The 144,179-nt window shown below is 44.3% G+C and overlaps 1 long non-coding RNA gene and 1 other non-coding gene across 2 annotated transcripts; one reads left to right on the forward strand and one right to left on the reverse strand.

Annotated features, from left to right (window-relative positions):
* The first annotated feature begins 36,223 nt into the window (after window positions 1-36,223).
* Window positions 36,224-36,295, forward strand: Trnaq-uug (transfer RNA glutamine (anticodon UUG)). The gene has a single exon. It is a non-coding gene; the product is annotated as a tRNA-Gln (tRNA).
* Window positions 36,296-51,123: 14,828 nt separating this feature from the next.
* LOC126998878 (uncharacterized) lies at window positions 51,124-110,658 on the reverse strand. Its single transcript, XR_007753048.1, has 3 exons — window positions 110,489-110,658; window positions 107,969-108,003; window positions 51,124-53,543 (listed from the first exon to the last, which is right to left on the reverse strand). It is a non-coding gene; the product is annotated as an uncharacterized LOC126998878 (long non-coding RNA).
* Between the last annotated feature and the right edge of the window lie 33,521 nt (window positions 110,659-144,179).

A 144,179-nucleotide genomic window follows, 5' to 3' on the forward strand; every position in this document is an offset into this window, starting at 1 on the left:
AATATTATTTTTTTTCCGATTTATTATTAAAGACTCGTCCGATGAAGCCAACCAATTTGTTTGCAGTTTTAACTACCTCTGAACAATGCTGACCAGGCTTTAAATCGCTTGATATAGTGACTCCAAGATCATTTTCTCTACTTACTGCAGAAAGTTGTTGGCCATTCATTACGTACCGAACGCGATTGTTATTTTTTCCGATGTGCAACACTTTACATTTGCCAACGTTAAATTTCATTTGCCATTGATTGGCCCAACGTGCAAGTCGATCTAGATCTGATTGTAAAGCTTCTTCGTCGAGTGTCGCAGTTACTTTACGAGCAATTTTTGTGTCATCGGCAAATTTTGATACTTTGCAAGTGAGCCCATCATCGATATCATTAACATAAATTAAGAAGAGCATGGGGCCTAGAAAGAAAGGAAAGGAAGGAAGAATGGAAAGGAAGGAAGAAAGGAGAGGAAGGAAGAAAGGAAAGGAAGGAAGGAAGAAAAGAAAGAAGGAAGGAAGAAAAGTAAGAAGGAAGGAAGGAAAGAAGGAGGGGAGGAAGGAAGGGAGGAATAAAGAAAGGAATGAAGGACAGCAGCTCGGAAAAAAAGAAAAAAAAGGTGATAAGAAAAAACAGGGAAAATTTGTAGTGTGGGGCAAAGTGAAGGACCGAAAGAGTAAATGCAGAAATATATAAAGATAAAAAATAATAACAACGCAGAGTAGCAAAACAGAGAAGAAAAGAAAAACACGAGGAAAGAGGAAGAGGAGTGGGTGGGAAAATCTGCCAGAGTAAAGATGAATAAACTTAGTGTGGGAAAAAAAAAGGATAAAAATACACGGAAATGGAATGCAAGGAGGAGGCGGAAGGAAACTGAAAGAGGGTGAAGTAAAGAGAGTGGATGAGAGAAGAAGATAAAGTAAAGAATGTATGAAAAAAGGGAAAAAATAAAAAAAATAAAAAGAGGAAGAAGAGTTGGACAGTTGTTGTAGATAACTATGGTGTATGTAAGGAAGGAAGAAAGGAAGGAAAAGGAAAAAGAGAGGAAGGAAGAAAGCGAGAAAAAATGACCAAACACGAGGAAAAGTACGAGAAAGAAAAAGAAAAGGAAGCAAAACAAAGGAAGATTGAAGGAAGAACATGAGGTGGTGTACTCGGCGATTAAGGTCAAAATAAAAATAAAAGAAGTGGCAAGAAGAGAAGTGGCGAGTCATGGGAGGAACGAACGAAGCAAAACAAATGAAGTAGGAGGAGGAAGAGAGAGAGAGAGAGAGAGAGAGAGAGAGAGAGAGAGAGAGAGAGAGAGAGAGAGAGAGAGAGAGAGAGAGAGAGAGAGAGAGAGAGAGAGAGAGAGAGAGAGAGAGAGAGAGAGAGAGAGAGAGAGAGAGAGAGAGAGAGAGAGAGAGAGAGAGAGAGAGAGAGAGAGAGAGAGAGAGAGAGAGAGAGAGAGAGAGAGAGAGAGAGAGAGAGAGAGAGAGAGAGAGAGAGAGAGAGAGAGAGAGAGAGAGAGAGAGAGAGAGAGAGAGAGAGAGAGAGAGAGAGAGAGGAAGAAGAAAGAATGTATTTTGTGGTGGGTAACGGAGAAGGAAGGAAGGAAGGAGGGAAGGAGAGAGGGAGGGAGAGAAGTAAGAAATGAATGAATGAATGGAGGAAGGAAGGAAGGAAGGAATAGAGGAACGGAAGTGGTAAAAGAAAAAAATGTTGACAAAAAATAAAGAAAATAAAAAAAAACATGAAAAAATAAATATTCTTTCGTAGGTGGCTTTCATAGAGTTAATTCAGGTAACAAGAAGGAAAGGAAAAAAAGGTAGAGATATTAAAGAAAAGTAAGGAGGAGGAAAAGCAGGAGGAGGAAAAAGATGGAGGTGAAAGTAATGCTATTCTATAATTCTTTAATAGACAGAAGGGAACGGGAAGGTATATCGGCGGCTAGATGTAAAAAAAAAAAAAGGTAAAATTAGAAATGCAGTCAGAACAGTAACTGAGAGGATGTACAAAACAGGGTAAGAGAAGTATGACGATAAAGAGGAGGAGTCGGAGAAGGGAGAGGAAAAGGAAGAAGAGGAGGAAAAACAGGAAAATGAGAGACTGAGGGAAGAAAGATATGATTAAGTAGTAGGATGACGCAGAAAACGAGAAGGGGGAGGAAAAGGAAGAGAAGGGGGGAGGATAATGCGGGCGTAAGTAGGAGCAAAGATTATGGCTGAGTGAGTGAATGATTGGAAAGTAGGAGCAAAGATTATGGCTGAGTGAGTGAATGATTGGAAAGTAGGAGCAAAGATTATGGCTGAGTGAGTGAATGATTGGAAAGTAGGAGCAAAGATTATGGCTGAGTGAGTGAATGATTGGAAAGTAGGAGCAAAGATTAAGGCTGAGTGAGTGAATGAGTAAAGAGAAACGAAGGCAAGGAAGGGAGGTGTCGAGGTAGCAACGGCCTGACACACCTGCCAATTACCGCTTGCCTGTCGGGGCCGTGCGAGGTGTCGGGGGCTCAGGGAAAGTAACGGCGAAGTGTCTGTCTGTCGGGGTGTCACTTTGAGGGAGGGGGGGCAGAGTGTTGACGCCCTTTTGTGTGTGTGTGTGTGTGTGTGTGTGTGTGTGTGTGTGTGTGTGTGTGTGTGTGTGTGTGTGTGTGTGTGGAGGGTGGGGGGGGGATAGGGGACAAAGAAAGACTGACAGAAATGCAGACAGACACACACGGAAACACAGACATACACAGACGCACGAAAACAAACGCACATCACAACAAAAACAACCACAGACAAACATACGCACAGACAACAAGAGACAGGCAGAAAACAGCATCCAACCACATTACCAGACAGACAGACAGACAGACAGGAATAGACAAACAGAATAATAAACTAACACACCCTAAACGCACTCAAATAGGTATAGTGTGAGAGACCGAGGGATAGAGGGACTGAAGAAGGGAGGGGCGGAAGGTTAGGAAGGGAGGGAAGGGAGGGGCTTGGGACGTGAGCGGCCGTGCGTGAAGGGGCGAGGAGGGAGGCGGCTGTTGTCAGGTTGAGGTCGTGGGCATTCATTGCAGGGGAAGACAAGGAGGCAAGGATAAACGAAAGATACAAAGAAAAAAAAACTCCCCAATCTTCTTAACTCTTGGCTTTTTTTCCTGATTTGGTACTTCCCCGGCAAGTAAATATTATGTAGAAGTTACTGAGGATATAAAAACATGAGCTTCTCTGGGTAACGTACTGAGAGAAAGATGAATGAAATATGTAAAAAAGTGGAAAGAAAGAAAAGGTTACAGAAAATATCTTAAAATGAAGGTCAGAGGAATGAGGCCTCAAAAATAACAGAGAAGCTGCTCCGCTCTATATAAGTACTACATTAATCTTACGGAAAGCACACAACGTTCACTTCTCACAAACATACATATCCTCGAAAGAACCAACTCACACGCATAGCTCATCTTCAACAAACTAGGCGAGTAAATAAATATACTTCTTACACATTTTACCACCTGCCTCCCTCTTTTTACCCACCTCTTCCCTCCCTTCTTCTCTTGTATAGGTATTCAGCTGTTGTTGTTGTTGTTGGTGGTGGTGGTATATCGAGATTGTGTGCGTGCGAGGACAAGGTAGGAATCAAGGTGAGACGAGGTGAGGCAATGGAGGTAATTCGTCTCTCTTCTCGTGTGTGTGTGTGTGTGTGTGTGTGTGTGTGTGTGTGTGTGTGTGTGTGTGTGTGTGTGTGTGTGTGTGTGTGTGTGTGTGTGTGTGTGTGTGTGTGTGTGTGTGTGTGTGTGTGTGTGTGTGTGTGTGTGTGTGTGTGTGTGTGTGTGTGTGTGTGTGTGTGTGTGTGTGTGTGTGTGTGTGTGTGTGTGTGTGTGTGTGTGTGTGTGTGTGTGTGTGTGTGTGTGTGTGTGTGTGTGTGTGTGTGTGTGTGTGTGTGTGTGTGTGTGTGTGTGTGTGTGTGTGTGTGTGTGTGTGTGTGTGTGTGTGTTGTGTGTGTGTGTGTGTGTGTGTTGTGTGTGTGTGTGTGTGTGTGTGTGTGTGTGTGTGTGTGTGTGTGTGTGTGAATTACTATGGAGGAGAACAGGTAACTAAAGTGTAGGGTCTTGTTATTCACTATTCTTATGTTCATTATTGTTGCTTCTCAGTTCTCTTGTTCCTTTTTTATCATCTTCCTAAATCATAGCAGTCAATATTACTTTCGCCTTTTCTTATTTTCCCTATTTTTTTTCTTATTTCATTATTTCATTCTTCTATATCTTAAATTTTTTTTTCTTCCTTTTTCCTTTTCATCTTCTTCTTTTCCCATTGGGTCTCTTTTCTTAGTTTTCTTTTCCTTTTTTTTCTTCTACTGCGGATTCGTATTCGTGTTCGTCTTTTTGACTTGGTCTTCGTTTTTTTAGTCGTTGTCTTCCCCGTCTTTTTTTTCTTTATTTCCTTTTCTTCACCTCTCTCCTCCTCCTCCTCCTCCTTCTCCTCCATGCATTCCAGCGCCCCGCCCACCGTCACTCCTCCCTCTCCGGCAGCTGCTTCAGGAAAGGCTAATGGGCGGAGACGACCAGGTGACCCCAGCACCCATCAACGCACCTGCCGCCACCGCCTCACCTGCTCGGGGGCGGCGGCGGAGGAGGAGGAGGAGGAGGCGACGGTAGGTGATGGTGGTGGGGGGGAAGGCGGGGGAGGAGGCGGCAGGTGATGGCAGAGGGCGAGGCGAGGGACCCACAAAGTCGACGATATGACACGCCAGATCACCCATAAAGGTCTTCATATCCACATGGAAATCCAAGTGGAATATTTATAACCCGATCACCTCGCGTCCTTTACGAGATGATAAAAGAAAATTCAGCCACACGCGTCTCGGCGGGAAGATGCAAATGTTTGGGTGTGGGTGTTTTTTTTTTCCTTCGTGTTATTTATGAGTTTATTTATTGTTGATGTGTGTTTGCTTATGCTTGTGTGGGGGAGCAGCAGGGAGGAAGTGATTCATGGGGTGTGGTTTGATCTCAGGTGTTTTGATTTATAGGTACACGAGAGGAACAGGTAAAAAAAAATATGAAAAAAATAATAAGGCATGTGATGAATATATAATGATCCTCTCAACTTATCTCTTACCACTTTCTTTTATAATTTTTGCACTTTGTCTCTCCCTCCACCGCTACTGCATCACCGTAAGTACCTCGACACCACGAACAGGTAGAAAAAAATGTATATGAATAAAAATAATAAAGTTCTCATGAATATAAAAAGATTCTCACCTAATAACTCTATCACACTCCACTCTTTCATGCTTTTCCCTCTCTTTGTCTCTCCCTCTCCCCCATCACCTCTACATCACCACCCCTATCACCATCACCCCTCCCCCCCAAAAAAAAAACAATGTGTTGAATATGTATAAAGTCGCTCTCATCTAAACATATCACACACACCACTTTTATTTTCTTTTTTCTATCATTCCTACTACATCAGCACCACCAGCACCTCAACACCGACACCACCAGTACCACCACCACCACTAGCACAGCGCACACCACATTTCAATTTTTCAACACCACCTCAACACGACCACCACCACCACCACCTCCAGTACCGCCACAACACAGAAAATTATCCACAACACGTCGCCGTCAGCCTCCACTCGCCTCGCGCCCCGCCACGCCTGCCCCGGGACCCCCTCGCCCCTCGCCCCCTTGCCGCCTCGCCCTGATAGGAATTGCAAAGTAGCGCCTCTCGGACCCCCATCCCCGTTGACTCGTTCCTGGGAAGCCGTACACGAAGGGCGGAAAGGACGAGAGGGGGAGGTGTGTGGGGGATGGGAAGGGGGTATTTGTGTGTGAGGGGGAGAGGTGCGTGGGGGGAGATGTGTGGGAGGGAGGTGTGTGGGGGGGAGGTGAGTGTGTCTGTAATGGGGGGGAGGTGTGGGGGGTAGGTGTGTGTGGAGGGAGGAGTGTGCCTGTAATGGGGGAGGTGTGGGGGGAAGGGGTATGTGTGTGTGTAAGGGGAGGTGTGTGTGGAGAGGTGTGTGGGTGGGGGGACTAAGTGTGGGGGCTCGGTGTGAGGGGGGGAGGTGAGTGTGTGTGGGGGGAGGTCTGAAATTTAGGACGTGTATTAAAGGAAAGAGAAAGAAAAGGATTATGTAGCCGTATCACCGTTTTTCCTATAGGATTTTCTTGTTTGTGTCAAAATAGAAACAAACCCCTCGTGCTGGTATTCATAAGCAGCTTTACCAGACATTTTTAAGCAGCTTTACCAGACATTTTTAAACAGCTTTACCAGATATTTTGCAGCGCTTTACTACCAGACATTTTAAGCTTCAGACTATTATTTTTAAGCAGCTAGACATTTTTATTTTAAGCAGCTTTAATTTTAATATTTTAAGCAGTTTTTTTAAGAGATTTTTAAGCTTTATTTTTACACTTTTACCAGATTTTTGTAGACATTTTCAGACATTTTACAGACCACTTTAAGAAGCTTTTAAGACATTTTTATTTAAGTTTTTTTACCAGACATTTTTAAGCAGCTTTACCAGACATTTTTAAGCAGCTTTACCAGACATTTTTAAACAGCTTTACCAGACATTTTTAAGTAGACAAGTATTTAAGTTTATTTTAATTAATTAAACTCTCATTTTCCCACTGTTTATAAGGACTGGGCAGTATGTACCACACGACCTCAAGGTTACACGGTATGCTTAATTAAGAGCAACTTGTATGATAAAACACTTCCTTGGGATGGAGAATAAACTAAATACAAGTCACATGAATAAACAGATGGCGCAACTCCCCTTAACGAACCACTATCTAATTACTGTTTCAGAACGTGGACCTCGGACAACAGAGACGGTATAAAAAGTGAATAATCATGAAAATTCACCACTTATTCAATTACACTTCGGACAAAACATTTAGTTCTGTGCATTAGTTTCTGTAGTAATCAACATGTGAAATGACGTTCTGAATTTTCTGCAACATTAAAATTCAAATTATATACGATTAACTCGGTAGCTGCGGGGATTATGTTTCTTAAAGGTCCCTCAAAGCGAATTGAATAGAAACAAATCATCGCTCTTGCAAACCACTTCATAATAAATATATCAACGCATTTTGTGATCAGTTTATGCATCGTGTATTTTTGGGGGTTTATATCATGGGAAAAATGTGGCCCGCCGCTGGTACATGGTAAAGCCACAAATTTGGCCCGTCGCTGGTACCGGGCTAAGACACAAGCACACTCAAGGAAAAATACTAAAAAATCTCCTCAGTGTGCACCCGATCGTCACTTGTTTGCGGCTTTAAAGGAAATATTATTAGGCTGTAAACACGCGGTCGACACGCAGCCTCGAGGAGCTTGGTCTTGGGAGGCGCCGAGAAAATGAAGGGAGGGAAGGAAGCGCAAACTACATAAATTAAACCGGCAGGAAAATGCAGGAGGGAAAATGCGCAAAATATATAGATTAACCGGGAAAGCATTTTAAGAAAGAAAATTCGCCGCTCACAACAGCTTCCTAAAACCTTTCGAGGCTCAGATGAGACACTAAATTAAGTTTCGAACGTAAAAGTGAAGCAGCTTCTTCGTCTTTCTCGCTCCTCCGGCCTCTTTCTCCTCCTCCTCCTCTTCCTTCTGCTCCTCCTCCGCCTCGTTTACGCGTCTTCCTTCTTTTATTCTTCAGCACTTCCATCTTCTCATTTTCTCTCTTTCGTGAAGGCAAGAAGCTCGTGAAGGAAGAAAAAAGAAAGAATGGAAGAAAGGCATGAGAGGAGGAAAGAAGGAAGAATGGATGGAAGACACGAGACAGGAGGGAAAGAAAATGAAAAAAAGTATTAAAGGAGCAGGAACGGAGGAATTGGGTGAGAAAGAAGGAAACAAAGGGAAGTAGGTGATACGAGAAATAGGAGACAGAGAGGTGAGAGAGAGAGAAGAATGGAGGAGCGAAATGAGGGGAAGAATATAATAAAAGCTGGAGGGGAAAAAGGAGTGTGGAGAGCAAAATCGTGGAAAGGGTGAAGCAAAGCAGAAGAGAAGTAAGATTGAGGCAGAGGAACGGAGGAGAAAGGAAAAGGAGAGTAAGGGGAAAGGAATACAAAATAGGAAAAAGAAAGAAGCAAGACAATAAATATGGATAAAACAAAAGCGTGAATTAGGGAGACAAGTGAATGAAAAAATAAAGAATAGAAATGAGTGACAAAACAACGGAGACGAGGAGGAGGAGAGAAAGAATGACAGATAAAAGACATGAGAGGGAAGGAAGAATAAAGAAGCGAAAGAAGAAAAAAGGAAGTCCACCAAAGAATCTAAAGAATAAAGTGATAATAATAATGAGTGAAAGAAAATGAGAGAGAATAGCATAAGACATAAGAGAAAAAAGGGAAACAGAGAAGGATGCGAGGAGAAAGAATAGAAAATAAAAGATGAAGAAATAAGAACTGGGGAGAAAGAAAGGTGCAATAGAACAAGAAAAGACGATATGACTCAGGATAAAAGGAATAGCCAAGAGGGGGAAGAAAGGGAAAGAATGAGGAAAGCGGGTGAGAAGGAAAGCGGAGAGGAGAGGAGAGGAGAATTAAGGAAAAAATAAAATAAGGCGGACACGAAAAAGAAGAGATAACAAGACATTGCGAAAAGAGGAAAGAGAAAGAAAGTATGATAGAGGAGAGGGGATGAGAGGAAAAGAGAAGAAATAGAGGAGAGGAGAGGAAAATAAAGGAATAAGAAATGCGGTCACGAAAAAGACATTGCAAAAAGAGGGAAAAGAAAGAAAGAATGATAGAGGAAACCGGATGAGGGGGAAAGAGGAGAAACAGATGAGAGGAGAGGAGAGGAATGAGAAGAAAAAATGAGGAAAGAAAGCGGACAGGAAAAAGGAAAGAGATAACAAAATATTTCGAAAAGAGGGACGAGAAAGGAGAGGAGATGAGAGGGAAAGAAGGGAAAGAGAGGAGAGGAGAGTGAGGGGAGGGGAGAGAGTCGCCGAGCCATTACCCCGCTGTTACCGTGGGAGAGGCGAGCGGTGGCGGCGGCGGTAATGAAGGCAGCCAGGGGTGAGGCGGGAAATATTGGCAAAACTTGTTGAGGGCTGACGGCGGGAGGAGGAGGAAGAGGGAGGGAGGTAAAGAAAAGAGAGAGGGTGAAGGGAAAAACGAGGGACGGTAGGATGAAGTGCGTGGGCGAGAGGAGGAAAGGAGAGGGGAGAAGGGAGAGAAAAGAGAGCGAGGGAGGAAAACAAGGAAAAACAAGGTGAGGGGAGGAATGCGACAGGGATAGAGTGCGTGGCGAGGGAGGGAAGAGGGAAGGAAGGAGGTAAAGAAAGGAGGGAGGAAGGAGAAGCAAGAGAGGGAAAGATGTGGCAGGGGTGGAGTGCGTTGGTGAGAAGAGGAAGGGAGGGAGGGAAGAGTGGAAGAAAAAGGAAGGTAGAGAAAAGAGGAAGGAGGGAAGAAGGGAAAAAGGAGGAGGGAGGGATGAGACAGGGATGGAGTGCGTGGGTGAGAGAAGGAAGGGAAATGGAAGAAAGAGGGAGGCAGAAAAAGGAGAGGGCAGGAGGAAAGAGGGAAAGACAAGGGAAGAAGAGCAGGGAGGGAATGGAATATATGGGTGAGAGGATGAAGAGTGTTATGAATGAAATAAAGTGGAAGGACAGGATGGAAGGGAGGGGGGAAAGGGGTGGGCTCGTTTGTAGTAGGGAGAAAGGGTTGTAGAGGGAGAGACAGGTAGGTAGACAGGGCGAGATGCAGCAGGGAGAAAGGGTTGGAAGTTATGCGAAAGAGTAAGCATGCAGGTTTAGGAACGGAGTGCAGGTAGGTGGAAAGAAACAAAAGACTAAATGGTGGATGTAGGAAAGGAGAAATGGTATGAAAAAATGTGGGAAAAGAGGAAGTTTAGTAGGTGGTTGGGAAGGGGAAAAAAAATGAGAACGTGGTGGATGCAAGAGAAAAATGGAAAGAAAGAAAATGAGAAGAAAGGAAGAGGAGCGTAGCAGTCGGTGGTTGGGAAACTGAAAATAAAAACATGAAAAGAGGAGGTGATGATGGGCGTAACAGATCAAGGAAATGGAAAGATTGAACGTGACAAAAAATGGCTGCATGAGAAGACGAGAAAAGAGAAATACAAAGACGATTGATTGATTGATTGATTGATTGAATGGTTGGGGGTGTACATAACCACTAACAAAAGAAAACGTTAGAACACCCTCCCCTGTTAAAAACTAATAAAAGGGGAACATAAAAACTAAATCCACCAGAGAGAAGAAGAGAGACGAGAAGCGAGAGGGAGAATGATGACAATAATTGGAAGAATGATGGAGGGAGTGTAAGGGACGTGGGAGAAGAAGAAAAGAAAGGGAGAGAGGGAGAGGAGTAGGAGGAGGGAGGGAGGAAGGGAGGAAAAACTGTTGAAAGGATGGCGGGAGGGAGGGAGGGAAAGCGGGAACGTGATGGGTCCGGAGTTAGGCGGATGAGAGGGAAGAAAGGGAGGGGAGAGAGAGAGGAGAGAGAGGGGGAGCAGGAGTTAAGGGAATGAAAGAAGTGGAAAATGAATTATGCCGGGACGTCTGGGAGTATGTAGGAGAGGGAAAAAAAACTCGTGTGATGTGAGAGGAAGAGGAGATATCAAAGGGGTCACGGGAGAGATAGCTAGATAGACAAAGAGAGAGGGAGGGAGGGAAGGGTGGAGGGTGGTAGGTCATTGCGTACGGAAAGTCAACGGGAACAAACAAAGAAATACGTCAGACAGGAGCGAAAAATATAAATAGATCTACAAATTTCCTTCTTTTCTTGTCACACCGTAAATTAACATGCGAAAAGTGAATTGTAGATGACGCTGAGTTCCATTTTTCTCTTTTTAACCTCTTTGGAACACTTTTTTTTTTCTTCTTTGGCCTCTGTATACATTCTTTCTTACCTCCCAATTCTTTCATCTGTCATTCTTTCCTTCTTTCCGCTTCTTCATTCAACTTTCTCACATTTTTTTTTTTCATGCACGTCTCTTCCCGGTCAAAGTGTTCGTTTCATGAGACCTTAATAAAAACAAGGCAACAGGATTGATAAAAATAATAAACATAAAAACTAACAGCAAATAAAATAAAAGGAAACCAAACAAAACTACACAAAAATAATAATAGTGACAATAACTAATAAAAAAAGACAGAAGATGGCGCTGAGTCCTTTCTTTTCCCAGTGATCACAAAGATACTGACAAACACGACACCTCAATGAAAGCAAAGTAAAGGGAGTGATGAAAGAAAACATAAAGGATAACGAAATCTACCCCAAAATCAGGTATCTACGGTAAAAGGTCCTCAAGCAATTACCGTCGACGCTGTAAAAGACTCGGCAAATGCGAAACAAAATGGTGATGGAGGGAGAGGAAAGGTGGCGGGAAAAGAAAGAGAAAAAGAAAAAAAAGAGGAAACTCGTAAACCGCGGCACTAAATCTGATTAAGTGAAGCTAAAAATGTAATTAACTTCGTCCTCTTTTAACTCGTGTCGTGTCTTGTGTAGCAGTAGTAGCAGCTTTTTGTGTGGGTGTTGCAGGTGTGTGAGCGGTGGTGGTGAGGGTGGGAGTCGTAGAGGTGGTGGTTTTAGTGGTTCTCGTGAGTGGTGGTAAGTGATTGTGAGGGTGGTGGTGAGGGTGGGAGTCGTAGAGGTGGTGGTTTTAGTGGTTCTCGTGAGTGGTGGTAAGTGATTGTGAGGGTGGTGGTGGTGGGAGTCGTAGAGGTGGTGGTTTTAGTGGTTCTCGTGAGTGGTGGTAAGTGATTGTGAGGGTGGTGGTGGTGGGAGTCGTAGAGGTGGTGGTTTTAGTGGTTCTCGTGAGTGGTGGTAAGTGATTGTGAGGGTGGTGAGGGTGGTGGTGGTGGTGATACTCAAGAAGGTTTAAAGGTGAGAGATAGTGGTGGTAGTGGTTGTCGTGACTGGTGGTGATGGTGAAAGCAGTGGTGGTGATAGTGATGGTTATCGTTCCCTTGAATACCACCAGTAACTGCACTATCATTTTATCGCCATCATCACTACCACAACGACCATCATGCCACAACAAGGGGAAACCTCACACCTCCAACACTGCAACCACGCTCACCCCGACCACCAAAACCACAACCACCACCATAATTAGCAGAAGCATCGTAAACCTTCTCACCACCAACATAAGTTACCTCGTGGTGTAGCTAAATGCAGGAATATGTCAACAGCCCCGTAATATAGTCAATTTTTATTTATTTATTTATTCAGCTAATTATAATTGCGTGAATAACTAACACAGTTTAATTAAATAAAGTGTACGAGTAATTATGTACCTTTTTTTTCTTATTCATTAATCAGATTGCCTTCATGACTTTCTTTTACTTCTGTAACGAGACATCTCTGTAGTGGATGTGGTGTGAGTAAAGACCAAAGGCAGGTGTTACATAACGTTGGTAGGGTTACGCAGGACACTCATCCAATTTTTTTTCTTTCTTGGGACTTCACACACTTCGCATAGCACGCTCATACAGATCGGCCACGTCCCTCCCTCCCTCCCGTACCACTACTAATTTAATAGGAGTTTCCCAGAGCTAGGCAGCCAAGACCATATATCGGTGACAGGGTTACAAGAGGCGTTGCCCTTTTCACCGAAAAGCCGCCGTGAGCTGGGATTAAACTTGCGTCCTCTCCATCAAGAGGCAAGCTTCAAACCCACTGAGCCACCCGGCCCTGCTAAGCACTCCCTCCGCAAGTCTGGTGGTGTTTCTCGCTTCGTTAAAATTACGTGTCACTCCGTCTTTCTCTTTCCTACCTAATGATCTACGCTTCGGGGACACACACCACTTCCCGCCCCTCCACCCGCCTGGCCCCTCGCCCAGCTGACGGCTGGCGGCTGCCTCGGGGCCGCTGGGTGCCAGAATCAATGAGTAATTTGATTGAAAGAGAATTTGCTATACAAAGATGCGGAAATTAGAGGGCGTCGGGAGTTTCTGGAAAAAAGCGAGGCGACAAGAGGTGCGGCTCGGGGATAGAGGCGAAACTTCCCTTACTCGTGTATTGGAAACGAGATCTTATCGAGTGCTATTCAGAGGACTAATGGCCTCTAAGCTATCTTTCTCGTATCTTGAATGGCGGCCAGAAGGGCAGACCCCGCGGTCAATGGTCACCTGCAAAGGCGATGGGAGAGATTGAGGAGAGAAAAGACGGAACGACGAGGGAGGAAACCACAAGGAGGAGGAAAAGGTCTCTCGGGAAAACTGAACGAAGACTTTGGAGAAGGAGGAAACTTGACGACAACTTTAAGCGATGGCAGAGCGTTTCGAATGATCGTTTTAAGATTAATGAAGTAATAAAGAAAAGAGGTCATGAAAACTCCGAAGAAACAAACATAAAACACTTCAGGGTGAGGCACCGGCTGAAGGGAAGAGAATGAGAGAGAGAAGAGGCGTAGAAAAATGGTAAGAGAAAATACTACGCTTCAACGATAAATAACCAATGAGGAATGAAATGTCAATTAGACGCTCGTATTCTAATTCCACGGCCGAGCTCACCTGAATGTATAACTTATCAATATTCGCATCGGGGCGGCGGGACGACTTGGAACTGTCGCGCACCGATTGATTTGGCTCGCCTGTGATTGAAATAATTTCTGGAAACATGACATTTCAAACTCCAATGCCTTGAAGCTCGTGTAATATTTTTTTGCTTAATCTATTACCGGCATATTCTTGGTTACCGAAATAATTACAACCACATAACATTTCAGACACCAATTCCCTTCAGTTCGTCGCGTCGTCATTACATGGTTGCTTTGACTGTCTGTAATAAATGATAATGTAAAAAAAAAATGCATCATTCTTCATTTTCATTCCCTTTACCAATAATTTCCTCCCTACATTAATGCAGTGGTCTTTTATTTCATCTCTTTTTATGAACCCTCAACAACGTAGCTTATATACACCCCCATTTGTGAATCATCTACCACAAACTCCCCCATCTCCACCGTCATTACCAGCATCAGTAACTATAATGGCTGTTGTCAGTGTTGTGGTAACCGAACAATAAACTGGCCGCTACTAACCTTAACATTTTCACACGCACACCGCCATAGAGAAACCTACGCTAAGGTGGACGTTATCTTCAACCTCTAGGACGGCATACAGACAGCCAGCGCCGGGCAGCCTTGAGGTATGATATCTGCTTACAAATTCATCCTATACCCCTTACATGTAACTTTCCCTCCTCCCCATGTATCACTAACCCACCAGCACTGACACAGCCTTCGTCTTTACTCTGGTGCCCTACAATAAGTCAACCGTAGCGAGGAATAACCCTGAAAGACATAGCGAAAAGGCAGTCTTGTGGTATGCTCAGATTAACCTACATATGCAGACAGTGCCTTGACCCTCACACAGCCTTAGTTATCTTTCCAGTGGCCTTCCATCTTTTAGTTTCTTGTGTAGTGTTGTAGAATGGCTTCGGAAGGACACAACCAATTCACAATATCATTTTGATACGTGGAAGATCTTCTACAACATTGGCTATACTCAGACCACAGAGGCAGTTTTGTGTTATGATCAGATCTCCCTTCACATACACTAAACCCAAACACAGTCTCAATTTACGCCCCAGCGGCCTGAGTACCCAACCTTAGCGAGGACTTGCCCTGAATCTTAAGGCCCGAAGGATCTACATTCTAGGCTCCTTCCCTCGGCATCAAGATGGGCCGATAATGTGCCGACGAGGGTGCCCGCCAGTCCTGCCGCTACTTTGCCTTGCCCTGCCCTGCCCTGCCCTGCCCCCTGCCACCCTTCGTTACGACTCCCAACTGCATATTCAGCACCCGCCCGATTTGTTTGGTTAGTTTAGGTGTGAGGTTAAGTTAGTTAGGTTAGGTCAGTGAAGGCTAGGTTAGGTTAGGTTGATTCTACACCAGTACCTCTTGCCACGAAACACACTGAGAATAATTAGAAGAGGACTACTTTCTTAGTTTGAGAGCTACGACCCGCGCTTTACCCACGGCTCATCGGCTTATGTTATCATACAGGTCAATAAACAAACATTGAAAATACTGCACTAATGAGACAAGTGAGATTTCCTTTGACACGAATATCAAACACTAAGGAAAAAAAGGATTACTGAGATAAGTTGATTTTCTTTGACTCAATAAACAATGACTAGACAGTTTGAGAGAAGGATGGTATTATTTTCCTTCTTCTTCCCCGCAGTCATCAGGAAACTTCCATTACTGTTCATGTTGTCCATAAACAAACAATGAAAACGAACATTAAAGAGACAAATGACACTTTTATGACGCATTATATCGACAAAGTTTCTTCCACCCTGAAAACAAGAACATTTCAAGCTCCAGCAAGTCAGGGACGAACTTTAGAATACAGCTCAAGGCACATTCTTAAAGCTACGAATCACTTGAAATCAACAGAAAACGACAACTACAAAGAACAGAGCGATATATTCTTAAGACAAGCTGATGTTAAAAAGTTTCAACCCCCAGACGAGCACTTACGGCACCAGGCACACTTTTTAAAGCTACAAATCACCTGAAATCAATAAAAACGACAACGATAAAGAACCAAGCGATATATTCTTAAAACATATTCAAGTTAAAAAAAGTTTCACCAACCACAAAACTAACACTTACGGCATCGCCAAGTCCCTGATTAACTTTCCATTGCACCTTCAGGCACTGCTATTCCTCTCTCAAGCTATAGATGGTCATAAATCTCTAAAGAGTGTCGGTGTCAAGGAAATGTTGAGGTGTTAGCGAGGCGCCTTTCCTGGCAGTCACCCGGTGTACAGAGGAGCGTTCGCCTCCCCTTATGGTCCTGCCTCACGGGGAAGTGTTTACCATTAATGCTGACCCCCGCTCCCTCCCTCCTTCCCTCGGCTGCCTCTCTCCCTCCTCCGGCGCCTAAAACATTAACTCCATCAGCCTCTTAACGTCCGGCGCGTTCACAGTGTACACACGAAACACGGGACATGAATCACTGGTTGGTATTCACACGCAATTTTCTCCTCTGCTCTCTCTTCCTTTGTTTTCCTTTCGTTCCTTTTTTGTTACTTTCCTTCCTTTCGTTCAGTTTTTTTTCTTTCTTCTTTTCTCTTCTTTCTTATGTTATTGTCTTCCTCCCTTTTCTTTCCAGTGTATCTTTTCGTATATTTTCTTTAATTCCTTCCTTTTCCTTTCTTTTTTCTTTCCTTTCTTCCTTTTCCTTCCTTCCTTCCTTATTTTCTTACCTTCCTTTCTTTTGTTTCCTTTCCTTTCTTTCTTTCCTTTTTTCCTGCCTTTTTCTCTTTCCTTTCTTTCCTTTTCTCTCCTTCCTTATTTTCTTTCCTTCCTCCCTTTCCTTTCTTTTTTTTCCTTTCCTTTCATTCCTTCCTTTTCTTTTCATTCAATTATTTTTTTCCTTCCTTTTACTTTCATTTCTTTTTTAATCATTGTTTCTTGTTTTCCTTTACACACAATCGCTCTCCCTCATACAGATAGGACGCTGGACAAGCCTTGTGTATGTACATGCTAACATGTTGAATTCAGATTTCAATTAGTGACCTTCATGGAGGACGGGCAGGTACTGACGCCGCCGTGTTTAATAGATTTACTGGCCCTCCTGCCACCGGCGTCTCCGGGAGGGGCTTAGTAATTCATGCCTTCCCCGAGCTCCGCCGCCCCCAGCATCTGGCCACAGCCCCTCCCCCCGCCATAAAAGACTCGAGTTTAAAGCACTAAAACAAAATTTACGAGCCATGAATGATTATCTCTGAATACTATCGCGACTCATTTCCTTTTTTTTTTCCTCGACAGTTGAAGACGGTCGTGTAAGTACCCAGAGCTGCAGTGTGCTTTTTGTCTCCTTATCACCGCTTTTGGATCTTTAAAGTCTTGCCGCTTTTGGGTCCGGGTTATGAGATGAAGTGAAAGATAGACTTTTCTGGAAGTTTACACACGACAGCGACATTAAACAGAAAAGAGTGGATTTGAAATATGCTGTAACATCCACGTTCCCATAAAATTGCCCTCACCATAAAGCTTTAAAGTATTCCTTCACCATTTTAAAGAAAACTAAACTACACGAATGACGCCGATAAATATTTCCGCTTAGACGACTGATAATTCATACATTTCTTTGTTATCTAGGAGGCTGTACAAGGCCTGTGGGAGTATCGCCCTTTTTTTGTCTCTGCCTCTCCCGTCCAAAGTACATACAAGTTTAATCATTCGAAACAGTCTCACCGTGTCTCTATACATGTTTCACGGCACGTTATGAGTTCATCGGAGCGGCATATTATGGACGGGAAGGCTTTATTTCTTGGTCCATACTCGTGGGATTAAGAAAATGTTATAAAGAAAGAGGGATTATTTATTTTTAAACACGGCTCAGGAATATTCCTGCTTACTTTTTCCCGCTTTCTTGGTTGTACTGCGGTCAGAGGACCCACGAATTTTAATAAAGATTTATAACTTAAAATTTAAAGAGTTAAAAATTCCATTCCCATCTTCCACTGTTGTGTGATACGCCACTGGGTGGGCTGCCCGAGGAAAAATGAGCATCATCACAAAATGCAGACAACACATTCTGAGCCTTTGAATCAACATACTTAACGCAAGTCCTTAATTTAGCAAGGCTCAGTTAAGGTTTCGAAAGCCAAGAAGTGTTAAAGAGTTTTCTTTTGCTGACAATTAACTCGTTGTGCTGGATCCCACTCACTGCCGCTGCTGGAGCCACTCGTCTGTGTTGCTGAGTAAGGCCTCAAGAAGCTCTTTCCTCGTTCTTGGCCGCTGCGCATTTTGTTTCCGTCGGAAAAACAAAGTTGAAACCTGACATCCTTGTGCATCAGGCTGCCCACGACCCCCGCGCTAGGCCCGTCCCTCCCCCCTCCCAAGGTCAGCGCCAGGCGACCTCAAGGCCGCGAGGGAATCCTGGAAAACAAGGTTACCCCGCCACTGGCTGCCGCGAGTCCCACCTTTTCTCGGGGAGGAAGAATTTGCAATTTTTCCCCGTGTCTCGCATCGAAGGACTTCCCGGAAAGTTTGTTACCAGCAACGTCAAGAAGAAAAGCAGAACCCCGGAATCAGATTTATACATTATGTCTCCAGGGAGGGAGAGCAGTTCCCATTTTTTTTTCTTTGTCAAAGTAAAAATGATTTTCTTCCCAGCAAGGTAGCCAGCCAATCATTGCTTACCTAACGCTAATTCAATACTGATCTTTGTATATCTTTTCGATAGTGATTCCGAATAAAGACATGGAAAGCAGATTCATTTTGTCACTCACTTCACCCACTACACAATCTTGTCCACAGTATAAACGCTGATATTGCCTTCGTTACAACCTCGAGTGAGACAAACACCCTGGACACCCACGCCTCCACGGGTCCCACCAAGCAAACAACTTGCGTAGTCTCACCGACACACACACACACAAAAAAAAAAAAAAACATGACTTGCAAGGGTTGGAAGATACTCGTGGACAGACGAAAGTAGGATAAACGTCATTTCCCTCCTTCCCTCCCCGATGAATTTATTTATAGTGCAATCTGGCTCGTTGGCTCGCAAGGGAAACTAAGGAACAAATTCTCAAAGTCTTAATATATGCTGGGCCAAAATATCCCCCGGCTCAAATATAGAGCTCAAGGACATTCCACGCAATGATGATGATGCCGTTTCCTCTGTGAACATGGGTATATACAGTGGTGTGGCCTTTTCAAGATTACCCACATCATTGCCGTTTACTGTGTTCATGGGCTGGCAGTGACGACGCGACGTGCCTGTAGTCAAGTGCTGCTCAGACCAAATTTTTCCGTTCGTGCCGCGTTAACGAGATGGCTTTGACGGTGCTCTCGTAATAAAGTTCTCCCACCACACTTACACAACTACTTTCCGATACTTCGTTCCTGGTATTTATTTGTTTTCCCGCAGGGGTATTTATTTCCCTTTTGTGAGTGACAACAAAAGGTTCCTGTAGGGATTGGCTCTCCCTTCAATACTAATTCCGGTTACTATTTCACTTGCATTTGTTCTTTTCAGTCAGGAAATATCTCCCTTACGGACGTGGGTTTGAAGATATTTGTGCGGCATGCAACACTATTACGTTCACTTGTATTGACGGAATATTTTGTGTTGCGAGCGGCGCCTCTTCCTTCCCCTTCAAGTCTGGGAGTTCGGGGTTGTAGGAAATATATAATCAGTGCAAGAACATGTTCACATCTTTTTATCTTTTTTAACCGAGGAGGGATATTTCAGATTCACTTAGGACATAACGTTCTCTTCTCTTAATGGAATAATGTATGCGTTGAGAACTGCACCTCTTCCTCTCCCCTCTAAGGCTGGGAGTTATGGATTGCGGAAAAAAAAAAAATCAGTGCAATGACGTTCACATACTTTTACCATTTAACTGAGGAGGGATATTTCAGATTCAATTAGGCCATCAAAAGTGCACGGCCGGCATCCCTTTATAAATACAACATGAGTCATATCCATTTGAATACAGATCTGCGAGGGAGACCGAACTCCAATCACAGCTTCAAACGTATCATCAGTAATATTTCAGGCCTTTGAGAGGCTTCATACCTGGAAAATACCTGGAAAATTGTATGTTTCAGTCCATCTTTTTTCCTTTCGGGAGCGCTCGTTAATGTTGCAGTAGTGGGAGAGCCGTGAGCAGCGCATCAGGAGCCGGGCAGAGCAGGGAACACGATTTTCCTCCTGCAGTGCATTTACTTTTCATACTCAGGGCCTGGTGGAACATATACACGAATTCCTTTTCTCATCCACCCATTCAACTCGCTTCTCTTGGGTTTATTACTGCCTTCACTCTCTGCTGTATCGGAAACTTGAAACATTCTAACACTGGCTCCCACGAGTAGTCATTCTGGCCCTGGTGGAACATGTACACGAATTCCCTTCCTCATCCACCCATTCAACTCGCTTCTCTTGGCTTCATTACTACTTCACCCTATTCCTTCATTCCGCCACTCTCTGCTGTATCGGAAACTTGACACATTTTAACATTATCAGGACATCTCTCCTCCCGTATTTGATCTTGTTTTCGGCCACCTCTTTTGTTTCTTTTTTAGGAGCAGCGAGTAGCGGGCTTTTTTTATTATTGTTTTCTTTTTTTGTGTGCCCTTAAGTTGCCTCCTTTGTTGTAAAAAAAAAAAAAAAAAAAATTTGACCCCCACGAGTAGTCATTCTGGGCCTGTTCGAGCATGTACACGAATTTATCTTCCTCGTCCACCCCTCCGACTCGCTTCTCTTGGCTTCATTACCCGCTTCACCCTCTTCTCCACCACGTCACTCTCTGCTGTATCGGAAACTTGAAACATTCTCACATCGCCACCCACGAGCAGTCATTCTGGGTCTGATGGAGCTTATACACGGATTCTTTTTCCTTATCCACCCATCCCACTCACTTCTCTTGGTTCCATTACCCGCTTCACCCTTTTCCTCCGCTCCGTCACTCTCCTCTATACTCAAATCATTCTCATATTACCACGAACACGTAGTCATCGCCCACGCATGCTTCATCGGCTTTATCGCAGCTCTACACATATATGTTTGGCTTCACTGTGGCTACCGACTAAACCAGCATCAATTGGGAGCATGTTCTGCCTGTTTAATACCCTGGGATTCCATTGAGTTTGCACGACACGACGGTATGCAGAATGATAGATACACAAACTGATAGATAGAGAGAATGAAGAGAGGGAAGGAAGGGAGAAAGACCATTAGCATACTTTCACCGCAAACTTACTCTCCATTAACAAAAAAGTGATATTACTCTCATAGAAGGAAAGTAGAGAGGCAAGCAGACACGAAGCTTAAGTGGCTGGGTGTGTGTTAAAGCCAGGAAGAGAATAAACGAGTAAACCCCTCTTTCGGCCGCCTCTTTGGATTCTTTTTAGGAGCAGCGAGTAGCAGGCTTTTTTCTTTATTATTGTTTACTTTTTTTGTGCCCTTGAGCTGTCTCCTTTGTTGTGAAAAAAAGAGGAAATGCGAGGGAGGGAACTTGCATGGCCACTGACGCAAAGAAGCTGGTTCGTGTTCCGTTGCTTTAACTAATCCGTAATGATGCTTGATTTTCGTACCCTTCTAGTTTTTGCATCCCGTCTCTGCAGCATATTTCATTAGCTTATCTCGTTTTTATACTTCCACATCGCGCATATACTTTTAGAGAACGTCATACTTTCCCCCACTGAACCTTACTGAACAGGATATGGTAGTATTTACGTAGTTAGATAGCAGTGGTTAGTGGTAGTTAGTTAGCGAACACAACGTGGAGTGAGGCAAACAGTTTACTTAAACCAGTACCATAACGTTGCCAATTAGGTGAAAAACGAAAAATATGTAGTAAAAAAACATTAAAAAAAACTATAAGAGATCATTTCCCTTATTGGCTTACCTTAGTGCCAAACATCTCTACAAAACTCTAAGGCATAAGGTTGAATTCGACCAACATCAAAAGTTATACGGTAGCTTTTAGGGGGCAAATTTTTTTCATCTCTCCCTTTTCCCTCCCCTCAACAAACACCTCCCTTCACCACCTTCCTCTCCAGGTAACAACAGTGCTTCGGCCTCTAGTGATATGATGTGTCACCGCCATCCAACACCGCCTCAACCCCTTCCCCCCATCCTCCTCCTCATCCCACCCGCCGTTCAGCCCCTAAGGATTATTCACACAAGGCTGGTGACGGAATATGACAAAGTTTTGCTACAAAGGCCGCGCCGGGGTCAAAAGGAAGGTGGAACATGGATAAAGGTCGCGGAGAGGCCGGAAAGGAAAGGAAGGATAGGTGAGTGGGAGGAAAGGAAAGGACGAAAAGAGGAAGTGGAGTGGGAGGGAGGGAGAGAGGGAATTGAATGGAAAGACGGAGAGTGGAAGTTGAGAGGAGGAGACGGAGAAAGAGGAATGAGTGGAAGGGACAGAGAGAGGGAATTGAGCGGGAGAGACATAGGGAGGAAATCGAGAAGAGAGGACGGAGAGGGAATTGAGTGGGGGGACTGAGAAAGGGAATCGAGAAGAGGGAACGGAGAGGGAATAGAGTACGAGAGACGGAGAGAGGGAGTTGAGTGGGATTAGTGGGGAATTAGTCATTTAAGAGTTACGAAATGGGAGTCGAAGAGGGAGGAACGGTAAGGTAGAATCAAATGGAATGAGAGAGAGAAGGAGGGAATAAAGAGGAAGGGATGACGAAAAAGAAGAAGAGAAGAGAGTGAGAAGGGGTGATAATGAGAAGAGATAGGAAAAGTGAAAGGAAGAGGAGATAAAAGCAAGGATAAATAAGAAGAAAAAAAATTAGATGTTAAATTCATGTCTATAAAAAAAAATACGTGAGGTAAATAGTTATACTCACAAAGGTAAACAAACTAAACATACCACCAAACGAAAGCAAATAGAAAGAAAACGCAATACGGATTTATTCACCAGACCAGGAAAGTGGACTATGAATGCCAGCAACAGAAAACGGGCCTCGCAGGGAAGATAAACTCATGCAAATATAATCAGCGGAAAAGCAAGCAACACAAATTAGCCTCACCCGTGCATCGGCGCCTCAATCAGAACCTTCGCGGAGCAGGGAGATGAAAGGCGGGCGTGGGTGTCACTGAGGAGGAGGAGGAGGAGGAGGAGGAGGAGGAGAGGAGGAAGAGAGGAGGAGAAAGGAGAAGAGGAGAGGAAGGAGAAAGAGAAGGAGGAGAAAGGAGAAGAGGAGAGGAAGGAGAAAGATAAGGAGGAGGGGAGAAAGAAGAAGAGGAGAGGAAAGAGGAGGAGGAGGAGGAGGTTAATGATGCTGTACCCGAGAAAAAAGGAGGAAAATGAAGGAAGAAAAGTGAAGAGGAGGGGAGAAAGAGGAAAAGTAAAAGGAAGAAAAGGAGGAGAAAGGAGAATAAAAGAAGAAGAAAGAAAAGGAGGATGAAAAGGCTCTTAACGTTGTGCCCGAAAAAAGTAGGAAAATGAAGAGAAAAATGAAGAATAGGGGAAAAGGAGGAACATGGAAACATGGAAATGCAGGCAACAGAAAGCCTATTGGCTCATTACGAGGTCGCCCGCTTGGGTGATTTAATCTGCTTGACCGCCACTTGGGGTTTGGTGAGCAGATGAAAGCACCTCGATATTGAGGAGCAGATGGAAGCCCCTCGTTATTCAGTTTACTCCCGGCGCAGCGAAATGACGGTCGATTCTATATTTGAAGGAGTTGATGGTATTCGCATTTACTACTTCTGAGGGAAAATTGTTCCAGTGGCGGATGACTCGGTTTGAAAAGAAACTCCTTCCAATGTCTGTGTTACATCGACTCGACTGAATGGGCAAACCGTTATTTCTAGTTCTTGAGTTGGTTTGCAGTTCAAAGAATTTGGAGTAATCGACGTTATTGAACTTTTTTAGATACTTGAAGACTTGAATCATATCCCTTCGTAGGCGTCTTTTCTCCAATGTAAAGAGATTGAGTCGCTTGAGTCGTTCCTCGTACGGTTGAGCCCTGAAGGTTGGAATCATCTTTGTGGAGCGTCGTTGAATCCTCTCCAGTAAAGCAATGTCCTTTCTGTAATTGGGAGACCAGAACTGCACTGCATACTCGAAGAAGAAAAGAAGAAGAGGAGAAGGAGAAAGAGGAGGAGAAAGATGAAGAGGAGGAGGAAGAGGAAGAGGGAAAGGAAGAGAATGAGGAAAAAGAGGAGAGAGAGAGAGACAGAAGGAGTAGGAAGAGCAGGAGGCTGGTGATGGTGTCGGTCGGGTAATCGTGTTGTACTTGTTAATAGCGTCACGTTGCCAGGCTGCAGCCCTCCACAGGCTGCATTAAGCCCGGCCCTTCGTGTCCCCGCCGCCCCCAGTGTCTTCCCTAAATCACCGCCACCACTGTGTTCCCTCCCTCGCCGCCTGCCTTTCATTGGGTACGCTAGTGACTCATACATATACGTTCTTCCCTCCATCACGACCCCTATTCTACGCATCCTCTATTTTACTCTTCCTCCTTATTATTATTAGGGGCGTTATGGCTTGGCGCCGCAACTGCAGGGTCATATGGCGCCGATACTCTTCCTCTTCCTCCTCCTCCTCCTCTTCCTCTTCCTTTTTTCTCTTTTTCCTCTTCTTTCTCTTTCTCCTTCCTTTCTTTTTCTTCCTCCTCCTACTACTCTTCTTAATCATTTTCCCCACCGTGTCGTCTTCCTCCTCTTCCTCCTCTTCCTCTTCTTCCTTCGATCTCTTTTTTCCTCTTCTTTCTCTTTCTTTTCCCATTCATTTTCTTCCTCCTCTTCCTCTTCTTCTTAATCCTTTTTCCCTACCGTGTCGTCTTCCTTCTCCTCCTCCTCCTCCTGCTCCTTTTCCTCTACTTTAATCTACGCTTCTTCTTCACCTATCTTCGTTTAAGTCAACAGTGATATATATGAAGAAAAAAAATAGTTATCCTCTTTCGTGTTTTTTTTTTGTGGAGAGGAATAAAAAGGATCAGGTTTATGTTCATATTCTCACACGCTTTCAGGTCACAATAACTATTTTCAAAGGCCACAAAGGAGACGAGTCGGGTTCTAATCAGTATTTTTTTCAAGTTCGTCGTGCAGAAGCCTCGTCAAACTATCACTAGGCCCAATAAACTACCCATGAAAATAAACACAACCTCTACGAAAGCCTTATCATATGTGGGTGTGCAAGCCTCGAAATGATTAATAATATAAGAAGTGAACTAAATATGACGACGACTTGACTCCTTCCTTTTTCTCCTCGTTCTCGTCATCGTTTGTTTCCTCTTCTTTCTCCTTCTCTTTCTCCTCCTCTCTCTCCTAACCATTCTCTTCTTCCTTTTCTTCTTTCTCTTTTTCTTCTCCCTCTTAAGTTTCCTCCTTTTCTCCATTTTCTTCATTCATTCATTCATGCTTTGGTTATACTTACAGGGAACCTATGGTCGGTATCATAAGTCACCTTCGCTTCTTACATCAACAATTTCTAAAGGTCAAAGAGGGGATCAATCGCGTTCTAATGAGTGTTTCCTTAGGTTCACGGTACAGAAGAAGGGTCAAACTACCACCAGGCTCATAAAACTACTACTGGAAATGCCCAAAACTCCTACGAAAGCCTTGTCAAATATGCGTTCTTGGGCGGTTAAATGTCTTATAATACGACCTTAGTAAGCTTCAGCCCTCACGTAGCTTCCAAACAACTATACTATCCGCACTTCCATCAGATCCTCGGCTAAGATTATCACGACTCCCCGCCTGACGCTTTCACTCTACTGTACACTAATGGCGGCCGCTAATCACACGCCTCCCGCTGCTTACTCTGCACGCCCTGGTTACGCTTCTCCGCGGCGCTCCGATCACCGTGTCACTCCTCCAGCGGTGCGCAGCCTCATTAGCCTCTGCGGGTAATCACGCTGCATCTGCCTTAACCGCCCCTCCGCCTGCATGGACATATTGGTATCATTACACTGGTCCCGTTGCGGCGCCGCTCTTCCACCTGTGACACGGGAAGACAATAGCACGTTTATAGATCTTGTTACGAACGTTTATCAAGGCCAGAGAGGAGCTCGTCGGGTTCTCATGAGTGTTTTCCCGTTCACCCCACGGAAGCCTTGCTAAACTACCGCTGAGGCCATGAGACAATCAATGGAAACCCCGACAACTACCGCGAGAGCCTTTTGAAATAGATGGACTAAGTCTTCTAAGAGTAACACACACATCTAAAAGAACCCTAAACCCTTAATTCTGAAGGAACCACACGGCACCTACCTTAGCTGTTTCTCTTCCTACACTAGCTACATTGATCTCGTTACACTGTCCCGTTGCAGCACCGTTCCTCCATCTGTGACATAGGGAGACAATAACACACACTTCTGAACGCCCCCTTCACTCTTTTGCGGAAACATCTCGGACTCTGCCTCAGCCGCTTCACTGACCTTGTTACTCTGGTCCCGTTATGGCGCCGCTCCTCCATCTGTGACACGCTAAGGCAGGTGACAAACACGTCTGGGCGGCCCTTCCACCCAGCAGTAGCCTGTAACTGGCACCCAGCGCGTCGAGGGTCTGATTTCAATTATCTCCGTGTGAAGGGGAAGCTGCTGGTCTGGAAATAGAATATCTTCCCAATTCCGGCGTATCTGCATACTCGCCTCGTCTCCAGAGTCCGTGCGCTCCAAGGTATCTCCCTGCCAGGAGTGTGTGTCTGTATATGCGTCAATAACTAAACCTACACGCCTCGTACTGCGATTCTGTGGGTACCGATGACCTGTGTTGTGTATCCCGGCGACGCGCAAACACCGGCTCTTGCATCCTGAGTTTCGAGGTCCTAAGGCTAAATATTTTGTTGAGCAAGAAATGTTATCAGTGGTGCAGGTAATGTGCGTGTGTGTTGTAGAATGTGCGAGGCTTGCAGGTGTGTATTGTGTGTCGTGTGCTGTGCGTGCTGTGTGTGTGTGTGTGTGTGTGTGTGTGTGTGTGTGTGTGTGTGTGTGTGTGTGTGTGTTCATGCATGTCTCAAGATGGACAAGAAAGCAAAGCAAGCACTATCCCTTCCTCGTGTAAGCTTATAAGGTACACATTGGCAAAGCTTTAAGGCAACCTCCTGCGCCTGAGTGATGTCCGTAAGAAACCGCCACCTGTGCTACAACTTCGGCGGTCACTTAAAACTATCATACACTTAAGGAAACATCATTGCAATAAGATAAAATCTGTGGCAACGCTGCTATTTACGGTAAGTCATCCAAGACACGGTAATGGACACATGAGGTAAGAAACTCTTCAAAATTTATCGTTATCTTTTTGGAATCATTAACATAATGGATGCTCTTTACTTTATCTTAAAATAATCGTTCGGTTAATGGAAGATTATATGCTTCTTATTGCAACAGATTTACAAATAATTGTTGGTAGCTACTCGGAAGTAAGCAATGCACAATGAATCTAAAATCATCGAGTGAGAAGGATCTACATTGCACTAAAACATACTTTATATACGATAAAAATAATCCACTACGTATTGTTTCCGCGCGAGACTCTCAGCTGCGGGAGGCTTCACTGCAAACCAACTTTAGGTCGTAAAAAGCCTTCGCCTCGGCGGGGTGCGGGGCGGTGGGCCGGGCTGGCGGGTACGAGTGTGCGATGGTTGGGGCCGGGGGGCCGCGGGGCTGCGGGGGGCTCGCTGGCAACCAATTATGTAAATGACTGCACACGTGTGGGGTCAAAATTATGCAGCTCCGATATTTCACGGTGGATTCTTGGCGCGGTTCAAGTTATTTTGAATGAAAACAGACGCTCCGCATGAATTTTAAGGGAGTGCGTGTGTCAAGAGGTTTTGCAGGCGACGTATGACACGCGAGTCTGCTGGTGGTGGTGGTGGTGGTGGCGATGTTGGTAATGGTAGTGGTGGTGGTGATGATGGTGATGGTAGTGATGGTAAGGGTGGTGGTGGTGGAAATGGTGATGGTGGCAATGTTGGTGATGGTAGTGATGGTGGTAGTGCTGGCAGTGATGGTGGTGGTGGTGGTGGTGGTTGGTGTATTAGCTCCCCGGCCTGACACCCACTCTAAGCAGCTGTTATGGAGTCGTGCCGCCGCCAGCCCGCCGAAGAGCGTCACGCCGGCACTGTGTCAACACGTCCCCGCCTACACACTTTTCCTTCCGTCTGGCACCCTCTCAAGAGCCGAGACACCGTCTCCCTCCCACCATTCTTTACCTCTAATCTTTTTCGCCAAGTCTCAAAAGATAATGTCACTTACAATGCAGGAGACAATACCGAATAAATTTTATGCCTGTTGAATTCAGGAATACACTTTTCCGTCCCTTTAACCTCTTCAAAGCACTCTATTAAAAGCCTTGCCACCTTCTTCCCGCCAATCTTTCCCTCTGATCTCTCTTGATATCCAAAACCTATACGACACTTGCGACGTAGGAGACAATACTGTAAATAAACAAGATGGGTTCAAGAATACACTTTCCCGTCCCCTTGCCCTCATCTGGCACTCTAATAAAAGCATTGCTACAGCCTCCTTCCCACCAAATTCTCTCTCTGATCTCTTTTAACATCCAAAGCCTACGACACTTGCGATGTAGAAGGCAATAACGTATAAACTTAGTGGATTCAGGAACTTTCTTTCTGCAACACGCTCAACCATTTCGCCATAATCTCTCTCTACACGTCCCAAAGTCTTGCCACACGTGATGCAGGAGACAATACTGTATAAACTTAGAGGATACAGGACTCGCTTTTTGCACCACACGCTCAGCCAAGGAAAGCTCCGAGGCGCCCCTGTGTACCCAGCGTCATCCTGCTCCGCCTCCCCATGCACGAGATGCGGAAGAGAGCCCCGCGCTATGTCTCCCCGCGGCTCCTGGCAATCTCACGCGCGGCGGCGACGATGGTAAACGAGGCACATTATACACGCCGAAAGACTTCTCGTTAGGTGCGGCCTGTTACTGTTAGTGCCGGGTGACGGTCTGCCATACTCCCTCCCTGGTAGATTCCATCCCCCCAAAAAAGCAGTTCCTCCTTCCCGGCTCAAGTCGTTCCTCCTGCCTCGAAAAGCTGCCTAAGTCGTTCCTCTAACCCCCTCATAAGCCGTTCTCCTCCCAAGTAAAAAGAGCCGTTCCTCCTTTTTCATTTACGTTTTCATTCCAACGGCAGAAGACATTCACCTCGCCACGCCTAGATCGCCCGCCACCTGCCTCCGTCGTGTGTCGCCCTGAGCACACTTCTCACACCCGCCGCCTCTGCCGCACACACACGACCAAGCGACTCAGCAAGCGTGTATGACGACCCCGGCGATATATTGCCACTCCTTCTTCCGCCTGAGCATGATGGACTGAACACAAATTTAGCTTGACGGGCAATCCTTTCTGAGCTGGAGTTTTTGGCCGACGCTCCCAGCCAAAGGGTTCGCAAGACATTATGCGGCTCGGTCACTGTCAGTGGTGCTTATACCCCTGGAGGGAACGCAGGCGGCTCTGAAGCGACGATCTTGGCATAAAAAATAATGAATCTGAATGTTCTCCCACTGGCTTCTGTATGATATTTTAAACACGGGTCCAAAGATTTATTTAGTAGTCTGTTTCGCGACCATCTAATCAAATTTTCTTACTATATTGTGTGTATTAATGGCATCAGCGGTCACAAAGGTTTTAATAATATGTTTGGAGTATGCCCGTGTTTGTTTGTTTGGACGCATAAGAAGCCCTGTACGAGTCTAAGTGGAGTTTGTTTTAGTTGAGGACACATTTTTCTCTCCTATCACTCCGTGTCCATCCGTCTAGCCTGCCAGACACAAATTGCCCACAAAAGTCAGGAAGTCGAGTGGTGCAAAGGATTTCTCACTTGCTGCCCGATAATGGAGGGCGGAGAACCCACATCACTGCCCAGCCACCCATCACACCCAATCAGTGAGTCGGCGTCAAAACGTAAAATCTCGACGTCTCGCTAAAGTCATCACCTTGCTCAGAGGAAAACTTTAAGAGCTCTACCTTTAATGAATCTTTCCAGGCGAGGAGGAGCTGCCGGTGATGACGAGCAAGGAAAGCAGCAGCTGAAGGAAAGGGTTTTGAGTGTCTTTTCGAACAACAGTAACAACAGTTCTCTTGGCTCTTTTGGGACCCCTGACGTCTGCTGGCGGTGGTGCTTGTACTGCTTGTTGGCACGCTGGCGGGGCGCACAAAGTGGACACCTGCATTCATCTCTTTCTGTATGGTGACGGAGAGATGCACCGTTGATAGGACGCTTAAGGCTCTGTGCGTCACTTGGATGCACATTAAGGCTGACAGGCTGACGTAAGCTGTGCCTCAAGCGGATCGTTATTCCATTTATTCCCGCGCAACATCATGAGAGCGTGCCAATTAAAAACACGCCGCGGGGCCATCAATCACACACACGGCGGAACGTGGGCGCGTCGCACGACAAGAATGTTCAAGTGGTTCAATCAGGTTCTTCCTCCTCCCTCTCCTAGCTGTCCCCTTACATCTCCCCCATCCCTCGTCTCCTTCTATCCTCACCTCTCCCCACCCCAACCTTCACTCTCCCTCCCTCCTTCACCGTTCTTACCAACCCAAGCCTCTCCCCTCTTCGTCCCCCCAATCATCGCCCTCCTTCAACGAAGAGTAACAAAGATGATTCCTAGGTTGAGAAATTTATCATATAAACAAAGGCTTAAAGAAGTAAATTTATTCAGTCTATCAAAACGAAGAATGCGAGGCGATCTAATAGAAGTGTTTAAAATGTTTAAAGGATTCAGTGATTTTAATGCGGAAGATTACTTCACAATTGATCGATCAAATAGAACAAGAAGAAATCACAATTTGAAGATAAGTGGTAAAAGATTCTCGTCGCACGAAGCTAAACACTTCTTCTTCAATCGAGTTGTTAATGTTTGGAACTCTCTTCCCTGTGATGTCGTTGATAGTACAACAGTTACGGCATTCAAGAATAGATTAGACAAGTATTTTGAATCCAACCAGCAACTAAGATATTACTCATTGTCGTAATGACGTTAAGTTCTTTCGAATACTGGTGTCTTTGTCCGCTTTTATCGCCCGGTTAGTGGTAGCAGTAATGGTAGTTCTTTCTTCTTTCCTACATAATTTCCATGCGGTTTTTCCATGCTGCATTGTTATTTTTCCTTTCCTGCCAGCTTTGGCTGGAGGGATGGGGGGGTGGGGAGGAGTCTTCGCCTTTGCTGTCCTTCATCTTCCACCTTTGATTAGATAGTTAGTGTAGCTTGTCACAAACAGCCTCGTAAGGACCACCAGGTCTGCTGTTGTTTGTTCTTCCTTTGTGTTCCCTTTGTGTTCCTTTGTGTTCCCCCGACAGACCGACGACCTCCTCTGCGGGTGAGCCGATGATAAAAGTCCGTGGCTGCGTCAAGGAACCTGTTGGCGGGTAGCGTCGCGCTGTTCCGGGAGCTATTCAGGAAAATTAATCCTCGAGTCTCAAGGCTGCTGAAGGTTTTATTAAGGGCTCAATTATCAGAGACCATTAATTTTATGACATATGTGTGTCTCGGCGTCGTGATGCACAATAAGTGATATCTGTGCTTTTGGTTTATAATTGGCTACGTTTTCCGCTAACCAGGGCTTGCCGAGGAGAATATTCCGATTTTAATATGTATGGGTTTTAAAGTGTATACCTTAATGACAGAATCCCTTACTTGCACGGGTGTAAGGGGCAGGTGGTCAGTCTTTCCTTCGCCGCCATCACCATCCTATACCTATATACACTATACTCTTATCTGGAGGAACTCACCGCTTCGGAAATTAGCTCGCCTTTGCGTGTCGCGATGTGTTCCGCCGCCCAACACGACGGCACGCCACGCCGACAACCTCACTGCCTGCGCTCTGGCTTCGAGACATGTCAACTTAGTGATTTAAAATGGAACATCAGCGAGTCAGCAGCGCGACTCGGCACGATTGCGAGCCTGGAGTCCTTGCCTGACCTTAGCTGATATGTAGCCAGGAAGGGAGGGGGAGAATGTAAGAAAAAGGGAGAAAAAGAGTGTACAAGACGCTAAGACCGGCTCACGCGTATATCTGGCCTGTTTTACCTGCACGCCGCGGAGAGATTGAGAGGATGAGGAGGTGGAGGAGGAGGAGGAGGAGACTTAGGGACGCTAGGAACCTTGCGGGTCACGACCTTCAGCTTCAGTGTACCGCACGGGAGAGAAAAGGTGGAATGTTAAGTATTACGAAGAGAATTTTTGGGTGAAAGGCTAACGCACTGCATATCTCTCTCTCTCTCTCTCTCTCTCTCTCTCTCTCTCTCTCTCTCTCTCTCTCTCTCTCATGTAAACCCGTGGAAAACGCATAAAAAAAAAACGTACAAGACAAAAACCTGACTGGGACGCGGGAGACAGGAAGCGAGCGTGGTCACGGGGCGGCGGCGGCGGTCGGGACGCTATATATTGACTTAAACTCAGTAATCAGGAAATGTGACTCGACGAAAACACGCCACTTCGCCAGACCAACGCACATTTTCCTCCTGGAGAAGCCATTAAGCCTCCTCCTCCTCCTCCTCCTCCTCCGACCCCCAGAGCCACCACCACCACAACCACCACTACTCCTCCTCCACCTCCCCCTCCCCCTCCGAAGCGACACTCGAGGCACCACCAGACGCCGCCAGCAAAACCCGCGCGATAAACCATGTGAAAGCTATTACCGCCCTTACTTGGCGCCGCGCGTGGGAAGGCTGCCAGTGCGGGGGGAAGGGGGGCAGAGGAGGGGAAGAGGGGGGCAGGGGGGACAGAGGAGATGAAGGGTAGGAGGGGGTGAAGGAGATAGGGGGTGGGGGGGACAGGAGGGAGAAGGCAAAGTAGAAGCAAGAAGGTGAGGAAGGATGATGAGGGGTGAAGAGGGTTGAAGGGGCTGGAGAGTGGAGGGGCATGGATGAGAGGGGCGGGGAGGCGAAGTAAAAGTGAGAAAGGGAGGAAAGATAACGAGAGGAGGAAAAAAGAAGATCAAGAGAACATAATACACCCGAGGTAGATAAAAAAAAAATAGCAGGTTACATTGTTGGTCTGTTTCTTAGTTTTTCTTTATAGTGTTTCTAATTGTTATCTAATAATCACAAGGTACGAACATCCTAAACTTCCCCTCACATTCCCTTTTTTGCCTTTTTTTTCACCTCATGATATCTAATTTTCCTCTCCGTGTAAAATATGTTCCTACCCATCACGGAGATTCCATCGTGGGAGTGAAGGGAAGGAAGTGAAGGAAAGGGAGTTAAGGAAAGGAAGTAAAGGAAAGGGAGTAAAGGGTAGGAAGAATTAAGGGAAGGGAGAGTAAAGGGAGGGGAGTAAGGTGCAGGGGGTGAAGGGAAGGGTGATTAAATTAAAGTGTGTGTGTGTGTGTGTGTGTGTGTGTGTGTGTGTGTGTGTGTGTGTGTGTGTGTGCGCGCTCTCGTTTTGTGGTCACGGTGTTGTGCATATTTCTCGCTTTTCTTTATTCCTGTCTACGTCTTCGTGTTGCGGCCTTTGACGGCGCTTACGGCTCAAGTATTTCCCTGCTCCCATTGATGTTGGTCTCCTTGGTGATGTTATTGTCATTATTATTATTATTATTATTATTATTATTATTATTATCATTATTATTATTATTATACTTCTACAACTACTACTACCATCACCATCACTACCACTACTCCTAAACTACTACAACAACTTCTACATATCAATAGCAAATAATACTAACATACTTTACAGTAATCCTACCGTCTCATTATCATACTTCCACACTGACACTTGGGTTGGCGACGTCGTTGTTGTTGCCGCCTGTGCTTCTGTTACTCAATTGTTACTCATAGGGCCAGTTTTACAGTCCAATACAGCAAGTTTGTAAGCTCCCCAACCAAAGGCAATATACGACGAAAATCCCTTGCAGCTCTAGTGTTTGGCGTTGATACAAAAGGGAAGAGCAAATTCTAGTAAACCACACAGGGAATCTCTTTATTGGTATCCGGTACTGAGTAGAAATAACGGATCATTGTGGAAAATATGGTTTGGTTTGGGCGCTTACAATGACTGTGTTGGACTGTCGATTAGTCATCTCGTGTTAACGTTTCTGGCGATGTTGGTGACCTTGTTGCTGCGCTAAGTCACACCTGCATGGTTAACTTCTTACATCACAACACAACGAGCGGTATGCCAAGAGCTACTCGCGGCCTATTTGTTTCTTCATACAAGGCTAACACAAGGAGACTACAAGAGGCCAGGCAGCCTATACATGTCAGTTCCTGAGGGTGTCATTCATCATCTTCCCTTCACATCCATAAATATCTCCAACCTCCATTCATATCTTCCTCTTACCAGCAAACTGAGAAACTGAGCATTGTATAGAATACCTAAGAATTAGCTGCATGTACTCCTTAAAACGTCAGGGTATTCGTATTTCACATAACTATGCATAATAAGCTAAAAAAAAAATAAGGTGATTGTGTTAGCGATGCATTTCTAAACAGGTGAAGCGGTGAGTCTGGTGAATGCAGGTGACGCAAAGGAACAACAGGTTGGAGAAGGGGAGTAGATATCGGCTCTGGAAGATACATAGAGAAATAGAGAAGAATAAAGGAGGAAGGAAACGTGGAGCGATTGCACTTACAAGGACAACATATGAAGGAGAGAAAAAAACAACCTGGTGAAAGTCAAGCTAGGTGCAAGAAAAGTAGAGAGAGAGGAAAACGAGGAAAGTAAGGAAGGGTTTAAGAGAGGAAAGGATGAATCACACATGAGGAAGAAGGTCACGGGGTCACAGAGTAATGGATAAAAAGCTAAGGAAAGAAACAAGCGTGGGCACAGCATTAGCAGGGAGTCAGCGAGTGGAAAGGATTTAAGGGAAGAGAAGCGAAGCGAAACGAAGGGAAGAAGAGGGAAGAGGAGGGGAGGGGAAAGGAAGGGAAGGGATGGGAAGGGGAGGGGAGGGGAGGGGAGGGGAGGGGAGAGGAGGGAAGGGAAAGGAAGGGAAAGGGAGGGGAGGAAAGGAAAGGAAAGGAAAGGAAAGGAAAGGAAAGGAAAGGGAAGGGAAGGAAAAGATGGGAAGGGATGAGAAGGGGAAGGAAATTACCAACGAAGCGAAATGAAAGAGGAAAGGAATGAAAGGGAATGCAAAATAAAGGAAAGGAAAGAGAAGAAAGGGGAAGGAAAGGCAGGGAATGGTAAGTATGAAAAAGAAAAATGAAAGGCGAGGAAAAGCAAAGGAAAATTAAAATGAAAGAAAGTGGATGAGAAGTAAGGAAAAGAAGAAATGGAAAAGAAAAGTAAAGAAAGAAGAAAAAGAGAGAAGAAAAGGAAAGGAAAGAAAAAGGGAGGGAAGTAATGGGAACGCAAGTAAAATGAGTTACAATAATAATATACAATGCACAATGAAACACCTTGACCATTATATCAAACATCCTTCCTTACGTCAGTACAACAAATACCTCTTTTAACACAGTCTGCCATACCTATTGATTCATCTTTTAGCTCCAATATAAAGCTTCTTTCAATCAACACCGATAGATAGATAGATGAGCAGATAACTAGATATAGATCGGACAATACTGATAGATAGGCAGATATAGTTAATGACTAAAGATAATTTCATGTTTAAAAAGTGAACTCCAGACAATTAAAATGCAACCCTAATGAAAATCTGTACATCAGCAACACTTAACCAAAGGATGCACTCACACATACACACTCACACTCACACACTCACACTCACACACTCACACACACACACACTCACACACACACACACACACACACACACACACACACACACACACACCTGACGTTCGTTCACCTGTAAACACCTGGGCCCCGTTTTCCTCCCTCGCCTCGCTCTTCATCGCCCCAAACAACTCATCAGCTGGTCCGCGTAATCGATTCTCTTTCATCAGCAGTTAATTGTGTGACGTAAATTGTTAATGCACGCACGCCAAAACCATCAAACACGAGGAACGAGTTAATAGATTTACATAATTCACAAAGCGTATTATTACATCACGCAGTCATGAGGTTAACGATCACACACACACACACGCACACGCACACGCACACACACACACACATACACGATATATTTCTTGATGTAAAACTAGAAAGAAAAACTACTGTAAGTGATGCATAATATGAAGTAAAATAAGAAACACTACCTTGAGATGCAAACTTTCCCTATACAAAAGAATTAGTTAAAGAAAATACATAAATTAAATACATATATCTGATAAACAAGTAAAAGAACCTTGCAGTCGGTTAATTGGGAGGAAGAAAAATTGCCTTGCGGTATAAAAAAACAACGAAAAAACACGCCACCCTTCCTCTTGTCCTCGTCATCGGCGTCTACGTGAGGGCCGCAGGAAACCCAAGACGCTCACCTTGATCTAACACACCTGCCCGGCCACACCTTGCCCCGCCCCGCCACGCCCCGCCCCGCCCTCCATGGTCACTCACTCAGGGAGGAGGAAGGTCAAGACTGAAAGGGTCAAGAAACTCAATAGCGCAAGAGTTGTTTGTTTGTTCACGTGTGTGTATGTGTGTGTGTGTGTGTGTGTGTGTGTGTGTGTGTGTGTGTGTGTGTGTGTGTATCGTCGTCGTCGTCGTCGTTCTCTCTCTCTCTCTCTCTCTCTCTCTCTCTCTCTCTCTCTCTCTCTCTCTCTCTCTCTCTCTCTCTCTCTCTCTCGTAGAACCAAAAACCAGAGATGTAAATCATTCACACACACACACACACACACACACACACACACACACACACACACACACACACAAAATATTCAGGGTCAGACGAGCAGCACTTGACATAAGCACCAGCCAGCAGAACATTAAACTTGGTAAGCTCCTCTACCTTACCACAGTGGTCCCATGGTGTAATGGTTAGCACCCTGGACTTTGAATCCAGAGATCCGAGTTCGAGTCTCGGTGGGACCTGCGGATATTTTACATTAACTTTAAAGCAACTGTCCATGTCTCTAATGTAAAGTTAAGAGTCTTGCACCAACTCCTTGAATCTCCGGGCCTGCATATTTTCCACAAGTTGTTTATCCAGTTTTATCTTTATACCTTGACTTAAAACTGTGAAATCTGAGAAAACTTGTAGGTTTGGTTAAATATCTAGACACCAGTGACAGCAAGAAGTGTTGTCGTTATCTACACATATCACGGCACCAAAATAATTTATGGCAGTAATCAGCAACAACAACAAGTATCTGGGAGGTGAAACATGACTTTGGTGGGCGGTTTGTTCCGTCCCTGAGCCAGACCGCGAGACAAAGACAAGACAAAGGGAGGCAGGGAGGGGCGTCAACACACCACAACACACCATCGGCCGCCTGAATCAATCCGCCTCGTGCATGATTGAGCGGCGAGCAGGTGTGCGGTGGTGGCGGCGACGGCGGCGGCGGCGGCGGCGGCAGGTGTGTGTGGACGGCGGGGAGGTGACGTGGCGGGGACGACTTGTTGGCAGCGCTTCCCACCTTGCTCAGTGTGTGTGTGTGTGTGTGTGTGTGTGTGTGTGTGTGTGACAAAAATAAAAGGGTAAAACACTACCCAACCTCCCCAAAATCATTATTAAATCAAGCAAAACAAATCATGTAACACGATTTCTAAAACCTTCCGTGTAACTTTTTTGACCATTTTAGCGTGTCCGTGTGTGTGTGTGTGTGTACCGTGCCTACAGGGGATTGTGTCCGTGGTCGCCGCCTCCTGAAGGGGATTAACTCACGCGAGGTAAATAAAACAGTCGACGTTCCGCCCGAGATCCCCAAATCCCTGACCCATTTATCGGCCTTGTCCAGAATCTGTTCCCCCGCATCATGTCTTCCTCCGCTGCTTGTAATTTCCGAGCACAAAGGAGCAGACTTCCCCGGCCACTCTGGATTACACGGACTTGCATGCGGCACAGATAGAGGTGGTGATACGGCTGCAATCTTCTCGGGAAAGTTCGTGTAGTTTCCAACGTGTAACTGACGGACGCAGTGATTACGGGAAGTAGATGATGATAACGGTGACGGTCGTGAATAAATAATACATGCTGCAGATCGAGACGAGCATGGCGAGGAAGTACGTGGAATAAGTAAGCAGATAGATAGATAGTAAATAGTAAACGTGGAATAAGTAGATAGATAGATAGATAGATAGTAGATAGAGTGCAAATAGATAGTACGACAGTAAATCGATTGTATGAACAGATATTAAATAGAAGTAAATAGTTTAAGAAAAAAGTGGAATTCAGAAATGAAAAAGAAAAAAACTTGAATTCCCACGTGAAATGTAAATAATAGACGGTGTGGATAAATGGTAAATAGACAGTAAACAGATTACAGCTTGTTAGGAGAAAAAAAACAACTAAGGAATGAAGAAATAAAATAAAGTACTTCCATCCACGTGAAATCCATCTTATGTTTGTGCGTGTGATCAAATCTATTATAAAACCCAAGTACAACAACAACAAAAACAACACACACACAAAAACAATCTCCTCAATATCACATCTTCCACTAGCAATAAATAAACAAACAAATATCACCGCGCCGAAAGAAAAGAAAAAGAAAAAGAAAAGCAATAAAAGCGAAAAGTATTGAATAGAATAAAAAAAACCATTACGCAATATCCCGCCACAACATACCGAGCTGGAACGGGTGCAAAAAGGGCATAACCGAGACGAGTGAGGAAGAGGAGGAGGAGGAGGAGGAGGAGGAGAAAGAGGAGGAAGAGGAGGAGGAAGGGAGAAAGAGACGAGGGAGGAGAGGGGAGGGAGGAGGGGAGAAGAAGTCAAGGTCGAGGTATCATCACTACTCTCACCTGCCTGACTAGGGGAGGGGAGAGGAGAGGAGGGTGGAGAGAGTGGGGAGAAGGAGAGTGAGGAGAGGGGGAGGGGTGTGGCGGCTGCAAGTGGAGGAAGCGAGAATAGTTGGGCGACTGCAGCGACATTGGGAGCAAGAAGAGAGCATTGAAGAACAGTGGAGAGTTTAGGGCGAACTTGGAAAGTAGATAGGGGAGTTTGGGGTCAGCTTGGGTAGTAGGAGGGGAGCATCTAGGTGTACTTTGGGGAGCATAAGGGGAATGGGAGGAAAAGAGGGAGGAGCATGGAGGGGCAGAAGAGCATGATAAGGGAACCGTGGAGGAAGGGAGCGTGAGGGGAGGAAAGGAGGACAAATAATGGGATGAGGAAACTAGCGATACCGTAGAGAGAGAGAGAGAGAGAGAGAGAGAGAGAGAGAGGGGGGGTGTTAGAGGAGGGAGACTGAGCTAAATCACAGCCTGACATCACTAATTGCTTGTTTGCAGCCTTCAGGGAACGTTCCTCGCCGAAATACAATGACCTCTGTTTACACACGAGCTCACGGATTCGCACACAATGTTACGTAATGCTTCTAGTGAATTGTTTATTGCTACTACCGGATCACATAATAATAGCGTAGTGGATGAAGGAAGCAGAATTAGCAGCGATGTTGGAGGATCAGATATGACTAGGTCCCGTTCACACTGTGCCGAGACTCTGGGCCACGACAACCTAGCGACTTTTAGGCCCCTTTAAAACCGCTTCAAACTGTGCCCCCTCAGCATCTGGCGATCGTTTCTAGATATCTTTCCGACCATGTGCGCCCCTTTCACATCAAAACTTGACACCCAAGACCTCGTGTACCCTGAGTCGCTAAGGGAGGCTCAATGGATTTATGGCCGAAGATGAAAGATGGCAAGTAATTGGTTTACAGACGAGTATTTGTGTGGCCCACCTCCTGGCTTCTTGCAGACCCACGGTGCTGCCCCGTTTGTCTTCGTTATGACATCAAGCTAATATTTCATGCAGTCAGGTAGCCAAGACAACAACACATCTGCTTTTGTTACATTGTTAGTGCTGTGAACATTCTTAAAAACATGAATGGAACCTAAGGCTTAAAAAAATCAGTTTACTTACGATATTCTTCGATATTCTTGAGTTTGTACATATAAAAATAAGCTGATGAATCGAAAGTGAGGACAAACATAATTCCTTACGGTAGGTGAAACAAAAGGGGCGAAAGAGGAAAAAATAAAGGAGGAAGAAGGTTAACGTTTTAGGGCCCAAAGTGACGGCAATTTTGTAGTAAAAAAGCGTATGATAAACAAACACGCACTTGAATGCTTGAGAGATTAGATCCATCCGTGCATGCCTTTTGAGTAGAACGGATCTTATCTCTGCAGCAATAGTCCCGCCGCTGCCCGTCTGACGTCAAGAGCCAAGCATTGTGACGGAAGACGCCGGCAAGGGTCACCTCCACAAGTTCCAAGTCAGATCACGTGTACTACCTGGCACCTGAGAACAGCTGATTAAAAAATGCGGGAGGGTTAAGGAGAGGCGCCCATCCATCTTCACTTCCTCCGGGTACTGAACCTGGGACCTCTTGGGTGTTAGGAAGGCATGTTAACTCTTGTGATTTTAAAGGCCATATTATTAATCATTTCGTCGCCCAAGCGCAGACATTTGACAAGGCTTCGTGGTTGTGGGCCTTTCCAGAGGTAGTTCTTTTTACCATGGTGGGAGTTTGACCGTTCTTCTGTACCATGAACCTAAAATACCACTCATTAGAACCCGACTGAAATGGTAAATGTGAGGGGCGGAATCGTCAGATAATATCAATCTAGATGTCCATGCGAATGACACTCGATGACCTCACACCCACCCCGTCCCGCTGCCTATCATTAGCTACAGACTAAGTGAAACGTAAAACGACCAGCACTACCTTGCACGACCCTGTGATCCTAAGGTCGGTATTATAAAACACTCGCTCCTCACATCAGCTATTTCTAAAGGTCAAAGAGGGGGTCAGTCGGGTTCTAATGAGTGTTTCTTCAGGTTCATGGTACAGAGGAAGGGTCACACTACCACCAGGGTCATAAAACTACTCCTGGAAATGCCCACTACTCCTACGAAAATCTTTTCAAATAGGTGTTCTTGGGCAACAAAATGTCTTATAATACGACCCAAAATGTCCTCCCGAATAACTATCAATAACCTCATACCCATTATTTCCCGCTGTCTATCATTACCTACAGACTGAGTGAGACGTGAAAAGACCAAAACTATATCTTGCACGACCCTGTGATACTAGAGTTCCATGCAAATGACTATAGCTATCAATGACCTCACACTCATCACCTCCCTTTGCCTATCATAATCTACAGACTGAGTGAGACTTGAATCGACCAACACTTCCTTGCACGACCGGTCACCCACTTCAGTCTGGCTCCTCACTACCTCACCCACCTGCTCATCCTCCCTTTTATTTCTCTGCTTAAACCTGATACAAGACAATGGGTAAGACAGGAGGGGAAAGTAATGAGTGTCAAGCCTACAGGTAAAGAGAAGAGAGAACATTCCTACAGGTAAGGTTAATTTAGCTGAAGATGAATTGATGATCCCCCCTTGACAAGCATAAAATCCTGGTACAAAAAGCATGACGTTATTTTTCAGTCACATGTCACTCACTGTTTTACTCCCTTCCTCGCTCACTCTCCGCATCGCCTTCCTTCCCCTCGACACACTCCTTATTCTCCATCACCCATTTTTCGTCCCTCGCCTCCTCCGTCACTCCTTGCACCTCAATCTCCATCTTTCTCTCCACCACATACTCGATCTCTGTCCCATCATTCTTACTCCCCTTCTGTCTCTTTCCATCTTCCTCTCCCTCCTCTCCCTCTGTCTTTCTCTTTAGTCTTCACTGCGGCTGTTCATCTGTCCGTCATCCTCTTTGTCTCTTCCTCCGTCACTCCCTCCCTCCGTCACCTCCCTCGTTTCTGTGTGTCATTTTCCCTCCATTAAAATCCTTCGGTCCTTGTCATCCTTCCTAATTATTTGCAGCACTTTTGTTTCGCTTATGTAAAAGTTGAAGCATTGCCGAGTTGATTTTTGAGGGAGAAAATGAATCCTCTCTCTCATTAAATCCAGTTATTTTTTTCTCTCGTCCAAATGATGACCGTTTTTGCTCGTTAACTGTACACATGAATCACGTAATGTTGTGGTGTTACAGGAAATAAAAAATAAATGCTTCAGGGAATATTCATGAGATTAAACACAAAATTATAACAGGTGATGCAACAGGTGTGATGTAAACCTGATGATGCACTCACACGCTTAAAATATTCCTGGAAAAAGTTTGAAAAATATAAAAAAAATGGTTATGATACAAGCTTAATGGTTCAATGACCTGTGCAATATAAATAAAATGAATAAAATATGGTTATAAAATGGATGTTTGATATGAATATTAAAAGTAACAGTATAAAAAAGTATAAAAAGTAAAATGTAACCCAAACACTAAAGGGGTAATAGAAATATATTTAACGCACACAAAATATAAAATTCTATAAAAGTTAATGGAATGAATGATGCAAGCTTGAGTGTCATAGCAGTGGTTGATTTACAAATGTATATATTAAACAAAAAAAACAATATTCACCAGATTAACAAAAAAATGACAAGACCACACGGGAAAGACATGCCACGTGGGCTAGGTAAGTATGGTCAGGTGTGTGAGGAGAGCAGGTGAGTGTCCGGGACGAAGCCTCGTGGCGCCCCCCCCCCTCCTAGCTGTGTCTACCTGTGGATCTATCTTTGTCCCGCGTCGTCACCTGTCCATTCACCTGTCACCTGCCCCAAGAACACGCCGAGGACACCCCAAGTTCGTCTGTTTATACCTCTATGTTTACGTCTGTGTTTGTGGGTCTGTCCGTTCACCTGCCTGTCTGTATATGTCTCTCAGTCTGCCTGCTGGTCTATGTGTCTGTGTCTGCGTGTCTGTATATATGACTTGTCTGTTTGTCTGTCTGTCTGTCTCTCTGTCTCTCTCACGTACACACGGAAGCGGACGGGGAAGGGAGAACCAGGGAGGATTGAGGGTAGAAAAGAACCAAAGGAGGAAAACCCGGGAAAAAATAGGAGAAAAAGGGAGAACAGGGAGAAAAAGGGACATTCAGAGGTAAGTCAAGGAAGGAAGCAAGTTTAAAAGTGTTACAGAAGTGAAATAATTGAAGGAGAGGAGGGAGGAAGCTAATAAAGTAAAGCGATACGATGGACCCAGTGGAAGGAGGTAAAAAGTACATCAAAGGCGCTATATACACCCATAAAACTCACCAGCCAATTTGTACTTTTACGAATCTAAGACGGGAGGGAAAAAGGGAGCCGAAGGGAGAAGCGAAGAGCGATATTACTACGCGTCTCCATGTTGAAATAAGGAAAGGAAGGAGAAAAGAAAGAAAAAGAAAAAGAAGTAATGTTATAAAATTCCCCATACACCTTGCAGTACGAGTGGAAGACGTAAAAGAGGAGATAATTATACGGAATGAAAAGAAAAACAAGAGAGATCGATAAAAGAAAAGAAGCAAAGGATGAAAACGGAAAGTAATTGTAATATAAAACTCCCCATTCACTTTTCATTACGAGTGGAAGACGTAAAAGACGAGATAATTATACAGGATGAAAAGAGACAAAGAGATCGACAAGGGTTTGGGTACAGTGACTTGGTAGAAACAGCGAAGAGGAAAAAAATAAACGGAGAAGAGAGGTGAAAGAAGAAATAGATAGTGAGGAGAGGACATGCGGGGAGGGAGAGGAGAGGGCTGTGTAGAAGAAATGGGAGTGTACTGACGGAGGGAGGGAGGGAGGTCCTGTGTCTGGGGAAGGGGTGTGTGTTTTAGGGTATATGTTAATGGGTGTAATTGAGAGAAGAGGAACGTTGGAATTTAAGGGTGCCTGAGGAATTGGGATGAAGATAAGGAGAGAGTGAAAGAGTGAAATGGGAAGAAACACACATACCTACATCCATACAGACACAAACAACTAAACAAAGACGTATATAAAACAAAACAAAATATAAACAATGAAACAGATAAAAAAAACACCATTAAAACGAGACAAACACACACACTAATACAAAACACACCAACACAAAACACGCATGAATGTATTCCACAAACAAAACAAAAACAGGAGACAATAGAAAACAAAAGACATAAAAAAAATAGCCTTTGATGGTGTGGGATGCTGATGGGACTTGTTATGGTGTAGAAATCCCGAGAAAGGAGGAGGAGGAGGAGGAGGAGGAGGAGGAGGAGGAGGAAGAGGAGGACCAAGGAGGAATCTGGAGCTAGGAGTAATAGGAGTAGGAGGCGAGGGGATAGAGTAAGAAGAGAAGGGGAGGAGGGACAGAAGGAAGAGGCTGAAGTGAAACACGAGGAGTTCGAGGAGGAATGGATGACCAGGGAGGGATGCGAACCTAAGAGCAGTAAGAGTAAGAGGAGTAGGAGTAAAGGGAACCAAATAGGAAGGAAGATGAACAGGGAGGAGGAGTAGGAGGGGAAGGTTAAAAGAGTGAGGAGTCTTTCAGCGTGTGTGGGAAGCAAGGATTAGTTGGGAATGGCCTGGGAAGGAAAGGAAATTCTGGAAAGGTGAAGGGACGGCGAGGTGAGGGCGAGTGTTGGAAAGGAGGAGGAAATGTATAAATTGAAAAAGGAGAAAGAAGAGGAGGAGGAGGAGAGGACAAGGGTTCAGAGTGTACAGTGGGAGCGATATGGAGTTCGACAAGGAAGGAAAAGTTCAGTGACCTCCAAACAGAACAGGAATATCGAGGATTTTCACAGAAGTCGAGTTGAGGTAAAGAAAATGGAGTGAACGCCCCTCGTACTGAAGTCAAATACCTCTACCGCGCCGAGAATATGGGGAAAAGGTTTGTAGGTTATATAATGGAATCGAGCGTATGGGGAAAGAATATCATTAGTGGGCTTCAGGAAATAAGTAAATATAAAAGCATACCGTCTAATACATTTATAGAACCGGTTTCAAAGGACTACGATGAAATATTCTTATAAGGTTTGCAGGAAATTGAATAGCAAATGGAAAAAAATCCCTTTCAAATGTGGAAAAAAGGGATATTCAAAGGGTTAGGACTTAAGACATCGCATTCAAATATACTTGCACCGTCATGTATTCGAGAAAAAAAAAGTTTGCAGGTTTATACACTAAGTCAAGTTAAACTGTATACATCCATGCAACCAAGTTATCAAAAGTTGGAAATTAAGGGGATTGGAACCTCCGAATAAACCCAGATGCCTTTTTTTATCCTTCATTCAGAGCATCTTTTAAATCCTCAATGAAAAAAGTCACCTCAACAGAATACGATTTTTTTTTTTCAGAAATACGAGGAACGAATGAATAAAGTCTACGGGAGCTGCGCCTCACTACTACGCCAATATAGAAAAGGCGGCCTCTTATTACTCGTAAGGTTTTGAAGAGGCGACTTATTATACCAGTTCCGACGTCCTATTATTGAGCTTCAGAGAGGGGATCCCATTATACCAGTTCGGAGAGGCTGCCTTTAACTCGGCTCTGCTATTGAAGGAGGGATTGTATGTGTAAGGGATGCTGGCGAGATGGTTTCGGAAAAGACACTCTTCACTCAAATTTGACCTCTCTTCCGGCCGCTTGTTCTTCATTCTTTATTTTGGAGCATCGTCTATCGGGTTATTTTTTTTTTTCCCCTTGAGCTGCTTCCCTTGCTGTACAAAAAACATCATCATTCAAAGCATTCAAAGCAGCGCGAGAGACGGATCATTGTTGACGTCGAGATCCGCCGCTTCCTGGTTATCGGCGTCACTGACATCGTTGACTCTTAAAAACCTGAGCTTTCCATGATGTTCTTTTCGTCTTTTGTTTTCCTCCCTCCTTTTCATAACTTTTTTCTCTTTTTTTCTATTTTTTTCCTCGTGCTTTACTATTTTTCATTCCGTTTTTTTTGTTTTTTTTGCTGCACGATGACATGCTTAGTTTTTTAAATGTTCTTTTGTTCTTCTTTCCTATTTTCTTTGCTCGTCTTTTTCTCTTTTTTAATCATTTTTTCTCTTTTTACATTTTCTTTAGTCCAAGTTTTTCTTCTGCACGATGACTAGTTTACGTTTCTTTATGAGTATTTTTTTCTCTTTTACTCTTTAGGACTCTTATCTTTTACTCGTTTTCAAAGAGGGATCCTTAATTGGTTCTTTCATGACTTTTTTTTCACTCTGGTAGATCTCAATTATTTATATTTTCCTCAGGCCACGTTCTATATATCCTTCCACGTTTTTTCAGCATATACACAATTTTCTAGCTCTCCCTCCTCTCTTTTGGGGGTGAGAGGATTGCGGTGATGCCAATTTATACACTCCCTATTCAACTGCGCCTTCTTATCAAAAATATATTTAGTGACACGTACATGCACGCACGCACGCACGCACGCACCCAACCCAGCGTGCGTGAGCAGAGTCCCTTAGCACCCTCACTTCACCCAAGTGCGATTCCGGATGGGGTGGGGACGAATGGACAGTCTCAATTTGTAACCCCTGTCCACCCTAAAGTCACTGCGTAGCGGGTGCGAGCCGGGGGATAGGAGTAAAAGAGAAGGGAGCACAGTGAAGTGAGGATAAGTGGAAAGGCAAGAAGGGAAGAAAGGGTAGACAAGGAAAGGAGGACAAGGGGGTGTGAACAGCAGACAGAGGAAAGGGAGGACCGGAAAGGGAGGACGAGGAGAGGATCGGACAGGGAAGAGAGGAAAGAGAAAGGGAGGACAAGAAAGGAAGGACAGAGGAGTGAAGAGTAAGGGGAGATAAGGGGAGGGAAGAGGAATTAAGGGAGGACAAGGCAGAGAGGACAAGGGGGAAGGAAGAGCAGGAAGGGAAGCATGGGAGAGGGAAGACAAGAGGAGAGAAGAGAAAGGAAATATATGGAAGGGAGGAAAAGGAAGGAAGGACAAGGAGAAGGAAGAGCAGGAAGGGAGCACAAGAAAGGGAGGACAAGGGAGGGAAATGGAAGAGAACAAAAGGAAGGGAGGATAATGGGAGAGAGAACAAGGGAGGGATGGGTAAGGAGCGAAGAGAGGGGAAATGAGTACAAGGAGGGGAGGACAAGGGGAGTGAAGAACAGGAAGGGCGCATAAGTAAAGGAGGGAAATAGGAGGGAAGAAAATGATGGGAACACAAGGCAGGAAGGAAGGGCAGGGAAGGGAGCACAAGGGAGGGCAAGGGGAATGAAGGGCAGGGACAGGGAAGATGACACAAGGAAAAGAGGACAAGGAGAGAGAAGAAGGAAACACAAGTAAAGAAGGACAAGGTGAGGAAAAGAAAGGTAGGGAGCACCAAGGCAGAAAGGGACAATGGCGCGGCAGCGAAGAAGCTCGTCGGAACTTTTTTGATTAATTTTCCAGAGAAGCTGCCACTGTGCCGCGCCGGGACCACCTGGCCTGATTACGAGGCTTCAAACGCCTCCCCCCCCCCCCCTCCCCTTGCTCTCTCTCTCTCTCTCTCTCTCTCTCCTCGTGCCCTCCTCCGCCTTTGTTTTAAGAGAAGGGTTTTTCCTCATTTTCGACCTTAGCTCCGTAAACTAAATATATTATAATCTCGTTCTAAAAATATTCTCTCGTTCTAAAAATATTCGGAGTAGCTTTTTTTTTCTTCTTCTTTATAGCAGCTCCGTTGATGATGGGTTATGATGATGATTATATGCGTATGTTTTAAATCTTGTGCTTAATCATTTACACAGGTTTCTTTCTTTTTTTTCTTTTCATTCTTCTTTTTATTTTATTTTTCTCTTATTTTCTTTTTCTTTCCCTTTTTCTATTATACGTATTCTGTCGATTATTAGAGTCTCAGGTGTGCAAGAGACGGACAGGTGAGTTGGGAGTGAGACAAACGACTTATATACACACACCTGCTTCACCTGCGGGTTTGAGATTTACAGGTGTGACATTATGGTGACAGTCGAAGAGATGTGTTAAGCTCGGCCTGGTCTACGTTGTGATATACTTACCGGTGTACTAGAGAGGTCAGGTGGATTACGCGCCGTATCGCTTCATTATTGTTCTGTATACTGGGCGTGCAGTGTTTCTTTGGATTATGCAGTGTTGTGTTGTGTTGTGTTGTGGAAATGGTCGTGGTGGTGTTGGTGGGTGACTGCTGGCAAGCGTTGCGTTTGAATCTGTATTGCTTCGGTGTTGTCTTTATTGAAATCGAATACTAGTCTCTCCCCATATTGTGTTGCACGGGGTAGAGGCTGTGAAGATTATTGACTCGTGTTGTAAGTGTTATTTTACTTTTTTCCTACCTAAAGTATCCCCAAACTATCGAGTCCATCCTGGCGGTGCCCCGAGACGGGGTTTTCCCTTTTGCGGCGATGCCAAGTCTACTACCAGCAATTAAAGGCTCAGTACAAGTGGGAAATTTTGTCCTTTCTCCCTTTCCCTCTCTCTCCCTACGGCCCCACCCCACCCCACCCCACCTCTCTCTCTCTCTCTCTCCTGTAAGTTTTCTGTTTCTCACACCCTGATCCTCATTACTTCCTCCTCATCCTCAGTCAGACATGCATTCCTTTCTTGTTACATGTTTTTTTCTCCTCTCCCTTCACACACTTACACACACACACACATACACACACACACACACACACACACACACACACACAGATACATGCATACATACATACATACATACATAAATAGACAAAAGTGATTCAAACCATACAAATTAAGAGTATTCTCTCTCTCTCTCTCTCTCTCTCTCTCTCTCTCTCTCTCTATCTCTCTCTCTCTCTCTCTCTCTCTCTCTCTCTCTCTCTCTCTCTCTTCACTTTTTCTTTTTTTTACATTTGACTCTTGTTCCACACCACCCTAGAGGTAAGAGTTAAGGTGCGTTTTTTTATGCAGGTTTCCCCAGGAGGCATAATCCTCTTTCAGATATTTAATCTGACAGTTCTTCCTCAGAACTTTCCTCCTCCACATTTATGATGAAGGATTCTACCAAATGATCAACCGCAACATCTTGTCGTGCATCCTCTTCTTGAAGGCCCTCTGCATGCTGTACTGCCTTCATCCAGTTGCTTGCCGTGACCAAGCTTAAGGCTTCCTTGACGAGAGGTTGTAGGAGGCCATTTTATAGTTGTTGTTCTTGGCGACATGGGTTTTACTTGAGCCCAAATGAGCTCAATAGGGTTGTAGTGGCAGTGGTAAGGTGGAAGCCTGACAACTTTATGTCCTGCTGCCTCGGCAATGGAGTCGATGCGGTATTTTTTCCGACTGCAATTTTTTTGTGAGTGCGTACAGCTCAGCTCTCAGCAGGTCAGGACTTGGCTGAACACCCTTCCTCTCAAGCCAGTCCCTCAGGTCAGCTTTTCTCCAAGATGAGGTAGGATTTTTTTCTAACAGAGCAGAATGGTAGGGAGCGTTGTCCATGACGATGGCGGAGTGTGGCTCGATGTTCGGCAGCAGCTTATCCTTGAACCATTCTTCAAACATGGTTCCATTCATCTGTTTGTGGTAGTCGCCGTCGTTCACAGCTCGAAATATTAGCTCACAATTATTTATGAAGCCATCTTTGGTTCCAGCATGCAGCACAATGAGGCGACTTCCTTTCCCAGTCGGTGGCTTAATCCCTGTTGCTGCGTCTGATGTGGTGTCTGTCCAGCATTTCTCGACGGTGTAATTCTGGTTCACCCAGGTTTCATCAAGATACACAATGCTGTTTGAAGACTCCCTTACCTGATGCATTTGTCGCAGAAATTGAGTTCGCGTAGCCACAACATCAAGCCTTTCCATAAGGAATTTCCTGCCATCCACTTTCCTATACTTAAAACCGATATCCATGAGAATCTTCCGTAGGGACTCTACGCCTCCTTCAAAAGAAATCCTCTGCTTGAGTTCTTCTTGTATTTTATTCAATGTAGGAATTTCCTTCCTCTCGTAAAATTCCAACACTGTTCTTCTCACCACACATTTGTCGAAATCGTCCAGGTTGGTTACAGTCGCAGAGCGCCTCTTTTTCGGCGATGAGAAGACAGGCGGTTCAGGAGACTCTTGTGTCATGCGGGCTTGATTGATGCCAAAGCAGATTCGCCGAACAGTTTTTTCACAGACATTTGTTGCTCTTGCAGTCCTGGCAGCAGGTTTTGAGGGAGGAATTAAAGGTGCTCCGTATGCCCTTTCTTCCATGAAGAACTTATTGACGTTATAAATAAGTTCTTTCTCTCTACTATGCAGCTGGTGAGGGCTACGAGTAGCACGTGAGGCTTCCATCTCGAACGACAGCGCAAGGGAGAATGACTTGACTCGTGGAGTCATGACCATGCTTGACACTTGACCTCATTAAGTGCACCCTGGGAACGCTCAGCTAATCCTTACTTCAAAGTAGCCACGCCTCTCTCTCTCTCTCTCTCTCTCTCTTAATCTTTCTGTTTCTCCCACCCTCCTCCTCCTCATTCAGACATGAATTCCTTCCTTGTTACATGTTTTTTTTCTCCTCTCCCTTCACACACACACACACACACACACACACAGATACATGCATATATACCTAAATACATAAATCGACAAAACAATGATTCAAACCATACAAATGAAGAGTATTCTCTGTGTGTGTGTGTGTGTGTGTGTGTGTGTGTGTGTGTGTGTGTGTGTGTGTGTGTGTGTGTGTGTGTGTGTGTGTGTGTGTGTGTGTGTGTGTGTGTGTGTGTGTGTGTGTGTGTGTGTGTGTGTGTGTGTGTGTGTGTGTGTGTGTGTGTGTGTGTGTGTGTGTGTGTGTCGTGTTATCATGAGAACTGACCTCTCGTTTACCTGCGGATTAAAGCAGTCAATGTACCCATGACCCAGCCTCAAAAAACGGCAGCACTGCAAAACACACCTACCACATGTTGTGGTATTTATACAAAGTCATTGTCATCATTCCACTAGAACAATATTCAAAGCCCCCTATACATCCTCATTATAAATTTATATAAGTGCACTATTATGAAGTTTCATTTCACGTTAATCTAACAATAAGACAATAATTGCTGCTTGTACACTTGGCATCGCCGCAAAAGGGAAAGCCCCGAAAAGGGCACCGCCAGGATGGACTCGATAGATTGGGGATAGTTTTTTTTTTTATAGTTTATTATTGATTGTGTTGTATGTGTTCTTATTTTACTTTTTTTCATACCTACAGTTTATTATTGATTGTGTTGTATGTGTTCTTATTTTACTTTTTTTCATACCTACAGTTTATTATTGATTGTGTTGCGCTGAGCTGTGATGTGTTGTATTGTCCTCCTGACTCGACACGAAACACCAACCCAACGTCATGCTGCACTAAGACAGTTTGTTAGGGATCACCAAGCGTTGCGTTGTGCTGGTTGTGACGTATCGATGTGATTTGTTGTGTTGTAATAAGTGTTAGGATTTGCATTCGCTGTAGTTTGTTGTTCACCGTATTGTGTGTGCGATGTGTTGTGTCTTCTGAAGTTTGTGTTGTAGTTGTTGTGTTTCATGTCCTGTGGATTACAAATTAGTACTGATAAATGCTTGTGGTGTTTTTTTGTGTGTGTGTTGGATCAGCTGCGATTTATGTTATGTTGGCCGGGGTGTTTGTTCCGCGCCTGTATTGTTGTGTTGCAGCCTACTGATGATTTGTTTTGGCTCAAATAATAATCAAACAGTCACCATTAAACTCTTTGAAGCATTTCCCAAACATGGTTTTCAGTTCACGTCACCAATAAAATAAATAACACATACACAATACTCTCGCCCAAGCCCCCCCTCCTCCCCTTCTCTCTACCTCCTCCCATTTTATCTCCTCTCCCATCCCGCCTACCTCGCCTCTTTCTATCCCTCCCTCCCTCCCTCCCTTCGTCATTCACTGCCCCCTCTCCTTTCTCTCGCTCTGTATAATTCCCCTTTCCCTTCCCTTCCCTTCCTTTCCCTTCCCTTCCCTTTCCTTTCCTTTCCTTCCCTTCCACTTCATTTCACACACTCCCTCTCTCCAGGCCTCACTCTCCCGTCCCTTATCTCCCTTCCCTTCCTCCCTCCCTCCACTTCAACGTAATAATCTTTCACAATGCTTCAAAAATTTAGTGGACCATCATACACTGCGCAAACGGAGGAATATTGAAAATTTATTCATGCTGCACGCGAAAGTAAAAATGCCGGAAATATTGTCGTTCATTTCGTACGAGCAACATTTTTATTTATACATTGGACGCTGCAAACTAAATAAACCGCCGCGCTCCGGGCCGTGTGTGTTGCCGGTGTGTTGCGCGCGAGGCCGTGGCTGTTGCGTACCTGGATGCAACTCAACGAGGGTGTTCGGCGCTCACAACACTCCACGCCCTCCCGTCCACTCCTCCTCTCCCGGGCAAACACTGTCCCGCCGTGTGTGTAAGTACATTATTTGTGCAGCCTTATGATAAAATATTCAGTCTCCTCGAAAATTTTACGTGCCGCTGGAGGCTTCACGTTCCATTCCGTAAAGCTGGGAAATATACAGAGCCGGCAATATTTCATCGCCCGTGAAATTAAACGGTCGAGCACGGCGCCCCAGGACCCGTATACACCCAGCCGGCGGTGCTTGTGCTCCGCGGCGCCGGGAACACACGGGCCACGGATGCACAAGGCACATAAATCGTTGTGGGCCAGCCTGCGTACCGCCCTGCACTCCACTGGGCTCGCATGGAGTTGTCGTCACGGTAAAGAGCTCCCTGTACTGCCCCGGCCTCTCATGGCGATATATTTAAGAGCGCGCAATACTTACCATGTCCTTAGTGGCAATGCAGAGAGCGCCCTTCACACTCAACACCACTAATACTCCTGACGGTGACTTGATTTAAAAGAAACACTATCTTGATTACTAATAATGTCTAGTGAACGGGTCTTGGGAAAGGAGTTTGCTTTATGTTTGCTCTGTGATTCTGTTAATTAAAATGATGCACATGATAATAGATACAACGCATAGCTCATAATACAAATAACCATAATAATATAGACAGTAGGAGTTCTTGGAAAAGCGATACGAATCAGGACGCGACCTTTGCTCAACACATATTAAGGTGCACCGACATCAACAAATACCCCCCAGCACGCGGTTAATGAAGCTAATAATAACTCGAATCGAAGTGGCGTGGGCATAAAACAGGAACTGAATATAGCGATGTAATTTTATCTGGGATGGATTTTTTTATTCTTAATTTTGCTATGTTGATGGACTAACACCCGCCTTTCTCGCGTGGTGTAAGGTTCGGTAATTTCAATCAAGTTGTTTTGTAACCAACATCCGCTGGCAAAACATTCCTGTAATGTAATTTAATGTGTTCCAGCAAATCCCACCGCGTCAATCATGAGTACATTTTACATTATTTACACGTTGTCATTTTTATGTTTTGTTTCAGTGATCGCAGCGATTTATTATCTCCCGGAGACTATTGTTGTTGCTGGGGATCACACACACACACACACACACACACACACACACACACACACACACACACACACACACACACACACACACACACACACACACACACACACACACACACACTTTTCATTCGGGTATTAATTTCGAAATGATTAATCCGGAAAGCGTGGTCATGGCTTTTAAGTTGGCAGTCGTTTCTACATTAGTAAATAGACTGGAAGTTGTCATGAAAAACGAGGCCGGCGAACATTGACTCCTAACCTTTGATTCGCACAATAAATTTCTCTATTAAGATCAGTGTATATTAGTAAACCATATAGTCAAACAAAAAGAAGTGGAAGAAGGAAAAGAAGACGAAGACGGAGACGAAGACGATGACGAAGACGATGACGACGAGGAGGAATACGAAGATGAGGAAGATAAATAATAAAATAATAACAACATTGCAGCAGCCACCTCATAACCTCCTGCTGCCGCCAAAACAACAACAACTTTCACCCTCACTGAAAATTAATACACTGAGCCGTCGACTTAACCTTAGCCTGAAAGCCACGACGCCTCAACAAATTCAAAGCAACACTCACCACAAGAACGACGAGATGGCGTGGCGTGGCGTGGCGTGGTGTGGCGCTGAGAGTGGTGTGGCGAAGCGATGAAGTGGCGTATTGTGGCACTGAGGTAGCATAGCGTGGTCAAATAAGGTCTTGTGGCTTCAAACAGGAGGGTGGAAATGCTTTGGCGAGACACTGCCTTCATTCCTCGAGGTTTTACAGTCTCGATTATTTTTGCCACACCATCAGCAAACCTTCTCGCCGGCCTGACATCGCCACACCTCGAGTTGCCTTGCCATTCTCCTCGGTCCGTTCTTCCCTATCTCATTACGACTCGCTTTCCTTCCCTTCCTTCCTCGCTCAGGCATCGTCTCGGCCACGCTCAACAGACGCTGATTTTACCACACCTGCAATTTTCATATTTGTTAATCTAATCTGAAAGTGAAGCAAACTGTAATATCTCTCGCAACAACATTATTGCATGCATCCATTATTATGATCTGATGGCGAATTAATGTATAAAAGCGTCGGCGGCTGTGGCTGATGATGCTCAATTTGATTAGTGAGAAACAGGTCATTTGCGCAATTGTGATGGTTTGGTCATGCAACATTAAAGCGGCGAGGCGAGGCGAGCTGAAGCATGGATGTTACGTAAGACGAGAGCACCATTTCCTATTTTCTTGCATATTCAATCTTTTATTTTATTATGGCTTGATGGGAGCGCTTTCACATTTACTGCGCACCAAATATTTATTTTTCAAAGCTTCCCGGGATGAAGAATAAGAAAAAAATGGCTTGAATTATGAGCACGTTATATTGCTACTGTACCGATCAAATAACATATGAATGGCAGGTTGTGTAGATTCATTTAAGTTGTGTGTGTGTGTGTGTGTGTGTGTGTGTGTGTGTGTGTTCTAAAACTAGACACAAAGTTTAAATAAAGAGTAGAGACAACAAATATGGCGTAAAGGGTTATTTTTATTATTAGTCGAAACACTTATTATCAGCAAGACCACCATCGTCCATCATCACCACGTCCATTCGTTCACATTCAAAGAGACGTTACCGCCATCACCACAGCGACAGACTACCATCACCTCCGGCACAGACTACCACAATCTCAATCACCATCACAAACTACCGCCATCACCACCACAATCACCAACACCACAAACTATCATCACCACAAGAATACCATCATATCATCCCCACCACCAGAGTATCATCACCACCACCGTGACCACCATCACCATCACCACCATCACCACTATCACCACCACCATGACCACCATCACCATTATCACCACCATCAGCACTATCACCACCACAATGACCATCCTCACCACCCTCATGGCCACCATAGTCACCACCACAGACTACCATCACCATACCGACGCTTCCTATTCCCCGGATCCCAGCATTCCGCAAGACGCTAACATCACCACCACTACCATCACGACCATTATCACTTTCACCACCATTACCATCTCTTCCACCACCACCACCACAGTCCGCTGCCTCCCATTCCACAAGTTCGAGACAGCAACAATAACAAAAACAACAGCAACCTATATTAAGGCCGTTCAGCCACGTAAGCCGCCTGATCTGCATGTGTCTGGCAGCGCGCCGCAACCCCATCAACCATTTCTGTCAACACGGACACTTACTAACGCTTTGATCGATGAATTCACCCGGATTACCGAGGGAGCACACAGCAAACACCCGCCAACACTCAGCACGCCGACACAATGGCGAGGCGGCGGCAGAGAGCCCGTAGTGAAGCACCAAGCAAACACGTTTCACTGTGTTCGAACCATTCATCCTCTACCCAAGATCAAGGCTGCTCAAGGTGGTGGGTTATCTGGCGGCGCCCTCATCGTCTAGACTCACCGAGGTCACGCTGCTGCCGACCTCTACCAATGACGGGGATCGAACGTGTTTTTTTCGTGGCGGAGAGCCATATAGATTGGTGTGGGGGCCGCGGTGCGAGGCAAGATTAATTAATTCATCATTATCCCGAACCTCCGCGTTCCGGGAAGACCTCAAGTGTTGACAGAAAATGGATTACTACAAATAGCAAGGGAGACTAAAAAAAATAGGATGCGTTTTATGTCACCAGTCATTAAGGGACAGCAAATTTATTAACTACTGGAGAAAAAAAGAATATGAAATCGGTGATGAGAACTTGTAAGACTAACGGAGGATTATGTCATCTGTGCTAGTCATGATTATTTAATGATTTCACTTAACGACTTAACCTTGAAATGTGAGGAACAAAAATAAATAACTTCCTTCACACCTGTTGCTTTGCCTTGACATGACTCACCACCAGTAACAAAAAATAAATCAAGTGTTTCCATGTTCAACGTCAGAGTCCGAGGCAATGCGATCACACCTCAAAAAAAATAACACTGCTTTATCTTATATCACAGTAAATCAAAGAAACATTTTAAGACTCGCTTCTGGCAAGACCATTCACTTAATTAGCCTTCGGTGTGGCATGAAGTGGCAGGTATGCGGTGGCGCTCTTGGCAACGTCATGAGGGATCGTTTTTATGCGTGGAAGACGAATCACACGACATTAAATTTAAAGCTGTTAGTAATGAGGTGAAGATGAAAGGATAGATGGTTGGCAAAACAGCGAGCCGTAAGAGGAAGGGAGAGAATGAAGGAGGATGAGAAAGCGAAGGGAGGAGAGGTATAGGGGGAAGGCGAGGAGGAAGATGGTGACGGGGTGGAGAAGAAAAGAGAGGGAAGGAGCCGGGAGGCCTAACATACATCTGACAGAGGCAAGAGATAACATGAAGCCCAAACATGCCAAAGAGAGCCAGGCAGGCGTTTCCATTCCTGACGCGTCTGTAGCCGACTATAAATCAAATCGGGAGCAAAAAAAACCCACGGAGAAAAAGAAGCGACCGTCTTCCCAATGCGACAAAAAACGTGAGGGGGCATAATACATTCCGCGGAAGGCGATGGCATTTTGTCGACTCACGGGAAGAAGATTGTGGGAAAGGAGTGTGGGTGGGCCGACTTCCCCCTCTCACCCCCCCTCCTCCAGTCCCTCCACCGCCGCCTCAGTTCCCCTAACTATCAACATCATCAGCATCAACAATAACAGGGAAGGGGCAGCAGGTGGCGGGGTCCGGCAGCACACGGTTATCTCAAGGCACCAATAGGATGTACTTGAAAGCTATCAGGCCGGCCATTGTGAGCAGCCAGACGTGTGGGCTTTGATGAGGCTCACGGCAGAAAGGAGAGTTTTCTTTCAGGCCAAACCCACCCACCCTCGTCCCTCACACACACACACACACACACACACACACACACACACGCACACACATACACAAACACACACACACAAACAAACAAACAAACAAACAAACAAACAAACAAACAAACAAGTAAACATACAAACAAGCAAACACAAACACACACGAGATAAAGAGGCCTATCTAGTACAGCAAGCAAACACACTCATAGTCAAACACACACACACACACACACACACACACACACACACACACACACACACACACACACACACAAACAAGCAAACATACAAACAAACAAACACAAACACATACGAGATAAAGAGGCCTATCTAGTACAACAAGCAAACACACTCATAGTCAAACACACACACACACACACACACACACACACACACACACACACACACACACACACACACACATCCAACGTCCTTCTCCATGATCTCAAAGAAGCAGATGTATCGATGGTGGTATTCCTCATTAGGTGAACAAAAACGTAGCATATTTGTCAGACCGCTTCCAAGAAAAAGATGTAGTCCTCTCCTTCGCCCAGCCTCCGGGGTCACACGAGGCAATATCGACATTAGTGATGCATTTTAGCGGCCAAGCGTTGCCCGGAGGCCGCGGCGAAGACCACCCACCTTTGCTCACGGGAGACCTGCCTACCTGCCCATCTCTTCCCGGCGACAAGGCGATCAGGTGTGGCCCCGTGGTCGTGAAGGAATGATCTCGGCGCCGACAATCAGGGAATAAAAATCAGGGCCAGTATAGGAAAATATCATTGTTCGCCTTTTGACCTGTTCATGAGAGAATTCATACTGACAATCGAGGGACAAAACCATGACCAGCTCAGGAATATTAAACTGTTCGCCTTTTGATCTGTTCAAGAAAGAATTCGTAGTGATACCTGAGGAACAAAATCATGACACGTTCAGGAATATTAAACTGTTCACTGTTGGACTTTTTCCAAGAAAGATAGAATTCTGAAGATAATTCTTTTAGTACTGAAACTGAGGGACGGAATCATGATGAGTTAGAAAAAAATAAAGTTGCTCGCCTTTTGATTTGTTCATGAAAGACAGACTTCAGAAGTAAATGTTTTTCGTACCAGTAATTGAGGGAGGTCATGAATAATTCGGAAAAATAAATTTATGCACCTCTTTAGACGTTCGGGTAAGATAAGCACTTTGTAAAGTCATTGATCTGTCGCGGTAAATGTCATCCTCCTGAAAATGGACGGTCCAGTAAGGCATACGATTCAAGAGACAAAGGCAACAATATTTGAAACTTTATATTATATATATATATATATATATATATATATATATATATATATATATATATATATATATATATATATATATATATATATATATATATATATATATATATATATATATATATATATATATATATATATATATATATATATATATATATATATATATATATATATATATATATATATATATATATATATATATATATATATATATATATATATATATATATATATATATATATATATATATATATATATATATATATATATATATATATATATATATATATATATATATATATATATATGTATATATATATATATATATATATATATATATATATATATATATATATATATATATATATATATATATAGTACAAATGCCATCTTTGTGAATATTACTGTTCTTGTGAAACGAAGAACAAAAGACATAAACAAAACCATCTTTATCCATTTTTTTTTTTATAAAGCTTCACATTATTAAATCAATCGCGTTTTCATCAATGAGATTCACCTGTTTTTTTTTTCTTTCCCCCCACTCCATATCCTCCTCAACTCCTTTCCTTTTCTCTTCCTTCACTTCCATACCCCTTTCCTTCTTTATTCCTTCTGCTCAACTCCTTTCCTTCTCTCTTCCTTCACTTCCTTACCCCTTTTCCTCTTTATTCCTTCTCCTCAACCCCTTTCCTACTCTCTTCCTTCAAATCCTCTTTACCCTGTTTCTCTTTCTTCCTTATATTTTGCCACTACACTTCCCTCTTCTTTTTTCCTTTTCTTCCACTATCTCTTTCCCTCCTTCTCGACCACTTTTTCTCACCTATCATTTCGCTGAAACCAAACTGTGCACCAGCATCAGGGTTAAAAGAGACGACAACATTTTTTTTTTTTTAACGTGTACGCCTGTTGCGCCGGTAGACTCTCTTGAGGGGCCTGGATGGTATTCGGCCCCAGCCCGTCATGGCGCAGGCAAGTGTTTATAGTGGCGCCATCTTCTCTTGGCTCATGCTGACCCCCGGAACTCCTTGATTCACTTGGACGGTTTCCTCTAGAGTCCGGGTTGATGCGTGGTCTTCAGGACAGCATGTGGGTAGTTTTAAGCCATTTGGTGGTGACTGAAAAATCCGAGGTGGTAGCGTGGGGATTCGAACCCGCGTCGTCCATCACGTGGTGAATGTGGGCCCAGCACGCTACCACTCAGCCACCGCCTACCCCTATCTACACAGGTCACGCTACAGGTCAGTACAAAAGTCAGCTACAGGTCACGATATTGGACTGTACCATATAAGAATCACTACTTCATATATGGACTTCAGAATATCAAACAGTAGAGGCACACAATTCTTAGTATTGCCTTGAGAGACTTCAAAAAATGGGTCGTTAGGGTAAGACATAAAAAGACAAGGATTTAAAAGACTCAAATAAAGATAAAGACTAAATAAAGACCTACATAGAAATGGCTTACCGTGAGAAGACTTTTAAGACTCCTCTCTATACAACACCAGACTAAACAGACAGCATCATCCTCTCCATACTAAGCGTCTACCCTAATCCTCCCTCTTCACCTCTCTTCCTCCCCTTCTCCCTCCCTCCCCGCGGCACCTTTTAAGCACGCCCAGATGCTCCTTTTCTCTCGCAAAGATTTCCTTCCCCGAGTGGCGCCATAATCTGCCTCCACAAGTTTCTTCCATTATTGAAAATCGTTAAAATATCGCCGAGGTGATTATCCGCGTATCGGACTATTTTTACGCCTCTCCTCTGTTATACATTAAACTGCTGCGCCGCGCCTTGCCTCCTCCTCTTCCCTCGCGAGTAAATGGCGCTTTAATTGCCCATAAATACCAACCAAGCCGCCCTCGCCGAGACTCACTTCCTCCTCCTCCTGTTCCTCCTCCTTTCTTCCCTCCTTCCTTCCATCTCAGCCGTCTACTCGTGATTTAGATATTGTGTTTACTCTCATGCCCTCGACGATGTGTGTTAGGTAGTGTCACCCGAACGTCCCCGAACCATCTCTCTCTCTCTCTCTCTCTCTCTCTCTCTCTCTCTCACGAAACAGGAATACAACGACAAAAAAAACTCCCCTAGCCCGTAAATGAGTCGCCTTATGGAGAAGCTTGGCTCTGAACCACGTCTGGACACCCCGTTAGCAGCCAGGTTCTCCCTCTGATTAATGACAATGAAGAAAAAAAGAAGAAAATGTGCCACCACCTTCCTCCTTTATCTCATTCTCTTCCCGCTGGCCCACTCCCTCTCTCTCTCTTCTTTTATCTCCTGCCCTTTCAACTTCCAACTCCCATTCGTTCTTCGACCCTCTTCTTCCCTGTATCTTCCTTTCTCTCTCTCTCTCTATCTCCTGCCCTTTTCATCTCCCTCTCCCATTCCCTCTTCAACCCTCTCCCCTTTCCTATTCCCTCTATTCCCCTCAATCTATCTTCTGCCCTTTCTCCTCCCACCGACATTTCCTCTTCGACCCTTTCCTCCTTCCTTACTCTCTCTATCTCCCTATCTCTATCTTCCGTTTTGGTCTCCCATCTCCCATTCCCTCTTCGACCCTTTCCTCCTTCCTTACTCTCTCTATCTCCCTTTCTCTATCTTCTGCCGTATTCGTCTCCCATCCTCCATTCCCTCGTCGACCTTTTCCCCCTTCCCAACTCCTTCTCCCTCTCTCTCTCTCTCTCTCTCTCTCTCTCTCTCTCTCTCTCTCTCTCTCTCTCTCTCTCTCTCTCTCTCTCTCTCTCTCTCTCTCTCTATCTATATCATCCTGCCTTTTCACCTCCCATCTCCATTCCTTCTCTATTCCTTTCCTCTCCCGTCCCACTCCCTCCCGCTTGCACAGATGCCTCGTTCACAGTCTTAACTAAACACTCAAGACGGAGCATCGCATAATTTCTCAGAGAGGATTCCGTCAGGGTTCTCGACATACTCCGTCCTATTCCTTCCTTCTTTCCTCTCTTCTCTTTATAGTTCTCATCATATCTTTGTCTTTTTACTTCTTTTCTCCAATCCATCCTTCTCCTCTTCTCTTTACTTCTCTTATTCCTTCTCATCTTCTCTCTCCTTTTCCTTAATTTTTTCCTCTTTCTCCTCCTTTTCTTCCTAATCCTCCTCTGTTTTGTTAGCACCTTTTAACGGGAGGGAGTGGGGATATAGAGGGTACCAGCGGGAAAGAAAAAATAGTGTGTGTGTGTGTGTGTGTGTGTGTGTGTGTGTGTGTGTGTGTGTGTGTGTGTGTGTGTGTGTGTGTCAATAGGGCTGTGTGGGATGTCCTTTTATTGGTAGGGAAAGGCCAGGGAAGTATTTAAAGACGTTCATGAAAGCAGTTTAGGGGTGTAATAACAACCAGGTCGGGCTCAGTGTTACAGCGACGCACAGAGCGACTTTGCTAACGGAAGGCGACGGCATAACTCTTTACGACGCGCCCTGAGAAATAGGAAGACGAGGTAAAGGGGTTGCTTTAATTAAGGGCGTCATGAAGGAGAAGCTCTATGTCACACGCTCCTGGATATCTTTACCTCTATATAAATGTACCACTTCCCTTTTCTCCCTCTTTTCCATTTCGTTCTTTTCTCTTTCATCCTCCCTTTTCTTCCATTTATACTTGCTTCTCTTTCCAATCCTCCTCCTCCTCCTCTTCCTCCTCTCTCTGCTCTCCTCTTCTCCTTTTCCTCTCCTCCTCCTTCTCCTCTTCTCTCCTCTCCTCTCCTCCTACTCCTCCATTTCCTCATTTTTCTTCTCCTTCAACCCCACCTTTTTATTGACAATCAGCGCACGCAAGAGTAAAAAAATCGATATATGACAACTCTAAACAAGAAGAAGTCACGCCTCTTGAGTAGAATAATTACTACTCTAAACATAATCCGAAATCGTAGTGGTAGGAAAGTAAACGCAACTCACAACCCACCACCACCATCACCACAACCACCATTACTACCACCACTACTACCACCAACACCTCCAGCACCACCACTAACACCAGCCAACACAAATACCACGTCCATCCTGCCTGTCTGTCTCTGCCCCGGGTCCCATAATTTCAGGAGCTAGTTTTTGCGTCTCGGCACTAGGTAGTACGCCCTTCCTTCGCTTCATAAGGAGGTTGTTTGGGTGGCGACGGAGAGCTCGCCGCTGGGACCGCCCGTTTCTACGTCTCGACGCCCCGAACGTGTCACCATCCGCCCCGCCCTCCTTTCCTTTCCTCGCTGTCGCCGCCCGTTCCTGCTACGTCGCTGCCCTCCTAACAAGTCATCATCTACCCCGTCCTCCTTTTCCCTCCTCGCCTGGCCGCCCGTTACTACGTTTTTACACTTCAAACTTTTCACACTTTCAAACTTCATATACTCCTACTCTTTCCTTCTTCCCCACTCCTCTTACATGCGTTTACTCTTTCACTTCTCCTCTTTGAAGTTGAGTCTCTTGCTGTATTATACTCTTTCATACTACTCTCTGCCCCTCCCTTCCTGCTTACATTACCACATACTACATTCTCATACCTTTTTCATACTCTTTTCATACTACTCGCTGCATCTTTCTCCCCCTGTCCTCTCCTACACTACTACACTACCACTTACTCATACTTTTTTCTACTCTTTCATACTACTCTCTGCCCCTCCCTTCCTGCTTACATTACTACATACTACATTTTCATACTCTTTTCATACTCTTTTCATACAACTCGCTGCATCTTTCTCCCCCTGTCCTCTCCTACACTCCCACACTACCACTTACTCATACTTTTTTCTACTCTTTCATACTACTCTCTGCCCCTCCCTTCCTGCTTACATTACTACATACTACATTTTCATACTCTTTTCATACTCTTTTCATACTACTCGCTGCATCTTTCTCCCCCTGTCCTCTCCTACACTCCCACACTACCACTTACTCACACCTTTTTCCTACTCTTTCATACTACTCGCTGCCCCTTTCTCCCCTTCTCCTCTCCTCTCCTCTCCGCTGCCCTCCTCTGCTCTTTTCCAGTTTTGTCAGCACAGGTTTGGTTTGGTCCGGGGGCTCGAGCGGCGATCAGGGGCTAACAGCATAAACAGGTTATTCAGTGGCTTCTTAAAGGCGACACTGATCTATCTATATCCATCCACGTCAGCTAGTCTGCCATATTTCATTTCTTTTCTTGACTTTTTTCCTCCTCGTGCCTAGTTAGTATATGCTGATGCAATAAAATGTGTGGGCTTTTTCGATCTCAAGCTAAGTTTATTTTTGGTTAATTGTCTCTTTTTTTACTTGTTTTCTGTTTTCATTTATTCTTTCTCTTTGTTTCTGTTTTCATTTTCTCTTTTGTTTTGTTTCTCTTCCAATGTTGTTTCTATTTTCTTTCCTTTCGCACCTTTTTTCCCTTCCTCCTACATGCTTTTCCTCTTCCAATTCTACTCTATGTTATTGCGTCTCTTTCTCATTCTTCCTCTCTATATCTGTCTCCCTCTCCCTTCCTTCCTCCTCCTTCTCCTTCTCCTCCTCTTCCTCCTCCTTATCCTCGTCCTTCTACTACTTCTCGTCTTGTCCTTCATCCTTCTTTTCCTCTACCTCTTTAGCACCTTCCTTCTGCGTCTCCTTCCCGGCAGGTGAAAACAAAGCGAGAGACCGTCCACGTGCCGCTGGTGTTCGAGGGCCCATCCCATCCTCGGTACGTGATGGATGCTTCTCACTTCTATATTCACTTATCTCCCGCCGCTGAAAGCCCTTTATGACCAGACAAATGGGTTCAGGTGAGCTGTTTCTTCCCTCCTGTCTCGCCTTGCCTCCTCACTGCAGTCTTAGGTTTTATTGACTTGTTTGTCGCTTATGTTTCTGAGATGTATTGAGAAGTGTGTTAGTGTTAGTGTGTGTGTGTGTGTGTGTGTGTGTGTGTGTGTGTGTGTGTGTGTGTGTGTGTGTGTGTGTGTGTGTGTGTGTGTTTGGGTTATATGACGGTGACTGTATATTCATTTTCCTTGAGCATATCACCTTTTACTGTGTTCCTCGTATGTCCCCTTCTCTATCTCATTCTCTTTCCCTGTTCTTCCCCTATCTGTTTCTAAGCTCCTTTTTTAATTTCCTTTACCGCCCTCCTACCAACCTTCTCTTTCCTCCTCCTCTCTCTCTCTCTTTCTCTCGTCCCTCACACGATCCAACGCCCTACACGGACATCCTCCTAAGCCCTCTTCAACAGTCTCTTTTTTTCCCTCTCCTCTTCATTGTCTTCCTCCTCATCCCGTCGTGTTCACCCTCGTCGTCATCTACCACTGCGTCAATTTTCTTTCCCTTCCCTTCCCTTCCCTTGCCTTCCCTTCCCTCGCACTTCCCGTTCCTCGCATTTTTCCACGCTGTCCCCTCGCCCTTTGTCCCGCCTTCGTCGTCGCTGCAGGAGAGTAATCGGCCGAGGCTTCTCCGTCCTTAATCTTCTGCCCCACGGAGCTGGCCACTTCATGAGAATAAAGATTACTCGCCATTCTCGCTCCGTCAAGACCGATATTTCAAGACGAGGAATTCCGGGTCACGCTGGACTTTTTTTTTTTTCATTATTCGTGTCTCTCTCTCTCTCTCTCTCTCTCTCTCTCTCTCTCTCTCTCTCTCTCTCTCTCTCACCGGAGCTTCTCTTTTCTTTCTTTCTTTCTTTTCCGGATTTGCGATGATTTCTCTCCCTCTCCTTTCTCCAGTTCGATGCCCTCTTCCTCCTCTCCCTTTTCTCCTCCTCCTTCTCTAGCTTTTCTTCTATTTCCTCCCTCTCTTTAAAATCATTCCTTTCCCTCTCCTTTATTTCTTTCTGGCGTATTTTTCCTTCTTTATCTCCTCCTTCTCCTTCTTCTTCTCCAGCTCCTTCTCTTTCTCTTCCCTCTCTTTATAGTCATTCCTTCCCTCTCCTTTCTCTGTTCTGGCGTCCTTTTCCACCTCCTCTATCTCCTCCTCCTTCTTCCTTCTTCTCCAATTTCTGCTCTTTCTCTTCCTCCTCCTCCTCATCCTGCCACATTTGCATTCCTTCACCGTTAATGCGATAGGTAAAATTTCCGCTCGGTGTCCTGCTGGCGGGCTGGCAGGTTCGGGCTTTTTACAGGACACTGAGTGGGCTGGACGTGCGGGCTAGGGGCGGTGATAGCGAAGGGGACAGCTGCTAGTGCTTCTCCGAGCTAACCTTTGTTTTCTGATATACGAGGCAGCGCTCTCAGCCGCGCAAAGACAGGTTTCTGCTGGCAACATATATTTTCCTTTTTTACAGCGTTATCCCGGCGGCCGTACATCTGTTTAGCATTATCGTTTGAGGGTGTAGCACAACGACCAGGCTTGATGTAGTGGCCAGTCCGGGTGAGGCTCGAGGCACGGGCCAACCTGTTTACATAGAAGCTGTTTATGCTCCCTTAAGGCTCGGCAGATTAATGGATACCTGGAGAAACCTGGTAAAAGGTGAAATTAGGTAACCCGGATGTCACTTCTTACCTTGTATCCGGAAAGAGTGGAGGAGGGAGACTTCACCTGAGGCTCTGATGTTAAAGTTTGATAGTTAGGTGCCACGAAAATCTTGCGTGTATGCCTAAACTTTGCAATAGCGTGGCATTAATAAATTTTCAGACTTGACTTTTGTGGGTGCCTCGACTCGTGTTATCTCCCCCTCCATGTCGTGCGGTAGTGTTCTTCTTACCACCTGAATGACAAGTTTATGTGCTCAGGTGAAAAGAAAGGCGCCGCGAGGAAGCTAATATCTAAAGTACCCAATGACGGGGTACTTAATCATCCCATATCAGGTTCTTATGGGAGCCTTAAGTCTTATGGTGAAGTGGGTGACAGATAAAGGGCTATAACTAAGTTCTTTATATACTTTCCAATGGCGCACCACTCAGCTCTATTATACCGCAGTTCTCAAATATATGCTCCTTCTAAAACTGTGGATAATATTTTTTTCAGTTCTTGTTGCTTTTTTTTTACAAATTTTACTTGTTCTGCTGATTTACCTTTCGCTTTTATCTTATTAATTGTTATTATTTCTTCTTACTAACTGATTATTCTTATTGATTGATTTGTTCTTATTAATTGTCTTATATTGGAGTGTTCTACCTATCACCTGGATGTCATGAACTGCCTGGATTCATTAAGCGATATGTGGTTTGTGGTGAGGATTAAAATACCCACACACGATCTTTGGTTCTCGCTTTACCATGGTGTTGCCTCCACCCTTTAGCTTTACGTTAGTGTGATCTGCCTGATGCCATCTAGACGACACGTGGATGCCATGCAAGTCATATTCAGTGGTAAGCGACTTGTGGCGAGGCACCTCCTGCACACAGACTCTGGTTATTACATACGGCAGCCTTGTGTTGTCGCTGTCACTAAGTCTTATGAAAGCGTGTTCCACCTGTCACTTGGATGACACGCAGATTACCTGGTTTTATTTGGCGGTGTGTGATTTGTGACGAGACCAACACCCTGCACACCTGCACACCAACCACCACGTCAGCACTCAACCCTCGTCTTTCTTGAGGTTAGAATAATCTACATCATTCGCACATATTATTTTTAATCCCCTCTCGCACTGGTAAAGCAAAAAGCGAACCAGAAAGAGTTTCATGACAAGCAAAGATTTAATGCATATATTATCTTTACTCTTGCTTTTTTACTCTTTCTTTCGCTCCTTTTAAAACTGTGGATATTTTTTTTATTAGTTCTTGTTGCTTTTTTTACAAATTTTTACTGGTTCTGCTGATTTACCTTTCGCTTTTATCTTATTAATTCTTTTTATTGCTTCCTACTGAGTGATTGTTCGTATTGATTGATTTATTGTTATTAATTGTTTTTTTCTTATTGACTGACTATTCATACTGACTGATCTCTTGTTAATGATTATTTTTTAGTGTTTTCTTAATCTTTCATTATTTGTATTGATCGAGTAGCTGTTTCTCTTCTTTAAGCATTATATACCGCACTTAACTCCGTCACTACACGAATAAAGCAGACCAGTCAACCAAACAACACAAAAAATGTCTGTTTCATCACGAGCAAATATCACACTGATGAGGAACACGAACTCACGCAACTTTCCAGGGCCTGAGCTTTAATTTTTCCCCTCCTCGCCTCGCCTTCAGCCCGGCCTTTGTCTTCCCTCGCCTTTGCAATAATTGGCATGACCCTCTCCCTTACCTCGCTATCATCAATATTCATTTCCCCTCCCAGCGCCCAAGCCAGCCGACCCTCTCTCCCGCCCGCTCCATTACTCTTCCCTGCCTCGCCTTCCCCAAGTCACTCCACTTCCTTAAACATCTTTCTTCCACTCCCTCCCTCCCTCCCACAGCGATGGATGGATTACTTTTACTTTCAGTCTTCTTCCCTTCCGCTCTAGCCTCCTATGCTATCAGTATCACGCTTTTTATTCTCTACTTTCCTTTTACAACGTTGATTGATTCTTGGAAGTGTCATTTTGTGTGATATTTTACGTTTTTCTTCACATTCATTATGTGTCTACTGTTTATTTTTTTTAGGATTCATAAGTTCTGTTTCTGACATTCATTAAAGGGATTATGCTTGTTTAATTTACGTTGCAATTTAATATTTTTCATGAGGACATTTTACAAGGTTTGATATATAATTTTTTTTTCAGTAAACAAATAAATCTCCGTCAACTTATTTCGCTTCCTTCATTTTCCTCTCGTCATTTCGCGGCCCTTCCTCGTGCCTCACCTTTAGTCTCATTCGCATCGGCGTTTAGAACTAAGTTTCCTTCCCCGTCCTCTCTTCAGTTCACGACCATTCTTTCTGTTTCTGCAATAAGCTCCTTCATCAATTCTGCACTTTATCGCCATTCCTCGTATTTTCCCTGCTGCAGTTTCATTCCTCTCGTCCACAATCTCTTCACTCGCCACTCTGGGTTCAGTTATATATGTCCTCAATTTTCCGCTTTCAGTTATTCGTGTTTCTCCAGTAAGCTCTTCCATTACGTCTACATTTTATTGCTTTTCCTTCGTATTTTCCTTGCAGTTTCATATCCTTCATCGACAAACTCTTTACTCGCCACTCATAGATCATTTTTATCTTTCATTTTCCTCTTTCACTTGATTGTGTTCCTCCAATATGCTCATTCATCACGTCTGTACTTTAATGCCTTTCCTTCGTATTTTCCTTGCAGTTTCATATCCTTCATCGACAAACTCTTTACTCGCCACTCAGAGATCATTTTTATCTTTCATTTTCCTCTTTCACTTAATTGTGTTCCTCCAATAAGCTCATTCATCACGTCTGTACTTTAATGCCTTTCCTTCGTATTTTCCTTGCAGTTTCATATCCTTCATCGACAAACTCTTTACTAGCCACTCAGGATCACTTATATCTTCCATTTTCCTCTTTCACTTACTTGTGTTCCTCCAATAAGCTCATTCATCACGTCTGTACTTTAAAGCCTTTCCTTCGTATTTTCCTTGCACTTTCATTCCCCTCGTCCATCGTGCACAGCCTCTTCACTCGCCACTCAGGGATCAGTTACATCATCCGATTTCCTTTTCAGTTCATCGCCATTCTCGTCCTCTCCTCCTGAGTTCATTCTCCTTGTCGCCATTCACCACTTCACCCTTCGTCCGCCACTCGTCACTCAAGAATCAATCATTTTCATAGTCCTTCTCGTTCCCCCTTTCCATGCGAGTTCATTCCACTATATCATACCTCGGCCATTCCTTCCTTCCTTCGTGCTTTTTCTGTCACGAATCACCACTTCTTCCTTCGTTTGCCACTTGTTCCTCAAGGCTCAATCTTCATGTTCCTTCACCTCCACTTTATTTCAGTCGCCCTCTTAGTTCATCCTTTTCATGCGAGTTCATTCCACTGCATCCTATCTCGGCCATTCATTCATTCATTCCTTCGTGCTTCCTCTGAGTTCATTCCCCTCGTCGGCACTCCTTCAGGGCTCCGTTTTCTTCCCCTCGGAGATAAATAAAGGCTTCAGGGCAAGTCGCGGCGTGCCGGTGCGGGGCGGGGGGACTTTCATAAATCCAGGCCATCAGTCAAGCGAGGCAGCGGAGGCGTCTCGCAGCTGCCACGCCGACGATGCCTCACCACGCTTCTTTGCCGGGGCCGAGGAAGGTTTTATTGGGTTTACTGAGCCGTGGCGGAGTTATGTGAAGTATATTTGGTCTTCAGTATGCTTGTGTGTTGTTTATTTGCTTGTTTGTTTGTTTATCTGCTTGTTTGTTTGTTTATCTGCTTATTTATTTACCTTTGATTTCATTATTTACTTTTTCATTTTGTTTTATTGATCTTTTGCAAAATGTCATAATATACTAGCATTTTCATAGAGCATTTCATTGTTGTTTGTTTATTTCCTTAATCATCTATCTATCCATTTTTTTTTATCTTATACATATTTTTTACTAATTTTAATCAGTTTCTGCGGTTTGCTGAATAATTAAACCTAATTTCTGATCATCAAAGTTTCAGTAAAAATATATACCGCAGTTAGTTGACCCGCTTCCTACATGCATATTCTTTTATTCGTATTTCAACTTTATCGTGTTTTTTGTAGCTTCAAATAAACGCATCATTGACTTGCGAAAGGACAAAACACTGAACAGACAACGTAGTAAGGAATATCAAGGCAAAAATTTTACATAGTTTCATTTTCCTGTCACGCTCAGTCTTCCCTTGCAGCGCCAGGAGGAATGTGTCATCTTTTTGCCTTTACTGCCGCGGGATCCACTGGGCCGAGACGGAGGCGGCGCGGCGCACACCGGGAACCAAAGCACCAAATGTTTTTAAAGTGTCAAAACTCTATTCATGGCAAACTCTGTGCATGAATGATGGCGAGAAATTCATGTTGTTGATACTATACTCTCTTCCTCTTCATCTCAATAAATATAGAAAAAAAAGAAATGTGACAACCAGGTGCTCTCTTCTGGTGAAAAAAAGAGAAAATATGTGGAACCAAAATTCTTTACCTGTACACAACCGAGACTCGAAATTCATGAACATAAATAAACTACTCTCCTTTAAGCAAACAATATTCACATTCGCTGCCAGACTATAGCAGCTCCCAAGGCAGGAGTGTTCACTTCATTGGTCCACTATCCTTATCCGCACGAGAAACCCATGTGGGGGCACTGCACACACACATACACACACACACGCACACGCACACACACACACACACACACACACACACACACACACATACACACAGCCGAAAGGTCCCAGGTTCGATTCCCGGGTGGAGTGGAGACGGGTGAGCAATCTTAACCCCGTACCCCCTGTCCACCCAGCAGGGAATGGGTACCGGATGTCAGTCGGGGGTTGTGTTCCGCCTCCCAGGTGTGTGTGGGTGTGGGTGAGGTTCCAGCCGTACCCAGAGAATTCGTCACTTGTGAGTTCCAAGCTCATTCGAGGAGGGTATTGGCTGGGATCAGGAGTATATCGTGTGGGCAAACCATAGTGAATTACTCGTGGCTCAGGTAACTGTGTAACGTTCACCTGGCCGTGAGGATCGTCAACAACAGCAACGACGTTAATTGCTCACGTGGGGGGGAGGTCTCCTCCCCCTCCCTGCACTTTCCTCCTCGGCCAGGCATCCCGCTCATTACGGCAACAACGGCGGTTTCGGGTAATAACGTAAACATGCTTTCATGCTTCAAGGAGCTCATACACTGTCTATCACGGAACGTTCACGGGAGAGCCTGCCTCTTCAGTAGGTCCACGGCTAACTTGATAAAGATAACGTCATAGAAAAGAGAAAATAAGCACCTTTCTTCTTGAACCACCGTTGATATAGAAATATTACCGGTATTTCGAGGTTTTATAGGAATTCTCAGAGATAGATAAAACAAACTGTCTCTTATTATGAAAAAATAAAGGCAGATGTGAATTAGGCTAAACGTAAATTCTGCTTAAAAACAAAAAGAAACACTTTTGATCTTCAATAAATAAATACCAATGCGCTAAGATAACACAGTTCTATTAACGCGTTGCGAGACAAATACAACATTTACAACATCATATGTCCAACTACGAAACTCAAAAAAAAAAAAGGTTAGTTTAAAACTTTCATGTTCCCCCGAAAAAAAAATATGCAAACCTTGTATGACACATCATGCATAAACATTTACAATTGCTGTCACAAGTAGAGGTCAGCGCAATGAGCATCCTTCTTCCGCGTAAACCTGGCCGCCTCCCTTAATTGACTCCCACAGACTCGGGGCGCGACATAAATAATGCCTGCGAGGTGTGTCAAAAGGGGAAAGGTCTTGCGAGTTACCTGAGAGAAGATCGTTGCTTATGAGTGCACGTGAGAGTTTTAGCAAGTGTTGAAGGAGGACGAGGAGGAGGAGGAGGAGGAGGGGGATGAGGAGGAGGAGGGAGATGAGAAAGAGGAGGGAGAAAGAGAAGGATGAGAAGAAAAATTAAAAAGATTGAAATCTGGCGACTCTTAAAGCCGTTTCCGTGTAGAGGAGCGCAGTGCATGATTATCGGTCTCGCTGTCTGGAGTAAAGACGACAATATTATTTTTCTCCAGACACAAAGACCGATCAGTAGCTACAGGGATGCCCTCTATATTGTCTCTAAAGGAGCGGCATGTTGTGGGTTTTATTTTATCTCTTAATTTGCTTTCTCTGGTCGGAAAAAAAAATGTTCAACCACAATTTTTAGGAATGAAACGAGCTTCCTATCTTACCTCAATCAACCAAATAATTGATGGTTAAAAAGGCAAGAAATAGGACTCAGCCTTCACCACGGAAGACGAAGAAGAAAGCGTGAGTCAGGAGCGGGCACATTCTTCTCCAGACAAACAAGGAAGGTCTCGCCGCACGACCTTCTCAAAACAACACTCCTCGCCCCCTCACGTCCGTCTTTTTATTCATTTTTTTTTTCCTGCTCTAGTTTGTTTTCTTCCACTTTACCTTTCTTATTTACCATTTTCCTTTTTTCCTCTTAGTCATTTACTTGAACTTGTTATCTGCTTATTTTTAGCATTACAATGTTTCTTACCATACGAATACTCTTCACTTTTACCCTCGAAAAAATATATACAAGATGAACATTTCTTTGTTAACTTCATAATTTCGTTTTCCCTTCTTATGAGCGGAATATTGTCGTCTCAGAAGCACTAGTTTCCCGGAAAGGCTCCATATTTTTCCTTTTCTGCCGCGGTGTGACGCGGTGTGCAGCGGCGTCTCGGAGGCTCACGGGGGCTGGCAGGTCAATTATCTCGCAGGTAAATAACAAGTGGGTCGTGACGTTCTCTGGGGCCGTTTCTTCCTCACTCAAGACATACACACACACGGGTCGAGGCTGAGAGGAAAGTTGGTTCGGACGGGAGGCTGGGGGGCTGGGGGGGAGGTGGGGGGGACTGTGGGTGTATGAAAGAGATAAGGAAGTGAATGTGCAAGAACGAGTTGAGAGATGGAAGAGAGAGTGAAATGGGATGGTGCGCGAAAAGGAATGGAGGTAAATGCGAAGGAAAGGGTGAGAGGTGGAATGGATTAAAAGAGAGATGGAGGGAAAGAAAAGATAATGGAAAGAAGTGGAAAGGAGTGTGAAATTAACTGATGGAAGGGGGAGGCAAACTGGTGAGAGGGGTTGGGTTGTTGTGTGGTTGGGTGGAGGAGAATGTGGAAGTAAGTAGAATAGCGTGGAGGAGAGAATTAAGGGCGAGTTTAGAGGTACTTGTGTATGGATGGGAAGCTGAGTGGATATGAATGTGGAAGCGAGTGGAATGGCATATGGTGAGCAAGGGTGGAAAGTTGAAAGGTTCTGATAGGTGGATAAGGTTGAGAGAAGGAGGGTGAGTAAGGAAGGAACGGGATGGAGGCGGTGGGTGTTAGCAGCAGACGTGAGATATGGAATAGATGGGACGTGAAAGGCTTCTTCTAGTGAGTAGGCAAGGTGGAGAGAAGGGAGATACACAGAGAGAGAAAGTGACTGGAAGTGAAAGTTGACAGAGAAGAGTGTGAAGGAGGCTGAGGTGTATGGGCTGGTGGGGAAGCTAGAGAAGAGACGCATGAGTGGGAAACATAAAATATCGGATGGGAGTGAGGGTTGAAAATATATGGTATGTGAGGGAACTCTGAAAGGCGTTGGCGAGTGATAAAACGGAGTAGGAGGGAGGGTTGCTGGGGGAGGAAATGGGTGCAAATGGGGGGCAGTGAGGCTGAGAGAAAATTGGTGCAGACTGAAAGATGTAAATATACTAAATCTAAGGCTAAGGCTAACGTTTAAAACTTTCTCCCATCATTTTCATTCCGTAAACACACTTTTTTTCCATTTTCATCCTCAACCCTTGAGTTTCATATATTCTTTTCCCCTCTCATTTTGCTCGTGAGGTAGAATTTGTGAGTTGCATTTCTTTACTAAATTTTTATTACCACAGATCGTGCATACATTTTCTTTTCTGATTCACCCGAGCCAACACTCTTCTTTTTTTTTGGGGGGGTGGGGGATGGGGGATCTGGTTTCTGGTAGCCAACAAACAGAAATCCAAAAATAATACAGTTTCCCTCCACGAGACGGAGATGAGCAAGGAGAGGCCACGCGTAGATTTTTAGTATCCTCCCAACTTCGCCTTTCAACCACCACGCCTACTCTGAAGCATAAACATTCACCTACTCGCTTCACCCGCATCCACACACTACAACACAACACGAAAATACAATACTCACACACAAACACACACATATTTACAAAAAAAAAAAATGTACTGAGGGCAAGAGAGAAATGAAAAACAACGACCGAAAAAAAGTGGGAGTCTTTACACGTGTGACTGTCTAATGGAGAGCGCAGGAACCTTTTACCCCTCACCCTTTTTTCCTTGCTTGTGTTCCTCTTTTTGTTCTCAGTTTAGGAGCATCTGAATCTACGTAAATAATGATTCGGTTTGAAGTCTCGCGGGGAAGGGGGAAATGTACGGAGTGAAATCCTGGAGTGTGTGTCAGCGGCGGTGTAGCGAAGGGAGATCAGGCGGGTGGAATAATGGAGTCGTGAATGCTCTTGTGCCTCCTCCTCCTCCTCCACCTCCTCCCCTGTCTCTTCCTCTCTTCTTTATCGGTTTTCTTTCCTCCTATCATTACTATACTACCACAAGGTCACTGTCCTCCTTGGCTCCCCTCTCCTATTCTTCCTATTCCTCCTTCTCCTGATGTTTCTCCTCCTCCTCCTGCTCTTTCTCCTCCTCCTCCTCTACGGCTTACATATTCCTGCCTTGTTCTGAAAAAAGAAAAAAAAAATAGTGCACATCCAGCCACATCCACCCACCTATCCACCACCACCTACACCCACACCCACACCCACACCCACAAACACATTCTCTCTCTCTCTCTCTCTCTCTCTCTCTCTCTCTCTCTCTCTCTCTCTCTCTCTCTCTCTCTCTCTCTCTCTCTCTTAAAATAGTTATTTGTCACAAATTAATGAGTGTTAATCAATTTTTATTTTGACAGCAGTCCAGTGTTGATACATCAGTTTAATCATCCAGCTGGCATGATCATTTATGCTCCAGAAAAAAAAGTTTTAATATCATGTTACTTGGTTCTCTTTCGGTCTTGATTTCAATTCCTTGGTTGCCACTCTTTTACATTGGCGTCAATATGCTATAATTTCGTGGTATGATATGACCTGCCCATATTCTACTAGTAAAACATCAGTGAAATATATTCCACCTTAGTTCCCTAATGCTCGCTTCCTGTATCTCCATTTTGTACCCAGAACTTTAAATTTCTGGCTCGTGGCACGCAACAAGGAAAGGGTAAAATATTTTACCGACGCGAAAGAAGGATGGCCGGAACTGAAATGAACTGAAAAGAAGCGTGTTCGTTCTTTGTGTTTTGCGATCACTGGCTGCATAGTCTTTATGTTGCTTCAGGACGGATCTCGAATTCAATAGGAAGCTGACCCCGAGCGTTTTTTCACGCGACAGGGAACTTGTTTCGAATATATCTGATAAAGGAAGGTGTGGAAAAGGGTTAAACAAACTAATATCGAAGCTTCTGACGCAAACATGACAGAAAATCGTACATTCGCTTTTAACCAATTAAGAAAAATCCAATTAAGTAAAGTCCAGCTATTTTGTTAATGGGAAATGCTTGCAGTGCTCTAAAGGGAGTATCAACGCACCTCTATAATTAAATTTGATTACTGCATTTTGGCGTCCTTTTTAATCTCTTTACCGAATCTGCATTTCTAGTTTGTTTTCAGCCTTAAGACTGTTTTCCTTTAAGATACAATAAAATAAAGCAGAAGAGCGTCACCTTTCCTTGCACCACGCTGTATTTGGCTGGCTTTGATAGTCTAGAAATTAATTACTTCGTGGAAGATAATCACTAATGACGGACGCTTAAAACGCACATTATTTTTCTTGCATCTAATTATACTTTTGAGTCAGTAACACACAGGAGAGTCTAATAATCATACTTCGATGGACAACACTGGTGACACACTAGACCATAAAGGGATTACATACGTCTCTTCACCAAATATTTTCCTGCGCTTGATTCTTCACTTGTCAAACTCAGGCAGCATCACAGTCAACTCTTTTTGTCACTATCTGTCAGTGTAGTGAATCCCGTGGCGCGGTATTCATCATTTAGCTTGTCATCGCCGCGAGTGGTCAGCGAGAGAACAACATAACCACGGATTGCCTCTTGATGGACCAAACCCCGCGCTGCTCGTCCGCAAATCCATGGCCGTTCGCCGCAGCGAGCACGGAGGGACGCGGACAACACATAATTACACAAACTCTTGCTCCATCATTTTTCACTTTCCGAAAACCGACGAAATTGTGAAATATAATCTTGCACATCTTGTCAGCGCGGAGGAGGCAATATTTTTCAGGCTCAATATTTCTGACGCGAAGGCAAGGCAACAGTGCTTCCTGGGAGGCAGCCCGGGTGACTGGCTGAATGGCTGACTGGCTGATTGAATAGGATGGATGGTTGGCTGGCTAGGAGTTTTGGGTGGCCGGTTGGCTGCCTGGCTGTCTTTACGGCTTGATAAATGACTGGGTGACTGGCGAACTGACTGACTGATTGAGTGAGTGATATAGCTGCACGGGCATCTATCTAGCTGGGTGACAGCTTGACGAGACGGCTGGCTGGTTAGTCGGTTGGTTGACTGCCTGATTGGCTAGGTGACTGGATGCATGGATGGATCAATGGAAGGCTAACTGGTCGACCTCTAAGGACGGTGCAAGAATGGATGGCAGGTTCGCTGTATGGCTGACTAGTTTCCTTTCTAGCTGGCTGTTTGATTTTTTTGGCTGACAGGTTGGCAGGTTTCTTGACTGTCTAGCTGGAAGGTTCCCTAGGTGGATGAGTGGCTGGCTGGGTGGCTGACTGGCTGGCGGGGGAGGATCACGGCGGGCAGGGAGGCGAGCCATAAATTCAGAGTTTCTGCGAATGGTTCTCCTATTGTTACACATAAAATCTTTTAAGGCATTAACTGCACTATATGGGACGCGGGATCTGCTTCTGGATTCCTGCAGGAAGAGCGCGAGGGGGGAGGGCGAAGGGAGAGGGCGAGGGGAGAGGGTGAGTAGAGAGGGCGAGGGGAAGGCACGGGAAGGAAGAGCAGAGTTTATTTTTGCATGGACGAGGAGACGGGGCTACATGCAGGAGGAAATGAAAGGTGCATGAGTAGAGGAAATAATTATATAAAGGTTATTTCTGCTGCATGGAGGTATTAAACGAGTTAAGTTAACCTCAAAGGAAGAAACAATGAAAATATCTCAGTAAACTTATGTATCTCTTTCTCTTGAACAAAACAGTCGTTAAAGGGGACAGGCTAATGCAGAGTTTTATCTCGTTTCACTTATGAGGAAGAGAGAGAGAGAGAGAGAGAGAGAGAGAGAGAGAGTGAAGAGAGAAGAGAGAAAGAGAAAGAGAAAAAGAAAGAGAAAGAGAGAGAGAGAGAGAGAGAGAGAGAGAGAGAGAGAGAGAGAGAGAGAGAGAGAGAGAGAGAGAGAGAGAGAGAGAGAGAGAGAGAGAGAGAGAGAGAGAGAGAGAGAGAGAGAGAGAGAGAGAGAGAGAGAGTTATAAGAAAGAGAAAGAGCTAAAAACTCATAATTCGAAACAACAAATCCTCGACGTAAATTACAGCTCCCAGAAGACTCGCTTTACAAAAATAAGTCCTGATGCTCGAGAAATTTATCCTCCTCCTCCTCCTCCTCCTCCTCCTCCAACTTCCCCTCTGTCTTTTCCTTCTCGTATTCCGCCGCCTCCTCCTCCTTCTCCTCCTCTCCTTCAGCCCTTTCTTGGCCGCTCCCTCTAAAATTTCCTCAGAATATATATACATTTACCGAGGCCACAGCGTAATACACCTCCTAGCTACCCAGGCTGCTGTTGCGATAAATCTTCTTTCTTCTTCTCTTTTCTCTCTCTTTTCTTCTCATGTCTTCTCTTCTCTCCTTTTATCTTCTTTTCTTTTCTCTTCTTTCCTTTTCCTGTGTTGTCTTTTCTGGTTCTGTGTCTTGCCTCTTTTCCTTTCTTCTTTCGTTTCTCTTCTCTTCTCTCTAATCTTAGTACTAGCCCTTCATTCAAACACACACAAGAAAAGTCAAGAAACTACAAACGAATCAAGTCTGTCTATCTTTTTCTTCATCAACTTAATATAAAATTCTTCAAGTGTCAGCGCGCGTGTAAGCCACAAGACGTCTAACCTTATGTTTATATGAATGGCAATTCCGGTATCTATATATTTATTTTTGAACACATATCCTCGCAGGGTGATCTCGTGTAGCCTCCTTTGACCTCTGTGATGGCAGCGGCCCTGAGAGTGACGGGGCCCGAGGGAGGGAAGGAGAGAAGGAAAGAGGAAAGACGGCTGGGAACGAAGGAGGGAAGGAGGAAGGCAGGGAGGTAAAATGGGAAGAAAGTGGGAGTCAAAAGAGAGTAGGAAGAGAAGTAAAGGAGGTTAAGGAAGTGAATGAGGAGGAGGCGCGGGAGATAGGCAGGATAGTGAGGAGTGAAAAGAAAATGGAAAGGAAAAGAAAACGGGAGAAAACAGGCTAGGAATGGAACAAAATGAGGGAAATGAGGTGACGAAAAGGACATGAGAGAGGAAATAAGGACAGAGGGAGGGAAGAAACTAGGGAAGGATTGAGGAAGAGAATAAGCCAGAACGTGAGGAAGGAAACGAGGGAGAAAGAGGAAGAGGAAAAAAAGAAGGAAAGGAGGCAACAAAAAGGGTAAGGGAGGGTAATAAGGAGAGAAGAAAAGAAGTAGGAAGTGAAGGAAGGATGGAAGGAAGCAGATGAGTGAGGGAAGTAAGGTAAGATGAAAAAGTTGAGAGGAAAGGTGAGGGAAGAATGGAGGGAAGGAGGGGAGGAAGAAAGGAGATGAAGAAGGGAGGTAAAGAAGTAGAAGTAGAAAGTGAAGGAAGAATGGAAGGAAGCAGATGAGTGAGGGAAGTAAGTTAAGATGAAAAGTTGAGAGGAAAGGTGAGGGAAGGAGGGGAGGAAGAAAGGAGGTGAAGAAGGGAGGTAAGGGTGAGAGAGATGCTACTACGGGGTCGTGGGAGTCAAGTGTTCGTCTTCTTGAAGCAGTGCCGCAGCGAAGTGAGGAATTCGCTATTTATGACGTACTGGCCGCGAGGGGAGGGAGAAAGAACGAGGGAGAGGCGAAGTTGAGGAGAAAATGCTGTAATTCCCTGTAAAGCCTCGAGTGAAGTGAAGCGGCAGCAAAGAGGGGATGCGGGCCGCTTGTGGGCTGGCGACCGAACGAGCGAATCAACGAATGGAACGACGAGCGGAACACCGAAGCCGACAACACCAACCAGACCAAAGCCGCGCCACCCACACACTTCGCCGCCGCTGTGCACCACGCTGAGTGGCTCCCAAGAACATCCTTCACCTTCAAGGAGGATGTTTTATTAGGACTGGCAGTGCGGACCCTCGCCTGGCTAATAAATAACATGTAATTACTGTGCCCATAATTACCGTGTGTTGTTCAGAGAGAGGTTCCAGCGAGGCCTTCAAGAATATCCGAAAAAGATGCTTAAACAGACCGAATCTTTTCCATCATAAGATTCATTTGGGAGAGAGGAGAAAACAACGAGATTCATTTATTTCTTATGATAGAAGAAGGAGAATGAAGCTCAAATAAGAGCTATGAAAACATGCCAGAAACACGCTATTCCTATATAATATTAAAACAGATGAGGCCCCCCCCATAGTAAAGGAACTTTATAATGTAGCTATTTCCAGAACTGTTTTCACTATACACTGGACACCTTTCCAGGAACCTTCTGTTAAGCTAGTGAGATGGTGGTGGAGGTGCTGGTGATGGTGGTGGTGATTGTAATGGTGGTGGGGTTGTTGGTGGTAGTGGAGGAGGAATAACAGAGAGAGGAGCAAGGCTGTTGATTTGTGGCAGTGGTGGTGGCAACAGATGCCGGATATTGATGGCGGCGGTGGCGTTGGGACTGGTGGTGATGGTGGTGATAGTGGTGATTGTAGTGGTGGAGGAGGAGGTAGTGAAGAGCCTGGATGGTAATGGCGAAGGCATTTGTGTGGCGAGGCGAGTATTGCCAATGGAAGTGAAGACGTGCTTATAGAAGTGGGGAGGGAGGGGGAGGGGGAGGGGGAAGGAGGAAGGTGGGATTGGAAGAGCAGGAAAAGAAGGAAGAAAGAGAAGGAAAAGGAGAAGGAAGAGGTGGAAAAGGAAGAGAGGGAGGATAAACAGGAAGAGGAGATGGATAAAAGGAGGAAGAATGAAAACGTGGAAGAAGCAGAACTAAAAAAAGAAAATGGTTAGGAAGAGGAAAAAAAAAATAGAGAAATAGATAATACATGGGATGAGAATAAGAGTGAGCTGATGGCGAGGAAAGTGTGAACAGGAAACTGTAACATGAAGCGCAAAAGAGCAAATCAGTTTCAAAGCTAAGCCAGTCAACTTAACGTTAACTAACTGAACTCCTCGCTCTTTCACCTTAATCAGTCAATCAGCCAGGCAGTCAATTGGTCAATCACTTAGGCTAGTATACTATAAAGCTGTTAGGTGGCAGTGCTGTGTGTGTGTGTGTGTGTGTGTGTGTCGAGGCAAGGCAAAATAGGACGTGTAATGTCTTTGTTCTACTGTTTGTTTGTTTCGTCCGCTCGGGAATGAAGTTAAAAAGAGTGTGTGTGGTTCGTTGGTTGCTCTCTCTCTCTCTTATATACTGACGCCGGATAGAAAAACAGACAAACGGCTCGCTTTAGTTTTCCGCATCATCAAAGGGAAGCAAACCCGTGAGAGAGAGAGAGAGAGAGAGAGAGAGAGAGAGAGAGAGAGAGAGAGAGAGAGAGAGAGAGAGAGAGAACACTCAAACTAATTCAATGCGATTTTCTGGAGTTCAAAACTAATTCCGGCTGCATTTTCCTCTCTCTTTCTCTCTTTCTTTTCCCTCTCCGGATAAATATTTTAGATTTTAGTCCCGCCGGCTTTCATAAATACTGGTGAGTGTCTTTGAGGTGAAAGGGAGGAGGAGGAGGAGGAGGAAGAGGAGAAGGAGGAGGAGGAAGAGAGACAGAGGTAGGGAGGAAGGCTCTTGCTCCTACTCACCTACCCATTCTCCCTCCCTCCCCACCGTCGCCGTCAGTTCTCGACAAACCGACTTTCCCAACGAGACCCACACTTCGACTCCTTGCAGTGTACGCGTCAGCTTTTTACCACGACTGACGACCATCATTTACCCTCATCGCTCCATTATCTGCGCGCGAACTGCCTGCCGCAAGGAAAAGAGAAAATGGGTTAAAAGAAAAAAAATAATGTTACAACGAGTTACACGCACCACATTTTCTTTTCGGTGAAGCATCCCAAACGAATCCTCTTGAGTTGCTGAAAACCGGGAGAGGAAAAATATGCCAGATAAAAAAATATTCCCTTCACTTCAAACGTTTTATACCGACAGGAAATTTTTGAAATATCAGCGAAGCCCTCGATGGATCGGACCTCGTGCGAGAGAGAGAGAGAGAGAGAGAGAGAGAGAGAGAGAGAGAGAGAGAGAGAGAGAGAGAGAGAGAGAGAGAGAGAGAGAGAGAGAGAGAGAGAGAGAGAGAGAGAAACAGGCAGACAGATAGACACAGACAAATAGACATATCAATAGACAAACAAAACCGTCAATATAGAGATAAATAAATAAACAAATAGAGAGACTGATAGGTAGATAGGAAAACAGGCAGACAGACAAACACGAAAACAAACCGAGAGACGTATAGATATGCCAGCAGTCAGAAAGATAAACAGATTCGCCAGCATAAATGTAAATAAATGAGAGAGAGAGAGAGAGAGAGAGAGAGAGAGAGAGAGAGAGAGAGAGAGAGAGAGAGAGAGAGAGAGAGAGAGAGAGAGAAATTCCTGCCCCCCGAAAATTGTGTTTTCGATATAAGTATGTGGCGGCGGTGGACGGGACTTCCAACACGTGTCAGGAGGCTGCCGGGCGTCCCGCTGAGGAGACGCCGGGATGATAAAGCGGGCGGCAAGATCCTCCAAATGCTCCCAAATAGAACCTCACAGAGCCAAATTGAGAGCCACGCTACCGGAGCCACACTGAAGCCAGACCACCGGGACGAGCCACACCGAGTCACATTATCAGGAGCCACACCATAACCACATAGAGCCACACTGACAGCCAAATCAGGAAACACACCAAAAAGACTCACTAGGAACCACACTGAAGCCAAAACCAAGAGCCACATGAAGAACGCACACCAAAAGCATCATTACCGGAAGGAGCCACACGCCGAAAGCCACACCAAGAGCCACACAACCGAGAGAAGCCATACGTCGATAGCCAAACAAAGAGCCACACTAGAGCCAAACTACCGGTAAGAGCCACTTCAAGAACCACACCAAGAGCCACACTACCAAGAGGAACCACTCGCCGAAAGACACACCAAAAACTATATTGAGAGCCATTCCCCAGAGTCAGCCGAGCCGGGGACCACGAGGTCGATAAGACAGATAGCGGCGAGGGGAGGAGCTCGATGTGACGTGCTTCTTTCCGTTTTCCTTTCGACGGAGTATTCAGGGGAGACGTTTCCGTTTGTGTGTGACCGTACGAGGTTCAGTTTATGTGGTTATCAATGTAGTGAGTTCAGGTGTGTCAGTTGGAAGGACTAAATTGCTATGCTGGATTTGTCTATTAAAAAGAAAGAAGAGATATAGCTGGTTAAAAAAAAATGTACGTGAGGTTGTTATTCATGCACCATAATCTACTGTAAGTTGTTCATTAAGCAAGATTACGTTGTTTTCTTTTTAGCAGCAGGTGAATCTTGCATTTAGACGCTCCTTCCTTTGCGGCACATTTTCATTTTTTATCACACACAAACATACACGAAAATAAATAATCCCCGTAATTTGAACTGGAGTGTATTTTCCTCTGGCAAAAGCGAAAGACCAAAGGCTGATAAAAAAAATGTTGGTAAATATGCAGACAATTCCCACAAATGAATTTTCACAAATATAAGAACTAATGAAAACTGTTATAAGTGTGTCCGTAAAAAAAAAAAAAAACGGTAGAAATATAAAGCAATCAGTTACTTAGAGCGCTGATTCTATTTGACTTACATGATGGGAAAAGAACATACGAAACGCGGGGAATATCAACAACAACAACAAAAAAAAAAAAGTGAAGACTACACAGCGGAACAACTTCACTTTCAGAAAATGAGAACGACGACTCGTTAGCCTCGACGCGGCCACTTGTTTTGTTTCCACACGGCGGGGAGCGTGAAAGTAGTGAGGAGCCACGCACGATGCTGTAAATCTTTCGACATCCCGCCTCGCACATTAATCGCAGGGTCTTGTTTTCTCCCTCGCCCTTATAACTATGCATCTGGTTGGGTTCCTGAGAGCTTTACCTGACTCTCAGTATGGTAGTTAAGGTCAATGGTACGTATTCTCAGACGCTTTCGGCTCCCACTACAATTTTTATATACTAAAGGTCACCAAGGAAACTGTAGTCGGGTTCTCATTATGAATTTCACACTCACACAGTCTCACAGTGAGTGTTTTTCACGTTCAAGGTGCAGAAGGCTGATCAGACTACCACTAGGCTCATTAAACTACCCACGGAAATACTAATGCAACCTCTACAAATGCCTTTTGTGTAAGCCCAGAAATGTCTGAGGGCCCAGGGTTGTATTTTTAAGGCTGTGAAGAGGAACAGGACTTGACAGACAGGTGCTGTTGGTGCTCTTTTGATTTTAGTGTTGGGAAGTGCTGCCCAAAGAAACTAGTCCATCATGGGGGGGAACAACAGCAACAACAACAACAACAACAACAACAACAACAACAACAACAACGTCATACAACACATTCCAGGTGACTACTGCAAGACGAAACGTAAATGATAACGTTTCCAAACACTGTATTTCACTGTGATTAATCTGATTATAGTATTTCCATTTGAAACTGGCCGGTGGAGTGTTGGCCGCTGCGGGGTCAGCCCTGCCCCGCACCTTGCCACACACCCTCAGCACCTCTCGCTTCCTCTCATATGTCATCTATTTACTACCTTTAAATGAATTTAATTAAATAATTGGATAATCCAATAAGGTCATAGTGTTAAGATTGTTTCGTTTTTAGGATAATAACAAAGATTTTGTATAAATACCACGACACTTGACACCGTTGGAATACAACGGTGTCAAGTGTCGTGGTATTTATACAAAATCTTTGTTATTATCCTAAAAACGAAACAACACCCCACCGGCCAGTTTCAAATGGAAGTACTATAAGCGTGAGACAATAGAAGACGGATTTATTACACAGCGGTCGCGAGCTATGGCAAAATCCCCCCACCCCACACACATCACAATCACCACCACGTCATTACACTGTTCCCACGCCACAACAGACGCGCAATCCACCATCCTCTTGTTTACTCATCACCTACTCATTCCCACCCACAAGCATGCACGGCCATTCCCCTCGTAATTCTCCATCCCTTAACACGCACATACCACCAGCGACCATGACTGTTAACCCGCTTCCCATACCACGCCATTCTCACCCCCATCAAGGCATACCACTGATACCAACACGAGACTACTAAACCCTCCCTCACTATTATCATCCCATTCCCTTATCTTCTCACCCTCTTCATCACATACCACTGATACCTACACGAGACTGCTTAACCTTCCCTCACTATTATCATACCATTCCCTTATCTTCTCACCCTCGTCATAACATGTCATTAATGCCAACACGAGACTACTAAACCCTCCCTCACTATTATCAGTCATACCATTCCCTTATCTTCTCACCCTCGTCATAACATACCATTAATACCAGCTCGAGACTGCTTAACCCTTCCTCAATATACCATACCATTCCCTTACCTTCTCCCCTTAAACCCTTCATCAATATACCATACCTTTCCCTTACCTCCTCACCCTCATCATAGGCCATTAGTACCGACACAAGACTGCAAAACCTTTCCTTACTATATAATATCATACCGTTCATTCCCTCATCCCCGGCATGCCTTTTCAGTGCCATTCCACACACACTACTCTAACCAAACCCACGTATACGCATTACCACGATCATCTCCATTCCACGACCTTCACGTAATCCCCCGCCATTTCCACTGTGAATTCATCTAACTGCGTCATTTGTGTTTCCTTCGCTTGTCATGTTAATTCGTCCATCATAATTCGTTCTCCTGTTTCACTGTTATATATCTACGGTAACTTCACCCGCCTACCTCTTATGCTGCTGATAAGATTAAGCTTCTACGTACACGACGTCAATTAAGTTCAGAAAGATGAGCCAGAGAGTTATTATGCTTCCCAGAATTGGTTTCCTAGAGAGAGAGAAAGAGGGGAAGAGGAAAAAATGTTAGTCTCTACACAGAAGCTTAACACAAGACCGCCTGTGGCTTTGAGAGTGGAGAATTAAGATGATGTTGGTTGGGGGTTAAATAATTGTTCCCTCCTCTTTGTGTGTGTGTGTGTGTGTGTGTGTGTGTGTGTGTCCTCTTTCTCTCCTGTGCGGTGTGAGAGCCACGGGATGGAGGGGGGAGACAGGGGAGGAGACGGGGATGAAGGGGGGAGACAGGGGAGGAGACGGGGATGAAGGGGGAAGGGGTAAGAGACGGGGAGTATATACATAGGAGGGAATGGGGTCGGTCTCCCTTTGGCGTCCCACCGCGTGTCTGGCTGCCTCATTTGCATCCCGCTGTTATTATTCCGCGCCGGGAGGGAGCGAGGGAGGGAGGGAGGTCATGCCCCTTGTTGACTAGCGCGCCGCCCACTCCAGGCCGGCTGAGATGCGTTACTGTACTCTGCATATGACTTGGATGTCTGCCAGTACAAGGGCTTGATTGAATTCCACTCGCAACTGTAATCGAACGTTATTTTTCTCTACTGTACGTTGTTGTTTGATTATGTTATATTGACATCCCGCAAAATGTAACACACACACAAGGAGAAACTAATATGGCCTGAATCAATTCTAGTTCAAGCTGTAATCAAGGGTTATTTTTGTGTTGATTGTATTGTTGTTTGTTCCTCACATAAACGCACTGATTCTGTTATATAAAGACGTGGCACCAAGAAGCAACTGAAAACACAAGGAAAAAAATAATAAGAGGTTTCAATTCCAGTGGCAGCTGCGATCAAACGTTATTATATTTGTTTACTGTTTGCTCGTCCCCATAAACGTTATGATTCACTGTTATATAAAGGCATTCCACAAAACAAAGGAACAAACAAAAATTATTCAATTGCACTGCTTTGTACCTGTAATTTAACGCTATTTTTGTTTAATGTATCGTTGTTTGTTCCTCCCACACAAACGTACTGATCCTTAAAATATTAATAAACGCATCTCACAAAGAAGTAACTGAAAATAAAGGGACAAACTAATATGACGATTCAATTCCACTGGCAGCTGCAATTAAACCCTATTTTTGTTTACTGTGTTGTCATTTCCTCCTCCCACATAAGCGTATTAATTCTTAACGTTTAAAGATATCCCACACTAAGTAACTGAAAAAAAAGGACGAGAAACTTAAAACAACTGAGCCTCGAACACGATGATCCGTCGCGCCAGATTCCCAGCAACATATCCTCCGCGTCCTTTCTTCCCGCCTCCCGCCAGGACACAAAAAGGAAGAGGACAAAAAGACAAAACTGAAGGACTCGAGCTGTCTCATTCGCGGAAGAAAAGAATCCGTTCCGAGTTTTCTGCGGACTGCTGCGTAAACAATAGCGAGAGAGAGAGAGAGAGAGAGAGAGAGAGAGAGAGAGAGAGAGAGAGAGAGAGAGAGAGAGAGAGAGAGAGAGAGAGAGAGAGAGAGAGAGAGAGAGAGAGAGAGAGAGAGAGAGAGAGAGAGAGAGAGAGAGAGAGAGAGAGAGAGAGAGAGAGAGAGAGAGAGAATGGGAGGGGGCGGGGCATAAACATGTGTCGAAGAGGTGAAGCACGTGTCTGAAACCTCAAGTGAAAGAGAAAGAATGAGAGTGAGTTTCAAAGACCAGAGCGAAACTTTTCAATCCGCAAATAGTTCCGCAAAGTATTACAGGACTGCGTTATAGTCTTCACGCACGAGTCCAATATTCGCAGACGGTTTCGATTCTCATAACAAATATTTCCCAACGCCACAAAGGAGATTAGTCGGGTTCTCATGAGTTTTTTCTTATCGTTCATTGAGCAAAAGTGTCAAACAATCACTACGCTCATAAAACTCCCCTTGGAAATACCCACAACCTTTACGCAAGTCTTATCGAATGTGGGTGTGCACTGTGTAAGCCTTTAAAAGAATGAAAATCAACCGAAACATCTTAATATTCTCCAAATCTTTCCGGTACGTACCAATAACTTCCAGACAGATTACACACACACACACACACACACACTGATTTGAGAACGATGCAGATGACGCGGGTGTGACAGTTCTCCATCTACGGACTAACAGACAACCCTCCCCCCCCGCTCCCTCCCTCCCTTCTCTTCTTCCTCACGACTTGCAATGCCAGATCCAAGTGACGTCGAGGCCCATTGACGTCAGCGGCGGTGAGAAGGGATTAGCGATGAGAGGCTGACTGATTGGGCCGAAATTTGCTTGGTGCCATGAAAGCTGATTCGGTTAACTTTTTATTTTTATTTTTTAGAGAGGATATGGTGAGATTCACGTGTCTGTCAGGCTATCTGTATGTATGTATGTTTGTCTCTATCTTGGCGCCCTTTTGTGTCTGTGAGCCTGTCTGTCTGTCTTTGTCTTTCTATCTATCTATTTGTTTTCTATCTATTTCCCTGAGTTTAAAGTATGTGTTAATGTGTCTACGTGTCTGTCTGTCTGTCTGTCTGTCTGTCTATTTGCCTGTCTATCTGCTTGTCTGTCTGTCTGATTTTATTTATTGTAATTTCAAGAGAGAGAGAGAGAGATAGAGAGAGAGGGATGATATAGGAGAAAGCTCAGAAAAGAAAGATAAAGTGCTGCTGCACAGCTTATCAGTCTGTCAACATACAGAGCTCAAAAATACAACCAACACGCGGACGTCAAGGACCCTGCGTCCCGGGCAGAGTTTGGCCGTGATTCCAGAGACAGTTGTGTGTACCTGTGGATGTGTCTAAAGATGAATTGTTTTATTTCTGTGGAAAGAACGATAACTGAAAACCAAGAGTTACGGAAAGGTTAAAATGCGCTAAGGGCTGTTTTGTATAGTAAGAGAAAAGTGCAACTGAAGGAAGAGAGAGCCTCGCCTGGGTCTGGGGGAGGGGGACGAAAGACCCCACACCCAAGGGCAGGCTTAAGTGATGGTGCTGGGGACACCGCCCCTGCAGAGGGGGAGGGCGTCGACAGGGGCGGCGGGGGCAGCAGCCCCATATTCTAATGATGATGATGATGGGGGCACCGCCCTTGCCAAGGGGAAGGGCGTCGGCAGGGGCGGCGGGGGCAGCAGCCCCATATTCACATGATGATGATGATGATGGGGGCACCGCCCCTGCCAAGGGGGAGGCCGTCGGCAGGGGCGGCGGGGGCAGCAGCCCCATATTCACATGATGATGATGATGATGGGGGCACCGCCCTTGCCAAGGGGGAGGCCGTCGGCAGGGGCGGCGGGGGCAGCAGCCCCATATTCTAATGATGATGATTATGATGGGGGCACCGCCCTTGCCAAGGGGGAGGGCGTCGGCAGGGGCAGCAGCCCCATATTCTAATGATGATGATGATTATGATGGGGGCACCGCCCTTGCCAAGGGGGAGGGCGTCGGCAGGGGCGGCGGGGGCAGCAGCCCCATATTCTAATGATGATGATGATTATGATGGGGGCACCGCCCTTGCCAAGGGGGAGGGCGTCGGCAGGGGCGGCGGGGGCAGCAGCCCCATATTCTAATGATGATGATGATGATGGGGGCACCGCCCTTGCCAAGGGGGAGGCCATCGGCAGGGGCGGCGGGGGCAGCAGCCCCATATTCACATGATGATGATGATGATGATGATGGGGGCACCGCCCTTGCCAAGGGGGAGGCCGTCGGCAGGGGCGGCGGGGGCAGCAGCCCCATATTCTAATGATGATGATGATGGGGGCACCGCCCTTGCCAAGGGGGAGGCCGTCGGCAGGGGCGGCGGGGGCAGCAGCCCCATATTCACATGATGACAGACAAACTCGCGAGTCGGGACAAAGACGACGATGAAGACATGACGAACATACAGGTGACTACACGGTGGGAGGGGCCGCGAGTCTGACAAAGACGACGATGAAGACAAGACGAACATACAGGTGACTACACGGTGGGAGGGGCCGCGAGTCTGACAAAGACGACGATGAAGACAAGACGAACATACAGGTGACTACACGGTGGGAGGGGCCGCGAGTCTGACAAAGACGACGATGAAGACAGGACGAACATACAGGTGACTACACGGTGGGAGGGGCCGCGAGTCTGACAAAGACGACGATGAAGACAAGACGAACATTCACACACACAGATCGCCGCGGTGGGTCGTGCAGTCCGCGTCGGAGGGTGGTGGCGTAGTCCCTCCTGCTGCTGCTGGCGTGGACGGCCAGGGCGTGTTGAGGGCCGCCGTGGTCGTGGTGGCGGCGGATGTGGCTCGGTGGCCGAGGAGCAGCACGGCTTCGTGGTGTACGGGTCCCCTTACTACAGAGACGAGGCGGTGCTCTCCGTGGGGCCGCCAGGTCCGGACCAGGACGGGATCTCGCGGCGCCGATGGTTGCGTCCAAACCAACAGTTTAACCCAAACAAAAAGAAAATACAGGTGATGAGAGAAATGTTGTGCTGAGGACAATGTCAGATGTGAAGAGGGGCGAGGGTTATGGTGCGGGGAAGATGGCTGTGTTGACGGCGGCCGATGACGAAATTCGGGAAACTGCTTCTTTCCTACCCCCTCCCTTCCTTACATCTTTCTTTCTCTCCCTCTTACCTCATTTATTGCTCTTGCAAAGAGATAATTTGTTTGTTTGCAAGACACTGCGAGATTATTCAGGAGATACAGGATTACGAGGAAAGGGAAAAAACACACAAACAAGTAGGGTGAGAGAGAGAGAGAGAGAGAGAGAGAGAGAGAGAGAGAGAGAGAGAGAGAGAGAGAGAGAGAGAGAGAGAGAGAGAGAGAGAGAGAGAGAGAGAGAGAGAGAGAGAGAGAGAGAGAGAGAGAGAGAGAGAGAGAGAGAGAGAGAGAGAGAGAGAGAGAGAGAGAGAGAGAGAGACGGTCCACACGTGTCGCCTCGCTTCACGGGGGGCTCATTAGCAACACGTGTCTTGCCTGAGCGGAGTCGAGGCGTCCTTTGGGAAACCTGTAATTTGCGACGACGCCGATAGTTCCCAGTGTGACAACACACGTGTCGCCAAGACCGAGGCCAAGAATAAGACCGTTTTTCTTTTTGCTACGCCAGGGAATTGAAAGGAGGGAAAATGGGAGAGAAGAATGGATGGGATGAAGGGAGGATAGGAGGGGAAAAGAATGGATGAGTTGAAAGGAGGGTAGAAGGGAAGGAAGAATAGATGGGTTGAATGGAGGATAGGACGGAAAGAAGAATAGATGGGATGAAGGGGGGAGGAGGGAGGAAAAAATGGATGGGTTGAAGGGACGGTGGGAGAGGAAAAGAATGGATGGGTTGAAAGGAAGATAGAAGGGAAGGAAGAATGGACGGGTTATGGGGGGATAAGAAAGATAAAAGAATGGATGGGATGAAGGGAGGAGGATGGAAGGAAGAATGGATGGGATGAAGGATAGGAAGATGAGAGAATTTTCGTAGATAGTTCACATTAAATATTGTCGCTAAACTCGAGAAAAAAGGACACCGAACGGCCGTCCACCAATATAGGGCGCTGCTCTCTGCCTTGGGGTATAATAAGGCAGAGCAAATGGCGGTCGAGTTTATTTTTAAAGGAATCAGTCGCTTAAAAGAAATCACAATGGGGAAAAAGGGCGAAAGAGAACCAGAGGGAGACAGAAAAAAAAAACAGTACATAAAGGCGAACAAACAGACAAAAGTATAAAGATGAAAAGGTGTATTTCTTGAATATGTCGAAGAGAGTGGAAAATACAATGAAGAGTCAGAAACATTAACAAACAGATGATAAAACAGAAACGTGAAAATCTTTAAAGAGAAAGGAAGATTATTTAAAATTCATGACAGGCAGACGAGCGGACCACTTAGAAGAGAAAACATGAACACACTATTAACTTTATTTCACTTTTGCTTTCAATTCACGTACAACAAGAATAGCGGCTTTCCCAACGAGAATTGTGAGAAGCATATTTAGTTGCTCTGTAATATGTATTTACTTTTATTTATTTGCTGCTTTCCCGCCACTAAGCCCAAATGAAGCCTAATAATTTTCCTTAGTTGTTGACCTTTTTAAACAACAGTAAAAAAGTTGGACAAAATCTATATATGTCGTGTGTGTGTGTGTGTGTGTGTGTGTGTGTGTGTGTGTGTGAGACGGATTGTAACTTCATTATCTTTGTCTTCTCTTCTTTCCCTCCTTCATTTATTCCTTCATTAAATCTCTCTCTCTCTCTCTCTCTCGTTTAACTCACAAACTACGTAACACTTCACCCTTTCCTTACCTTGTCTTGATCCTCTGACCCTTCCTTTCCCTTCCCTTCCCTTCCCTTCCCTTCCATTCCCTTCCCTTCCCTTCCTCCCTCGTAATTTGTTTTTCGTGTCCTTTTCCCTGTCATTCCGAACCATCAATCGTCCCCTCCCCAATGACACATAATGAGAGAGTGGGAGAGAAGAGACAAAAAAGCACATACATATCACACAACAACTAACACGCTTCTTACAATCTTCAGACGGTGTGGGTCGAATGTGTTTGTGTCCTAAATCCTCCTTATTCTCCTCCTCCTTCCTTTTTTTTTTTTTTTTACGTCTTAGCTTAAACGTCAGTAGGTTTTGTTGAGGGGCCTGATGATCGGCCCTAACCCTTCTTGGCGCAGGCAAGTGTTTATAGTGGCGCCATCTATTCTTTCTATTCTTCCCTCACTTTATTCTCTCTCTCTCTCTCTCTCTCTCTCTCTCTCTCTCTCTCTCTCTCTCTCTCTCTCTCTCTCTCTCTCTCTCTCTCTCTCTCTCTCTCTCTCTCTCTCTCTCTCTCTCTCTCTCTCTCTTCGTCACTTCAAAACTACGTGATAAAATAAGCGTCTAACAATATTTAGACGGTGTGGTGAGTACGCGTTTCCGTCTCTCATAGAACAAGAATGAATCAATGAAAACAAACCCTTCACCTCCTCCTCTAACTTCGTCCTTGGCCCCCTCGACGACTACGTGAGCAAATACACTTCTTATAATCTTTAGACGCTGTGGTACAAATGCGTTTCCGTCCCTCAAGAGCAAGAAGAATCAATGAAAACAAACCCTTCCATCACCTTCTCTAACTCCCTCCTTCGTCACCTCCAGACAACGCGAGGAAAGGACGTGTATGTGATGCGCCTCTTCTGTCTCCTTCCCTGCCTCGAGGAGTTATTAAGTAGAAGCCATTATGAGGCGGAGAAAGGTGTATGGGAGGACAGGGAGGGGTTGGAGGGCCCTGGGGAGGTATACAGCGGGAAGATGGCTCGTGGAGGGGGAGGAGAAAGAGAGGAGGAGGAGAGGAGGAAGAGGAGGAGGAGGAGTTGATGAGAAAAGTAGCCAGTGCGTGGTGAAAGGCATAATGAGATTCAGGGAAGGTGCTACTTAAGTCATCGCCTCCACTAATTTTGCTGGTTCTGCTCTTTTTTCTACTACTACTACTATTACTATTACTACTACTATTACTATTACTATTACTATTACTACGACTACTACTACTACTACAAACATAGGGACAAGAACAATTACTTTTTCATCTTTTAACATCTCCAAACACCACCACCACCACCACCACTACTATTCCTCCATACACACACACACACACACAAACAAACATACATACATCTACTTAAGCCACCATTAGCACTAGACTTACACATCATTCCCATCCCTACAGAAAAAATACACCCAAAAAAAGAAGGCGTAAAGAACTAAAGCCCTAAAAATAAACACACACGCCCATTTTCTTTACCGAGGCGCCAAGGGAGGGAGGGGAAACTCAATGAAAAAACACAACATATAAAAAACCCTCTCGTGTTCTTGAGGAAATTGAAGTCTCGCGTCCTTCTCCACGTACACGGCTGCGTCTGGTTGGCTGGGCGGCGCTTGGAGGGCGTCACCTTGATTGATTGTGCTGGGGGAGCGTCTTCAAGGGGACGAGGAGGGGAGCGCCGCCGCCGAGGGGAGAAAGGGAAAGAAAAAAAGAATGGAAACAGGGGGCGTGAGGGGGGCGAGATGAGGAGGGAGTCGCTGCGAGGGGAGACAAAGTGAGCCAAGTAGAGAGGGAGAGAGAAAAAGTGTGACAGAAAGAGAAAGTAAGACTGAACTTCCGACAAAGACAAAACATACAAAAACAGACAAAAAAGACCGAAAGCGGGAGAAACAAATAAACAAACAGGCAGACAGACAGCCAAGCGGATAAGAGAACCGCCAAGTCAACGCATAAAAGTCATAGAGTGTAAAAGGAGGAGCGAGGGGAAGGAAGGGAGAGCGGGGGAGGGGAGGAGGGCGAGGGAGAGCGGGGTACACAAGGGGAGAAAAAGGAGGGAGAGGAGGGGAGTGAAAGAAAGGGAGAGGCACTACGGTACAGAGAGAGAGAGAGAGAGAGAGAGAGAGAGAGAGAGAGAGAGAGAGAGAGAGAGAGAGAGAGAGATTGCTTTGTCTGGGAAGGCTGAGGGGAGGCGGGTTGAAGAGGGGAAGTAGATTAGCAATGACTGGGCGCGAGGTAATAAATCTGTGAGCCCGAGCATCGATGGGGTGATACGAGTGCGTGTAAACTGTAACAAAGAGATAAGAGAGATAGATAGAGATAGAGAAAAAGCAAAACAAACATACACCGAGCATACATCTAAACCACATCAATCTCACACACACACACACACACTCTTACCTATACCAGATTCTCACCTTTACTAATGACCCTCACTCCATCCATCCCCTTAACCCTCCCTCCTCCTCCCTCCCCTCCCTTGAAACGAGCTATTAACTTCAGGACAATCGCCTCGGAGTTGTAATGAAGAGACTTATTCTGTGATCTCTCTCCCCCTCTCCTCAAGGATGCTGGCGAGGCTCATAAAGACGGAGGAGGCGGGAGGAGATACGATTCAGTTTAATAGAAGAGGGAGAAAAAATGGTGTGTCTGAGGGAACGGGAGGGAGGAGGAAGGAAGGGAAGACGGGGAAGGAGGGTAGGTGAGTGAGCGAGTGGGTCCTTTCCCCGTTTGTGGGGTGACGGATGTGGATGTCGATGGAGAGGAATGTGGATGTGGCAGATCGGTGCGTTAATAAGAAGAGGAAGATAGAGGAGCGTTAATAAGAAGAGGAAGATAGAGGAAACACAAGGGGCAAGGGTTCAGATAAGAGTGAATGAGTGAGAGGGAAGAAAACACGATGAGAGAGAGAGAGAGAGAGAGAGAGAGAGAGAGAGAGAGAGAGAGAGAGAGAGAGAGAGAGAGAGAGAGCAGGGTATTTTAGTCAGAGATAAGAAGGAAAGGAAGCGAGGTGGGTTATTAGGTACATCAGGGAATGGAAAGATAAGAGAATAGGGAAAAATAGAAGGAAAAGGTTGAAGAGTAAGGAAAGATGAAGTATGGGAGAATTATGAAAGTCAGCGAATTATAAGACTAAAGCGGTGATAGGAAAGGAGAAAGAACATCAGTGGGAGATAACAAGTAAGACGAAGAGGAAAAAAAGGCTGACGAGGAGGTGAAGATGAGGAGATGGAAGAATCGATTGACAGAGTAAGGATGAACCTGGAAAAGTTGTATAAATGGTGAGAGGGACAGAAATAGGACGCAAAGTAAGCATAGAGCAGAATATTAGCAAGAACACTGTAAATAATGATCAATCTGAGGTGGAGGACGTTTGAAATTGAAAATAAAAGCAAATGGTTGAACGTGTCACATAGCCTCAGGGAGTCTTGATAAAAACGAAAAATATCAATTAGAAAAATAACAGCGAAGCAAAAAAAATATGTGGGGAAAAGAAAGTACTACAATTAGACACACTAAGAACCCTGATAATATGTCAAATCGATAATATTGCGGAACTAAATATAAGAAGAAACATATTGATATACAAATAAATAACATCTCCAGAAAGAAAAGTTTATAATTCCAACTTGTCCCACGCAAACCAGTAATTATTCAAACTACGATGAGCTAAAACAGAATAAGTGTAGCAAGTGTTTACTTATTTTGCTACTGGTTTAGTGATAAATCCAATTAGAGAGAGAGAGAGAGAGAGAAAATAGGATAAAATGAGAGAAGCCGAAGTCGGATTGTTCAAAACACGAAAACAGAACAGGGACTCATAATTTTTCGTCCTCTCTCTCTCTCTCTCTCTCTCTCTCTCTCTCTCTCTCTCTCTCATTATGTTGGCTCACACCTCAAAGCTTCATTGGTTCTTTTATGAAGCGCTGCCAGAAACAAGCAGGTGAGGGAGACAGGTGGTGAATCTTCGCCTAATAAATGTTTGTAAATATTGCGAGAGGAAGGGAGGTGAATAAACTGAGACGAGAATAACATAAACACAAAAGCAAGACCCTTCAAACAGGTTGCCAAATACACACACACACACACACACACACACACACACACACACACACACACACACACACACACACGGTCTCTTCCCCCTCTCTTACTTCTCCCTCCATTTCCTCTTTTTCCAGTTTCCTCTTTCCTTTTTCATCCTCATGTGGCTACTTCTCCTCTTCCGTCTCCTCTTCCTCTTCCTCCTTTTCATGATTAAATTCCTTTTCTGCCTTTCCAAACCTTTCCCTTACCATTCCTCTTCCTCTTCCCTTTCTTCCCCCTACCCTTAACCTTCCTTCTCTTCTTCAGTTTCCTATCCTTCCCTTCCTTCTCCTCTTCCTTTTTCTCTCCTTAAACTTCCTTCTTTACCTTCTCCTCCCCTTATCCTTTCTTCTCTTCCTTCTCCTCCCCTCACAATTCCTCTTCCTTTTCCTCCTTCTCCTCCTCTTCCAAGAAGCCCAAGACGTCTCACCTTCCACAGAGAGGAAAATTAATGAAATGATTTAGTTCCCCCGAAGGTGAACTCAGGTAGCCAAATCTTTTATGTCAGCGCGGAGAGCCACAAAGACGAGGCTGCGGAGCTTAAGAAAGGGGCGCTGGGAACGGCTGCCGCTTTTTTTTTAAATAATTTTACTAACCCCCTAATTAAATTCTATTCCCGACTGTGTGTGTGTGTGTGTGTGTGTGTGTGTGTGTGTGTGTGTGTGTGTGTGTGTGTGTTTCTCTCTCTCTCTCTCTCCATCTAGCTTTCTCAACAGTCTTTCCTCATCTGCTGTGATCTCCATTCGTCTTTCCACATTGCTCCCCTCCTCCTCCTCCTCCTCCTCCTCCTCCTCCTCTTCCTTCTCTTCCCTCTGTAATCTCTCTCCAGCAGTCCTCCCCTTCATATTCTGGCTATTCCTCCCGCTCTTCTCACCCCTTTCCTCTTCCGTCCCTCTCGCCGTTTCTTCTCCACAGGCTCACCGAAGTCTATCTAGTTTCCAGGGTCCTTTTCTCCTGCAGCTCCTCCTCCTCTTTGTCTCCCTCTTCTTAGGAATCTATTTTAGTTTGTTACATCCTCTCTTTCCTTTTCCTTTCTTATTCCTGAAGTTTCTATTCTTGCTCCTCCTGTTCTTACGTCCGACTCCTAATCTTTTTTTCTTGTTCTCGTTGCCGTCTTCCTCTTATTATTCCTCCTCGTTCTTTTCCTTCTCTTTCCCTTCGCTGTTATAATATCCTCCGCCTCTTTCTTCTCCTTTTCTCACTTTTGCCCCTGTCTTCCTACTCTTGTTCTTAACCTTTCTCCTCCTCCTCCTCCTGCTCCTCCTCATCCTCATCCACTGATCTCCGCCTACCTTCCTCCCTCGGTCAGATGATGAGGCGTGTCTCTCCTGAAGCCGAGAATGTATTGCATTACCGAGGGGGGCGGACGGACCTAGTGGTGGAATATCCTCTCTCTCTCTCTCTCTCTCTCTCTCTCTCTCTCTCTCTCTCTCTCTCTCTCTCTCTCTCTCTCTCTCTCTCTCTCTCTCTCAAACCATTACTTTGGAGGTAGGAGGCACCATCGTGAGGTGAATGTTAAGTTGATTCGACGCCTCGCCACCTCCTCCTCCTCCTCCTCCTCCTTTTTTCCACTCCTCCCCCTCCTCCCCCTCTTCCCTCTCCTTCTCCAGTTCGTTCGTTCGCTCGTTCGTTCGCTGATCTTCTTTTTCTTTTTTTTCTTCCTCTTCAGCTTTCTCTTCATTTTTTTCCCCGTTGCTTCTTTTTTATTGCTCTTTTGCTTCCTTTTTATTCTCTTCTTTTCTCTTCCGTTTCTTCTTTGCTTTTTCCTTCGCTTGTTTTATTGTTTTTATTTTCTTCTTCCTCAATCATCTCTTGCATCACTCATTTCCACCTTTCTTTTCAAACACACATTCATTTTTTCTTCAGCATCCCATCGCGTCACTGGCTGGTTTTTTCTTTTCTTTTTACAATTTGATAAACAACCGCTGTCTTCGCCTTGGCTGTTTTGTTTTTTCGCTCCTCCACGATGCTTTATGTACCCTTTCGAGGCACTCTCTCGCACCATCTCCCTTTCCTCCCACCATAAAACTCTCCTATATTCACCCTCCTGTAAGTTCCCCCCTCTCGCGCCCCTTCCCGTCCCTTCCTTCCCGCTCCCTCGCTCCCTCCTTCGCCTTCATCTCAGGTTCTTCCCCAAACCTAACCTAATTCTACATCTCCAGACCTCTAAAATAACTGTCTTTCATGCCTCCTCCTCCTCCTCCTCCTCCTCCCTTCTCTATAACCTTCCTCTTCATCCACCTCTCTTCATCTTCTCCCTCCTCCATCTCTCCTTATCCCCCACTTCTTTTCTATCCCCCTCTCTTCACCCTTTCCCTCCTCCTCCTCCTCCTCCTCCTCCTCCTCTCCCAATCACCTTGCTCTCCATGCCCTTCTTTCACCCTTTTCATCGCCTCCTCCTCCTCCTCCTCCTCCTCCTCAGCCTTTACGACTACTTTAAAGGGTAACTAAGAGAAGGTTAACGAGAAAGAAATACAAAGGGAGTCACGGATAAAATCTGGACGGCCTTGGAAGAGCTATTTGAATCCGATCTGGGAACACTGCGCAGCTTCCTTTCCTCTTACGTGGTAACAGTGGGCAGCCTCCTTCCTTCCGTTCCCTCTTTCTGTTTTCCCTTCCTTCCTTCTTCTGTTTCTTATATTCCTCTTTATTTACTTAAAAGTTAATAAAGAATTCCTTCCAAGAGTCGAAGCCAGGAGAGAACAAACATCAGGAGAGAGGAAGAAAAAGACTAGAGTAAAAAGATGTTTTGTTTGGGGGATTATAAAGAAAGGAGATGGATGGATGGGTAGATATAGATAGTATAAGTGCATAAGAACACCCTCAGTCCTCCACAAACAGACCTCCACAACACACAGGGGCCGGGAATCACACGTTAGGTCGTACAAGAATGTCGCGAATAAGGCAACTGGCAATGAAACTGTCACGTCCGCCGGCATCAAATGGGATGAAGAGACTAGTGAGTGGTGCAATGGAGGCACGTTCAGCAGCACAGCAACGGTACACAGCAACACAGCCACAGCACAACACAGCAACACAAGTCGTTTATTGTTGTTGGTGTTATTATTATTATTATTATTATTTATTATTATTATTATTATTATCATTATTATTATTATCGTTATGTTATGTCCTCCTCCTCCTCCCCTTTTCTTCCTCCCTCTGTAATCCCAGCAGTCCTCCTCCTCATGTTCTCACACTCATATGACAAATAGAAGAATTAAGAATAAAAACAATCAAAGGAAAACATTATGAAAAGCAATATCTGATGAGATGAAGATATAAAGTTAAAAAAAGTGTTTTAACTTAAAAGTGAATTATTAGAAGGCAGCAATACAGATTAAAGAATGATTAAATGACTATCTTACGGCTGCAGTAAAAATAAATTAACAGCAACAGTACAGTAACGCAACACAGCAACAGTTCAGCAAAATAAAAACAACAACACAGCCACAGAACAACAACACAACACAGCAATGGCTCGGCAACATAAAAATATAACAGGATAACAGTAGAGAAATACTACAACTCAACAACAGAGCAGCGATACAGTAACACAGCGCCGCAGCAACAGAGGAGCACGGGAAGGGATGAATATATGAAGGGGAAAAAAGCGGAGAAAAAAATATAGTGAAACATTTGCACAAACTGACTTCAAAAGTGAAAAAAAAAAAGAAAAAAAGGAGAAAAGTGAAGTGATACAATAACTGCTAGATCATTTTTTTTATATATAGTTTTACGGGACATTATATACACATGAACAAAGCATAAATGAATTTGACACTAAAAGAAAACAACGAAACAATGAAAATAATACAAGACGCCGCTGTAAACTTTCGAACGGGACGCGATGAATCAGCAAGAAATAAAAATATGTAAAATTAGGTTTAACAATCCATCACTAATTAAAGTCATTGTTCCTGGAGGGCGGGGATGATTAAAGTGATTAACTGTTCCAGAGAAGTGACGGTGAAATTCAGAGGGAGTGACGGTGAAATTCAGAGGGAGTGACGGTGAAATTCAGAGGGAGTGACGGTGAAATTCAGAGGGAGTGACAGTGAAATTCAGAGGGAGTGACAGTGAAATTCAGAGGGAGTGACAGTGAAATTCAGAGGGAGTGACAGTGAAATTCAGAGGGAGTGACAGTGAAATTCAGAGGGAGTGACAGTAAAATTCAGAGGGAGTGACAGTAAAATTCAGAGGGAGTGACAGTGAAATTCAGAGGGATTGACAGTGAAATTCAGAGGGAGTGACAGTGAAATTCAGAGGGAGTGACAGTGAAATTCAGAGGGAGTGACAGTGAAATTCAGAGGGAGTGACAGTGAAATTCAGAGGGATTGACAGTGAAATTCAGAGGGAGTGACAGTGAAATTCAGAGGGAGTGACAGTGAAATTCAGAGGGATTGACAGTGAAATTCAGAGGGATTGACAGTGAAATTCAGAGGGATTGACAGTGAAATTCAGAGGGAGTGACCGTGAAATTCTCCGCACTATCACCACGTTTTATATTAGCATCACCCGAGTGGCGCTTGCATCCCTCCATTTTCGCTTTACTCTCCTACATATTTTTCGAATATTAAAAGCAAAAGCAATCCAATCCGTTGACCTTTGAAATGTCGTTTGAAAATACGAGTTATTTTCCTCGCAGATATGAATATTCCTTTTTGAATTTTTAACTTACACGTGGGTCTGCATGTATACCTGTCTGTGGATGTGCGTGTGTGTATGTATTGGGAAGGCATTTAGCTAGATTGTATTAACTTTAACCGATAATAGAATCCACCAGTTTTTACTTTGCCTTCTACAATCTATAGACGACAAAATTGTGATATACAGAATACACGTTATTAGGTCATCGGGGAAAATAAACCAACAATAACACCCCTTCGAAAAATTATGATAAAATATAATGCATCAACTTTTTTAATTTGGCTAAGAAAATTGAGATGGATTTCTTTCCATTCGCAGAATCCCAGTCGTGGTAAAAAAAAATATAGAATAAACGAAGTCAGGGGAAAGTTAGATAATCATACGAAGAAATTGATGACATTACGCAATAAAAAAAATATATATAAAAGTGACGAATTAATTTAGACAACAACCCTTAAAAAAATGGTAATAAAATACAATAAATCAACCTTTTTAATCTGGCTATGAAACTTGGGACGGATTCTTTTGCTACCACAGAATCCCAGACGATCAGCAAATAAAGCCTGGTGATCAAATATCCCAAAATGAAAACAGGAGGTAAAAAACTAAAACGTCTAGACCAACACTCCACTTATGCATCCGACAAGACCGAGAAAATGTAAAAGTCCTTGCCAAAAAAAGTGCAACATTCAGATTGGAAAGACAGTAAAGCGATAATAGGAAAATCGATGAAGATGAAGATGAAGATAAGAATAAATAGAAGATATGAAGAGAAAAAAATATTAAAAGAGGATGCCGAGATAATGAAAGAAGAAGATGAGGAGGAGGAGGAGACTTACGAGAACGGAGAGGTGCAGAAAGAAGAGATGAAAGCATAAGTGACGAGGAAGAAGAAGGAAAGGCGAAAAAGGATCTGCATGGAGATGATGATGAAGAAAAAGGAGAAGGAAAAGGAGAAGGAGAAAGAAAAGATGCAAGGAAAAGGAGCATGTAAAAATGCGGTTGATGAAATGGAATAGACAAGAAAAATGGGGATGAGGAAAGGTATAAAAGAGGAGAAAGAGAATGTGGAGGTGATGAACATGGAGGCGGAGAAAGAAGATATGGAAAAAAAAATGAGAAGAGGAGGAGGAAGAGAAGGAGAAAGAAAAAGAGGAAAAAGTGAGATGAAAGAAAAAAAGAGGCGAAGTAGAGGGATGTGAAGATAAAGAAAGAAAAAGAAAGGAAGAAAAAGAGAGAAAGCAGCAGAAGAGGAAGAGGATGCAGAGTAAAACGAAAAAAAAAAAGATGAAGAAAATAAAGCAATCGGGAAAAGGTTCAGGAGATTAAAAATAAGACACGGAAGATTGATCATGAGAATAACAGAAAGGAAAAAGAAGAGGAAGATGAAGAAAAAGGAGATGATATAAGGGAACGCGAGCGGCGAAGATGCACTTACTGATCGGCGGGAGAATAAAAATGTCAAGCAATATATACAGAACAGACCCTCCCGCCATATTGGAATTCACTGTTGACTTACTCCCAGGCCTTTGTTCCTCGCTGGCCTGGAGGAGGAGGAGGAAGAGGAGGAGGAAGGAGAAAGGATCAAGAGGAGGAGGGTGAGATGGAAGATGTGGAGAATGAGGAGGAGCGAGGTTATTGTGGAATGGTTATATTGGTTGTGAGATAGTAGAAGTAGTAATAGTAGGGCTTAGTAGTAGTAGTAGTTGTAGGGTTTAGTTGTAGTAGTAGTAGTAGTAGTAGTAGTAGTAGTAGTGGCAGTGGTAGGATGGTTATGGTACAGTCGTTATGGGCTAGATAATTGACTGTATAATATAGTGTAAATGACGGAACATTGTGGGGAGAGAGGGGAGGGAGGGAGAGGGGAAGAGAAGAATGAAGCAGAGGGGGAGGAGAGAAGAGGAAGAGGCAAGGGGAGGTTGAGGGGAAGAAGAGTAGGCAGGTGAAAGGGAGGTGGAGAGGAGGGGGGAAGAGAGGTGAGGGGACGAGAAGGAAGAGGAGGAGGAGGAAGCAAGTGAGGGAGAGGGTAAGAGGAGGGAGGAGGAAAGAGGAGGTGGTAAGTGAGGGGGAGAGGAGGAAAGGAAGAGGCAGGGGAGGGAGAGAGGAGGAGGCAGAGAGTGGAAGGGGGAGAAGAGGAGGAAGAGGGGGAGAGAGATGAGGGAAGGGAGGGGAAGGGGGGAGTAGGCAGAGCAAGCAGCATAGTCGTTACGTGTGTGGTGTTAATGGTCGTTTCAATGGCCGTGACGGAGAGGTGAGAGGTCATATCTCAGGCGGCGATCAATGCAGTTTGCTCCCAGGCATTGCGGGACGCGAAGGCGAGTTACTGGAATCGATATTGTTCGGTGGACTTTGCGATATCGGGGAGTTCCTTTTTATAGTGAACGTTGCTTGATATAGAAGGCAAATACTATGTTCGTGGACGAGGGTGTGTGTGTGTGTGTGTGTGTGTCTGTGTGAGTTCTTGGCCGGAATACACTTATTACTTGGACGGAGAACAGAGCTTACTAAGACGGCTGAAATCTCGATCTGCTGGAGGGAGTGTCATTATTGTGAGGTAACACTAAGAGGAGATTCTGGGCAAAAACAAATGGCAATTAAAATAATGAAATATGTGACTTCCTGGAGGGATACTTTTACCTGGCTGAAGTAGGTAGGAAGACACCTACCGAACGGGCGCAAGCCACTCCCGGTGAGGTATATATGGGAGGTGAGAAGGGAGCTGAAGCCCTCCAAAGACCCTTCCCATGTCCTCACTAACCGTTTCCCTATTGTCTCACCAACACAGGAGAGTAGTTCAGCATGCTCTCTAAAGACAAATCCTCTCTTTATCCACACCACACTACATTCACACAACATATACACCTTTTCATAAAATTCAAATTTCAAAATGACGCACCTACATCAAGCTTCGGAGTTCCGGCCTGGGGGGGACCACAAATTCCCACAAGGAGGACGCCCCTTCTGGCTGCCGACCCGAGAGGTGTCTTGATAACTCCTCGAACCTCTTTCTTCTCAATTTCTGCAACATTCGCGGTCCTCGCTCTAATTTTCATTCTGTGGAACATGATATCTCCTCCTCTAAACCTCACCTTCTCTTCCTTACCGAAAACAGGTTCTGAGGCTACTGAGAGCAATCTCTACTCTGAGGGACTGGTGGATAGGGGAAGGATTAGTAATGAGACTGGAGGATAGGGGAGGGATTAGTAACGGGACTGGTGGAGAGGGGAAGGGTTGGTAATGGGACTGGTGGATAAGGGAAGGATTGGTAATGGGACTGGTGGACAGGGTAAGGTTTAGTAATGTGACTGGTGGATAGAGGAGGAGTTGGTAATGGGACTGGTGGGAAGGGGAAGGATTGGTAATGGGACTGGTGGATAGGGGAAGGATTGGTAATGGGTCTGGTGGATAGGGGAAGCATTGGTAATGGGACTGGTGGATAGGGGAAGGGTTGGTAATGGGACTGGTGGATAGGGAAAGGATTGGTAATAGGACTGGTGGATAGGGGAAGAATTGGTAATGGGACTGGTGGATAGGGGAAGGATTGGTAATGAGACTGGTGGAAAGGGGAAGGATTGGTAATGGGACTGGTGGATGGGGGAAGGATTGGTAATGGGACTTGCGGATAGGACAAGGTTTGTAATCGGACTGGTGGATAGGGGAAGGATTGGTAATGAGACTGGTGTAGAATGGAAGGGTTGGTAATGGGACTGGTGGATAGGGGAAGGGTTGGTAATGTTATTGATGGATAGGGGAGGGATTGGTAATGGGACTGGTGGATAGAGGAAGGATTGGTAATGGGACTGGTTGATAGGGGAAGGGTTGTTAATGGGACTGGTGGATAGGGGAAGGATTGGTAATGGGACTGGTGGATAGGGGAAGGATTGGTAGTAGGATTGGTGGATAGGGGAAGGATTGGTAATGGGACAGGTGGATAGAGGAAGGATTGGTAATGGAACTGGTGGATAGGGGAAGGATTGGTAATAGAACTGGTGGATAGGGGAAGGATTGGTAATAGGACTGGTGGATAGGGGAAGGATTGGTAATGGGACTGGTGGATAGGGGAAGGATTGGTAATGGGACTGGTGGATAGGGGAAGGATTGGTAATGGGACTGGTGGATAGGGGACGGATTGGTAATGGGACTGGTGGATAGGGGAAGGGTTGGTAATAGGACTGATGGAAAGGGGAAGGGTTGGTAATGGGACTGGTGGATAGGGGAAGGATTGGTAATGGGACTGGTGGATAGGGGAGGGATTGGTAATGGGACTGGTGGATAGGGGAAAGATTGGTAATGGGACTGGTGGATAGGGGAAGGGTTAGTAATGGTACAGGTAGATAGGGGAAGGATTGGTAATGTGACTGGTGGAAAGGGGAAGGATTGGTAATGGGACTGGTGGATAGGGGAAGGTTTCGTAATGAGACTGGTGGATAGGGGAAGGATTGGTAATGGGACTGGTGGATAGGGGAAGGGTTGGTAATGGGACTGGTGGATAGGGGAAGGGTTGGTAATGGGAATGGTGGATAGGGGAATAATTGGTAATGGGTCTGGTTAAGAGGGGAATAATTGGTAATGGGAATGGTAATTGGGGAAGGGTTGGTAATGGAACTGGTAGATAGGTGAAGGGTTAGTAATGGGACTGGTGGATAGGGGAAGGGTTGGTAATGGGAATGATGGAGAAGGGATTAATTGGTAATGGAACTGGTGGATAGGGGAAGGGTTGGTAATGAGACTGGTGGATAGGGGAAGGATTGGTACTGGTACTGGTGGAGAGGGGAAGGATTGGTATTAGGACTGGTGGATAGTGGGGACTTTTGAATAGGGGAAGGGTTGGTAATGGGTCTGGTGGATAGAGAAAGGGTTCGTAATGGGACTGGTGGATAGGGGAAGGGTTGGTAATGTGACTGGTTGATTGGGGAAGGATTGATAATGGGACTTGTGGAGAGGGGAATGATTGGTAATGGGACTGGTGGATAGGGGAATTACTGATAATGGGACTGGTGGATAGGGGAATGATTGGTAATGGGACTGGTGGATAGGGGAAGGGTTGATAATGGGACTGGTGGATAGGAAAACGATTAGTTATGGGACTGGTGGATAGGGAAATGTTGGTAATTGGACTGGTATAGAGGGGAAGGGTTGGTAATGGGACTGGTGGAGAGGGGAATGATAGGTAATCGGACTGGTGGATAGGGGAAGGGTTGGTAATGGGACTGGTGGATAGGGGAAGGGTTGGTAATGGGACTGGAGGATAGAGGAAGGGTTGGAAATGGGTGGTGTGGCTAGGGGAAGGGCTGGTAATGGGACTGGTGGATAGGGGAAGGGTTGGTAATGTGACTGGTGGATAGAGGAAGGATTGGTAATGGGACTGGTGGATAGGGGAAGCATTTTTAATGGGACTGGTAGATAGGGGAAAGGTTGGTAATGGGACAGTTGGATTGGGGAAGGATTTTTAATGGGACTGGTGAAGTCGGGAAGGATTGGTAATGGGACTGGTGAAGTCGGGAAGGATTGGTAATGGGACTGGTGGATAGGGGAAGGATTGGTAATGGGACTGGTGTATAAGAGAATGTTTGATAATGGGACTGGTGGATAGGGGAAGGGTTGATAATGGGTTTTATTGGATAGGGGAAAGATTAGTAATGGGACTTGTGGATAGGGGAAGGGTGCGTGTGCATTCAGGTGCATTCAGGAGATGGTGCATTACGTCTAACTTCCCTCAAAAACCTCACCCACCCCTCCAATCTCTTCCCAGAAACCTTTTATTCACTCTTTCATTCTATCTGTGTCCCTGATTTCCTCACTATTTACTTCCAGGCACTCCACATTTTCACTATCAGTCACACTCACCCCTCAAGAATTTATACCTGTAGACTGTAGAATGACGTGGATGTTGGGCAGTGCTGGCTCCTGGCTGGTTGGTCTTCTTCTTCAGTATTTTAGGGGGCTGGCTAGGCCATGGGACCACATCCTTCAAAGCCCTGGCGGTAAAGGTTACTTGCTCCTGTGGTTGTTGTGGTGGGGATGGGCTGGTTGGTCGTCGCGTCTGATACGGGTACTCAGGCGCCGTGCTCTAGCTCTTGCTCTTGCTGTACAGGTGACCCGTTAGAGAGTTGCACATCACGATGCGCATATACTTCTGTTTCTTTTCTTTTCATCATACTTCCTTAAAATTTCATACTAATAAATGTGTCAACTAAGATAACAAGATATATTACTTACCTTGCATATGTTTCCCCCGAGTAGAATATTCCATCTCTTGCAGTTACAGGATCGAGGTACTCGATCGCTCGATCCTTACTTAGGAGTCAAAATATCCTTGCGTCACCGAAATATATAGAACGTTCGAGTTTTTTCAAGTTAATTATGAATAATTATCATCATCACCGTAGGTAAATGTATATGATAAATGCGCATTAACATAAAAAAGCGATACCTGGCAAGTTTTGAGTATCGATGCCAGGTGTCACAATAAGCAATATGCATGCCAAATAACATGAAAAAAACACTTAAAACGTATTTTCAAGGCTATTGGTGCATCAGCAACGAATAAGTATTACGTTCCAAGTATTTCATGAAGCATTACATCGAAGACAACCGCTTAGCAACGAAGAAAAAATTGCAACATTTACAGTCACCATGTATTTCGAATTACAGTATTTTATCTGTATTTCATTCCATCATGATAAAATACTATCTGAATAATATGAAGGGTATTCGTGTCTCAGCACAGTCAATATAGCATTCCACATGTTAACAAAGGCTCAGTCAAGAAAATCAAGCCATCGCATGCAAGATCCATGTCACATATAACAGTCGGATCTGTATTCTCGGTTACAGTTATTTCCTGTTGGTGTTTACGGGAAAAGTACTGTAAAAACAACCGATTTTTTTTTACAGTGTGAGGGGTTACTTTTTCAGACACTGAGAATGCTACTCTTGCTGACACTGAGCTCCATCTGCCACTTACCCGCCAATAATACACGCTGTCAAGTTCACCCTGTACTATAATTGCCTCTTGATCTATTCTAATTAAGTTGACGACTTTGGTATCAACTCAAAACTTACTAACATCACTTTTTATTCCCAAATACAAAGCATAAATGTAAATGAAAAACAACAATGAACCCGACATTGAATACTAAGCCCTGTGGGCACCCTCCCCCCAGCACGTTAGGGATCCCCGTCAGAACTTTAACCGTTGATTTGCTCTCTATGTTTCCTTTAGCTATAATAAGCCGAGCCCTCATCCAGTTCAGCACTTTTTCCATCAATTCCATGTGCCTTTACTTTATAACAGCCATTGGTGTGGTATATTATCAAACGCTTTACTAAAATCTACAGTTTTCACCTGTCAAACGTCTCGATTACATAAGACAAAATATATAAAAAATCAAGATGCATTAATAGTAAATAAAAACAGAAATTAAAGTAAGAAGACAAAATATCAAACAAAACAAAAAAGTCAAGAAAAACAAATAAATGTTAGTCTTGACCTGCCCCTCGTGAACGACCACGCTGCGAGACCTGAATTAATCAATGCCTCTCTCGGTGGCCTCGAATACTCTTGACACTTACGGACTCCAACATTTCGCCTATCACTGATGTTAAGCTAATTAGACTATAATTAGACTGTGTTGGACCGCTGTTATTTATTACTTAGCTTACTATAAATGTGGCGAGGATGGCGGACGTGGTACTGGAACGCGTGTATGTTAAGAGGCGCAGGGAACGACATAATTTGATACGAAACCAGATAACTCTACATGCTGACGCTGTGTTGAGAAGCCTTTTTTTTTTTTTCTTTTACTTAGCTTCTAATAAATGTGGCGAGGATGGTGGACGTGATACCGAGACGTGTAAATGTCAAGTTGCACAAGGAACGACAGAATTTGATCCGCAACCAGAGAAACATGCGGACGGTGTGTTGGGTCGTTATTTTAATTTTATTTTATTTATTACTGTGGTGCGGATGACGGACGTGGTACTGGAACGTGTCAGGGCAGAGAGAGCAACATAATTTGATCCGCAACCAGAGAAACATGCAGATGCTGTGTTCCGCCGCTGTTTTGTTGCTTAGCTTATCATAAATGTGAGAGGGATGACGGACGCATCGTACGGTCAGAAAACGTTGAAAAGTGACAAATAAATCCATAAGTAGAAAAACAATGCAACAGAAAGGGACTTGATTCTGCATATCAGAGTAGTATTAAATAGTCAATTGATGCATAAATATCAATAAAGGCAAATAAATATAGGACGTTAATGGATCGATTTTGTATTCATTGATTGCATTTGTCGGCAAGTGCGGTGTTGCGACGAAGCCCTGACGTTGTTTGCCCTCATCGCCACCACCACTCTACCACCACCACCACCACCATTCACCTCAGCACTATTACCTGCCACGTGCACAAACTTTCTCTCGCAAATGTGTCGCCTTGTCTTTCCTACAGGTCAGTTAAGTAAGTGCAGCCACGCCATGCTAACCAGTCCAAACCGCCGGCGCTCAGTGCTAGCTCTTGCAATACTAAGCGCTGAATCACCGGCGATAACACATAAAACGTAAAAACATAGTATCACTTTACCTTGAGTCCTTTGTCGTGTTGCTTTCCGTTGATGCCTGAAAAAAATAATAAGAAATAAATATCCACTCGCCACAAACACAACGATCATGACAAATTATTAACAGCACTAATATATTAAAGATACTGTTCTTATATGTCAGAATATCGACGATCTGAGTCCTCTGTCGTGTCCAATTCCTTCTCTCATTGTTTACAACGCGTTATAACCATTGCAAAAACAATGTAAAAATATTCCTCCATCAATTTATCCCGTCGTATTAATCAATACCATTTGCATCAATATTCTGTATATAAAATAGTTATTCCTGCAAAAATATAACTTACACGACCTTCATAAATATTTAGTTAAGCGACTCCCTTTCAGGCACGGAAACACGGTAGAAACACTCAGTCCAAGGCTTGACTCAGTCCCTGCTTGAAGAAAGATCGTAACAATTCTTTTTTCTTTTATTTTTTATTTATGCGTCGCTTCCATCAGACGTGTATGTACGAGGCTTGGCGACGCAAGACAAACTATTTTTTTTTTACACCGGTCACAGTGCGGGGGATTTGGCTCGTATAATTTATGCCGACACGAACACGGAGAGGCGGGAGGGGCGTGTTGAGGTGCGCGGCGCGGTCCGGCTCAGGTATGCAGAGCAGGTGAGTGTCGGGCGCTGTCACAACACTGGGGGCACGGAATTTACCTGTCGCCCTCACACACACACACACACACACACACACACACACACACACACACACACACACAGATGGCAAGGTAAACAAAGGAAATAATTGCTGTTACTCGTTGTGTTCATTGTTAATTATACGATGTTCTCCAATTTAAACTGTTATACCATATTGTATGTTATGTTTTTTTTTCAATTTACTGTTACTTTGGTTATTTGGGCCACTTGTCTCGCGTTATTGGCATCACTATAATCCTCATTGCCATTATATATCGTCATTATCATCACCACCTACACTTCCATTACGTCATTTTTGGGTTAGTAAGGAGAAATGGAAAAAGAGTAGGGAATGAAATAGAAGATGGAAGGAAACAAGATGAAACATGAAAACCAAGCAGAGATAAAGACGAAAGAACAAGATGGGAAAAAGGAAGACGGAAACAGCAAAAAGATGATGGAAGGTGAAAAAAACAATAAATAATGGAATATGAACGAAACATGTTGAATTAGAAACGAAACAAAAGAAGATGGATAACGAAAACGAGTAAACATGAAATATACTGAGCAATGGAGATAAAGAAAGAAGTAACAGACAAAACACAATAATAAAAGAAAAATGGATATAGTTGAACAAGTTAAAAAAAAATTAAAAAAAACGTGAAGCATTAGAATCTTTAGTCACTGACATAGAGAATACAACGAAGCAGTAACTTACCTGATCACTGTCACGGCAGGATATCCAGAAGACTGATGGTTATGGGTTTAAGCAAAATTTCTACCTCTCATGACTGTCTACTATAAGAATGTAAATAGTATCCAGTGCTCCAAGTTGAAAAATGCATGTACAGACTCATATCTCAATCGTGTAGCTATTTCTATATTCTTCCTCTGGCATACAGCTCAAATAAGCCGTGCGTGATACACCTCTTTTAAAACATTTCGTGCACGTCGGGGCCATTGAGTTTTAAAGACGTACCAGTGAAAAAAAGAAAAGACAATAGATCAGTACGCTATGGAGGCAAAAAGTTAAAATTAGGTCGTGAATGTTTGATGCTGTAAATAGGTCAAAGAATGGCAGGAGTGCTCGTGCTGCCCGCCCATCGCTGGCACGGAAGAGCTCAATGTTTCACCGTCACACGAGCCCCGTGAATCAATGTCTGGCGAGATGGAGCACGGCACAACAACGTTCGGGCATTATTCACGTTGAATTGGTCTTTGTGTTAACTCTTTGTCTATGCATCGCGGACTAATAATTCACGACAAGCGGCTTTCCGAATAGCGGCGATATCGGAGGTCAATTGTCGCTTTAGTTTATTTACGTTAATCATGACATGCGGAGCTTCGTTCACTTAAATTTGTCGTGTACATACTGGAAAACATTTCAGACAAGTATCCATTATTTTTACTTGTCATATGAAAAATTACACAAGTGTATAAGTAAATAGGAAGCATCAGGAGTAAAAGCAATGCATCTGAGCGTGAGAATCGAGTTCGTTAAAATTTTACAGGAAGAAAATGCAAGCAATTTTCTTTAATTCTTGAGGGTCAAATGAAAAATACAATAAAGTTATGATAACAAAGAAGCAACATGAGTGAGAACGGATGGATGAAAAAAATGAATCAATAAATAGCAAAAAAAAAAAAAAAAAAACATGAGTAAGAAGTCAAATAATAAAGAAAATAAACTAACAAATATCAAAAGAAGCAGCATGAGTAAAAACAGTTAGTGTAAAGAGCAGTTTGCGAACATCAACCCTCTAAGTTAAGAACATTCCCAAGGAGCAGACAAGCAAGGGAAGAACAAGGCAAGGAGGAGGTTGTCAGGTAAGCAAGGAGTATCATTCATTCTCACCTGTAAACAGAGTAAACAGCAAGCTTCTGGGAAAGTGACGAAGGTAAATACCAGCAGCCCAGACCTCAACATTTCCCGGGAACAGGCGAGCGAGGAGGCAGTGAGGCACGTATAAGCAAGCAATTCAGATAAAGCGAGGGCGGAAGGCATGCGAGAGGGAGGTAGGCAATCCCCCCTTCCTTCGCCACCCCCCTCCCCCCCGAGAACCCAAGCCCCCGAACCCCCGAACCCGCGAACCGAGCGTGCCTGCCTCAGCTTCATCGCGATAAAAACAACAACGAACGGCCGCGACTCCCAAACAAGGCGGTGCAGGTGACGCCCCCGCCCGGTGACCTTGACGACGCGACGCCTTGCCAGGTATGTATGTTGTTGGCTTTCTTCCTTTCTTTCTTTCTTTCTTTCTTCGTTCTTGTGCTAGTTCAGTATATTTTTTTTTATAGTGTCCACCTGTCTTCTGTTTGGCTTGTTACTGATTCCTCTTCTCTGTTTCTTCTTCCTCTTGTTTGTTTACTGCTTCTTCATTTTCATTCTCTTCTCCTCTCTCCTTCGTTCTTGTGGCTGTTCAGTAATGCCCTTCTACCTGTCCTCTGTTTCGCTTCCACTCATTCCTCTTTTTCATTTCTTCCATCTCTGCAGCCTTTTCAGTTTCGTTTTCTACTCCACTTTTATTACTTTTTTTCTTTGCTTCTCTATTACACACACACACACGCACATAAAAAAAAAATAAACAAGTTCCCTCAAAAGAATACATTTCCTTAAACCAATATTCCAACACGATCACACATAACACGAACACACTTGAATTCTCTTTGATACTCTTACTCTTGTTTTTTTATGATTTAACTTTCGAGAATATTGAAATGTTTTCCTCCAACAAGCCAGGAATATTAGCTTTCGACAACATAGCAACGCCACAATGTAATATCGACGCTTCTCTTTTGTTGTTTATCTAATCACATACAAATATCTTAGCATTACATTACCCAAGTTCAGTTGCCTGTGAAATCATGTTGGAGCTGAAGTCTTATTGGCCCCAACAGCCGCGTCCTAAGTGTGGATTCCGATGTAATTTGTGGCCTAGAAAACTTTTACCTTCACACGACCTTTTACTTGACGGGAGAGCGAGAGTGAGAGAAAAAAAACGTATAAAGTAAGGTGTGTGAGATTAATCCTCCCTGTTCTTTGCTGCCGTCATCGCAGTTTCTTTTTTTTTTCGCTGTTTTTAGTTTTCTCTTCATTCTCTTTGTTGTTTCATTCGATCCTTTCTTTCTCTTCCTATCTAGGTATCTCATAGTTCACTCCTTTTCATTTTTTTCATCTCCCAGTTTAGCGTTTTCTGGTTTTTGTTTTTTTGTTTGTTTGCTATCCAATACTTTTATTTTATCTTCTGAGGTAACATTCTAATATTTTCTTCCCTTTTTGCTACCTCCCGCATTTACCATTTCTATAATCTAGCTCCCTGTGTGTTACTCTCTCTCTTTATCTATCTATCTATCTATCTATCTATCTTTTTTATCTGTCGATCTATCTATCTATCTATCTTTGTATCTGTGTCTATCTATCTATCACGACCTTTTATTTCAGCTCCCATTTTCTTTCACACTTTTATTGTCTCATCTTTGCTCTCACTCTCTTAATATTTCATCCGTAAATTCTCCACTCTATCACTTCTCCTTTTCTCCTTGTTGCACTCCACACGTCACGTCAGTTCACTCCTCAACTCACCGTCTCTCTCACCTGGACAAAGACGCCTTGCTCTTTAAGGTAATCGCCAGGTAACAGATCCATGAGAACACTGAATATTTTGCAAAAGCACTGGTCGTAGGTACTTCATAACGCCGCTACACTTTTATATAACTTTTCATCTTTAACACTTTTTTTTCTTTACTCCATACATTCCACTCGACAACATTTTACAGTGAGATGATAAGTCACCTCACACACACACACACACACACACACACACACATACACACACATGACTTAGCTGTTTGACTTGATAATTGACTGTCGAAATGAGTGGTGGAAGGTAGGAAAAAGAAATCACGTTCAAACAAGCAAACAAACAAAAAAGGGAATAAGTGAGTATGAGTATGTTTTTTTTCATGAGTGAGTTAAAAGCATTCGAAATTCAGTCCTGCTTCTCGCTGTGGTCAGTGCGGCGCGGCGGTACAGTGATGGGTGCAGATGCCGTGACGAGGCGGCAGAAGGGTAGCAGCGGGGAGGACTCTTGAAATGTGTAATTACGTGTGTGTGTGTGTGTGTGTGTGTGTGTGTGTGTGTGTGTGTGTGTGTTAGGTTATATTATTACTTTTTTATCCTCGTCATTATTCATAGACGGATCATGACAACTTGATGTATTTATTAAGAACATCTTTTGATTTTTTTTTTCTCACTCAAACGTGTCAATCGAAATTTTACCAACCCCTTTATCTAGCCTGAACTCTTCGCAATCTTTTCCTGACTCATAATTAATCACTTTATCAGGATCATCATTGCTAATCTCCGTTACCAATTCAGTCACTACCACGAACTTTTGCCTTCATTGGAGTGCACTAAAACATTTTCTCGTGCTTTTAAACAATATATTTTCAAAATATATATTTCTTTTGTCATTCCTTGATGCACTGACTCTAATCAATCCATGTCAAACAAATATACATGGCGTGGCACAGGTGAAGCCTTGATAGAGTATAAATCGTTACCCATGTTGTTTATACTGACAGAAAAACATGCGGGCAGCAGAGGGCGAGACACTCCGGCCCTGTGAGCAGTGCGTCAGGTGGGCGGCTGCAGGAGTGCAAATTATTCCTCCCGAAGCATAACTGAAAGTCACACTGGCTCGTAAATATCCGGTTTTACAGCCTGCGAGATGTGAACTGAAAATCGCGGAGGCTTCTGTGAAGGCGACGCGTCCTCAGGAGGGCGGCAGCAGGACAGGGAAATATGGAATTATTTTATGCGAGGCAGGTGACACGGCCAGCAGAGAAATGTTGTGTCCGCCAACCGGTCAACGCCACTCCACTTTAACGACTTGTGTGTGTGTGTGTGTGTGTGTGTGTGTGTGTGTGTGTGTGTGTGTGTGTGTGTGTTTGCTGTTTGTTTGTTCACTTGTTTCTGTGTTCTTTTTTGGTGAAAGTGATGCAGAAAATAGTGCGAGACTTTGATAAATGCAGTTTCGTTTTTTTTTTTTAATGAGATTCAAGTAAGCAAAAAACTAACGAGGGCAACATGAATGATGGAAGAAAGTGTCAGGAGGAAAGGCACCTTGGCCCTCGATGTGTCGCTTTGTTGTGAGCGACTCATGGAGGGGTCAGTGGCCGCGTCGGGAGCTGTCAGGCCGCCTAGATTTGGCATGAGCTGCTCCTCACCTTGTCCCTCATCATCCATGTTAGAGGTCATCGCAGTACAAAGTTTAGATATCCCTTTACCTTCTGTGTGGTTTTACCTGTTCATATAACGCGTACTGAGGCTCTGGCCTGGATGCAACATGACTTTTTTTTTTATCTTCAGGTGTGTAACCGCAAAACGAGGTGCTGACTTTATATATACCGCTCACGGCCTCGTGGAAAGCTGCAACATGTTATCTACGGAGTGCTTAAGAAATGAAAACAAAAAATCACGCAAGCAAGCACGCACGTATGAAAAAGTTGGAGATACAAGAAACAAGAAACTGCAGAACAAAAAGATTTAATGGAAGGGTGTAAATAGTTTGCCCGAATGAAAACGAAGGAAAGAAATCTACACCTGCTGTTGGAGCCGTGGCGGAAGTGTGCGAGACGTGTTCTTGCCTCAAATGTCATTAGTAGCGCCCGCAGCACCTGAGGGCCCCCAGCCGCCCCTCCTTCCCCACTCCGAGGACGAAAAGGACGGCAGGAAACGAGAAACCAGGAGGAAGTGGAGGAAGAGGAGGAGGAGGAGGCAGAGGCGCAGAAGGAAAATAGAGGAAGATGAACCATGAGATGAGCCCAAAGATTTGTGAAGAGGGAAGAGTGAGACTTTAAAAATAATGATGTCATGCTAAAAAGACGTGGGGAAAGAGGGAAATACAGAAATCTAAGATGTTACAGATAAATAGATAGTATGATGATAACAGTTATAAACTCGAGGTGAAATTGTGCGTAGGAGAAATAAAAACAAAATTCCGTATTTAGTTAATGTAAATGATCCGGGTGAAAATTTGGTTAACGAAAGAAAATGTTTTCCTTTAATTTTCAGATTTTGCTCATGGGGAGGTCTTAAGTAGGCTTAACTTAAATTCACTGGAAAATATTGGAATATGAGGCGATACAAGTGTAACCTTAAAAAGTGGGTCAAGGTGATTAACAAGGGTAATTAAAATAAAGAACTTACACTGAAAACACATGTATGTTATAATACGCACCAGTGGGTATTAATTGCATAAACTGAGGATCAGAAAGACTTCGGTAAAAACTGCCTCACGAACAGAGCGGTGGGTGAGTGAAACAAACTGAGCAGGTATGTTGTTGAGGCAAAGACACCTGAAAGCATAGGAAGATTTATCGATTGAGAGGGAAGTTTGGGAAGACTCTTTCTCAGGATCTGCCATGTGTAAGCCGTCTGACCTCTTATACTTTCCTCATATACTTATGTACTCTTGTGTATCCTTGCATCAGTGCGCACAGCAAGGATATCCAGAACACACAGCACGAAATTAACTGCGGCGATGTGAACCTTCTGAGGTAAAGCCAACCGACCGTTCATCAGGAGGGCCATTAGAACCCTCTCCGCGGCGTGAGACTTGTGGTCGGGGCGGTGATTCATGCGTCGCCGGTGCGCTTCAAAACCAGAGCAAACTGTCCATAAATCCGGCGGTAGGGGAAAACAAGCGGAGAGGAGGCGGTGGAGTGGGCGGGGAGTGGAGGGCGGTGGGTGCGGGGAGGGGAAGCCAGGCATATTATTGGGCACCTGCGGATAGAGGGAGCAGAGGGTGCGGGATGGACACTGCAAGGTTTTCAGCGGGCGCCACGGCGACCAAGTAAATAGGAAGGAGCAGTTAATAAAGGAACGGCCGGAATCTGTGCACTTTATGGGGATGTTTGTTTGTGTGTGTGTGTGTGTGTTCTTTTTTTGTGTGTGACCTATAGATAGACAGACAAACAGACAGACAGACATAAAAATACAATAAAACCATCAGTGAAATAATTCATAAAACCTTTTACTAGCAAAAAAAATTTCGATCATTTAAAAAGTTTAATTATAAATATATGTGATATCATAAAACTGCATCAAATAAGTAATTCTTAAATAGTGTATTGATATAATCTTCACGTAGCTTCGTTTTCACCTTTTTTTTTTAATTAGTGAACAAAAAATCAATGGAACATTTTCAGATTCACGAGCACCTAAAAAAATCCTTGTCGCAGCCTCGCACACGTCATCCAATGAATATCTCATCGTGGCCGCCGCACAGGTGTCCGTGGCAGCCCCGCGGCCGGGAAGACGCAGAGGGAGGGAAGGACACTGTGGGGGGAGGGGGGCGTGGAGGGGGGATGTGAATTAGTGAGGCGGGAGGCGTATTCCGCTGCGGGACACACGCCCCGGCCTCCCACGGGCCCTGAGGAGACCCACTGCCTCGGGCTCGCTGGCTCTGGTGTCGCTGCGGAAAAGGTTCGTGTCAACGATAGTTGTGAGTCGTTTTACTTGTATGCTATTTAAACCGATTTCCAACGCGTTTCGGCCTCAATATATTTGTCCCTTTCTCTCTCATTTGATTAAAGTGAATTGATCACTTACACATTCCCGAAAGAATGTACTACGTAACTTTAATCACCCTTTCCATTTTATTTATTGTTTCATTGCGTCGTGAGCGTGTGCACTCCAAGCAAGATCACTCACACTCATTGCCTACAAACATAAGAAAGGTACAAGGAAACTATTTATGAAGGGAAAATCTTCTTGGAGGCAGGCGGCAACAAGCGGCCCCCGCTTGTTCATGTAGAAAGATAAACTTTTTATAGCGCCAACTTTGCTGAGATTCGAGTGATTTCATAATACGTATTAGTGTCCAAACAAGTGACCAACCAGCACTTTGTTGAGATTGCATAATAACGAAAGTATAATACTCATAAGAAGGAAAGCATTCATGTGAATTTATTCTCGTTTAGCTGAAATAAAATAAAAGCTGGAAACAAACATGTACTCATTATCCGGCACATTTTTCTGCTTCAAAAGGTTCATATTTTTCTTTCCGTCAGTGTGTGGTTCTCTATTAATAAAGATAAAATCCAGGTAAATAAACAGCAGCAACAGTAACTATCAGTATTAATGGCGCTAATCAAACACGATTCCAACAGTAAATTAGAGAAACCATGATAGTGACTTTAATTGTCACAGATGTCACAAACTGGTGGAGGTATTTTCTAAGAGCGCTGAGCCCCCTCCTGCCGCGCGTATACGCACACCTCTCTCTTCCACTCCCTCATCAATGGAGGGCCTCGGCCTCTCTCCCGCCCATCTTCCCTTTAATGTCTCTTACTCCGCCTCAACTTCTCTCGTCTTCCTTAATATGATTACTCTACCCCCCTCACCGCCGCCACCACCATCGCTGCCTCATCCGTACAACCCCCGTCTCCTCCATCACCACCCCCATCCTCCGCCGCCGCCGCCTGCACCCCCGCGCCCCTCGCTGGAATATTCATTTGGGTGTTCGCGTCTGTCAAGGTTTCTCAGTGTCTCCAAATAATACTCTTTGTCTTGATGTTCTTGTCCTTTCTTGTGTCTTTCCTCTAGCTGGCTGAATGTTTCTTTAATGCGTATGCTACCTGTTTGTTTGTTTGTTTTATCTGCCTGTTTGTCTGTCTGTCTGTCTATGCCTCTCTCTCTCTCTCTCTCTCTCTCTCTCTCTCTCTCTCTCTCTCTCTCTCTCTCTCTCTCTCTCACTCACACACACACACACACACACACACACACACACACACACACACACACACGAAGATTATTCTCATCTCGAGATGAAAGGAGAAAGAGAATGCTGATCACCTCTTTCTCTCTCCACCTCTTCCTCCTCTTCCTCCTCTTCTACAAAAGCATCCGTTTCCTCATCTTCTCCCTCACCCGGCTCCCCTCCCTCCCTCCATTCCCTTTCTTTTCTTTCCGCTCCCACCGAAATGCGCCGCTTCCATTGTGATATAAGGTGGGTATATTTAATTAAAGTTCCTCACAGGAAATGTATGGTTGCTTCGTCACCACCTGCTGTTGGATTCTTCGGTTTATGTAATGCCTCCTCAAGTTTACCCCATGAGACAAATTTGAGGTAAATGGTCATGATTTTTTCCCTCCTGAAGTAGTTGTAGTAGTGTGTGTGTGTGTGTGTGTGTGTGTGTGTGTGTGTGTGTGTGTGTGTGTAAGTAAGTAAGTAAATATTTATTACTCCTAATATATACATATTTACAAAATACAGACAAGTCAGTAGTGCAGCAACTGTCTGTCGAGCCGAAGCTCCCTGACAGGCAGATATTGATATATAGGAGTGCAATCAGCGTGCATGGTTTTTAATTACATCATAGTTTAATTCAAATTCACAATTGTTTGCAGGTACAATAGTTTTGGTTTGGCAACGTTTATGTGTGCAAAGAATAATGTAAATATATTATGATTGCTTGAGCAAAGGAAAAACACAAAAAAAGAGCTACTAATGATTCTGACGAATAAAATCCTTAATTTCTTTCTTGAATAATAAATAATTATTTGTTTTTACTAGAGCCTTTTGTTTGTTTGTGCGTGTGTGTGTGTGTGTGTGTGTGTGTGTGTGTGTGTGTGTGTGTGTGTGTGTGTGTGTGTGTGTGTGTGTGTGTGTGTGTGTGTGTGTGTGTGTGTGTGTGTGTGTGTGTGTGTGTGTGTGTGTGTGTGTGTGTGCACGCGCGCCAGTACAATGCTGAACCACGTTGTCTACCGCCTATGATTTGGTTTACAAAAGTTTTAACTTCCCTTTCTTTCGAATATATATATAAGATATGGTTGTACTACGTGTTCAAGAGAACTTTCTTTATCGCATGCAAGTGTTTGTATAATGCAGCTTAATAATGAACCCTCTCCAGAAGGGTCGTTAGAATTTCTCGTGTGAAAACTGAAGGACGTATTCGTTCAACATTCTAATCATTCCTCCCTATTGTCAGTGAACTACCCTGTGTCTGTTTTCAGCGGACACCGAAAAGTCGCCGTGAGCTGGGATTGAACTTGCAACTTTCTAACTAACTATTCTTTCTAACACAGTTGTAGTCCACTATCATTCCAGTGTGTAGCGATAAAGGCACCAAGTAGATACTCCGTGACATAAGTGAGCTACTGAGAATAGAAACAAAACTTGTGGTGTGGAGAGGCCAGTGTTTTAAGATGAGCGGCAGACAGGCTACCTCAAGCCGCTAGCCGATCAGTAACAAAAATATTAATAGTGGGCGAAGCTTATTACCGCTACTCAGAAATTTGACCAGAATAGTAGTAGTAGTAGCAGTAGTAGTAGTAGTAGCATTACTACTATTATTACGTTTAATATTATCACACATTATCATTATTATTACTCTAATCGTGATCATCATCATTATCTTCATCATCAGGCCATGGGGCTGCACAAAAGATCAGGAATGGAATAAAAGTGAAAAGAGTTCTGGACTTTCTGTTCGTCGCCTAAAAAAGCTTCGCCTCTGAGGACACAATTGGATTTAGAGGATGAATAATACATTCCGGACGACGCTACGGCACGCTAATACAACTTTCTCAGAGCCGCGCTGTTGAAGCAAGAGGAGGATTGAAATAAAACATAGGATCATCGTAAACTAGTTCGTAACTTTGAGAAAAGACAAATTTCAAAGGGTGAAAAAATATTGTTGCAACTATAGTTTTTAGATTCCATAATGTTTAGAAGTAGCCATAAAATAATCAACGCATGTGTGATCAAAGAGTTCCGTAATTGAGAAAAAAACTCAACAGATGTAACACTTTTTTTGTGTTGAAGCAAGATAACTTAAATAAAAAGATAAAAGCATTGAATACGCATTTATAACTGATAAGGCAAAGTTTGAAACATAAAAAGATTTTGTACAGAAACTACAGTCTTTTTTGTAAAGATCATTATGTAAAAATATCCTAAAAACAACTGTTGTACACTCGTCTGCATTCCGCACCGCAAAAATTTTCTCCGTAACGTGAAAACTTACTTACTTGTTTATATTGTCTTACTTCACGACAGCACAACAAAATTTCATGCTTACTTTGAAGATTTTATTTCTCTTTTAACATATGAATTTTCCTTTCGACATTTACAGCTAAGTGGTGGGGAAGAGTTATATGCTTTTGTCACTTAAAATATCTCCAGCGTAATTTCCTCTTCGCAATAAACTTTTCTGGGCATTTCTTCAGCGACCTTTCCTTTGCTATGTAATTTATCTGGTCTGCAACTCCACTCTTTATTATTTATTTGCCTTCTTCCTAGGCCCTCGATAATCCTTTTCCCCTCTTGTTCTTCCAACTTTTTCAACCCATCCTCCTTTCTTCCCTAAGCAACGAGGCGGCCCATACTCAGTTTTTCAATTACGGTCAAGTCTTCGTCAGGAGCCAAGCATCCATCCCACTCCCCATCCAGACGCCGGCGCATCCCTCAAAGGTCGTAACTCCGCGGGAATTAAACATCACGCCTGGGAATAAAGGATGGACCCCAAATGTCACGGGGAGGGGAACCACGAAATGTAGCATCGCCGAAAAGGTCTTGTGACTCTAGGAACGTTTGTTTGCAGGTGGCTGTGTGGAGAAGGCAGATGGACTGAGAAGCTGAAGGTAGCGGAGTTAAGGATATGCGGTTTGATAGAAAAGCGTAAGATAGAAGCGCTGAAGGCATAAAAGAGTTGAGGTGAAATATGAATGATATATGAGCTGGTGGTGGTATCTATGCAGGTGGTTACGTAGAGAAGGCAGATAGATTGAGCTGAAGGTAAAGAAGTTAGAGATAGGTTTGAACAAAGAAGCATTTTATAGAGGCGCTGAAGACATAGAGGAGTTTGAGGTGAAAGAGATGAATGGTAGAGGAGCTGGTGGTATGGAGGTAAGAGTATCCGTGTAGGTGGTTATGTAGAGAGAGAAGGCAGATGAATTAAGCTGGAGGTAAAAAGAGTTAAAAATATAGGGATTAAATAAAAAAAAGCATAAGAAAGAGGAGCTGAAGACATAAAGAAGTTTGAAGTGAAAGAGACGAATGGTAGAGGAGATAGTGGTAAAGAGGTCAGAGTATAATAAGTAAAGACAGAGGTATATATATATAGAAAAAAAGAGTAAAAAAAAGACAGAAGCAACAGGTGGAGATGGTGATGATTGTGGCACCGAAGATGAAAAAGAGTTTTAGTCGGGAGTCAGCATGATAGATGAGCTACGCGTTAAGAGACTTGAGGTAGATATAAATTAAAGATACAAGAGATAATGATAGAGGATCCTAAAGTAAAGAAGCTGAAAGTAAAGGTGAGGTGACAGTGAAGAGTGACGGCTGGTAAAGTTATAAGATTGCAGAGTAAAGAAAAGGAGCTGGAGGTAAGGTAGAGAAGATTAAGAGAAAACATTTACCGACAGTTTGTAAAGTTATAAGCTTGCAGAGTAAGGAGAAAAGCGCTGAAGGTAAAGTAGAGAAGATTAAGCGAGGAAATTTTCTGATGCGCTCGAATTTACATCAAGCTTGACGCGGTGGAGAAAAAAAAGGTTAGAAGATTAGGTCAAAGTTTGTTGGAGTTTACTGATTAACATTAAGTTTACGAAGTTGACCATCCACTGTTGTTAATTTAAGTTGATCTATATTGAAGCAACCGGATTAGAAGAAAAAAATATTGGGGGAAGGGAGGGGAGGAAGGCGCGTTGGTGATGTAGATGTAAACCTTTGACCCTGACTGTGTAATTCAATGTTGTTATTTTAGGTTGATATTTAATGAAGCAATCCGTTTAAAAGAGAGAGAACTGAGGAAGGGAGGGAAGGGAGAGGAGGAAGGCGTGTTAGTGTAGATGTTAACTTACGAACTTGACTATCTAATGCACTGTTGTTGTTACAGGTTGATAAATACTGAATCAACCGGTTTAGGAAAAAAAAGAGAAGGGGACGAGAGGGAAGGGAGGGGAGGGTTGTAAAGCGTGTTAGTGTAGATGTAAACTCCATCGCAGCCTCATCAGTCCTTAACGGGAGGATTTACACCGCCGGCCGGCAATACCAATAGTGCGTCCCAATAACAACGCCAACAAATGAACTCCAATACCCTGATGCGACAATTATAGACGCACCGCCCGATAAGCAGCTGATCCGGGGTTCGGGTGCACCTCGACGGGCCGGTGGTTGATCGCCTTGTTAACTGACTAGCTAATTGGCTCCACTGAGTATCGCTGGGATGCCAAGCGAGGCGGCCATTACCTGCACGGCGGCGTCTGTTTACAGGTGAGTCTACAGGTGAGTTTGATCAGCGGCGTGTGTGATTGACTGCTGGATCACTCGAGGCCTTTGAGAGGGAGCAGTAAGAGCGCGGCCTCCTAATTGCCTGTCTTAGCTCCCCACGTCCCGGGATTGGCCCTCAAGATCCCCCTCTCTCCGGGACGAGCTTATTTCCCTTCCCCACCTGTCGCCTTTGGGCTTGAAATTTGTTGTGCTCCTCATTGGATGAATTATGTGCTGTGTTGCATCTGGCGTGTTGCTGCTCAGTAAGGAGTTGAGCTGTAATAACGTCAACGCCTGAGAGATCCTTATGTAACTAATTGGTGTCTTGAGATGTTGCTGGAGAGTTGCTGTTCAGTAATGGATGGTTTACAATAATTGATTTGGTGTTTAAATGGCCCGTTACTCGACAACCAAAGGCAATACGTGTGAAAAGAAAGAAAAGAAAATATTTTTTGAGAGGAATATAATTGGTATAAGACGTCAAAATAAGGAACATTACTCTTCATTATCGTAAAATAAATAGAAATCGTGCCGTCTTTGCAACATTATGACAGAAGAGGAATGAAAACTAATGTAAAAAGGTAACTGATTCGAAAAACATAAAACTTTTTGAGGGTTTTTTACGTCTGGTTATCAACACTGCTCGCTATTACTACAGAAAACCGGTTCTTATCTTCCCCCTCTAGAAGAAACGTTACGAGAGGAATGAATAAAAAAAGGAACATCCCCCAAAGCAAATATTCAGCAGCCCGTTGAAAGCGATTATTTTACCCTGATGAGGAAACTTTGTCGCGTCCCTCGGTGCCGCGACCCCCTGGAATTTACATTTTCGTCAGTCCCCTTTCTCGTAATCACATATTTCCACCTCCTTCCCCCCGCTGCTCCTCATTTTTCCTTCCGCTCCTTCAGCCATAAGTCATCACATCCTCCGTTTTCTATGTTCAAAGGCCAAGTTTTCCCCTCGTGCACGGTAACTTCTTTTTTTTCTTCTTTTTTTCCTCTTGGGTAGATACTAGACCTAACCCTCGCCCGCCCTTCCGCCCCCCTCGTCCAAACAGCGCCTTCCCTTCCCTTCCCTTCCCTCATTAAAACTCAGCTTCCTCCCTCACCCTTATTAAACCCGGGGCGCCGAGCCGAAGATTTTAAAGCCGACGTTTGCGATGCTAAATGTATAGAGGAGGCCTTTATACACACATTTAGAATAAGCTGTATATAGTCTTTTAGTGTTTCTTTTTGTTCTCTCTTTCTCTCTCTCTCTCTCTCTCTCTCTCTCTCAAACTTTCCCTCACAAAAAAGTTATGTTGCGTCGTTACGGTAAGAAAATTCATCGTCAACTGGAATTTATAACGGTATAGGCCTATCAGTTTTACGCAGTGGCAAGAGGAAGATTGGTAGTAGCAGTAGAAGTAGTAGTAGTAGTAGTAGTAGTAGTAGTAGTAGTAGTGGAGGGGAAACTTTAAGACCGCGTAGACGTGAAAAAAGTATAAAAAAAGTATTGGAAGAACGATATTGTCTGAGTCTTATTGACATTTCTTGGGTTATAGATTTCCGCTGGCCTCTCTCTCTCGTAAACAAATAAACAACGCACATCATTACCGCCGTAACAACCTCAGCGCTCCGCCGATCGCCTCGACTCATTGGGCGGTGCCGGGCCGTGATTGCGTCCGCGCTGTCTCTAATTTTGTCCCATTAACCTTTATTGCCGCTCCTTACACAAATTTCCAGATCTGCGTCCGACCTTTAGTGCGTCAATGTTTGTGTCTGTGTGTCTGTGTCAGTGTGTGGGGGGTTGATGGGGAAGGGAGTGAGTGTGTGTGTGTGGGTGGGTGGGTAGGTGGGTGTGGGTGCGGGTGGGTGGGTGGGTGAGTGAGTGGATGGGTGGATGGGTGTTCGCTCCTATGTAATCTATGTTAACTTTTCTTTTCTTATAAACGCTTCAATACCAGGAATACCAGTTAAAATGATGGAATGTCTTAGGTTGGACTGCTTGTCAAACCTTTCATATATGTTTTTGTTTTCTTGCTAATACTTCAACAAGGAAAAAAATAAATCGAACATGTTCAGTGGAAAACTTCTCCGTTCTATAACATTTACAAAGAAATACTTGAAAAAAAATAATGAAGAAACGCAGAAAACTCAACAAAGCAAAGACAGAAGCAAACAGAAAGCACGCGATAAAACTGAAAAGACTGGATAAGACAGGAATCTCTTCTCCTCCTCCTCCTCCTCCTTCTCTTCCTCCTCCCCTCTCTTCTCTCCTCTCCTCTTTCTTTCCTCGACCACCACTCCCCTTCCTCTTCCCCATAACAGTACCAAGAAGGGCTTTCATAACTCGCTCCCAATAACTCAGTCTTGTCGCCCGATGATTGGCCGTACAGGAATAGGTGCACGACCCTTCTATATACAACCCGTCTGTTCGCTTCGCCCTGGCTGGCTGGTTACCTTCGTGTCGCAGCACCTCGCCCCCTCACACCTCGCACCTGCTCTCGTTAACTGCAGGTTGTTCTGTGCCGCTGTCTTTACACGCCTGACCTCTCGCCTATGTTGCTTTATAATTGCTGCTACGGGCTCTGATTGGGTGCTGTATTGAGGGTGGAATGAATGGGAATAGCGTAGATATGGAGGGTTATTCTATGTACTTCTCTGTAACGATGCTTGGAGACAAAGGCCAAAGGCCACGCACATTTGACAAGACATTCATCCGTAGGAATTGTAGACATTTTTATGGATAGTTTTATGACCCTGGTAGTAGTATGACAAAGCTTTCTGTATCATGAAGGTGAAAGAAGTTAAGAGAACCTGATTAATCTTTTGGTCTTGGGAAATAGTTGATGTGAGAGGCGGAGGCGTCTGAGAACACGGACCAAAGACGTTGAGTTACGCAAAGAAATAATGAGAAGACAAACAGATGGACAGAAAGATAAGTACGCAAAAGACTCACGTATATATGCAGACACCTACACGCAAGCAAACAACCAATCAAATACACACACACACACACACACACACACACACACACACACACGCCACGTACCTAACTTTTACTTTCCGAACACACTCCCACACTCTTCCACAGCAGTCCGGGGGAGCATTCAGTTGGGCCAAAATTACGCGCTACTTCACTTCCTTTTTCTTTTTCGTCCTCGTTCACCTCGCGAGTCTCTGGTACACCTGGCGGCGGTACACGCAGACTCCCAATACCTGGCGCACACCTGAATTACCGACTCCCAGAATATACTTGACTTTTTTTTTCTATTCTTTATTAATTCCTTTCGATTCCCTCTCCCGCGGTGCGCTGAGGATTGGAGGTAAAATATGAAGAGAATAAAGAGAGGAGAAAGGAATGGAGAAACAGGAGAAAACAAAGATAAGAAGAGTGAACAGTAGGAAAAAGGAAAGAGGTGGAAAGGGAAACGAGAAACAGAAAGGAGGAGAAAGAGGAGGTAAAGGAAGGAGGAAGAGAGGAAAGAGGAATGGAGAAACAGGAAAAAAGATGAGAAGAGTGAGCAGAAGGAAAGACGAAAGAGGTGAGTAAGGAAAACGAGAAACGGAGAAAAGGAAGAAAGAGGAGGCGGTGAGGGAAGGAAGAAGGGGAGAAAGGAGAGCGAGTGAGGGTACGCGTTCCTTTTTGACCAGCACAGCAGAGAGGAAAACAATAAAAAATGCGACAGGACCTGAAAGTGTAACGAGATAACCAGCTAAGTTTGGCGTCGGATTTTCCACGAATATAAAACTGAATGCTATTTGGGGCTCCCTTGAAGTGACTGGGGCCAGGAAAGGAGGAGGAGAAGAAGGTAGAGGATGTAGGAGGAGGGGGAGGAGGAGGACGAAATGGGGAGCTGATTGGTAAAGTTGAGAATAGGTAGAAAGAGATAAGAAGGTGGAAGAGAGGGAAAAAGTAGGCCGAGTTGAAAATGCACATGGGATGGAAATAACGCAAAAGAGGATGGGGAGAATGAGGATAAGAAAAGGAGATGAGATATGAATAGAATTAGAAATACGAAGAAATAAAGGGAAGGAAAATATGGAGGTAAGAAGAAAGAAATGAGAAAAATAGGAAGAGGGCCAGGAGAAAACAAAAAGAGAGGTGAGAAAGGAAAAGAATTTTGGGTAAAATAAGGAATACGACAATAAAGAAAATGAAAATATGAGGGTAAGAAGAAAGAGATGGGAGAAAGGAGTAAATAGAAAGAAGATGCAAGAGGAAAGAAGAAAGAGGAGAGAAAAGAAACCAGAAACGGAAGGAAAGTGGAAAGAGGGAGTGGTGAACGAAGGCGGAAAGGAAAGGAAAAACGGGAAAAAAGAAGGAAATGGGAGAAGAGAAGAAAAAAAAAAGGAACGGAGAGTTATGACGTGGCTCAAAACGACACACACACACACACACACACACACACACACACACACACACACACACACTCCAGCCCCCCACACACACACAACGCCAATAACCTTAATGCAGACGCCAAATATGAAACATCGCATCCAGGCTCACAAAGAACACCCTCTCCGTGCTGCAGGAAAGAAAAAGAAATAAAAAAGAAGTAGTAGCAGAGAAAGAACCATTAACATGAGGAACGACATGCAGACACACGTGCTACAGGTGTTGGGATCGCATGCAAGTTACCTGGTCGTCGCTATATTTCACGGCCTGACGTCAAGAGACACCTGTGCGCTTGCATGTTGAACGCCTGACGTCAGCAGTTCCGTTTGGCTGCTGACGAGGCAAGTGAGTTTTCGAAGCCTGGCGAGACCATGACAAGGGAAGGCTAGGAATCAAACATACACCACGTCACTCTTCATCCCTGGCTCTTAAAATAACTGGGAGCAAAAAGCGAGGAGGAACAGGAGAAGAAGGATCTAGAGCAGCGGTTCACAAACTTTTTTTACATGATGCCCCCTTTTATATATATATATATATATATATATATATATATATATATATATATATATATATATATATATATATATATATATATATATATATATATATATATATATATATATATATATATATATATATATATATATATATATATATATATATATATATATATATATATATATATATATATATATATATATATATATATATATATCAGGGTTGCTTGATTTAAATGATTGATTTAAATCAAGCTTTATATTATATGATTTTTTTTAATGTCATTGATTTAAATCTTGATCTTATTGCTGAGCAACAATATAGAATAGAAAAATAAACAAAGAAAACACTCTGACTTTGAAATCAATATTTTCCCTGTCAACTTCACAATTTTTTTTTCCTGAGCTGGTTGGTTCATTATATATATATATATATATATATATATATATATATATATATATATATATATATATATATATATATATATATATATATATATATATATATATATATATATATATATATATATATTCCGTCAGCCACACCTGGTCCGCCCAGTGTCCTGGGGCAGAACAGGACACTGACCGCCTTTCTCATTGTATCTTGCTGAGGCAGAGTGATGGTTTCAAAAGTATTTTACAACATGAACCACATGTTCTTTTATGTTGTCAATTTCCAAACCATGAGCCAATACATTTAGAACGTGTGCAGGGCAACCAGGGGTTAACAACTTCAGTTCATTTGCTTGTTGTAACTGTTTTCTCATCTTGTTGACATGGGCTGCATTAGATTAGATCATATAGCAAATTTCTCACCCCTTGGATCTTTTTTTTTATGCCTCTATGGTCTAGAGTACTCTAGACTCTAGTGGTTAGCGTGCCTTGCTACGAACCAGCGCCCTGGTTTCGAATCCCGACCTGGGCAGCCAGCATGCCGCTCACCCAGCTGATCATCCTCCCTTTTGGGCTGGTCGATAAATGGGTACCTGGGGAAACCTTGGGAAGGTAAACTGTGGTAACCCGAATGTCAGGCTGACACTGTCCTGGGGTGATGGGTTCTTTCCACCAGTGGTCAAGGGCCAGTGCCACGGAGATGAGCACTACGGCCACACTCAGCTGTAGCGTATGCCCTCATCTTTACTCTTTTGGTTGGTGTCAGCCAATTGGTGGCGCAGGCAACTGTTTTATAGTGCCGCCATCTTGCTTGGCTAATCCCCCCCCCAGAGCTCAGAAATCCACGGGGACCGACCAAGAATAGGTTTTGAACCAACCGCGCCCGGTAACTACAACAACGTCTGCTGGCCACCTCGCCCTCCTCCCTTTAGCTGTAGGCCCATCCTGCAGTTTCTGTAGTCTTTTCTAGCCCACCTGATGAAATATTTTCTTCCTCGTGGTTTCCATTCAAATGAAGAACGTATTTATACCACATGAAAATCTTATGCATTAGTCCAGGACGTAAACATAATGGAAAGTAGCTAAGTGTTTGTTAGTGTCGGCACTGACACATCTTATGGGGGTCGAGGGGGGTATGCCCCCCAGTTACGTAGGGTTAGGTTAAGTTATGTTTGGTTAGTTAAATTTATTCGGCACTAGGTGTGGGGCGCGGAAATATGCAGCGCGGGACGGGTACACTGCGGCGGCGTGCGTGGTCCAATTCACCAGCCGGTGTTACGAAAAATACCTCCTCGCAGAAATAAGTCGCTCTGCTGTCCACCACGAATGCGCAGTAGGGGGACACACGGCCTGAAAAAACATTAATTTGCCTGGTTTTGTTCTAGTTTGTCCACTTGTGATCTTTGTGAGCAGTGAGTGAAATGTAGAAACAGTAAGCAAGTTGAATATCTCTCTCTGAGCGTTATTTTGCGACGTAGCTGCGGGCTGCGGCGGGTGTACAACAGGAATTGAAAAGTCAATCATTTAATGATTTGTGACAAAAATGGTTATCAGATTATTTCATAACACCCCGAAAACACACAAAAAAAGCTTCGTCTACCAGTGTGAGATAGGCGCAATTTTACCTATACCCACCACTGCCAACCTGGCGGCCTCAGTGCCCCGTAGTCCATCGCCAAGTGTGGCTATATAGACAACGTGCAAACAACATACACACACAAAAAAAAACATATACCTACGTTTATTAGGTTCGTCGGTATTATTTTACGTTTTTATTTTTATTTTCGCCGCTCATAACGGACTTTCGGCATTAACGGACCAAGCTCCCCTCCTCCTCCAATTAGTCCGTTATATCGAGGGTTTACTGTACACACACACATATATATATATATATATATATATATATATATATATATATATTTATATATATCTATAGATATATATATATATATATATATATATATATATATATATATATATATATATATATATATATATATATATATATATATATATATATATATATATATATATATATATATATATTGCAACTCAAATGAGGATGATTCAAACACAGTGTTACTCCTTCATGTATGTGTGTGTGTGTGTGTGTGTGTGTGTGTGTGTGTGTGTGTGTGTGTTAGTATCTTGCAAAACTGAAATATTTGGCAGACGGAAGCACGCCTCCCTTATATCCAGCTCACGCCCCCCAGTTTGGAAATCACTTATCTAGAGGGAGATGGAGGAGGAAGGGAAGGGATATAGGGGTAAAAGTAGGCATGGAGGAGAAAGTTATAGAGGGGGAAAAAAGGAAGGGAAAGGAGGATGAGTTGAAAGAGCAGATAAACTTATAATAGAGAAGAAGAGGTTAAGATGGTAAGGGTGAGAAGGGGGTTACGAGCACGGATAGAGAAGAGAGCAATAAAAAGGGGAAAGTAGAAAAGAGTTGAAAGAGCAGTTAAAGTTGTAAAACGAGCAGGGGAAGAGTGTAAGATGAAAAGGGTAAAGGTTGTTTGGGTGCGTGATGTGTTTGCTTCAGGTAGCTAGTGACCGAAAGACTGATTCATTTGACACCATGATTTCAAGGCCGCCTCACGCACATAGTCACAAAATTATATCGTAAGCCAATCTGAACACCTTTTTGGGCTCTACGATTCCATATCCGAAGCCAGCCTTTAACGATTTCTTTTAGCGGCTCAGTACACGTGACGGCTGTAAATCACCCTTCTCACTTATACGTATACACCGCGTCGTGAGGAGGGGATTAACTACTCATACAGTGACACCCGGCGCCACCACGACTAATGGCGCGCCAAGTGTATGGCCGCGCTGTGCTGCCCCATCCATTAGCGCGTCCACCGCCTGAAGTACACTCTCAGATCTTTATTACACCCTCGAGAGATGGATTGAACACACACACACACACACACACACACACACACACACACACACACACACCTCCCTCCCTGTGGTGTTCCTCATGAAACAATCTCCCACTCTCAAAAACGAAACAATTTGGAACACGGGACGAAAATGTAAGTAAGACACACGTGGAGATAGGCGTGTGATCCCTTCTGGTTTCGCTCATCCTTTACTACTCCAGCGGTCTTTAGGGGATCCGATACTATCATGACTGACTGCACCTCTTTCCTCGGTGGCTCAATAATAGTTAATCAGTGCCCGCTCAGCTCAAGTGTTGGTCTTAAAAGTACAGGGAATTGATGGACCTTGCTTAGTCTGCGTCTTAGTGACAGGAGACAGACAGAAGTGTCGTGTGGTATATATCAGTGAGAATAGGTACACAGACAAGTTACTTCGTGTATGCTTTCTTGCTATTGATGTATATACGTATTACTCCATCTCTCTGGATATTTTCTTTTGTGCGTGTGAACTACTTAGTCTGGTTTATTGCTATTGACTCTTACACATGACCCCATCTCTTTGAAACTTTTTTTGAGAGTGTAAATGTAGTAGGTAGTCTATCTTTTTAAGTTTGCGTTTTGATACGTGCAGCGATCGTTCCTCTGTTTAATGGCGCTCTGATTTAATTTTAATTTAATAAGAGGAAGAGGAGAACTGTGAAAGGAGAGAAGAGGGCACTGAAGTAGAACGAGTGAGAAACAAAGAGGAAGGAGAAAAACAATGGAGTAGAATGAGCCGAAGAGAGAAGAATATAATATGAATGAGAAAAGTGTTAATGAAGTGAAGTTACTGAAAAAATGAAGAATGAGATGAAGAACGGAGCCGCATGGTCAGAAGAAAAACGAATATAATAGTTCCCCCTGCCCATTCAGCCCATCAACACCTATCACCCTCAATTATGCTTTCATTCCCTCCGTTCAATAACTTTATTTCCCCTGCCAGTCCAGTTTCAATGCGGCTTTCCTCCTCTACATATTTATCGAAGCATCTCGTTTTATTTCCCTTCTTTCTTTCTGTACCATAAATTATTTATTTTGGTGTCTAGATTTATTATTATGTATTCTTCCTTCCCTTTTCAGTCATGTCTCTCATCTCTCTCCTCTTCCTACTGTATGTTTCTTCAGCTCCTCCTTTATTCCACTTTCCTCTTCGTTTCTATCCTTTTCCACGTTACTATTCTATTACTCTCCATCTCTCGTTCCACTTTCTCGAAAACCCCTCTGTTCATTCCACTTATTTTTCTTTCTCCTTCACTCCAATCCATTCGCTTCCCCTCTTGCTCTTTCAACAACAACCTTCTCCTTTCCTCTTTCTCTCCTGCCCTCTTTACAACGCTCCTCTTCCTTCCTCTTTCCTCCATTGCTCCTCCTCCTCCTGCTTAGTTCCTCTCCCTTCCCTCACCCGGGCAACGGCGGCACCAGCAGGAGTGTCTTTCCCTCCGTTGCGTTGCCCCGACATTCTTTCCTCTCTTTTTAGTTCCCAGAATCCTGTTGTTGACTCCCCTTACGCCGCCCTTCTCCTTCCTGCCTCCCATTGCACTCTCTCTTCCTTCCTCTTGCTCTTCCTCCCTCGTCTTCTTAGTTTTCTCTCTTCGTCTCTGTCTCTGTTTGTTCCTTACTTTGCCTCTATGCCTGACTGAAGTTCTCTTTCTGCCTCTGTCTGTCTGTCTGGGTCTTCTATCAATTTAAGTCCGTCTTTTTTCTGTATATCCCTGTTTTCTTTTTCTGATTCACTGTTTATTTTTTTCAACCTCTGTATGTTTATCTTTTTTTGGGGGGAGTTAGATCTCTCTCTCTCTCTCTCTCTCTTCGCCTTTAATGCCCTTTTCCCAACCAAATGTCTTTTTCTTTTACCTTTTATATGCAATGCCTCCTTTCCCTTCTCTCCCACTCCGTCCAATCCTCCCCTCTTAACACTCCCTTACACCTTCCCTGCCACCTTCCTTGTCGCCCTTCGCACCCAATCTCCTTCACTCCTTCCCTCCCACGCTCCTCCTCCCTCTCACCTACGCTCCTCCACAGAAGTGCTGATTTATGTATGGTTCTTAAGTGCTCGGGACGAAAAGAATGACATTATGAAAACCATTCTGTGTGGGTGGGTGGGTGGGCCTTGGGGGGGGGGGGAGGAGGAGGAGGAGGAAGGTGAGTGTGGGAAGAGAGAGAGAGAGAGAGAGAGAGAGAGAGAGAGAGAGAGAGAGAGAGAGAGAGAGAGAGAGAGAGAGAGAGAGAGAGAGAGAGAGAGAGAGAGAGAGAGAGAGAGAGAGAGAACGAATTAATTAATCCAAGACAACCCTACAGCCATCAAGCCGGACATGCAAAAAGACATACAAACAGAGACAAACAAGAAAATTGACAGTCAAACAGAAAACGAGACTGAGAGTGATGCAAAAAATCAAAACACAAGGAAAATGACACGCAAGCAATGCCAAAAAAATTAGACAAATAACAAGACATATGAAAGTTGGATCCAAGTTTACCTACAAGAAAAAGTACGAGAATAAGCACTTTAAAAGACACGTAATAGTTAGATTCGTGTTTACCTAAGAAAAAAAATATAAGAATGAACCCTCGGACACATAAACCGAAGACAAGAACAAAAACGAAATGACGAACGCTCTACCACTCATGTCCGATCGCTTCAGACGAAAAAGAAAAGAAAAAGAAGAGAAAAATAGGCTGACAGGTTGAACACTTTTCTATTTTTATACTTGTCAAGATTTTTTCCTCTCTCTGTCTCTACCTGTCTATCAATCTATCTGTCTGCCTATCACTCTTGGTCATCTATCTCTCTATGTATCCATCTGTCTAATTATTTACTCACCAATCTCTACCCATAAAATTACTTCTCAATAAGGAATGTATATGCCTTCTCTATCGTGTTCTTATTAACCTCTATTCCAGCACTTCCTCCTCCTCTGTATCGGTTTCGCAGCCTCTCCACTAAGCCGTCTCCTGCCACCGATTTTCAGCTCAGATCAACTACTGCTTCGGCATCTCTCGAAAGCAGATTAAAGCACCCAGTGAGAGAGAGAGAGAGAGAGAGAGAGAGAGAGAGAGAGAGAGAGAGAGAGAGAGAGAGAGAGAGAGAGAGAGAGAGAGAGAGAGAGAGAGAGAGAGAGAGAGAGAGAGAGAGAGAGAGAGAGAGAGAGAGAGAGAGAGAGAGAGAGAGAGAGAGAGAGAGAAAACTAAGCTTTAAGATATAATTATTACCTCGTAACAAAAGAATCTCATCCCTGGAAGTTTAAAAATAATCGAGGTGTGTAAAAAGAGTTAATGTAATGTTCATAATGTAAGCCTAATATCGAGAGAGAGAGAGAGAGAGAGAGAGAGAGAGAGAGAGAGAGAGAGAGAGAGAGAGAGAGAGAGAGAGAGAGAGAGAGAGAGAGAGAGAGAGAGAGAGAGAGAGAGAGAGAGAGAGAGAGAGAAGGGGGGAAACACACACTTGCTGCTGCTTCCTGCGTTATTAAAGCTGCTTGTGGCTCCCTCTGGTGTGTGTTTGAGAGAGGGGGGAGGGGGGAGGAGGGGGGGTGGGGAGCGGAGGGGAGAGAGGGAGGGAGGAAGGGAGGGAGAGGGGAAGGGGAAGGTTAGAAGGAAGGACAGGGAGAGAGGCGAGAGGAAGCGTTGGGGGAAGGTAGGATAATGGGAGGGATGAGTATGAGGAAAGTGGAAGGAAACTGCGAGGAAGGTGGAAAAAAAGAGGGGGGAAAGAGAGGGAGGGAAGGAGAGAGGAAAGAAATTAAGAAGGGGAAGGGCAAGGAAGGAGAAGAGGGCGGGAGAGAGTGGGTGAAGGGAGGAAAGGGAAAGAAGAGGGAGGGAGGATGGAGGAGAATTTAGTAGAAGCAGAGAAAAGTGAGAGGAAGGAGGGAGAGATAGGATGGAGAGGTGGGAGGAAAAAAAGAAATATGAAGGAAAAGGAATTTGGAGAGAAAGGAAGAATGAATAAGTGTTAGGAAGAAAGAGGTGAAAAGAATGAGGGAAAAGAAGGAGAGAGGAAGGGTGAAGAAATGAAAGGAAGAAAGACATGAAAAGGAAGCGGGAAAATGCTGAAGTGAAAAGAGGGAGGAGGAGGATAGTCTTACGTACTAGATGAGGCACCTATGAGAACCGAGAGGAGGTGAGGTGAAGTGAGGGAGAGAAAGGCATGAAAGGAAGTTCGTTGTTACTTACGGAGCGTGAAGTGTGGACTTGAAGATTACATTAGTCCCGCGATGACGACACGCGTTATGAGACAGCAAAGTGTGCATGCAGCTAACACGACTGGCTGGCTGGGTGGCTTCGGGGCTCGAGGCGTGAAGCTCCTGACGCGCGAAGGAGGAAAATGTAAAGGCAGAACCATCACGATTACCTGTTATTTAGTGGAGGACGAGGGCGTGGAAAGTGGTGGTAAATTTTCCATCTTATCGTCTGAGTGTGACAACCGCATATTGCTAATGAAGGGGCCGAGGCTACTGAGTGGTGTAAATAGTTCCTTTCTGTTATGTCTCACGATGCACTGCAGGGAGTATAAAAAGAAATGTTTGAATGTAAGTGATAAAAGGCTATGTTAAACTGTCGCCGAACATCACAGTATGACTTTGATAATATCATTTGCTAAACTTGCGGCATACGTAAATGAAAGAAACAATGTTCATTATATTAATATAAACGTAGGAAGAGGGAAAATTCATGAAGACACAATTATTGAAAATGTCACAGTATTCGCACGTCTGGCATATCACGGATGGAGACACGCGTTTAATTTACGAACTGCTGAATCTTTATTGCCTAGACAACTTTTACCGATGCTCATAAATTATAGTCACTATTTAGAGGTTGTGGCTCTGGGTGTATGACCGGACGCCCTTCCTGACGTCACGCAGCAGCACTGGGATTCGAACCTCCTCACCCTCGCTTGACGCTCTAAGCCACAAGACCACCTTGACCCTCTTACGAATTGCTGAATGATTATAATATATGCCTAACGTTATAGCGAGGAGGAAAACGGCGACGGAAACGACACCTGAAGATAAGACGGAGCCACTAAAATGTAATCACGGCTGTTCTGCGCCTCACTTACCGGCGACACAAATAACGAAGCAGGAAAATAACGTGACAAGCGAGTGGAAAAGTAATATTGACGGCGAGGAAAAAACGAGGTCATTAAAAATACCAAATTCAAATAATATTTACGTCCCATGGTAAAGATAAAATGATAATTTCTAACTAGCATATGTTAAAGTTAAAGATAAAGTGAAAAACGTGAACTCACACCTCCAAAAAATAACATAATACAAATCTTAATAGGCGTATGTATGAACAAAAAACATTTCCACGTTTAATTGTTTATTTTAATAACTCCATTCCTCGTATGTTGCTTATAATGTATAGTCGTTTGGTTATTTATTCACCTCGTTATTATTTTTACAGGGAGAACATTTAGGGGAACACTGGGTAGAAGTTTCCCTTAATGCCTCAAGATACTCAATGAAGTAAAGAAAACTATCAAATGGATGAAAACAAAAAAAAAATAGAAGCTGCAATGGAGGATATATATAGTGTCAAATGTACCTCCACATGTATGCTCATTTGATTATTAATTAATTTGTTTATAATTAAATACGAAAAAGCAAAGATAGCATTTACAACACTGTGGCGCTGAAACAAACAAAACACATTAATTACTATTTTTTTCTTTGGGACTCACTCAAATCCTCTCATACACTTTGCTGGCTCAGTTACATTATTGTTCATTGTTCGCAGATACTTCCTGCACATAATTAATTAACTTCAGTGCTTTGTTGTTTTATAAAGTAATCGCTGGTATATTTGCCTTCATAGTATTAAAGATTTTGTTCTATATTGTATTTGTGTATATTAGTGTTAGAGTAGTATGTTAGTGTTCGTGTTAGTGTGTGTTAGTGCGTGTTAGTGTGTGTGTGTGTGTGTGTGTGTGTGTGTGTGTGTGTGTGTGTGTGTGTGTGTGTGTGTGTGTGTGTGTGTGTGTGTGTGTGTGTGTGTGTGTGTGTGTGTGTGTGTGTGTTAATAATCACTCCATCTTCAATGCTAATTTGTTCAAACATCCACCAACACACTGTCCCTTCCCCTCCCCCCTCCTCCTCCTCCTCGTATACCGGTTTAATCTGACCCGAGTCTTCCTTTCAATAGACTTTTGTCCACGTGTACGAGTGTAGCCAGTCCACACTTGACCTACGATGATGTTCCAGGAAGAAAAAAATATAAAAGAAGCAAGCCATTGAGCCTCAAGGGGAAAGAAGTTAAAATTGTCTTTCCTACAATAGTGATACATAAATATTACGCTTCTCGTGTGTGTGAGAGAGTATTTCCTCCCTTTCTTTTTTTCAGAAAGAGCTGCTCGCTTCTCGCTTCTTCAAAAACGTTCACTCTTGTAGGATATTGTGTTTGAGTATGAGGAGCGCACACACACACACACACACACACACACACACACACACACACACACACACACACCATATCCCCCCCCCCCCCTCCCACACACACACACTATACCCTCCCAACCCACCCACAGAGTACATATATCAGGGTATCAGGGAACAACAATAATAGCAACAGCACAAAAAAAAAAAAAGACTATGCCGTGCTACAGTCTGGTGGTCGGGGGAGATAAAGTGTTATTGGATCACTCCGGCAGATAACCTTATTAGACGCCGTATAGGCCTCGCGCTGCTCGTGTTTCCTTTTTTGTAGGTGCTGCTGCCTGCCTGCCTGCACGGACGAGTACAAGTCTCTTTGGTTGATATTATTAGACACTTTCACTTCTCACATCAAGTATTACTATAGGTCAAAGATGGGGTTAATCGGGATCTAATGAGTGGTTCTTTAGGTTCACGGTACAGAAGAAGGGTCAGACTACCACCAGGGTCATAAAACTACTTCTGGAAATCCCGAGATTCATAGGAAAGCCTTGTCAAATAGGTGGACTTTGGCGACGAAATGTTTTAATATGCGACCCTTTGTGTCCATCCATCTCTGTCTCTCCTTGTCGCTCGCTGTTGTTCGTGTCTTTCACCGTGTCTCGTTATCTCCTAGTCAGTGTGTGTGTGGGGGGGGGGAGGGGGGGGGGTTCTGTTACTATGTGTGATTTGACTTCGACCTCTGAGAATGCTTGCTTGTGCCTGTTCTTCGTATATCTTTTCAAGCTATATATCTGTCTATCTACGAGTATGTTCCTCTTACTATGTGTGATCTGACTTCTACCTCTGATTTGCTTATGACTTTCCTCTGTCTCTCTCTCTATCTATCTATCTACCCATCTATCTATCTATCTCTTCCTACACACCTGTAAGCACCATCGCACCTGTCCATCCTGTGTCATGACATTCACCTCGGTTCCACCACAACGTACCCTCTGATGTGCAATGTTCCCTTATTGTGACACCGCCTAGTACGCCTACCTACTACATGCCTTTCCCTCTCGCGTCCCCAGTCAGCCGGAGGAATTATATCAGTGTTTCCAGATGATAAATAAAATGCAATTACTTTTTTTTTAAATCCCGGCACTTTAATCACACGCACTAATTTCCCCTGCCAACTAATATTTAATGAATCGCCGTATAATTCGGGAAATCAATAACAATAATGCCGACGTCAGCTGCAGACAAACACGTGTGCAGTTTTTGTTTTTAATTCTTTTGGCGTGTGGAGTTGCTTCGTTTATGTGGCAGTGATGGCAATTGTTTCTGGTGGTACTTTCATTTAATAATAACATTTTACGTATATAAGAAAAAAACTTGTAGATCTGTTTCTCTCCACTTGTGTCCTGCAGGTGTGACGACAGGTGTGAAGGCAGGTGTTTCACGGGGATGAGACGAGGCAGGTGCGTGAGCCAGCAAGGTCCGGGTGAGCGGCAAGACGAGGAGGGAGGAGTGGCCTCATTTGCACTTCGTATCTAAACCAGATCATATTTCTTTCCACTGTCATACTTTTAATCATACGGTAGCGAAATATACTTGACTGCCATCATTTACTACACAAGGATTTTTCGCTTCAATTCGAGCCCGGTTGAGACCCCCTTTTCACTCTCTCTTTAAATATTGTGAAAAACGACGTGGCAATACATTTATAAAAGCATTGTACGAGAGAGAAAGATTTCACATGGATTTTGATTACAAACAAATTACCGCTACCACTCGGATTTTTCAGTCACCGCCGAGTGGCTTAAAACTACCCACATGCTGTCCTGAAGACCACCCATCAACCCGGACTCTAGAGGAAGCCGTCCAAGCGAATCAAGAACGAGTTCCGGGGGGCAGCATGAGCCAATGCAAGATGGCGCCACTATAAACACTCGCCTGCGCCAGAACGGGCTGGGCTGACCATCAGGCCCCACCTGGAAGAAGCCTTGAGCCGACCATCAGGCCCCACCAGGAAGATGCCTACCGGCGCAACAGGCAACGAAATAAAAAGAAAAAAAAAAAAAAAAAACTAGCAATATGTAATCAGGTTGTGTCTATTACGGCCCCGTTTTGTTATTAATACGGTGAACAATGGAGTAGGGCACAAAGTAAATGTCACATACAAGCAATTAATGAAGTGCCTCCAGATTGCATGTACAGTGATTAACTTGATTCTCTTCACCATCTGTATCCATTCTTCTGATTGAAATTAAGCTTAAATTCGGTTTGGTTTGGTTGGCTTCCATTAGGCAAGTTAAGGTGTGGTTAGGAGAGCTATGTTGAGCTACGGATTAGTTTGCTTTGCTCTGGTTAGGCAAGTTAAGGTCGGGTTAGGAGAGACATATTTAGCTACGGATCAGCATGTTTTGCTTGGGTTGACTTGTTTTTGGTTAGGTTAGGTTAGGTTAAGAAAAAATAACCACCAGAAAAAGTCTAGTGTTTTCTATTCATTCAGTTATACATCTATAAATGGAGAAAAAAAATTATTCCAGGAGGCAACGAGGTGAGGGGTGAGGGGGTTCGGCTCCAGGCATGCAGTGCGCGGGAAAATCTATCTATCGTTCGGGTCAGCGCTGCATGAAGTATAAGACAATATCCAATAATAAAAAAAGAACGGTAGCACGGGTGACACTGCTGTGCCACATTATAATGCTGTCCTTTTTTGATGACAACAAACATACGAGTGAAAAACGGACTGGAAAACTTTTAGATCTTGCAATAAGTGGAAAAGCGACGAGTGTGAGGCAGAGCGGCGCCCCCGTCCGTCCGTCACCTGTTGCACGCCGCTGAGGGAAGAGTGTTGCGTTGCGTCTGACTTGTTTTCATTTTAAGTTTCTGATGTTTCCTCGTTTTCCTTGCCGAGTTTTGTAAAAGGTGAAGCAAATAAAATCATAACTGAAATAACGTTAAAGAAGTAAGTGTCAGTATTACTTATTTTTAGACAAACAACATTGAATGGCTTCTACCAGGATGTTTGATTCAAGGGTGTTGAGGCTCTCTCAGACTCCCTTGAGCGAGCACTTGGTACCCTGAGGGATTTTTTAGTATAGGGGAGGGGGGGAGGAGTAATGGGAGCAATGGGAGGAGTAATGGGAGGGGACATCTAGCTCATAATATAACCAGGCAGCTTAGAAGTAATTCTAGGGGAGTAACAGAGGACGGGCTAAGAATCTTCTATACTAACAGCAGGAGCCTCAGAAACAAGATAGACTTACTAAGGGGTTCAATGTAGGGAAGTGCAGTATTCTGAGTGTAGGTAGGAACAACCCCTCACATAACTATTGCTTAAATGACACTCTCATAAGCAGGTCTGGGTGCGAAAGGGATTTAGGGGTCTTAGTGAGCTCTGATCTCCGTCCAAGGGCACAATGCATTCAAGCTAGAAATCGAGCTAATAGGGTACTGGGATTTATTTCAAGGAGCGTAAGCAACAGAAGCCCCGAAGTCTTCCTCAAACTATATTTAGCATTAGTTAGACCTCATCTTGACTATGCGGTTCAGTTCTGGTCACCTTACTACAGAATGGATATCAAAATGTTAGAATCGGTGCAGAGGAAGATGATTAAGATGATTCAGGGGTTGAGAAACTTGCCATACGAGGAAAGACTCAGACACTTAAACTTGCATTCTCTAGAAAGGCGAAGGGAGCGTGGAGACATGATCGAGGTTTATAAATGGATGAAGGGCTTTAATAAGGGAGACATTCATAAGGTTTTATTGGTAAGAGAACCGGGTAGGACACGAAGTAATGGGTTTAAACTGGATAAATTCAGATTCAACAGGGACATAGGCAAAAATTGGTTTACTAACAGGGTGGTGGATGAGTGGAATAGGCTTAGCAGTCATGTGGTGAGTGCCAATACAATTGTCACATTAAAAAATAAACTAGATAAATTCATGGACAGCGATATTAGGTGGGGTTAGATACACGGGAGCTTAGGGTTAAAGGAGCTGCCTCGTACAGGCCTACCGGCCTCTTGTAGACTCCTGCGTTCTTATGTTCTTATGTTCTTATTACAGGTGATAGACAGCGACGGCGGCGAGAACAACAACAACAACAACAACAACAACAACAACAACAACAACAATAATAATAATAGTAATAATGTTAGTAATAATAATAATAGTAATAATAATAATAACTGACATTAGAACCGGATTAGTTTCACTTTGTAGAACACGCATCGCCTGACCTTTAGATACAGACTACCAAATTAAAGTGTTGTATTAGCTTCAGCAGAGTTAATCAAGCTTTGTGTAACCTTTGGAAAATGTAGGTAATGTTAAGGTCTGCGCTTCACTTCCTCACACTGCTTTACTTTTCCATCCACCCATCCTTCTTTTCTTTCTTCCTTTCCAATCATCTACCTATCCTTCCATTTCTCCTTTCCTCCTTTTCAATCATTCATCTATCCTTCCTTTCAAGTCATCCAGCTATCCTTCCTTTCTTCCTTTCCAACCACCCAACTATCCTTCCATTTTCCTTTCCAATCATCCAACTATTTTTCTTTCTTCCTCTCCAATCATCTATCCTTCCTTTCTTCCTTTACAATCATCATATAATCCTTTCTTCCTTTCTTCCTTTCCAATCATCCAACTCTTCCTTCCTTCCTTCCGCCACAAGAGACGCACTGAAAGACGCATCGAAGAGACACAAGGAGAGGAGCACAGAAAGAAGCACAGAGGCAGTCACTAGAGGGCGGGACTGAGGAACAGAGGAAAGGACCAAGTGATGGGCTGAGGGAGGCACAGAGGAAAGGGAGAGACAAAGAAAGAGCGAACGTGAGCAGGAAGGAAACATAAGAAGACACAGAGGAAAGAGGGGGTGACTGAAAAATCCAGAGAGAGATAGAGGGAGGGACCGTGGATGGAATGGCGAAAAGTGTCGAGGAAGGAACAGAAGAAGACACAGTGGAAAGAACAAAGAAAAGAATAAAGAGGGAGGGACTGAGGGATGTACAGAGGGACAGAGTGGGATCGTGGAAGGCATACAGAGAAACGTTGAAGGCACTGAAGATGGCACAGATGAAGACACAGAAGGCAAAGAGGAAAGAAAAATGAGGGAGGGACTGGGGAATACACAGAGAGAGACAGAGAGGGGAGATCGTGGAGGCATGCAGAGAAGCGTCGAAGAAGACACAGAGGAAGGCACAGGAGGCGCTGAGTGAGGCACAGATAGGCTTCTCAGAATCTTGCTCGGTTCCTCATAATTCACCTGCCAAAGAGCCACTCACGACGCAGCATCCTCGAGGCTATTCTCTCCTTCTCGTGCTTCCTTCCTTCCTTCCTTCCTTCCTTCCTTCCTTCCCTCCTTCCTTCTATCCTTTCCTCCTTCCTTCCTTACTTTCTTGTCTGGTTCCTTTCTTTCTTTCCCCAAACACTACTATTCCTGTCCTCCTCCTCCTCCTCCTCCTCCTCCTCCTCTTCCCTGTCGGTGTAAAGTGGGCTCTCACTCTCACACTTACCCCTGCAGTGTGTCCTCATTCTCTCTCCTCTTCTCTCCTCTCCTCTTCCGCCTCCTCATTTTCCTCCTCCTCCTCCAACTTCCATTCCTCCTCTCCCTCCTCTCGGCCAAACGGCGCCTGTTACAACAACACTACTGGCTGTTTGCGCTGTATTCAGGAACATTTAACGACAGCACAGTGTTTCCGCATCTCCGTTCCTCTTATTCATGCCCCACACGGCTGCTCGGTGTTTGGGCTTCACCGTGCACGCCTGCCTCCACGCCTCGCATCGCCTCACCTCGTCATGCGCTGGTTCTGTATGTCGTGACGCGAGGAGCCGTGGAAATGTGTGATGTGTTTCGTGTGGGAGTGGGGAGGGGGGGCGAGTATGTGTGTGTGTGTGGTGTGTGTGGTGGGGAGAGAAGTGTGTGCGGATGTGGGTGTAAGTCTGGTGTGGGTGGGTGGGTGGGTGGTGTACAAGTATATCATCAAAATTAAGATATCTAAGCTAGTGCATAAGTCTTTCTTCTTTCTCTTTTTCTTATTTTTTGGCTGTTATCGTACATCACAAATCAGGATTCAATCAGTTTAGCCTTTCTTCCGTGTGGTTCACAACGATAACACTGAAACAATCTGTACATAACGTCTTCCCTACCTGCTCTATTTCCTCAAACAATGCAGAGTTTTATGTATGTTACTATTTATATGTTTGTTTGGTGGTATTTCATTCGCCTCTGCAATCCCGTACGATAACGAAACAAATCTAAACAACACACCCATTCTTGCTTCATTTCCTCCTTCGTACGTGCGACAAATATAATTCTGTGGCAACGCTCCGCCGCTGGTCACTGAAAACTTTCCCGACCGCATTAAACTTTCCTCAACAACCTTTCTCTGTCGAACTTGAATGCGTTTGCTTTGTTTGTTTTTGTGTTGAACCCCAGTAGGTTTCTCCCTCCGCTGAGAGAATAAAAGAGAATGGCGACAAAAGAACATATCCATGGAAACTTAATAATAACTGGAAACAGGAAGAAAGAAGACAAAGAGATTGGCAAAAGGAAAGAAAGAAAGACAAAGACAGATTGACAGCGGGAGGCAGAGTAACCGTGACCAAGACCGGAAATGAGAGAGAGAGAGAGAGAGAGAGAGAGAGAGAGAGAGAGAGAGAGAGAGAGAGAGAGAGAGAGAGAGAGAGAGAGAGAGAGAGAGAGAGAGAGAGAGAGAGAGAGAGAGAGAGAGAGAGAGAGAGAAACAGCAAAGGGTAGAAATAGAGACCGAAAGGGGAGGGAAACGGAGAGTGAGGGAGAGTGGGAGGAAAGGGAGATACGAGGACAGAAGCTGAAAGAGAGAGAGAGAAAGAAAGAAAAGAAAGAAAGAAAGAAAAAGAAAAAAAGGAAATGAAACAGAATAAGGTTGAAAGAAAGACCGAAAAGGGAGGGAGAGGAAAAGAAAGGGAGAGAGAGAGAAAGGAAAGGGCTATACGAGGACAGAAGTTGAGAGAGAGAGAGAGAGAGAGAGAGAGAGAGAGAGAGAGAGAGAGAGAGAGAGAGAGAGAGAGAGAGAGAGAGAGAGAGAGAGAGAGAGAGAGAGAAAGAAAGAAAGAAAGAAAGAAAGAAAGAAAGAAAGAAAGAAAGAAAGAAAGAAAAAAAAAGAAAAAAAGAAAAAGAAACAGAACAAGGTTGACAGAAAGACCGAAAAGGGAGGGAGAGGAAAAGAAAGGGAAAGAGAGAGAGAGGAAAGGGCGATACGAAGACATAAGTTGAAAGAGGCAGCCCAAGAGAGACGTCCATAGAGCGGAGTGGCCGCGAAACAGGAGCTGTCGCGGCACAAAAGGTCAATCGTCGTGTCGGCCCCTCCGCACATCGGTTCCACGCGCCGAATGGTTCCTGCTCCCGAATGGCCCAAGAGGCGGCGCACAATGCACAGCGGACGCCCATTGTCAGGCGTAATGCTTCATTTCCTAAATTACCTTGCGCGCCGTCCTGCCTCCCTCTCTCTCGCTCCCCTACCCAACCTTTTCCTCTGCCCCAGTTCTCTACTTACCCCGCTTCCCCTACAAATCTCTCCTGCCTAACCTCTTTCCCTACCCTACTTCCCTCCTTACCTTAATTCTCTTCCTCGTCTTGCCTATCCAGCCTCTTTCTTTACCCCTATTCCTTCCTTACCCCAGTTCTCTTCCTCGTCTTCCTATCCAACCTCTTCCCTTACCACGCTTCCCTCCTT

Source organism: Eriocheir sinensis, chromosome 15, assembly GCF_024679095.1.
Source record: "Eriocheir sinensis breed Jianghai 21 chromosome 15, ASM2467909v1, whole genome shotgun sequence".
In the NCBI taxonomy this organism is placed as follows: Eukaryota; Metazoa; Arthropoda; class Malacostraca; order Decapoda; family Varunidae; genus Eriocheir; species Eriocheir sinensis.